Source organism: Drosophila takahashii, chromosome 2R (assembly GCF_030179915.1).
Source record: "Drosophila takahashii strain IR98-3 E-12201 chromosome 2R, DtakHiC1v2, whole genome shotgun sequence".
Classification (NCBI taxonomy): domain Eukaryota; kingdom Metazoa; phylum Arthropoda; class Insecta; order Diptera; family Drosophilidae; genus Drosophila; species Drosophila takahashii.
Genome location: NC_091679.1, coordinates 39,211,968 through 39,347,447, shown reverse-complemented (window position 1 = coordinate 39,347,447; position 135,480 = coordinate 39,211,968). Strand labels below are relative to the sequence as shown.

General features: G+C 42.9%; 23 protein-coding genes across 40 annotated transcripts in view; 9 read left to right on the top strand and 14 right to left on the bottom strand.

Moving 5' to 3' along the window:
- Positions 1–25,983, bottom strand: part of kn (EBF transcription factor knot) — a 27,418-nt gene extending 1,435 nt beyond the window's left edge. Inside the window, exons 1-11 of one of the 10 annotated variants that reach the window (XM_070212450.1) lie at positions 25,711–25,983; positions 21,460–21,677; positions 21,345–21,400; positions 14,961–15,034; positions 13,338–13,406; positions 2,693–2,774; positions 2,440–2,620; positions 1,984–2,265; positions 1,768–1,915; positions 1,408–1,700; positions 183–513 (exon numbers count right to left, since the gene is read on the bottom strand). In XM_070212450.1, the coding sequence (XP_070068551.1) occupies positions 371–513; positions 1,408–1,700; positions 1,768–1,915; positions 1,984–2,265; positions 2,440–2,620; positions 2,693–2,774; positions 13,338–13,406; positions 14,961–15,034; positions 21,345–21,400; positions 21,460–21,677; positions 25,711–25,895 (1,731 nt within the window). In that variant the 5' untranslated portion in view covers positions 25,896–25,983 and the 3' untranslated portion in view covers positions 183–370. Of the gene's footprint in view, positions 1–182; positions 514–1,407; positions 1,701–1,767; positions 1,916–1,983; positions 2,266–2,439; positions 2,621–2,692; positions 2,775–13,337; positions 13,407–14,960; positions 15,035–21,344; positions 21,401–21,459; positions 21,678–24,331; positions 24,556–25,710 lie in introns of those variants that run through there. The other 9 variants (XM_070212447.1, XM_070212452.1, XM_017138330.3 and 6 more) reach the window with 9 other exon arrangements.
- A 10,276-nt stretch (positions 25,984–36,259) lies between these two features.
- Positions 36,260–37,883, top strand: hui (hase und igel). The gene is made up of 4 exons (XM_017138301.3): positions 36,260–36,317; positions 36,387–36,463; positions 37,189–37,441; positions 37,504–37,883. Exons 2-4 carry the CDS (start codon positions 36,403–36,405, stop codon positions 37,856–37,858), a joined length of 669 nt encoding a protein of 222 aa, XP_016993790.2. The 5' UTR covers positions 36,260–36,317; positions 36,387–36,402; the 3' UTR covers positions 37,859–37,883.
- An 8,770-nt stretch (positions 37,884–46,653) lies between these two features.
- On the bottom strand, positions 46,654–49,022 carry Pgm2b (Phosphoglucomutase 2b). Its single transcript, XM_017138304.3, has 2 exons — positions 48,002–49,022; positions 46,654–47,662 (listed from the first exon to the last, which is right to left on the bottom strand). Exons 1-2 carry the CDS (start codon positions 48,927–48,929, stop codon positions 46,704–46,706), a joined length of 1,887 nt encoding a protein of 628 aa, XP_016993793.2. The 5' UTR covers positions 48,930–49,022; the 3' UTR covers positions 46,654–46,703.
- A 14,581-nt stretch (positions 49,023–63,603) lies between these two features.
- LOC108055099 (uncharacterized) lies at positions 63,604–65,415 on the top strand. 3 transcript variants are annotated; one of them, XM_070214001.1, is made up of 3 exons: positions 63,604–64,159; positions 64,628–64,940; positions 65,000–65,187. In XM_070214001.1, exons 1-3 carry the CDS (start codon positions 64,136–64,138, stop codon positions 65,035–65,037), a joined length of 375 nt encoding a protein of 124 aa, XP_070070102.1. In that variant the 5' UTR covers positions 63,604–64,135; the 3' UTR covers positions 65,038–65,187. The 3 variants fall into 3 exon arrangements, with proteins under 3 accessions (XP_070070102.1, XP_016993791.2, XP_070070101.1); XM_070214000.1 differs by having other exon boundaries at positions 63,609–64,159; positions 64,628–64,943; XM_017138302.3 differs by having other exon boundaries at positions 63,605–64,159; positions 64,628–65,415.
- Positions 65,416–75,861: 10,446 nt separating this feature from the next.
- NaPi-T (Na[+]-dependent inorganic phosphate cotransporter) lies at positions 75,862–78,416 on the bottom strand. The gene is made up of 7 exons (XM_017138299.3): positions 78,189–78,416; positions 77,860–78,071; positions 77,511–77,756; positions 76,997–77,449; positions 76,797–76,929; positions 76,453–76,694; positions 75,862–76,392 (listed from the first exon to the last, which is right to left on the bottom strand). Exons 1-7 carry the CDS (start codon positions 78,196–78,198, stop codon positions 76,114–76,116), a joined length of 1,575 nt encoding a protein of 524 aa, XP_016993788.2. The 5' UTR covers positions 78,199–78,416; the 3' UTR covers positions 75,862–76,113.
- A 343-nt stretch (positions 78,417–78,759) lies between these two features.
- Positions 78,760–81,170, bottom strand: LOC108055121 (putative uncharacterized protein DDB_G0288537). 3 transcript variants are annotated; one of them, XR_011418063.1, is made up of 3 exons: positions 80,547–80,847; positions 78,950–80,494; positions 78,760–78,893 (listed from the first exon to the last, which is right to left on the bottom strand). XR_011418063.1 is itself a non-coding variant. In XM_017138347.3 (3 exons), exons 1-3 carry the CDS (start codon positions 80,916–80,918, stop codon positions 79,148–79,150), a joined length of 1,506 nt encoding a protein of 501 aa, XP_016993836.2. In that variant the 5' UTR covers positions 80,919–81,170; the 3' UTR covers positions 78,760–79,147. The 3 variants fall into 3 exon arrangements, 2 of the variants coding, with proteins under 2 accessions (XP_016993836.2, XP_070069581.1); XM_017138347.3 differs by adding an exon at positions 80,916–81,170 and having other exon boundaries at positions 78,760–80,494; positions 80,547–80,702; XM_070213480.1 differs by having other exon boundaries at positions 78,760–80,494.
- A 363-nt stretch (positions 81,171–81,533) lies between these two features.
- Positions 81,534–85,662, bottom strand: SMC2 (structural maintenance of chromosomes 2). Its single transcript, XM_017138344.3, has 7 exons — positions 85,405–85,662; positions 85,036–85,347; positions 84,247–84,976; positions 83,763–84,190; positions 83,429–83,698; positions 83,173–83,366; positions 81,534–83,119 (listed from the first exon to the last, which is right to left on the bottom strand). The coding sequence occupies exons 1-7, from the start codon at positions 85,570–85,572 to the stop codon at positions 81,682–81,684; spliced, it is 3,540 nt and encodes a 1,179-aa protein (XP_016993833.2). The 5' UTR covers positions 85,573–85,662; the 3' UTR covers positions 81,534–81,681.
- Positions 85,663–85,943: 281 nt separating this feature from the next.
- Ercc1 (DNA excision repair protein Ercc1) lies at positions 85,944–86,936 on the top strand. Its single transcript, XM_017138346.3, has 2 exons — positions 85,944–86,566; positions 86,625–86,936. Exons 1-2 carry the CDS (start codon positions 85,976–85,978, stop codon positions 86,811–86,813), a joined length of 780 nt encoding a protein of 259 aa, XP_016993835.2. The 5' UTR covers positions 85,944–85,975; the 3' UTR covers positions 86,814–86,936.
- Ciao1 (cytosolic iron-sulfur assembly component 1) lies at positions 86,822–88,047 on the bottom strand. The gene has a single exon (XM_017138345.3). The coding sequence runs from the start codon at positions 87,939–87,941 to the stop codon at positions 86,934–86,936; it is 1,008 nt and encodes a 335-aa protein (XP_016993834.2). The 5' UTR covers positions 87,942–88,047; the 3' UTR covers positions 86,822–86,933.
- A 321-nt stretch (positions 88,048–88,368) lies between these two features.
- Positions 88,369–90,712, top strand: HPS1 (Hermansky-Pudlak syndrome 1 protein). Its single transcript, XM_017138341.3, has one exon. The coding sequence runs from the start codon at positions 88,445–88,447 to the stop codon at positions 90,236–90,238; it is 1,794 nt and encodes a 597-aa protein (XP_016993830.2). The 5' UTR covers positions 88,369–88,444; the 3' UTR covers positions 90,239–90,712.
- On the bottom strand, positions 90,688–91,852 carry LOC108055117 (transmembrane protein 177). The gene is made up of 3 exons (XM_017138343.3): positions 91,648–91,852; positions 91,134–91,590; positions 90,688–91,066 (listed from the first exon to the last, which is right to left on the bottom strand). Exons 1-3 carry the CDS (start codon positions 91,818–91,820, stop codon positions 90,734–90,736), a joined length of 963 nt encoding a protein of 320 aa, XP_016993832.2. The 5' UTR covers positions 91,821–91,852; the 3' UTR covers positions 90,688–90,733.
- Positions 91,853–92,176: 324 nt separating this feature from the next.
- U3-55K (U3 small nuclear riboprotein factor 55K) lies at positions 92,177–94,549 on the bottom strand. Its single transcript, XM_017138300.3, has 5 exons — positions 94,392–94,549; positions 93,509–94,341; positions 92,815–93,012; positions 92,617–92,753; positions 92,177–92,551 (listed from the first exon to the last, which is right to left on the bottom strand). Exons 1-5 carry the CDS (start codon positions 94,443–94,445, stop codon positions 92,313–92,315), a joined length of 1,461 nt encoding a protein of 486 aa, XP_016993789.2. The 5' UTR covers positions 94,446–94,549; the 3' UTR covers positions 92,177–92,312.
- A 283-nt stretch (positions 94,550–94,832) lies between these two features.
- On the bottom strand, positions 94,833–105,431 carry Pcf11 (Pcf11 cleavage and polyadenylation factor subunit). 5 transcript variants are annotated; one of them, XM_017138305.3, is made up of 12 exons: positions 105,269–105,431; positions 104,231–104,495; positions 103,070–103,195; positions 102,782–102,997; positions 102,412–102,717; positions 101,652–102,348; positions 99,697–100,255; positions 99,534–99,639; positions 99,374–99,476; positions 96,568–98,910; positions 96,045–96,506; positions 94,833–95,987 (listed from the first exon to the last, which is right to left on the bottom strand). In XM_017138305.3, exons 2-12 carry the CDS (start codon positions 104,411–104,413, stop codon positions 95,236–95,238), a joined length of 5,853 nt encoding a protein of 1,950 aa, XP_016993794.2. In that variant the 5' UTR covers positions 104,414–104,495; positions 105,269–105,431; the 3' UTR covers positions 94,833–95,235. The 5 variants fall into 5 exon arrangements, with proteins under 5 accessions (XP_016993794.2, XP_070070250.1, XP_016993797.2 ...); XM_070214149.1 differs by having other exon boundaries at positions 99,697–99,973; XM_017138308.3 differs by having other exon boundaries at positions 99,697–99,958.
- A 454-nt stretch (positions 105,432–105,885) lies between these two features.
- Positions 105,886–106,306, bottom strand: LOC108055111 (protein transport protein Sec61 gamma-2 subunit). Its single transcript, XM_017138321.3, has one exon. It carries the CDS (start codon positions 106,215–106,217, stop codon positions 106,011–106,013), a length of 207 nt encoding a protein of 68 aa, XP_016993810.1. The 5' UTR covers positions 106,218–106,306; the 3' UTR covers positions 105,886–106,010.
- Positions 106,307–106,527: 221 nt separating this feature from the next.
- On the top strand, positions 106,528–108,265 carry wash (WASH complex subunit washout). The gene has a single exon (XM_017138314.3). The coding sequence runs from the start codon at positions 106,586–106,588 to the stop codon at positions 108,080–108,082; it is 1,497 nt and encodes a 498-aa protein (XP_016993803.2). The 5' UTR covers positions 106,528–106,585; the 3' UTR covers positions 108,083–108,265.
- A 69-nt stretch (positions 108,266–108,334) lies between these two features.
- On the top strand, positions 108,335–108,939 carry LOC108055109 (uncharacterized). The gene has a single exon (XM_017138319.3). The coding sequence runs from the start codon at positions 108,514–108,516 to the stop codon at positions 108,937–108,939; it is 426 nt and encodes a 141-aa protein (XP_016993808.2). The 5' UTR covers positions 108,335–108,513.
- A 4-nt stretch (positions 108,940–108,943) lies between these two features.
- Positions 108,944–111,249, top strand: LOC108055107 (probable methyltransferase-like protein 25). The gene is made up of 3 exons (XM_017138316.3): positions 108,944–109,327; positions 109,388–109,579; positions 110,136–111,249. Exons 1-3 carry the CDS (start codon positions 108,944–108,946, stop codon positions 111,042–111,044), a joined length of 1,485 nt encoding a protein of 494 aa, XP_016993805.2. The 3' UTR covers positions 111,045–111,249.
- Positions 109,591–110,028, bottom strand: SmF (small ribonucleoprotein particle protein SmF). The gene has a single exon (XM_017138320.3). It carries the CDS (start codon positions 109,924–109,926, stop codon positions 109,660–109,662), a length of 267 nt encoding a protein of 88 aa, XP_016993809.1. The 5' UTR covers positions 109,927–110,028; the 3' UTR covers positions 109,591–109,659.
- Positions 111,250–111,479: 230 nt separating the features above from the next.
- On the top strand, positions 111,480–114,949 carry Cyp6g1 (Cytochrome P450 6g1). Its single transcript, XM_070212465.1, has 4 exons — positions 111,480–111,624; positions 112,811–113,308; positions 113,369–114,169; positions 114,413–114,949. Exons 2-4 carry the CDS (start codon positions 112,844–112,846, stop codon positions 114,722–114,724), a joined length of 1,578 nt encoding a protein of 525 aa, XP_070068566.1. The 5' UTR covers positions 111,480–111,624; positions 112,811–112,843; the 3' UTR covers positions 114,725–114,949.
- A 332-nt stretch (positions 114,950–115,281) lies between these two features.
- Cyp6g2 (Cytochrome P450 6g2) lies at positions 115,282–117,049 on the bottom strand. The gene is made up of 2 exons (XM_017138313.2): positions 115,781–117,049; positions 115,282–115,569 (listed from the first exon to the last, which is right to left on the bottom strand). The coding sequence occupies exons 1-2, from the start codon at positions 117,047–117,049 to the stop codon at positions 115,282–115,284; spliced, it is 1,557 nt and encodes a 518-aa protein (XP_016993802.2).
- A 1,373-nt stretch (positions 117,050–118,422) lies between these two features.
- Positions 118,423–119,992, top strand: Cyp6t3 (Cytochrome P450 6t3). Its single transcript, XM_044393331.1, has 2 exons — positions 118,423–119,655; positions 119,711–119,992. The coding sequence occupies exons 1-2, from the start codon at positions 118,423–118,425 to the stop codon at positions 119,990–119,992; spliced, it is 1,515 nt and encodes a 504-aa protein (XP_044249266.1).
- A 178-nt stretch (positions 119,993–120,170) lies between these two features.
- On the bottom strand, positions 120,171–126,617 carry LOC108055103 (proteasome-associated protein ECM29 homolog). Its single transcript, XM_017138311.3, has 9 exons — positions 126,502–126,617; positions 126,242–126,372; positions 125,246–126,126; positions 124,706–125,191; positions 124,177–124,643; positions 123,762–124,124; positions 123,065–123,700; positions 121,764–122,998; positions 120,171–121,702 (listed from the first exon to the last, which is right to left on the bottom strand). The coding sequence occupies exons 1-9, from the start codon at positions 126,527–126,529 to the stop codon at positions 120,263–120,265; spliced, it is 5,667 nt and encodes a 1,888-aa protein (XP_016993800.2). The 5' UTR covers positions 126,530–126,617; the 3' UTR covers positions 120,171–120,262.
- A 457-nt stretch (positions 126,618–127,074) lies between these two features.
- RpS11 (ribosomal protein S11) lies at positions 127,075–128,581 on the bottom strand. The gene is made up of 4 exons (XM_017138318.3): positions 128,440–128,581; positions 127,837–127,962; positions 127,553–127,758; positions 127,075–127,281 (listed from the first exon to the last, which is right to left on the bottom strand). Exons 1-4 carry the CDS (start codon positions 128,449–128,451, stop codon positions 127,158–127,160), a joined length of 468 nt encoding a protein of 155 aa, XP_016993807.1. The 5' UTR covers positions 128,452–128,581; the 3' UTR covers positions 127,075–127,157.
- Between the last annotated feature and the right edge of the window lie 6,899 nt (positions 128,582–135,480).

Sequence of the window (135,480 nt, the reverse complement as noted above, 5' to 3'; positions counted from 1 at the left end):
ATTTAGGGGTCTTTTATCTTAGTGAAAATGGAAATTATAAATACCGTTAATCGTGTGTTGTCTGTGGTGTTTTGTTGATGGTAGAAGTGTGTGTTTTGAATGCTCAGATTTGCTCGGTCACACACCCAACCACCCATCCACTCCAAATTTTTGTGGGCGTCCTTGCAGATTTCGGATTGATAGATGGTGTCTGGCCGTGTGTGTGTTTTCGTTTTTTGGGTGGTGTTTTTGTTGGGCGTGAAGCATTTAATTTCAACAAAATGTCGTTACTCTGCCCAAAAGTCCGGCTCATCCTAAGGTCATCCTCATCCTCCGTTCAGCTCCTCCGGCTAGCTGGCATTTTGGGATTCTGGGGAGTCCGGGAAAACGCTTAAACGGCCGCCGCCGTGGCTGCTGACACGGCTGGATTGTGCCACGGCTGGTGGGGATGTGGGTAGTGGTGGTGCGGGTGGGCGGTGGCCGCGTGGTGGTGCTGCACGAACGCCTGATGCCACGTCGACGACACGGCGGACACTGTTGGAATTAATGGCGAAAATGCACTTGCTGAGCATACTTTGTTCACTTTGTTTTGGGATGGGTTTTGGGGGGGAAAATGGGGAATATTTGGGGTGTGGAGACGAGCGTTTTGCAGTTTATGTGGGGCGGTATTCATGTGAGAGTTATACAAACATAAGCTAAAATCAACTGAAGATTATAAACACAAATAAAGGAGTTCTGAAACAGGGGTTCGATTGGAAGGAAATGTATTCCTTATTAAGAGATGATGGGAACATGAGATCATCTAAGATTTCTAAGATGTTAAGGGTACTCAAATTAAATTCTTTCATTAAGTGAATTCCTATATCTTGACAAGTATACTTATCATTTTCTATAACAGTCTCAAAACTTTTAATTTTTTTTTTCAAAAATGGTTCAATTTTTTTTTTTATAATATGCATTTTAAAAATAATTTTTTCCTCAAAGAAAAAAAAATTTTGAATTTAATTTGGAAATAAAATTTTTTAAATATGGAATAATGTAAATGTCCAATATTACACAGAAAAAAATGTCAGGATCCACTTTACATTCACGGGTAAACTTGAATAATATCTTATCAATTTTTTGGTTCCATTTTTTTTGTAATGTGCATTTTAAGAACTTTTTTTTTATCGAAGAATTAAACAATTTAGAATTTTTTGAATTTGGAAGTAAAATTTATAATTATGGACTAAAGAAAATGTCCAATATTACACAGAAAAAATTTCAGGATCCACTTCACATTCACGGATAAATTTAAATGCTTTAGTTTTACCCTTGAATAATATCTTATCAATTTTTTTATAAGTGTAGGACCCCTTGAGAATACCGAATGCAGGGCTTTTAGATGAGTAATTCAAAGGGAATCCCCTCACGGATCAATAAACTTACTTGACGTCGAGTTGAAGACGCTGCCGGGCGAGGAGGAGAGTGTGCCCATGTTGGGAGCAGGAGCATAGCCATTCGCCGTGGCCGCCACCGCAGCACTGGCCGCCGTGGTGCCATACGATCCTCCCGAGCTGTGTGGCGTGGAGGCGCTGCTGCAGTAGCCACCACGTGGACTCACGCTACTGGACTGGGCCCGCTGGTAGTCGTCCTCGGTCCACTGGCCCGAACCATCCTGCACACTGACCGCCAGCTGACCGGCGTACGAATTGAAGCCCGTCGAGCCGCCCGGGGATCTGCTGCAACACGGGTTGAGTATTAGTTTCTGTTTGGTTACCTATATTATATGAGCAATGCTATCCTTACCTGGGCATGGAATACAGGGCCTCGACCAAATCGGCAGCCCGCTTCAGGATAATTTCCTTTTGCAGCTTCTCGGGATCGCCAGGATGACGGGGTATAAGCTTCTGCAGGCGCTGGAAACCATAGTCGATTGTGGGTTCGTTGAGAGCTGCTTAAGGCGTTAAGAAAAAGGTTAGATATGGAGTAGGAAAGATACTTGATGGACCTGCGATTACTTACAGACATAGACGAAGCGACCGGGCGATCCCTTGCAGAACTGTTTGCTCTTGTAGGATAGCGTCACCTCCACCACGCCGGGAATGTGTCTCGGTGGGGTCTGCACCCGGATGGCGTGCGAGGTGATCAGCTCGCTCCAGACTAACATGGTTCCAAATACCACTTGCAGTCCGTCGAAGAAGTTATCGCCCACTATGATCACGGTGGCGCCACCTGTTGTCCAGCCCTCGCTGGGCGAGATCGCCTTGATGCAGGGCGTGGCCACGGGCAGCGGTGGATAGAGTCCTATAAAAAGAATTTCAGAGATTCAAAAGGTTAGTTACTAGATCCTAAAACAGTTGCCAACGCTTCAGTTTATGCCAATTGCTACGTAAGAAATAAAAATAGAGGGAAATCTTTGTTGGATTCTACGTAAAACGAAAAAAGTTTGGTCGGAATAATTGGAATTTTGCTACGGACCATCGTAGGTACTGTCGGGCGCTAGGGGGTGACCGGAAATGGACAGGGATGTGTTGCCTGTACCTTCCGTGGTGTCCAGCCGCTTGGCCCTCCGTCCGTGCTTCGAGTTGTTGTGCACGAACATGTTGTCGGAGATGGCCAGAAGTGGCCCGTCCACGGCCACCTGCGTGGAGATAACCACCTGGTTGGGAGGAAAGAGCGAAATTATCCATTAATATCAATCGGTGGGCTTAAGATCCTGCACTAAACTCACCTGAAATCGGCGCATGTCCCGCGGGTTGCCGGCGTTTTTCAGACAGTTTTGATTGCATTTCAAGAAGAACTTTAGGAAGAAGCTGTAAAGAGAGAATGATACGATTAAATTATGGATTAAGTGTAAAATTATACACACAGAAAATATTACAGGAACATCAAATATATTTTATTTAATCTAAAAACATTTCTTATGCAGAAGAATTACCTATAATAGGTAATTTGGTCCCAAAAAATATTATGTCATATTTGGATTAATGTTTAAAAATGTTTGATATATTTCTAGGAATATGATATGTAATTTCTTAATTTATATAGAGTTCATATTTAAATAGCAAACATTTTTGAATCTATTTTTAAATTATTAAAAAATTCCTTTTTACAGTAGTTTGGTTCGAAAAATTCTAAATTCCATTATTTTATTTGGATCAAAGATCTACAATGTTTGTTATATTTTTGTACACCTAATATAGAATTTAAAATAATTTAATAACAAACATTTCTGCAGTTTCTCTGCTTACAAAAGGCAAGTATTTTGATCCATAAATGGTATTGCAATCGCTTTTCCCCTTTGCCCAGGCAATTATCAATCAGTTGTTCATTAATGCCGGCTTCAATTAAGAGTCTTTACGATGTTCCCGTCCTCGAAGGCGACTTTACGAGCCGCTAATGACGGGTTGCGCCTTTTTGCTGCCACTTGTTTCGCCTTTTCTGGGCAGATGTTTGCCCCGGGGCCATAGTGAGTGCCCTTGCGATAAGTGGGGTGACAGCCGGCGAATGTCCTGCGGCCAGGATGCGAGCCCTGCCCAATCCTATACAATCCAAGCCAATCCAATCCGATCCAATGGAAACTGACACCCGTGTGCGGTGCATTTAAATGCTGAAGCTGAAATACTTTTATGCATCCGCCGGCGACATGATACGGCCCTATCGAAAATTCCCTGCTCCCTTTTTATTTGTGCAGAAATAATATTTTCCCTTCTGATCAGCGGGGTGGCGGAAAAGCGGCGTTGTGCCGGCAATTTTCATCATATTTTTTTGTGTTGTTCCTCACTCGACAAATTGAACAAATTAGCAGGGAGTTGGGAGCTGGAGGAGAAGGATGAGGAGGGTTGATCTCTGGCCAGCGGGTGGCCTCTGCATATGTCCTCTTCCAATATGACGGGTGTCGCAAATTTGTTTATACTTCCGACACTTTTTTGGCTGCCGAATCTCTGGCCCTTTTTTAAAATGTTAAAATGTGCTAGCTCTAAATAGGTCTTGCGAGTGGAGTACTTATCCCGAAGTATAGTCCATAAATTATTACTTAGGCGATAAGAAACTGGCGTCGAGATATGCCAAAAAGCTATAATTTCAATTAAAATTAAAACTGATAAAACGCTGTACCAGTGAGCAGTCTCCATTAAGCGCAACCTATTTGAATCACAAAGTGTTTACAAATAATTATTTTGCTTTATGCGTGATTCTGATACCCTTGAAGAGGGTACAATAACTATAGTATCTTTAAAACTTTAGAAAACTATTTTGAACTTCTCTACTTGCTAACTATTTAGAAAATATTTTAAAATATTAAACTTTTAAACATACAAATTTTAAAATGTTTGGAAATATTTGAATAATATAGTTTAAAAAATTATGAAGACTGTTATTATTGCTAATTATATTCTTATAAAATGTATAAAAATAATTTTTACAAATTTTAAGCTAACGATTATAATATTTTACTTTTAATGTCAAGAGTATATAAACTTTGTCTTGTCAAAAATAGCTTCTCCAATTGTTTATTTAGCTTTAAAGGCCAAGCGGCGTGTGGGGCTTATCGAAACTGTGAACTTGTTGGACTTTGCAGTGAAAAAACAGATGTGAGTGGATGGATGTTATCCATTACGGAAAAAAAGAGCATCGTAGCGGGCTCATCATCATTAACACAAGCATTCGACGACTGCCATCCCCCGAGAATTGGGAATTGAGAGCCGTGTATCTGTCAGATACAATATCGAATTACAGTGCCGGCAAACGAACGTGGAAACTCGCAGATGCGACTGCAGTTTGAAATTTGAATACGTATCGAGTGGCCGAAGGAGAGGATCTTCGATGGGCGAACCAAAAAATTCACTTGCCCACCGATGACTTCATCCCTGGGACACCGGAGCCATCATCACTTCTCGAACATAGCCTGCATTTTTATGGGCAGCTAATTGACTTTCTCGGAAGCATCCTGCCCCTCAGACTCGCTTGGATTACAATGTTTTCAAAATATCCTGACAGGACACATAAATTCACAGGCTCTCCCCCATTTGCATATGTCCTCCGCGCTTATCTTCAAGATGCTATACTGCAGTTGAGAAATCAAGCTGAGAATTCGAGTCCTGACCAATTCAAGGAATCGAAAACCAACCACCCACTTTTGGGGAGCAATTAAAAATTCCACTCGCGTCCTGTCAATAAATCAAAGTGTCTCCCATCTTGGCCTGGCTTTTCCCATTTTCCGGGCTTTCAGCCAACAAAGTTAGCTCTTTTGGCCTCCTCTTTGTCCTTTTGTTTTGCCAGCAACGCGAAATTTTCATTTAATGAAAAGCTACGCATCATCAAATGTTCGCACATGACATCGGGACACCTCCGGGAGAGATTTTCGATGGGCTCCATTGGCATCTCGGGCACGTAGCGCCAACGAAGTGCATAATTGGTCATTCATATTTGGGGAGAGAAGGGGGGGTCGCGACTTGGCGGTATCCTTCGATTGGGCGGAGATTTGTTTTTTAAGCAGCCTGGAAAGTCCCTAGATTTCGAGAATCTCGAGCGGAAAGATAAAAGCTGCCCAGATGGCAATAATGGGAATTTTCGATTAGAATTTAAGTGACTTATATGTCTTTTAAAAAATTTTAAAAATCGAAAAGAAATTTATATACTGAGAAATATTGATAAATTCTAATAAACTTCTACTGATAAGAGCAAGAGTTTAACAAATTACATACTTATTAAAACAAATATATTTTTTAAGTATTTCAATCTATTTAGTTTTAATAATGAAATTATAATATATCTGGTTAACCCTTTTTAAAAATTTGAGCAATATTCATAAATGATCATAAGCTTCTACTGATAAGTGCAAGAGTTTAAAAAATTACATAATTATTGAAACCAATATATTTTCAATATATTTTAATCTATTTGGTTTTTATAATGAATTTATAATATACCTGCTAAAACTTGTTTAAATCACAAGAATTACTTAAAAACCTCTAAAAAATCACCCATAACTTTTAACCCTAAACTCAGGTCTTATCCAGCCCATCAGAGGCACAGAAAATTGAAATAAATTCCCAGTATCTTTATCGAAAAAGTGAAAGTTTTACGTATTTATGGTTTGTCGACGCAGCCAGGCGGCGATTAACTGTAAATTTGCGAAGCAGCAACAGGGCGAACAACAAATTGTGGCATTATCTTTGCATCGCCAAACAGGACACAAATTTAATGATGAATTTCAAGAGGACATAAATCGCTTTGCCAGGACTACCCAGGCACCCACAACCACCCACTCTACCAGCCAGTTTTTCCCGCTGATATTATCTGGAAAATGGCGTGAACAGGCCGTGAGGAGCCGAGAGCGTTTTTGGCGCACGCCGAAACCAAAAAAGGAGCTCAGGTGAGGAGGCGGTGAGTTGCCTCCAGGCCACCAACTTGTCTCTAATTTTTCACTAACGATAATATTCAAAATTTTCAACTTTATTGTCGCATAAAGCCAACGACTATGGGGCAATGACAACCGAAAAAGCCAAGGAGGCTTGAAAAGTAATGCGAAAACTTACTTTCGCGCCATTTCTATGCCTTTTGGCATTTTCTCCACCAACAAAAATACACAGAATACAAATACACAAGAATACAAAACGGGAGCGTCACGAAAACATGGCCGTCGACAAGGATGAAGTCACCATTTTGGGCTTCTATTGTTGCGTTGGGCTTTATTTATTTATGCTCTTTCTCGGCTTAACGCTCCACGCTTCGCAGGACGCTTGGAAGGACCAAGGATTCCTAGATTCCCAACCCCCAGCTTTTTATCTGAAGTTCATGGCTTTTTTCCTCCTTGGGCTTCTTTTGTATTGTAATAGACTTTCGCACGCGGGGTTGAAGTTCTCGGGGCTGCGTGCCGTCTGCAGGATACGATTATCCTTTTGGCCGGAAGAGAACTTGTTGAAATCACTTTCGCTTTCTCTCGCCGAAAAACGAACAGAGAGTCTGAGTCTGAGAGAGAGTGAAAGTGAGTGAAAGATACTTTTGAGTGGATCTTGGGGATACGAGTGAGCTTTTCATTACGCGTTTGTTGTTTTTATATATATATATATATATATATATTTTTGGGGTTGCTTTGGGACCAAAAGTCATGCCGCTGGGACCGGGGAAATACCTTCCGAATGCTCTTGTTGTCTTTTTGCTTTGGGGGTGCTTGTTGTTCTTGGGATTTCTTCATCTCTAAACTGATTATTTTCGTACCAAGCACATCGAGGTTAGATATCAGACGACGATAAAAGTAGCTGGCATCAGACGCAGATAGAATGGCCACAAAAAAAGATACAAATGTATCTGAGACGACGACGGGAGGGCGTACGTGTGTGTTTGTGACCTTATCCCTTTGCTCTCCACTGAACCATCAAATTATCGACCTCATTGAAATGCCCCAAAATTATGCCAACTATTTCCGCATGTGTGTGCCGGAGTGTGTTGACTGTCAGTTAACGCTTTTAATGCCATTAATTATGCAACAGGGGTAAATGGCCGAGGAAATGGCTAACAGAATCGCACAGACAAACACCAACTAATAGATGAGTTTATCCCAAGATGATGAGCCGAGACAAAGACAATGGATATGGATATATGTAGTTGGGATCTGTGCATTTTTAATCCATATGCCATTTCAATTATGCACATTAGACGGCCTTTGCCTAATTCATTGGGTTAACCTCAGGGAATCAGCTACATTAGAAGGGTTAAATGAGTTATCAATCTATGTCTAAAATAACTAATCAGTTACAAAGCAACATTCTAACGATTTTCCATTATTTCAATGGCAAACTTTTCAATCTACCGTTTGAATTTACCTATTTATGATTTAATAAACGCCATTTCCCAGGAGCAAACCTAAATTCAGCCTGCCAAAAAAGCGAGTGCCAATTTAAAGTGGGGAAAAGTGCAAAGCGCTGCGAAATTTGCATTAATAATTCAATTCCAATAGACAGTCTACTACAAATATGCAAATGCGCCGAGCCCAGGAGTTCTTTGAAATGCAAAAATTCAATTCGAAATTTCCCGCTTCCGTTTGCCACATCTCGAAAATCCATTGATTTACGAGGTGCAAATCAAATGCACTTCGCACACCTCAAATTCAAATTCCAACTCAAACTCAATTGTTTCCACTTCAAAGATAATCGTTAGAGTCAGTCTATGAAAATTATATCTCGAAACGATGGTTTTTTGTGTTGTTTTTTAGGGGAGAAATGGCTGCGATAAAAAGGGAGAAATATCTGCTGCTCCTCATATCTTTATCGATAATTAACTGTTATGGTCTCTCACACTGCGGCTGTCTGCCCGGAATGTCTGCCCAATATTTCATGGGCGTACTGTCGATTGCTGACCGCAAATGCCGTCAAAATCGTCTCTTTTTTCACATTTTCTGTTTGCCTCGCTTTGAATATTTGAGCAGGCCAACTGGCAGCCAGGACTTCTTGTTTTCCCCCCGAATAACCACCTCCTCAGGCCACCGGGACGCACGTCAATCAGCCACCCGGCCAGGTGGCTGGAATGCATTTAGAAAATTAAAAACTGTAGCCAACAACTAGCAGCAGTTTTGTCATCATTTTTAGCGCGAGTGCGATTATCAAGGCATGCGATGAATGGCCCAAAACATTTGCTCACCTCACGCAGCACACTCAAAGTTAAGAAAATGGGTTTCGAAGGGTATTATTTATGGTTGTTACATTTCAAATATTAGTTATATTATACCTTATTGTTGTTAAATTTTAATATAACTGCTGTTTAATTTTTTTTGGCGCCCCCGGGGGGACTGAGGCAATGAGGCATTTTACAAAACCTTAGATTTTTTTTGTTGTTATTATTTTAAATACTGTCTTTAAATTCTTTGTATTTCCAAACATTTAGAATTCTCTCTTCTGACCGCGTCTGTAAAACCTTTTCCCCCCTTTGTTTTTGCATATTGGACACCACAAAATGTCAATTCTATTTGCTGCGGGCCAAAAAGGGGGCGGGGCATTCGAAGGGTAGTTGGCCGGGAGTTGGCACTTAGTTTATTTGGCGCTGCGGTGGACAAAACGCTGGCAAATATAGAAAATTGAAATAAAGCGAAGAAAACGCCAATGACGTAGATAAATGCAAGAGTGGCAAATTTTCGATTGTTAGCCTGAGAGCTTTTCCACCCATACTAAGTTTTCCTCTTTTTTCTTTGCTGTTTTGTTTTCTGTTTTCAGCTTTTGTTACATCGCTTTCGGTGTTCGAGTGGTGGGTGTAGACACTCTTTTTTGATTGCCCCACAATTTACCCAAATTAAAAAGTCGAACGCGCTTCGGTTGTCACGCGATAACGATTTTAATGACCGCCGCCGATAACGATGCCAATTGCATGGCTGTCAGTATAATTCAAGTCATTACGCATACGCCAGATGTGAATCAAAGAAATGATATCCCAAATGGAGCGGACACAAGGAGAGATACGCGAAATAAACCAAATAAAATAAAAACTCAAGATCGGTGGAAATGTGTGACAAAAACGTGGAACATGTCGCAGAAACAACAACACGAATACCTCGAAATACAACCAGGACAACAAGAACAACCAGAACAACGACCACCGCCGAAGTGAGCTTTAAATTCACTTAATTATGGAACACACACGAAGTGCATGCCAACAAACTGGGAAAAGGGCAGAGACAAAATGCGTGGCAATCGATCCGGAGACAATGCGAGTGTCCAGTGTCTTCGCAAATCATAAATAAATAAAAAAGAAGGCCCCCTCAAGAAGGAAAGAGAGAGCACGAGTGCAACCGAGACCGAGACTGCTACTAAGCCCTCATCACCTGCCCCAGGTAATTGCAAATCCCAGCGATCTATTCCACAGTGGTGCTAGCATAAAATTATCGGAAGTGAAATATATAACACAGGTAATTTATTATAATATATTTTAATTTTCATAACTTTGAAAGTTAAAGAAAACGTACTATCCCTAATAATATAATAACGACTCAAGCTATTATAAAATTAAATAAAAACCACTGCATTATTATTTGTAAATTATAATAAAGCTGTGAATTTTAGAGGTCCGATTTAGGCAGATAACTTGATATTTTAACACTCTTTTTTTTTTTTTTTAAATTTTTTTAACCCATTTTCGCCACTCTTTGACCCACTGTGCCCCAGCTCATTGTGTGCACAATTTCGGCATCTCCAAAGCCTCCTCTTGTGGCCAACTGCAGATCGCTTGCATGAATAACAGAAATTCATCAATAAAACATGTGCAGATCGCCGGCGAATGTGGCTAGTGGCCAGTGACCAGTGGATAGTGACCAGTGGCTACTGTTTTCCTGCAGCTCTCACGGCACACGTCCGAACGTCAGTATATCTGGCCAAAAGCGAGAGAGAGAGCGAGAGATACCTGGTAGTCGGTAGTTGCCCTGGGTCCAAACTGGTGTTGTTTTGCTGTTGCTGTTGTCATATCGTATCAGTTTTTGGCTTTCGTCAGCCACTTGGAAATGCAAGTCGGTGTCCCCTGGATCTCTCGTATCCCCTGGATCCCCCGATTTGGAATTTTCAATCAGTTCCAATTGTTGCGCGCCGCTGACAAAGTTTCGCTTGGATCGGCGGTGGGTTTATGGAAAGGGGCTGAAAAGGCTGAGTGGCAAAATGCGTTGGACCCCCGGGCAAGTTAGCGCTTTAGCTGGGGACTCTCCTCCTTCTCCTCCTCCACTGGCAAAGGCGAAATTTAGTTGCGAACAGATAGATTATCCCGGGGTCTTTGTCTTCCCGCCGGCGGCATGATCTACTGGCATATCAATGAGCGGGTTGATGAAGCTGGATGGGCTGGCTCTGTTGGCCACCGACTGATCCATGCCGCCTTTTAAGCTGATTGGAGATGGTAGCTGCTTGCTGGAGGAACCTGGCGGCCAGGAGTGTTTTCAGCTGGTGATTGATATGCGCCCGAGTCGCAGGAATGGAATGCAATGCCGACAAAAGTTACAGCCCGCCTGACAAATGCGACATGCGGACACAGGGAGCTGGCGGGGATCACAGGTGTGAGCGTGTCACGATAGCTCAATAGAAATTTCGTTGGGAGATGATCCCTTGAGAAGGTTTTGAAAATAATAAAATTACCTATTTAGATCTTTTTGCTAAACATCTCAGCTTTCTCAGAGAAGTATTTATACAATTTGATACACAAGTTAAATTCAAATAAAGCATTTAAAATATTAAAAAAAAAATTTTAAATCTTAACACTAATCTTATAATATTTAAAAATTCTATTCTTTTCTTTTTGGTGTATATATTGCATGATAATTGTTCTATTAATTTAGAATTGAATTGAAATTTATGCAAGGAAAAAATTTGAAGGTCTATGCTTTCAGCATAGGTTCGATAATAACTTTGGTAAATATTTATTTAATAAATTTCAGGCCTTTTGATAGTTAGACGTTGAATCTAAACACTAAATATGAATGCAAATTTATTGGTTCGGCTCATATTAATTGACTCAGTTTTTGTCCAAAATATTTTGAGAAAATATCTTAGACCTTGTATTTCACCCTTTTTAAATTCTCTATCACGCTTCCATCTCTAGATAGGATTAGCCAATGCAATGTGTGAGCCTCCAGCTTGCCAGCCTGGCTAACAAGGCGAATAAATAGAGGAGAAATTAATTAATAATCGTAAATATCAAGCGCAAAGTGTCGCGCCCGGGCACGTGGGGCAGAAAAAGAGATGCCACATACATATCTGTGGACGAGGGACCAGGAGTTGTAATATCATCAGCTGGAGATCGGCAAAGTGTAACTGTTATTCCAACGGATGGCATTCTGGAGCAACAATTTTAACAAGATCATAAATGTGCAGCGGGCGATCTGTGATCTTTACCGAGATCGAGTTTTATTTTTTCAGCATCTACGAATCGGTGGCTGTGTGGCAAGAACTGGCTGGCTGGCTGCTTGTATTTTTTTGCCACTTCCAAACTGATTTTTGCCCCGGCCACTTCCTAATTTGCAAGCTCAGGTGGGGGCAGCCAGAAGGGGCAATCAATTAAATTTAATTATGACACCAATTATGGGCTGATTGTCTCTGAGAGGCAGGCTGCCAGCCAACCGGTCGCAGACACTTTGGCTGCCCACTTTAATAATAGAATCATTAAGCGTAGAGATCTTGGGTTCGCAGAAAACCACCATTGTGGGCAGTCCTACAAATGGCAATTGCATCTGGAATCGGAATCGGCATACAGATGATGGAGATGTGGAGTTGTGGAGTTGTCCACATAGGCAAATACTTGGGGACACCCTTCGCCGGAGGTCCGGCGATCTGGTTTACGGGGAATCACACAGAGCCACTGATTATCATCTGCATAAGGTGTGCCTCAATTTAATGGGGCCTGGGGACTACAAAATTGTTTAACAACTCAATGAGTTTGGCGGCGATGGCAAATGGCAGCTGGAGGATGGCCAAGAAAGGTTGGATTCAAATACTTGACTCAATGGAGGTGGATTCAGGGGTATTGAATTAAGGGCTTGCATAGTCGGAATGAAAGTACTTGAAATGTGGAAAAAATCTATTATTTTAGGTAACATTTCTTAATTTTATGGATATTTTTGGATAATCTTTTCTAGAAAATTAAATACCTTACAATTTATAAATGTACTTTAAATATAAAAATATTGTTTGAAAATAAGGACACTTTTTTTAATTGTCTCAAATCTCGTTTTAGATTTATTTAACCGCATGTTTCCTTAATAACTGGCTTTGCATTTTTGGTTTCCTCTAATTTCCTGCACTCAAATAATATTTCCGAAGCCAATTAGGAAGGACACACTCCCCAGGATAAGGAGCAGGGGGCGTGGCGGCCGCAAGGATGTGCACACAATTAACATAATTCGACTGACACGCGACAGTCGTCAGTCGGTTGGCGGTTGGGGATTTCCCGGCAAATAAGTGGCTTTATGGAGGGCGTGTCGGATTGCCGCGAACTCGTCTCAATTTACAATTTATGAAAATAGAATTTGCCGCTGCCATTTTGATGAATTTTTGTTTGTCTCTCGCTCGATGGACTCGCTGCCTCCCAGACTGCAGCTTCTGCTTTCATTTCAGCTCCCCTGCCATCGAATAAAGGGAAAATACCCCCCTTTTCGAGCTCTTTGCATGTCTGCCGCATCATGTTTTATATTGCAGTTGATAATAATGCCAATAAATCAACGATACGCATACACCAGCCGCAGAACAGAGCAGGCTGACAAAATAAAAAGCCAGCGACGATGATGAAAAGCAGCTTAAAATGTCATCTTTTGTGTGTGGCAGAGCAACAGGAGGAGGTCCTTGGACAGGGAGGCGGATGTCCAGGTTGGGGATGTGTATGTTGGAAGAGGAGAATGAACTATGACTACTTACCGATCAATAATGACGGGGTCCGATGGCGTCTCGTTGCGGTTACCACAGCTCTTCTTATCACAGCAACGGCTGAAATAAACAATCCAATTCGAATAAGTTCATATAAATAACTCGATATTAAATGTTACTCATAAAATATAGATAAATTTCTTTTTTTTTGTGGTTTGGTAGTGCTTAGGGGTTTTAAGGGCGTATACTTAATATTTCTAAAAACAACGTGGATTTACTTGAAAAAACTTAAAAATATTTTATTCAGACGTTGGATAAAAAGTCTTAAAATATTTTAAATGTATTCTTGGCTTTCCAAGAGAATTTGAGGAATTTTGTCCTTCTTTCTTTAACATTCCTACCTAATAAGGTTTAGTTAAGTTTAAATTCCTAAAGGTAAGATTTTATAAAGTAGCTTATAAAACTCAATTTATACATCACTTTAAACTTTGTGTCTCTCTATAGAAAGTATGTTAGAAGTGTGCCCATTTTTTGGGGGTCAGACATTTGTCATTGCTCTGCACTTATCTGTTATCTGCATCTATATACGCACTCATATATCTATATCGAGTTCAATGGCTGCGTAATTTTTCGACTGCACAGCCCCTGGGCTAGATGAAAAAAAAAAAAAATAGAAACGGGAAAATAAAAGGGGGGTTGCGTGGGCGTACTGGGTGGTTGAGGGTCATCTGGTGGTGGTATTTTTGGCTTGGACCCGGCTTTTGGCTTTTGGGTCTTCGCTGGGCATATATAACATAAACATGGATGGCTGAAATGGGCGCAAAGCCAAAACGATAAAGAAGACGTCGTCGTCCTGCGACTCCCCTTCTCTTTCTAATGGGGGAGTCTGCAACCCCCGCGTATAAGTGTAAGTGTGAGAGTGTGCTTGTGCGCGTTGTCCCCTTGTTTTTGATAATGCTACGCAAACATAAAAACTGGGTGCCAATCCGAAATAATAAAAGATGGCCGGCCAGCAGCAACAACAACAAAAGCAGGGGTGGAGGTTAGGATGGAGGGTGGTGCTAAAGGGGGTGGCCGGGGTTTTGCCGGCTAAAGCTGTGTAATTTTTTTGTTGTTTGGCTTTCTCTCAGCTTTTTTTTTGGCTTCTTCCATGCCGTTTTTATTTTCTACGCAACCTTCAACTGTCAGAAAGCTGCTAGAAGGGTGAACAGCAGCCCATGAGGGCGGTGGGTGGATGTGGGTGGCGATGAGGCGGCGCGGTAGTCAACCATTTATACGTTTCAGCTCGCGTGCGTTTGAGCGTGAAAATAAAACGAAGGACACTCTCCGCTCTGCCGGACGGAGCTTAAAAATCAACAAAATTAAAGCTGTCCCCCAGTTTTGTCGGAGGGAAAAAGCATAAGAAAATCGTAAGAAAATCCAGGGAAAATCACGGAAAAAAAACAACTACAGGCGAAACAAATGAGAACTCAGGTCTCTATAATTTGAGTGGCTGCGGCAAAGGATGGGATGAGTTCAGAAAAAAAAGGCAAGTTAAAGAAGCTCCAGGGAGCCGGTTTCCGAATGCCCGCGAGACTTGAGATTTCGATTCGCAAATCAGTATGAAAAGGTGTGGATTTCAAGGGAGAATATTTTTGGTGTAATAAAAAGGGGATAGTAGTGATAAGCACTCACCTGCACATCACCTCGTGCGTTAGAAGCACTCGACACATCTCGGGATTCTTGTCCTGACCCTCATATATGATGGCCTGAAATGGGAAATAATAATAGGGAATTAAGGAGATTATATGGAATTAAAGGAAAATTACTTATATTTTTCCTAATAATATTTATAATTATTTTAGATAACTGCGATCATTATTTATAATCACTTTAAAAAATAGAATATCTTTAATAGAATTTGGATTTAAATTGAAATTTTTAAATAAATTAGTTTTTTTTTAATAAAACTAATTATGGTAACTTGAAAAATTATGCTTATTACTCTTAAAACATTTAACAACAAGGTAAAAAGTAGAAATTGAAGTAATTCTAAATATAAGTTTTTTTGTTTTGGCCAGCTATATATATTCTAATCTAACCACCTGAATAAAACCCACCTGACCCCGTTATTGACCCACTGCTATCGACACTGCCGACTCGACCCCCGCCCGCTGCTCTTTTGACCCCCTATCAAGTATCGTTTTGGGCCAAGACAAACACACATAAATGCTAATTACAGAGCCCCGAAAACTCGGGCCAGCAAATCGACATATGGGACACAATGCAAATATTGACAATGTCCACAATTTTTACCTCTGCATGAATAATATTCCGAGGGGTATGGGCATTGAAGGGGCGTTTTGTGCGAGTCTAGTATTTGTGTTTGCCCAGTGAAAACGCCACTCGAACTGTCTGTTTGTTTTTTCTTGTGCGGTGGAAATGAAGTGAGGCGTGTTTTCGAGGGGGTGGTGTTCCATAGTGTTCCTTAGTGTTCCATAGAATCATGCCATGTGGAAGGAACAGCAACCGCAAGTGCAGCGTTAGACAATCTGTTGCAATTTCCGCAAGCCTCTCGAAGTTCAGTAACAAAATAGATAAACAATGGATGGGTGGGTTCGGAATACAAAAAGGCGCATAGTTCTCTAATTTAAAAATGATTAAAGCGGGTGTCCTCTTTACCCCTCGCCCTACTGACCGTAATCCAACACTCATCCAGCGAATTAGTTGGCGAAAAACACGGCATATGTATGCGAAGGGTGAAGGACCCGTTTTTCCACGAGGGTGAGAGGATCATTCATCAACTGGCTGCGGAGATACACGCAAAAGTAATAACAATAACCGAGTGAGGAAGCCAAAAACCTGAGCGGTGTTCATCCACCAAAAAGTTGAAACAAAAAAAGAAGAGGAATCACTTGCCGTCAAGGACGAGTGGTTCGGTACCTCTGACGTCACCGGCATATGTGCATTTGTTTCTGTTTCCTAGGATGATGAGCATAGAGCCCATCGCCCAGAAGCTGTGCCCAACCAGATAGATAATCAGAAATTAATTTTAATGCAACCAGCAGTAGTCCTCCGAAGTCCAACCCTCTATTTGGATATATTCCGACGCCCCCTGCTGTTTTTGGCATTAGCTGGGCACATGTAAAATTATGATCATCCCTTATTATCCCGTTTGTCAGGTTAATAATTCCCCCGGACACGGACCCTTTCCGAAACCTGTAAAGGATCAGACAGCTCGAGCCTCGAGCTCTTTCGATGGCCCCGGCTCAATGTCCAATATGTGTGCGGGATATCGAACTTTTCCCGGACGGAGTGCAGCTAATTATAGGCCGGACAAGGATGGGATGTCCTTTTTATCCCACTCCGGGGTAATGGATTTTCAATGTTTTCCCGGGATAGGACATAAAGTTTGCTTCGATTTTTTATGTGACAACCTTGTATTTGTCACCTGTTTATTTTGGACTTTGGGAAGAGGATATAAAGTGTGGGCCTAGTTTGTGATAAAAGAAGAAAAGTAAGAAAGTCTAGGTCAGAAAATAAGAAGGATATTATTGAAATCGATAAACCAAAATATTTTATAGCACCTATATTAAAATAGTTTTATTACTCACACCCAAATATATTTAAATAGCCCAACCAACTAACCAAAACTAAGTTCTCCAACCCAAAAAAAGGAATATAAAGAGGGTAACAACAGGAATCATCATCCATCATCCTTGCGGTGGGATGCAGAAACAAACAATTAGTTTGTATCTCGTTCTCCATGTTTTTGTGGCCGAAAGTCAGGAGTTTGGGAGCTCGGAAATCCGAGGCTAAATGGCTCATCTAATAAAAAAACGGCAAACTAAACGAAAGCCACTAAAACTGGAGTAAAAGCGTTTAAACTACGATTTATCAACAGGACAAAGAACAGGAGTCAGCAAGAAAAAATTTGCAAAAAAAGCGAGTGATGAAGTGATGACAGGACTGGCAGAAAAAGGACTCCACCAGGGGCAGTGGGAGCAAAAGGGGGATGCATGCAAACAGGATGAGCCGCGGTAGCTTTTAAATTTTAAACGATTTTCCATCAAACTCCGGCGAAGAGTCGATTTTTTTGCAGCATTTTTGCAAATTGTTATTATCGCTTTTGCAATAAAATGAATCGACGTTCGCTGCATTATTCACGCACTTGAATGCTGGATATGTTGCATGTTGCATATACTGCATATTTAACGTGCCAAATAAAAATCTCGCCAAACAAGATAAATTATCGCGAACAAAAGAGCGAGTGGAAAAAAAAGATTTTTGTGAAAGGGCAACAATAAAACAAAAACAAAACGGTATAAAAAACCCTATAGAGGGTAGCTCTTAATTTATTAAAGCTTCATTTATCAGGGCAACGCATAAATTGCCCAGGAAGAAGAAAGGACAACGAAATAAAGGTTACCGCTGCAAGGATTCGTGCATCCTCTGTTTTTATTTCGCATATTTGTGCATTTTGCCGAGGGAAAAGGGGGAGAAACCTTTTTGGCTGGAGGTCACTTCCATGGTATTTGCATATTTTTAGGGGCACAGGATAACAATGTAATGCCGACTTCTTGAAAAATTACAAAATAAGTAATTTAAAATATGCACTGCCTAAAATAAATCATTACGTTTCTGTTTGTTTTCATGTTGGTAATTGAAAAGTTTTGAATTATTCATGGATTATGTTGTAATATTCAAGAGCCTAAAATATTGATGGCTAATTGTGGATTTAGAAAAGATAATTGATTTTATGATAGGAAAAAACAACTTATTTTCCAATATTTAATAAGATAAAAATATTATATGGGACTCAGACTTCTTATATTTTAAGAATTTATAATTGGTAGCTTTCTATATTTTCCATCCACCTTTAGATATTAAAAGTTAAGAATTTTTTCACCCAAATACCGTAGTGCATCTTGCACACCTTTATAAAACCGAAGGTCCCTCGAGGGACCAGGAAGAATTTCAAAGAGGAATCCACATGCATTACACATTTCGCATAATGAGGGCGATATCATTTTTTTTCGCACTCTCTCTCTCTCACTCTCTACCCATCCCTTTCGACCGCAGAAATGCACTTGCCGTGAAAGCATTTTTAATCGCATTGCGTGCGAGAGGGAGAGCAAGCGTGGGGAGCGTGGCCATTCGAAAAGGGAGGGTGCCAGTGCAAGCGAGACAGACAGATGGACACATGCAAATGTGGAGATTTCATTTCGCGCAATCTGTTGAATTTATTGAGCGGCCGGCGGCGCCAACGACAACAGCAAAAACAACAATAACACTTTGCCATTAAGCGTGCTTGCACAATTTGTTAATAATCGAAAATGAGTCTCTCTCTCGGCTTTTTAAGTGTTGACATACAAATTAATTTTATCGCTTAATTAACACGCGCAGACAACGTAGTGTGTGAGTGCGATGGCTATATAGTATTTAATGATGCTTTTCTTTAATATTTTTTAACCGTTAGCGGTTGGATAAAGGGTAACGGGTAACCGATTGGCGGATTCTTTAGTTCCCTCGGATTTTTGGGCCCTTTTTCACCACTTTACGTCTCAGTTATCTCAGTGCATTAATCGCCAGTTATCTTCCCTTTCCCTCTAACACCGCCTATCTCCATCTCTTTTTGGTTTAGAATTTCGCTGCGCTTTTGTGCGTGTATTTGAGTGCGTTTTAATCGCGATAAGCGCAATTTTGGCCAAAAACACAAAAACCGAAGGGGGAAAAAAGGATTTCCCTATTGTTTTATGCCGGACCCGTAGCACCAACACTCTCTATATGTATCTGATTTTGCTGATGAAAATGAAATATGATCGCCGAAATGAGGCGATTTTCCGTGGTTCCCGTCGTTAGCTCAAATTGCAATTGCGACGCCTCCCGTTCGAACTGTTTTTCCGCCGTTATCTGATCGAATGTAATTATGATTATGACCATGATTTGCTGCATTCTCGCCGAAAAAGGGGTTGCGTTGCAAGGGTTGTCCGCTTTAGTCGGGGGTTTTTGCCACGTGGACGCCAGTTGCTGACAATTGTCCTGCCCTCCTGGCACCCTGCCATTTACGATTGAGTCCATCGTCCTGAGACAATTCCGCCTTAATCGCATTCGGCCCGCCACAGTTTCAGTTCAGTTCCCAGTTTCAAGTTACGTTACAATACCATCCAAATATCCCAACCCACTTAGATAACACTCGCTTATCCCCGCCTTACCTGTTACGCAATCCGATAACAAAGGCGACACGCGACAAACGAAATGTAAAATTCAAAAACAGCCAGCTAAAAACAAAACATAAAAAAGGAGGAAGCCAAACCCACCTAATCCGATCAAATGATTGTTCTTTTCCCAGCTTGCGACACTTTTCAAACGGGGCACAAACTCGTATCGCTGAGAGATTTTCTCAGGTTAGGGGTAGGTCTATTAAAAATACATCACAAGTCAAGCGGAAATGGGCAATTGAGAAATTCCAAAAAGGCTATTCGATATTTAAAAGATTAAAAAATATATAGTACTCATATAGAAAGCAACCATAATAACTATTTCAGGGACTTTACGTAATATCCGTCAGAAACTCCGTAGTTCCTAATTTTATAAATCACCAGAATCCAAGGTTTTTTCCATGTTTTCAGTTATCAAAAATACTTTTAGAGGAAATGTATAATAGTAAAAATAAATGCACATGAATAAATTAATTGCTAAAAATATTTAAACAAATCTACAATTAGTGTTTCCTCAGGGAATGTGCAGCACTTAGCCCGGAAATTCTAATTTTCCCTTGAAGACCCATTAAATTGGTGTTAATTACTTTTTTATATTATTAAAATAACTCTCTATGGCCCTATTCAATTTACGATAAGCTTTAATTGCTTCAAAATTCCCATAAATAATCATCTTGAGCGATTTCTTATCAACAATGCCGAAAGAACTTAATTTTTTTCGGCAATTTCGGTGTGTTATTTTTGGAAAAATCAATTGGGCGGCGGGTCGAATATGTTTTGCGATTAAATTGCATTCGTACAAATGGATTTGTCACCAATAAAGTAAAAAAAGAAAGGGGGCGATATCGCTGCTGTCGATAATTTGTGGACAAATTTATTGCGATCTCGTTTCTGATGCGAACGCGCGGCTAAATGGGCAAGAAACGCCCACAAAAAGGAGAGAAATCGAGAAGCGAGGGGGTTAATGGGGAAGCTATCGAAAGGAGAGAGAGGAGGACCAACGTCTATAAAAATTTGTCACTCGAAAAATTAATTGCCCTTGAAAAGGACTAAAGGAAAGGCGACGCAAGGCATTAGGCCCACAAAAGCGGACATATGGTGCACCAGGAAAGCAGGAGGACCAGGACGAAAAATGCCCCAGGACTTGCACGCACCCACAACAAAGCGCATTAACAATGTTCGATCCCCGTGCGATTCTCTCGATTTTCTCGCCTTCTCCTTTCTACTCGTTAGCCCCGGTCACACCCCTTTTTTCCCGGGCGGAAAAGTAGGAAAAGTCGTGCGAATGAAATGCCCGTTTGACGACTCAATTTATTGGCCAAAGGACACACCAGGACACACTTAATTAGCCATGACAATCAATTTCGAATGCAACTTATGCTCGAATCAGCAAAACAAACATGCTAACCGAAAAAAAGTGCACGAAAGCAGTCGAGTGGAAGGAATTAGTTTTTCATAGCCTGGTTAACTTTGGCCCTAACTTGCAGTGAAAATAAGGGAAATCGGGAAGTTCTTAATTTATTCAAGTGGTAATCGCAAGATGAATTGCTAACTTTTAAGTGGTTTTTGACGGGGTAGTTGTAACAGCTTTATATAGAGGTTTTTGTTTAGAAGTTTATAAAGGAAATCGATCAATCTATTCAACAAAACTTTTAAGGTATTCCCTTTATAAGAAGTATTTTTGGAATATTAATAAGTGGTTGCAAGATTTTGAGATTTTATTAAAAGGTTTCAAGATAAACTAAACTAACTAAAACTAACTGAGATCTATTATTTATGAAGATTATCAGAACTTTAGTATTTTGGCTCTATTTTAACTATTCTACGTAGGTATATCATATATTATTTTAAAGCTCACCTGCTTGGTCACCGAATCGATGAGGCGCACGAATATGTCCTGTTCCTGGCGAGCTCCTGAAAATAAGAAATAGATATTAGATAAAAAATTTGCCTGTATAGAACTTAGCACTCACCATTTGCATAGAGCAACTGCAGTCGGTACTGGATGCCATTGTTTGTCTTGGTGGCATCCGATTCCGAGTCCTTCTCGATGAAGCCTATGAAGGCCGTCCTCTCGATCTCGATGGGTTGGCCGGCTCGATCATATAAGGCGATCACGAAGTGGAAGAAGTTCGACTTGCGCAAATTGCTGGGCGGCTGCTTCTCGAAGTGGGCGCGCCCGATGCCCAAACTGCAATGGAGAAATTAGTAAAAATATATATTAGAAGGGAGACAGACGGTAATTATGCCATTAGTTGGGTAAATATAGACCGGGCCTAAAGAGCCTCTAATTGGCAGCGAGAGTCTAGTTTAGTGGCCAGTTCTTTTGGCCGGGAATTAGGGGCAACAACTCAATTACGCTGGAGAGTGACATTCGGCTAGCAGCTCGCTCTGATGTGACAACTATCATTAAAAGCGCATAAGCAACATCAACGTGACACAATAATCCTGATGTATGACAGTCCGACTTGTCCGCCCCTCCTACACTTGAAATATTTTCCAAGCACAAGTATGTGGGCCAAGCCGGCAGACATTGGGCAATTATCCCAGGACACCCGTGGACTGGACGACTGAGCCGCAGACGCAGGAATAAAGGCTTGTCCTTGCTATCCATATGCTAAATGTCAGAACCCCCTTTATTCTGCTGTCAGCGAACAATTACCGGACAATGTCTAGCTGGAAGGACTAAGGTAGGGTCCTTTCCTGTTCTGTTATATTATATTCCTTCACCCTCTTCTTCCCTGTATGCATAACGAACAATTTAATTTAGAAAATGCTGATTTTATCAGATTTTTTGTATTTGCGTTATTTCCTCCTGCACTATTTATGTGCTGCTCCTGTTTGCACAGGCAATGTCAAGGAGCCGTGCGCCGCATGTCCTGCCAAGACTCGGGGGTCCTGCAATTATATACACATTTGCCAAAGGATAATGTCGGACGCGGAGTGCCGGGCCATCAGCTAATGATAGAGCTCCCCTCTTGCCTGACTTCCATCGAAAGTGCAATCGAATTGCGTCCTAGTTATTAAATAAGTACTTGGATACCCAGTGGATTTGGAGGACAATTTTATCGGTAGGTGTTTGGATTTGCGTTTGTAGTTTTCATCGGTTTTGATTGCCTTTCAGCAGTTGATGAGTGATACGGTTCAGAGACTCATGGAAGGGGTGGAATTTCAAGGAAGTTTAATCTCTAGTGGCTTGAAATCTTTTTTAATGCAAGTTAAATTATATAAAATTGCAAATTTATTTATTTACCTTTTAGCTTTCATGAGTTACCCGGAATCCTAATTCCCAGAATATTCACGAGAATTGGGAGATTAAAATAACATGATATACTTATGAATAATGCCCTTTAAGGACACCAATCTGAATACGAATTTCAGGCAGAAACAAACACATTTTGCGGTGCTAAAGTTGATTTACCCACAAGCTGATATCAAATTAAGAGGCAGCCCAGGTTTTTTAAGGGGGAAAAGCGGAAGTTCGATGCGATTTCCACAGTCACCTTTGTGAAAAGCTGGGGAGCTGAGCTGGTGGTTCCTGTACGACATATAAATGCCAGACATGTTACATTCTGGTGAAAGGTTATTGTTATGCCGAGTACATCCTGGCAAATAAAAAACTTGTGCCAACTCCTCCCCCCCTCAAACCCCCCAATCCACCTTAGTCCGCTTTTCTTTTTTCATTTTCTTTGTTGACTTTTCAACTCGACTGGCTGGAAATTGTGGAAAATCGTTCTGCGGCAGTTTGCCAGCTCACTTTGTTTGCACTTGCCGCCAATTTGCGAGAGAGGAGCAGCCAACAAAATATAAAAAAACGAAGATATAGAACATTTTGTGGCCGTTTTGCTGTTGATTTTATTATGCCAACATTTAATTGTCGCAAATCGATGCCCAGGTGGCCAGCACAAAAAAAGGTGTCTCTATTCGTGGTCACGTTTAGTCTATTTCTGGCCAGGCACGTGAAAAGCAGCTTTCCACACATGTGAGTCCTTTAAAAAGGCGACTTTATTAGTGGCATCGAAATAGCCTGGCCATTGTTTAAGGACACTTTACGGGCATTTGTTGCAATCTAGAGTTTGCTTCCAACATTTCTTCTCCCTGGACAATCTTTGTTGAAATAAATTTTCGAATATTCCTCTGATTTACGAGCAGCGACAAGAAGTACAACACAATTGTGTGTGGTTTATGCACTTTGTTTTTAGTACAACATTGTTTCTGCTGTTCCAGTTAGATGGGCCACCGATAAGTGTTTAAATAAATGGGTTGCCACAAAACATATTGAACAATTATCGGAATCGAGGAGATTTATTTGTCGCAAAAGTTGCCTACAAAATAATAATAAATCCTTAAATTCAAATTGCAATCACAAAAGTTTGAATTGTCCTTTGTGGTGAGAGAATGGGAAGTATATCTGTGGAGAGTTTAGCGGGGCAAAGGAAGTTTGCTAATTAAGTTTTCAATGTTTTCGATTATTATTTAGATCGATAGAACATGGTAAACATGTTTCAGTTACTTAAAAATTTTCGGAATATATTATTTAAATTAAAATTATATTTGTGATGGCTTTTTTAGGTGATATTGAATACTTTAATAATCACTTAAATTGTTTTGGAATGAAAAGAAAATTACTTTTTTTGTGTTCATAACTTTGAAGATTGACAATAAGTATTGAGTTTAACTTTTCTAACTTCTTATTTATTGTTTTTCAAATAAGACTTCTTTGAATTCAGGAATTTATGAATAGTTTTTACTTTAGAATTTTTTTTTGTTGCAAAACACCTTGTATCATTCCTTTTTTCACCATTAACCTTAATTTTAACTTAATAATCATCTCCACTTTATTACCTCGTATCACAGCGCATTGTCTTATTATTTAATGTCTGATTGTGATTGTGATCCTGATTGAGATTGTCCTGCCTTTGGATGTGATTACTTAGATGGGCCTGTGGGTGTGGGTGGGAATGCTGATTTGCCGCCGCTGAATGGACAAATCCCGCTGTCATTTCGCTCTCGCTTTCTGTTTGATGAACTCGCGCACTTCTTCTCGGCGCGAACATCTCACGCCAGAAACATCTCAAAAGCAACTAAACAAACAAGGGCCAAGAAAAATAAAAGCTTTTCCCAGAGCAACCCTCTTCATTTTTGGTTCCTTGAGTGGGGAGCGGATGAGAGCGGCGGTGGAGTGACTTCTTGAAAGTCGATTCATTCAGATGAGGCGAAAGTGAAAGTCAAAGTAAAATCGGCAACAACAAAATAACATCCCCTTGAGCTCAAAGTCCCCGCTTTATCCCCCCTTACAACAAAAATACCATCCCAAAAAGTGCGTGAAGCGAACATTTTGAGTGGGAATTTCGAGTGAGTCTGGGGTCTGAATGGACGGACTTTGTTTTGGGGTTCATCTTGGCTTAGAGGGTGGGCGGCCTATCGGCCATAAAAATCCGCCCGTCTCCCCTGGCTGACTGACTGACTTACTACGTTTCGGAATCGCTCCCCCAGGGGCCTTCATATATGTGTGTACGTATTGTCGAATGCCGGCTTTGGCCAAAAGTAAACAAACGCACTTTTTTCTTTCACGGTCTTCCCTTTTTGGAGACTTCTTTTTGTTTGGCCTTTTCTTGTGCGTGTGTGTTGCTGAAACATTGTTGCGGGCGCACTTGGAGATTGCCGATGGAGATTATGGGAGAGATTAGCAGAGATTAACGGGGGATTTTCATTGAGAGGCCTCTTTGTCACTTGTCAACAGTAAATGTTGACAGCCCCACGTTGGGCGCCAATCCTTGTTGTCTAATAAGGTAATCATCAAATCGATGATACAAAGATCTTAGTATAAATTTATCTATTCTAGCTATTCTCAGAGTCAAAAGCGGATAAGCAACAACATCTTGAAACTCAATCAGAGTATATAAAGCCTAATTAAAATCGAATAGAATCATACTCCAATTCGTTTTTAAAGTATTTTATTTTAATCTAAATAAAATTATTATTTTTAAAAGATGCAAACTCAATACTCTTAGTGATCACTTTTTTTTGGAAATGTCTGTGATTACTACTGAGCTGTCAGACACCACTAAATACCCAAAGAGGGCCACCCAGCTAAAACAAAGCACTTGAGCACTTGAAAGATCACTTCTTGATGTCACTTCAGGGCAGTCTTTTAGGGATTCCCCCTTGAGCACTTGGTAGATCACTTTCTTAGGTCACTGGTGGGATTCCTTGTCACTTACTTGCTCTGGTCGACGACTGGCTGCATGGCCCACCGGCTGCCCAGCGGCTCCTCCTTCAGCGAGGTCATCGGACCGCGCGGCTGGTTCATGTCGACGGCGGCGGTGGGCGGTAGGCCGAACATGAGGCCGCCGGCGGATCGCGGACCGGAAACGGCACTGGGGTACAGCTTCCGGCCCCACTCCATGCCCAGCTCCAGGGTGGGCCAGGGGGAGGCCGAGCTGAAGCCCGGCACCGGCTCCTCGGAACGCAGCTTAAAGCCGTCGGTGGCGAACGGGTGGTGGGAATGGGGATGTGGATGCGGATGCGAGTGCGAGTGCTGGTGGAGATCAGCGTACGCGGCGACGTCTCCTCCTAATCCTGCGCTGGAAATTGTGGCTGCCGTTTTGAAGGCTCTTTGTTTTTTGTATTTTTTATAACTCGATCGGTTTGTGGTTTGGTATTTGTGGTTTTCTCTTTTTCCGTGTTTGGGTCTCCGGAGAGCTCTGGCAATCAATCGCGAAACGAAAATGTGTGTGTGGGTGTTTTGTTTTCTTGTTTTTTTTTTTGGGTGAACTCTGGCCAATGCACCGCAGAGAATTAGGGATTTTCGGAAAATTGGTCTCGCAACAAGTTTGAGCGGCGCGCGGTACCGTCCCGAGTGGCTGTGAAACCCCAACTGAATCCTTGCCAGCGATTCTGCAGCGGCCGTCGCACAAGAAGCGGCGCAGCGGCAGCGACGCGGCTGCGGAGAAGCGACCAACGAGAGTTTCGAGAATGGAAATGGAAACGAAACGAGTCTGCGCCACTGGGTGAGGGGAGAGAGAGCGCCGGGGGTGGCCAGCCAAATCCAATGGCCAGCCAATCCCGTGGAGAGACGAGAAGCTGTCGCTTGTGTGTGTGTGGGAAACCCACCACCACAGCGGGTGTCCTAACGGGAGAGAGCGAGAGCGAGCGAGAGAGCAGCCCCCTAGGAACGGTGCGAATGGAACCGCAGCGACGCAGCGACGTCCCCAATCGAGAGGGGGCGTGTGTCTAGGATCTCGGTTTTGGGATCTCGGGGTCTCATGGTCTCTTGGTCTCACTTCTCCATTTCTGCCTGGCTTATGGCACCGCTCTATTCCCAGGCACCTTCGGCTCGGCTCTTTTGGGAGACCAAAGTGTCAACGCCTGCAAAGACACACTGAAAGGCAACAAACACAAAACGGCAAACAAACGAAACGGTAACTAAAACCCAAAAACAAAACCACTGGGGAGCCACTGGAGCTCAGCAAAAACAAATTGTCATTGCTGCATTCTGATTGGAGAACCATTTTGGCAGCCAAAATCAAGAGAGAGAGAGAGAGTGGGGATTATAATTTCTCTTTAGCCATCGGCAAAGCAGTCCAAAAAGCAAGCAGTGCCTGGCTACGCGGAACAGGGGGAAATAGTGGAACTACGAATGTTCAATTTATTTAAAATCTTTAATATTTTAATGTATTATATTTTTTAACTTTGTTGTATCCGAAGATACCCCTAAAATGTAAAATAAGAAAACATTAGAAATTGAAGAAAATTTTATAAATACTTTGGACAATGGTTCCTAAATTTTCAATTTAATATGTATATTACAAATGTAATTACAATATATCATTTGATAAAGTAAGGTATAAACTATTAATTTTACATTTAAATAAATTTTAAGTGCAATAAAAAATCTTTTAATTCTTTTGTTTCTTTGTTTCTCTTAATAAAATTTTTTATTTTGTTGTGAGTTCAGAGTTGATTAGTCATCATTTTCGGGTTTAACCCTTCTGACTTTCGCACATTATCCGGGGCAGAAGAAGTTGTCAAACACTATGGAGTGCCTATAGGTATATCCTTCATATCCCTCTCTTCCTCTTTCTGGGGATTAGTTACCGGAACCGCCCACAAAATTTTCACGCCTCGTTAGGAGGACAAAAAGTGAAAAGGTCAGGGGATGGCATCGGTTTCGAGGTTCTGGGTTCGGATGAAAAACAATTTGCATTTTCCGCATTTGCGGTTTCTGCCTGTGACCGATTGAATAAACGAGGGAAAGAGAGACAAACATGCTGTGTGCTTGTTTGACTTTTCCGTGAATTAATTTGAGGGGCGTGGTAATCTCATTAACTTCTGACAAGCCAGGAAAACTCCGTTAACCAAAAGTCGGCAAGTGTCAGAGGAAGAATCAACTCTTTTTCCCGAATTTCTTTCACTCCCTCACTTGCTGTTGGGTCTATTTTTGAGAAGTTCTCGAAACATCTCCCCAGAGCTGCAAGCACAAATTTTATGTTTAAATCAGAGGCGAAAAGAGCAGGCCAAGATGTCCCCAGACATCGCTAATTAACCAAAATACCCAGAAGGAAATTCCACGCCCTTCTACAAATAAATTTTCTTATTCCGCAAAGGTGAAGAAAATTCCCCGATCCAAAGCAGAGGTCCGCGTGTTCGATTAACCCCTTTTATCACGCCCAATCCTCAGCGGACTTTGCGGGCCGCGACAGCTGTCATGGAACTTTAACCCCTGCCACCCCCATCCCCTTTGCGGCCGATGCCCCTGGAATTTGATTCAAATTGTTTACAATTGGATTTACATGGCACTGGACTTTCACTAGCCAATTGCTAAATAATTTGTTGGTACGTTTTCCGGATTTGATATTTACCCCTGCTTGAGACTTAAGGGATTACGGAGGGTGGGAAATGGACAATCGGAAGGACTCTCGTCAGCACAATTACAATTGTATCAATTAGCCAGAGGTTTGACTTTTAACCATAAACCATAACCATGTCGAAGGCTTAAGCTTTTTTTTTACCTAAATAATGAATTGGAGATTACAAGATTATTAAGCAACAAAACAATTTCCAAATAATTCTGATTTCAGTTTTCCTAATAACAAGCTTAAACAATTTTTTAATCAAACTAAATTTAAAATACAATATATTTCTGATTCGTACATATAAATTCTGCATCCATTTAGTTTCCTTAAGAATTTTCAACATGTATTATTTAATTTACATTAAACAAGATTAAACGTTCTATACAATTTGTAATAATAAATTAAACATGTATTACTGAAACTGTAGAAAATAACTTGAATTTCTTTTTTTTTATTAAGTTCGCTATCTTCCTTGACTGACTTAGATATTTACAGAAAATATTATTTTTGTCAAATATAAAATATTAAATGCCCCTATATCGGTTTTATGCATAGATTTCCTCTATACCGTCAAGCATCCTCTTCTATTTCCGATTTCCTTTAAGAAACCCTTACCCTTTTCCTGCCACATCACAGACGCCATCTCTGAAGAAACCATGAATAATTCTAATATGCATACTGACTCGCATGTAAATGTCCCATTTGTCACTCGTAAACAAAAAATAAAGGAGGAAAATAAGAGGGCAACTGCAGGGAAAAGGAGAAGGAACTCCATATGCAAGACATTCACAGGGTCATAAATAAAGGCGAGCGAAGGAAATTTGAGGCGCGAACATTTTAATTAGTTTCCAGCGCTCTCTCAAGTCGGAGTCCTTTTTCCTGGGGCCAGGACACTTATGCAAATTACCCGGGGCCCCGACTAATGAGAGGGGCGGAAGGCGGCTAACACACCGTGGAAATAAATCATATTTAGTTACAGATGGAAAATCTTTTCGTTGATTTCCACAAGTCATCATCGGCATTGTCGTGCGTTGAGTTCGGAGGAATTTAGTTTATTCTCCACGGACTGTGACAGATGCCAGAGATCCATCCAAGTTGAATGTGTGTTAAACGTATGACAGTTGCATTGTCTGCACCGTGGACCACCAAAGTTTTCCGATTCCAAGGAATTTTCTAACCAACCAACTGTTCAACCCCCCTGCACTTGCCACAATTTTAAAGCAAGTGCTCAAGTGTTTGCCACTCCATTTGGAGGGCAACATAACTGGACTCGAGTGGCACGTGGCACGGGAAGAAAGCCAAGTACCTAAATTTAATTAAATTATCTCAAACACGTGTTTGACCAACTGCAACGATTTTGCCAAAACAATCGCAACCAGTTTAAATATTTACCCAATTCTCGGCCTAAACGTTCTCGTGAGGGTTACTCTAAAAAAGAGAAAAAAAAGGTTTCGTTTACATAAGAATAACAAGGGGAGGGAGGCTACAAAAATAAAACCTTTCTTCAGATTTATTATTTAAACAAACAGAAGGTTAACCCGAGGGCTAGATGTACCTCAATTTCTTCCCACAAACATTTTCGCACATCCCAGCACTTTTGGCTGGGAAAAACCCGTTTATCAGTCGTATAAAAATCGCAAAAAATCATAAATATTTACAAGTCTCGCTCAGCGATCTCAGCCGTTCGATAAGCATTTTTGTGGCCCGGTGAAAACAACTTGGCCATAAACATGAAATTATTTTTCAGTCTGGCCAAATATGCGGAGTCCAACGCATCAAAGACGAGATTGGAAAAGTGCGGCTGGTTCATTAACTTTGGTGCGACAAAAGATTGATTTGTGGCCAAATAAAGTTAGCCAAAAATTCAGAAAATCATGGGAATGGATATTGGATTGAAATTCAAAACAGTGGAAATAAATAAATAATAATAATAATAAGAGAATATTGTCCATTTAAAAAACCAACATTAAAGAAAATCGTATTGCTATTTGACTTATTATTTTACTTATAATTTCTATGAATTTCCCTCGACTTTATTTAATTTATTTTCCACTTGAAATGTCCCCTAAAATTTGTTGTAAATACATTGATGTAAACTTTTATGAGGTGCTTGTCTGCCGAGAGGAATTCATGCATCTCATTTGGGGTTTTAGTGCAGCTCCCCGAGGGGCCTTCCTGCCCAGTTTTCCTCATCCACCTGGAGAAGCGTGTCAGCATTGGGGATCCTCTGGAGAACCACAAAAACGCGAACCCATTCCGGCAATGGAGGAAATGCGGAATGAGCTGCGACACATTTACTAGATTAATTAGCTCATTTACGGTTGACAATGTCCGTGTTAATTCCCTAAGAATTAAATGATAACATCATACGAAGTGGACGCCGAAAAAGGTGTTCTACGTGTCAATGAAATGGCCTGGCAAATGCTCGATGACACTAATATGTGTGTTTGTAGAGGGTTATCTCGGGTGATTAGGGGTGTGGGGGGCTTTTAGTAGGGGTAGTATCTGAAGTGCAGCCGATTTGAATAATTCCAAGGACCAGCAAAAGGACGCACCCTTCGCTAACCTCACGCCCTGCTAGTTTGAATCACTCACACCTCCCCTGATCATCTTTGCGCACCCCATCTCTTTTTATTTCAACTCCCTCTTTCCAACTGCACTGACAAAAATTCTTTTAAAATAAAGAACACTAATAAAATTAAAAATGAAAATGTTTCCTTTTATGTTGGTCATAAAAAAAGATGATACCCAATTTAAAATTCTATACTTTCAATACAGCTTTGATTTTATAAAAAATTTTATTGATTTTAAAGAATTTGCACATCAAGGTTCAACTTTTTTAATTCAATTAAAATTTAAACTGTATTTTTTCAAGGTAAATATTTCTTTTAGTGCTTGCAGGCAAAAAATAATTTGACTTCATTATGCGAACAGTTGTTGCCTTTAGTTTTGGTAATTTATTTCAATTTTTTCAGTCCTTCGTTGCTGGCCGCTGCCGTGGGCAAAAATGGGTTAATGCTCCTGGAGTGCAACCCCTGAAAGTGTATAGAATGTCTATGAATCCAGGTCCTGCAAACGTTCGTTTAACTGAAGTGTGTGGAGAAAATGCCTCAAATGTTTGGCTGCCGCTGCCATTGTTGCAATTGTAATTTGTTTTTATTGTCGCTTCTCGTGAGGGAATAGCATTTCGGGTGTGGCCAAAAAGGAGATCCGCTTCAGTCAAATCAAAAATGTTTCCAGACTGGCCTATCACAACAAATAGGTATACATAACAGCATTCATAATTAATTTTTGTGAAATTTTCAAGACTCATCGGGGCCAAAAGAATGAGGAAGCCGGCAGAAGGACGCATCAAATCCCGGGAGAACAACCTTTTTGGCCATTTAGTCTCAGTGTCGGCCGCAAACAAGAAGGCTAACAAACAAACAAACAAGATACTGGTAACAAAATAACGGTACTGGACTTTCGATACTGGACAGCTGCACTTTTGGCCAGAAGTTTTTGGAAAACAAGGATATTGACACTTTTCTTCGTCTCATTCTCAGTGTTTTCTCAGAGAAGTCCCCTCCCCTTTTCCTTCGAAAGTCCTCTCGGAACTTCAGTTTTGTGGTCCTGCTTTAAAGGACATAACCATGCATATAAATTTGATTATTATTAAGTCGGGCACATTAGTGAGCATTTCTAATGAATGGAGCTGAGCAGATCCTTTTGGCCCAAAAAAAGGGTCTGCCCACACAGACACACCCCCACCTCACACATGAGCTTGTTAAAGTCAATTCATAAGTACTCGGGTTTATGGTTTTAAGTATTTAAATATTTAGCACACTTCGTGGCCTCAGACCGTAGCTGCCCGTCTCTCTCTTATTTTATATACCCCTCTCTCTCGCTTTGTCTTTCTCCACGTGTGAGGTGAGGCTTTTATGCGTCCGCAGGGCGACACTCATTCGGTTGCAAGTAGGTGTGTGAGTGAGTGGACTCATTAACCAAAGGATGTCCTTAAAGGTAAATGAGCAAATTTAATTTAAACCGGGAATTTTTGGTTGGTTGGATAGGAGAAATGGAAATTCTTTTGGATTTAGGCGCGTTTTTTAGCAATATTTTTTATAAAATTCTCTAATTAATATAATTTGGAAATACATATAATACTAGAATAAAATACAAAATAATTATACAATTAAAAAAAACCCTGAATTACTTTTTTAATAAATAATGTTATACATTTTATTGTGTCTAAAACATTCTATCCATGCTAAATTTTTATCAATAAAACCTGATAAAAAAAATGATTATTTTCTATCAATTTAATTCATTTCCGTAATTAGGCCAAAAAATAAATGAGCAAATTTAATCGAGCTAAGTGAAATACATCATTCCAAGTACCTTTCCCCCAATTCAAATTTTTTTAGGACATTATGCGCTGCCTTCGAATTGAGCTGATAGAATGAAGCCATTACGATGCCGATGTTCAGCTTAGCGATTTCAATTATCGGGCATGTAAGGCGGGCATTGCATTTTCGAGGGGGTGGTTCAGTTGGTTGGTTGGTTAGTTGGGTGCATGGGCGTCGCAGACGACCGCCGATTAGCACGTGCCACTCGTTCCGAGGTCGCGGAGGAAAATCGGAAAATCGGGGGGAAAACCAGAAAAAGCCAAGGACACGTGGCAGGAGCGCAGCTACCAAAGATAAACATAATTATGCAATCCGGAGGGGAGAACGGAAAGTTGGCCAATCTGATAACACGCAACGAGATTTGTCATCATCAAACAAAGTGGGCGTGAAAATTGCGGATGAAACCAGCCAAGTCCAGGGGCTCAGATCTGCAGGAAGGAAGCGCGGATGTTAGGATGTAAGGATGCAGAAATACACGACGTAAGGTTTCCTGGCCGGATGCAATCATGTCCAGGGCGTGTGCACGCGAAATATCCTTTGTTTGCCTTTCCCAGGACCCGGGAAAACGAGACAGCGAAAAATAGTCGGAAATAATTGCGGAGCAGTAAGGATAATAAAGATACTCGTGGACCCAAGTACATTATTGGCATTGATATGCCAGATATAACTGGCATATGCTAGTCGTAGTAGCCATAAATTGGTAGTGGGAACGGGCTGGGTAGGAATTCCAGATTCAGTTCGCGTTTCCTCGCCACCAACCTCAATGCATTTCACTTTGTCGCTGACTATCATTTTACACTTAGAGAAATGTCTCTAACCAGTATGAGCATTCAGAACAGGAAAGGAAAATGTTATTTAAAATATTACAAAATATTTCATCGGGGATTAAATATTTTTAACTTTAATGTTTTTATTTGCTTAATATTAATAATTTAAAATATTTAAGTATTTCTCACCCTATAGTTTTCAGTAGCCATTTCTTAAAAAGTATTTTAATCTGACTTTTTTTATGTTTAAAATATTCAAAGTTTATTTTTGTCAGCTTAAGTTGGTGCTCCCAAATTTTCTATATTTTTCCAGGTGTATCATCCTGACCAGCACGTAGTTCATCAGGCGGCTTCTTTTAGCCTGATGTCCTTGTTCCGCATTAAAGTTTCATTTGGCCGAGACCACTTGGCATGCGAGAGAGTCGCTTTTGACCTGGCTGAAAGGATACTAATCATAGCACGGCCTCATCGTCCTCTGCACATCCTCATCAGGTTGATTGCGAAAAATCACTGGAGAAATCAGGCGAGGTCCGTGATTCCATACACTGACATATCTGGTGAAGTGGATTTGGAGTGGTTTTCCCAACCACCCACCCACTCTTATTCAGCTGACAATCACAAGCAAATTTTTCGACTCTTTTGTGTATTTTTAGGCGAAAAACATTGAAAATCAATTTCAGTTGAGGGAGGTTGAAGCCAAAAAGCAAATTGTCATTCAGCCCCCTGCCCAAAAAAACAAAATGTGAAACATTAAATACAGATTTGGCCTTCTGATTTGGTTATATTATTTTCTTCAGCTGTTTCAATAATTCATATTTTTCACAGTTCCCCAGAGAAGGAGAAAAAGCATTAATGAAGGCCAAAGAAAATTAAATGAAATTTTATTTTCTCTTTTAATAATTTGTTTGGCCAAATTCAAAGTTAGATAGTGGAGAAAATTAAACAAAATAGTTGGTCATAAATCAGGCGGGTGGCCAATTTCCGCACTTTGGTCAGAATCTAATACCCATGTCCTGTCTGGCGATGAAAAAGGGGGCGGGGCTCCACGTCCCAAGCCGGCTGTCAAACATAATCACCTTGCCTTGCCTTCCGCAAGTTCTATTCTCAGAGGAAATTTATATTTTTTATATGGACGGCTGGTAGAGACAAAAGTCTGTGTGTGAATGAAATATTTTATTTTGCTTTTTACCCGCCCTGCCAAACCGCACTTTCATTTTTTAGCCCGTTTTGTAATTTCAACACGTTGCCACGTAGCGCACAAAAGTTTCTTCTCCAGAATGTCCACCAATTGCATTTGTCGAGTGTCCACCACTCGGACTTCTGGATCTGGACTCAAATGATTAATGGTTCCGGGTTTTCGGACAGGCTCCGAGTTGGCTGGGCCAAATAATAAATCGTTCAAATCGGCTGGGGATTATTTTTCCGAGTAGGCGGCGGACATTCTGCTCTGTCACCATTTTTGCGGAAAAAGGTCTTATCTTCCTCTTTTTCGTATTCAATTTTTGTACATATTTTCGCCAACAGAACGTGTGCGAAATTCAAAAATATTTATGCCGAACAAATGGCAACAAATTTTGCGGATTTGTATAAGATTAATATAAATCCAAGGAATTGAATTTTTGACGTATTCGGAAAAATTATAAATGAGGGTTGTAAGTGAAATATAAGTACTAGGGAATGGCAGATAAAAGACATTTAATATCTTAAAAAAACAATATTTATATAATTTTAATGATTTTAAACTAACCAATTTAAGTATATATTTTTATACCAATTAAAACAATAATTTATAAATGTTTAGCAAGTCCCGCAAACCAACCCATTTAATCTTAAAACCAGTTGGGTTATGACTTGAAGGATTTCCTGGAATATATATGATAATGTAAAGTTAAATAACAAGATTTGATTTAATTTTGTTGGCCAAAAACAAACAAAAACCCGCCGAAACCAGTTCAATTTCTAACAGATGGCGAGGAGAAACCCCAGCAAAATTCGATTAAAATTCATATATTATTATAATTTGTAGTCGCATGCCAGCCATTAAACAAATTAAGCAAAACTAATAGTTTTTCGCAGACAAATATACGATTTGTATTTCTGATACTCCGTATCTTAGGTGTTGGCCACGTTGTAATCAGGTTATTGCCCCAAGAAAAAAGCAAGAATGGAGAAGTTCTTGTTCGATCAAACACGAATCGGGTCAAAATCAAAGCTCAAGGCGAAGAGTGGGCAAAAATTAACAACAAGGAGGAAGAGCGAGGGCACTTGGCCAATTTACACGAGTTGGCCCAAAACAGCTTGACTCGTTCATAGGCAGTCGAATGAACACATATATAATGCGAAAGCCAAATAAAGTGAAAACAAACAGAACAGAAATTCCCAGTTCGCCAGTTTTTGCAGCTCCGTCATGTATTCTTTATTATCATTAACTTTTTGGGGGATTTATTCGTGAGAAAAACCAAACTGCCGAAGAAGAAAGAGAGGAAAGTCAACTGAGAGAGGTGATATTATATTAAGGCTTATGAATCACTGGGCCTAACTTTATTTTTATGAGCACCAGCCGCAGGTTTTTAAAAATCTTTAATAGCCTGGCTTCTTTTGTTTATTGTTGATTCTACCGGTGGAGTTATTTGCCCAACTCTTCTGCTTGTTTGACGGCTTCTGCTTGTTCTTCCACCTTTAGATGATAATGATGTTGATGGTTCGCACTACGTCAGCTCTGAAAATTTCCATATAAAAGCGCCGGACAGCCGCACCGCGAGCTTAGTCGTTTTGGAACTTTTCACGCGTTTGCTGCCTCAGTCTTTCGTTCGTCTTTGTGAGTGCTAAACTATAGAGATAATCCCCCCGTGAAATACCCCTACTAAGTGCTAAACTGTCTTCACAGATTCCCCCGCTCCACAATGAAATACGCCGTGATTGCCATCGCTTTGTTTGCGATTACTGCCGCTTCGGCCTCTTCCGGTGAGTAAAAATTAATGAGTAATTATAATTAGTGGAGTGCTTAGGGCCGGTTCTACAATTACATCATCGCCAGCCAAGGCTGCGCTATCATGTTTATTATTAATTTGATTAACAAGTCGGTGGTCGACGGGTTCGGGTATGTTAATAATACCCAAAAACCTATCGAACCCATCCGGAACCCGAAACTGGTTTGAGAAATTCGCTGGCTCATTAACTTTGCGACAATGTTTGCCCCCCGAAACTTTCCGCACATCAGTTTCTGTTTTTTTCTCGAATAATTCAGCTATTCATATTCGCATTAGGTTTGGCCATTCACGCGTTTGGAGAGTGGACAAACTTTCACACTTAAAATGCAGATTTTGGTTTGCTAGCACACTTTCGGGACTTTTTATGCATAAACAGTGGAATTACCAAATTGTTATTTATTTTTAAAATTAAAACAAATTTTTATCAGGCATAAATTCGCTATGCTACATATTCTTGATCACTAGCCTAGTAGATCTCGGTCTGTCCGTCCGTATGATCGCTGAGATCTCTTAAACTATAAAAGCTAGAAGGTCGGGATAAGGAATGCAGATACTTAATATTCCTGCGCAGCGCAAGTTTGTTTCATCAAGGTGCCACGCCCCGTCTGACGCCCACAAACCGCAAAATACTGTGGTGCTCATAGTTTTGATGACAGAATAAATAAATAATTAATAACTTTCTATATTATTTTTTTGTAGCTGGACAATTCCTGCCCCGTGCCTTCTTCACCTTGGATGCTCAGGGTCACCAGTCTGATGTCCACCCAGTGAATGCTCATCTGCTGAGGCGCCTGCGTCGCCAGACCTACAGCTCGTCCTCCTCCTCATCCTCCTCCTCCTCCTCTAGTGGAAATGGCGGCACCGTCACCTTTGCCTCGCATTCCGTTCAAAATGCCGATGGTTCCGGATCCGCAGGCTCATCTTACACTCAACAGGCGGCTGCTCCTGCTGCGTAAGTTTAAAAAAATGGAAATATCAATAGTATCAGTTATGAATGTCACAATCTATTTACAGCGTAAGCTTTGATAGCCGTTTCGGTGAGGACTCTGCAACCGGCAACTACAACAACAACGGTGCCTACAACAATGGTGCCTATAACAATGGTGCTTACAACAACGGCGCCTATAACGCTGGAGCAAACACCCCCGCCTATAACACCGCCTCCTCGATCAACACCAACACCGGATACGGAAGCACCAGTAACTATCAGCAGAGCTACGGAACTGGCGCCATTCCCGCCACCCAAGTCCACCAGACCGTCACCACTATCGATGCCAATGGCAACCAGAAGGTGACCACCATCCATGGAGCCACCGATCAGTCCGGTGTCCTCAACCTCCAGAAGACCGAGGACAATTACTCTGGTTAAGAATCTTCTTAGAATTTAGTGATTTTCGAGTGTAAAGGAGTAAAACTTAATAAATTAAAGTAAAGTAAATTAATTAAACGCATGGTTTTACTTGCAAAGGGGTGGAATTTAATTTAACTCAATAAATTAATTGAGTTTTAGCTATTTTTTAATCAAAACCATAGAAGAACTGGAAGGTAGAGCTCAGAATATATAAGCCAATTTTATTTTCAAGATTTCAAGATATTTTCACCCTTACTAAACTCTTTTCTTACCTCCCTTTATCTCTCGCTTGCCATTTGGTTGGGTCAATTAATTGCTTCCAAGTGGGCGCACTTCCACGCCCAATTGCAGATGTCGCATGTTATTCATTGCGGTTGCTGTCGCTCCCACTTTTGAAGTGCTCTTTTTTTGCACACTCTAGATGATTGCATCCCACATTCCATATCCTGCAAGCACTTTTCTGTAACCTGCATCCTATATCCTTCATCCTCTTTCAGTTCAAGCTTAATCTCGCAGCAAAAAGAGATGGATAGTGGGAGTGAGTGACACAGAGGCGTTTGTAGATTTTTATTTAAGGGGATATTACATTTTTGGTATAGAACTCCTTTAAAACCGTAATTATAGGAAATATTTAAGTAATGATAATTGTTTCTATAAATTTTAAAAAATTGTCTTCTACTATAGCAAAAAGTTATAAAGTTAAATTTAAGTAAATTTACTACATGAAACAAAATTGTTTTAAAATGCACAATAACTTTAACATTAGATATGAATTTTTAAAATTCATGGTAAATATTTTTTTTGGGTGTTTGAGAAATGGACATTATTTCATTTATATGCATTACTTTATTTTAAACACTTAAATTTTACAATTTTACTTTTATTTATTATCATCCCAAAAAATGTAAAACAATTTCTGAATGGGGATTCTTAGCACAAATATCCTGCTTACGCCACTGTGAGTGAAAGAGGGACGGCGAGAAGTGCGCAGTTCCTGCACCGCTGGGCACAAACAATTGCCGGTGGGCGTGAGGGTTAATCGGGCGGATGTGGGTGTGCTTCAGGGGGCGTGGCAGGCAGTGTTGGTAAATGCTTCAAGTGTATTAGGGCAGCCAAGCGGAATTTCACAGCCTCCAAGGCTGTTAGCGATGATTAAAAACTAGTGCACTCTAAAAACAAGAAAAAGGAGCTGTGACAAAAACTACAATTTTCAACAATAGGGATACAAAATGGGGTAAAAAAGTCGGAAAAGGTAGTCGGAGGAGTACCGAACACGATGTGAATATGGGATTTGCTTGGGGAATTGCTGAAATCTCAACAGGTGCACGCACTTTTGAACACAACATCCAACTCTCTCTTGCTCATTCACACTCCCACCACATGCAAATGTTGAAAAGTTTGTGGGAACTCCAGTGCGAAGATGAGAACGAGGCAGAGACTGCCAAAAAGTTTTTAATTATTATAATTAATTACTTTGATCTCTGACTGGCAACTCGCTCCTTCTCGCTGCTATTAATTTACTTGATTAAGATGAGGTTTTCCCGCCTCCATTATTAAAATGTATCTCACATAATTGGGAAAGTGTAATGAATTTACTTTTTCAGCGAGACCTGCGCCGACTGCGATAGATTTTCATTAGAGTGGCTGGCATGTGTGGAGCGCGGCTAAGGGTTAATTAGGGGAGGGCCACAAGAAGGTTAAGGATGTTTCGGTTAGAGAGATTAATTCATCATAAGTGCTTGAAACTTTCAACTATGCATAAATTATGATTATTCAAAGACTTTTTTGTACTATATATCCTCAGGGACTTGTGCATTTCTTAAGAGAATCGGTATATCAGTGGAACTTATAAGAATAAAACAAAGATGCAAATAAAAATAGTTTTTGGAAGTGGAAAACATTAAAGTCCATAACATAATGGTATATTTTTAGTACACACTAATTGTAATTAAAGTTCACGTTTCCTCTGCGTGTTTTTCTTACCTTTTCTACGAATTTCTAAGCATAAGAAATCACTAAATTTAGTTAATGGCTCATACAATTTATTATTGCATGATTGAACCTTTGACTTTGGCTGCGAAAAAGAAAAATGTTGAATCATGTGTAGAATCCGGTTTTTAGAGAGCTTACTCATCTGGCAAACCATGGTTGATATAAGAGCTGGCTTTAGTTAATGAAGAATTAAAGGCTTTTTAGAACTTTAATGAAAGCTTAATGCAAAGAGATAGATAAGGAGGGAAATCAAAAGAACATGCTTCAGTTCGCGTGCTCTGAATTTTCGATGAAACGGGACTGTCGCAAAAAGCGATTCTTCTGCTTGTTCTTGCACCATTCCAGTTGAAGAATCGTCTGCTGATTGATGGGGAGTCAAGCGGAGACAGCGGACAACTTGCAACAAATTAAGCGTCTTGTGTGGCCAAGCGTTGCGGTAGATCGACGCCACCTGGTCAGGTAAGCACCACCACCACCCAGCCTCTTCTCCATCTACCCTGGCTACACAGAAAAAAATTTAAAAAAATATGAAAATACCCAAAATTACAATTTTCTGTGTTTTCTATTTTGAAAGAAAGTTAATTTTTTATACAAATTTTTATTACTTCAAAGGATTCAGTATTACTTGTACCTTTTAAACAACAAATTCCAAAATTTTAATATTTTGCTAATGATATCCACTTCAGATATATATAGTGTTGGCTCTATTATTCCTAATTTTTTAAAGTGTACCTACACATCATTCTCTCCCCCCGATTCCGATCCCATTGGCGATTTCCAGAGAGTGACCACCGCCGGCGATGCCTAAATTCAGTTGGACACGAGCGCCAATGCAGCGATCAAGTGACATTTTATTGTCGGCAATTCTTGGCTTTGCCTTTTGCTTTTTCGCTGCTTCTGGTTCGGTTTTTGCCTTTGCAGCATTTGCTATTTAGAGGCATGAAAGCAGCGACGGATAATTGACAACAGTTAATTCCATTCCATTGATCGCTGGAGCGTTGAAATGTCGCAAATTTAATTATTGAAGCCGCACGCTGCCAGTTCCACAGGAATCCCTCCACAGACTGTGGGTGGGCAGAAATGCAAGGAGCTGTGGTTCATGGGAGTCACTATAAATTATTCCTTAGGGGGTAAAAGTTCTAAAAATATGTATAACTGCATTTAATGTTTGGATCTAAGATATTATCTCCAAGAAAAGATTCCGCTAGAAACGAAAATTAAATATGCTAATAACATGTGATTAGTCTACAATAATAAAATTTTATATGGATAGTCCACCATTTTTTTATTTAAGCCGACAAAGTGGACAAAAACCTTATGCCTTTTAAAAAATCGGAATATTTTATATATGACTGTTATTTTTTTTTTATTTAATAAATTTTTTATATTGTTAAATTATATTTTAAATTAGGAAAATATTAAAATTATAAAATATATGTTGTTTTTTGCAAGTTTGGATTGTTAAAAAACTTTAATTGGAACCTTTAATTAAAACCTTGTGGGAAAAGGAAAACAAAATAAGCCTGATTTCATATTATTTTCTTTTCATACAAGTAATTTTTGCACCAGTTTATCTCTGCCCATGAAGAGCAGTAGTCTTAAGCACTTTTTGGCATTCAAGCCAAAGCAAACAAAAAGGTTCAGGCGGAAGAGATTGAGAAGCAGTGAGATGGGCAGGTGGGTCAGGTGAGTGCCGCCAAACGAGAACCAAACAAAACGAACTGTTTCCTGACAAATTTCTGTCATTTCATCAGGAAGGAGCAGGAAAAAAGCTGGCAAAAAAATGTAAATGGAGCTGCAAAAAAGGAGACCAACGATTTGTGCAGTCATCGGAAGCGGAAGCACTGCCAGGACTCACTGCCTACTGGCATCACTCCTCTTTTTTCCGCCGATGACCAAGTGACGAGGACATTCGGTCCACGGAGTGAATGAAGGATAAAGCGGAGTGAAGGAGGCAGAGTAAAGAGCTCTGTTGACTTAAATCGTTTAGGTAAAGTTAAACAACTTGTTCCGTTAATTGTTAAACAATACCCAGTCGAAAAGAGGGAAAACAGAAGGCCTGAGAGCTTTCCCCTTTCCCTGGGAGATTGACAGAATTGCTGGGAATAATGGATGGAAAAAGTGGAAGCAAACAACTGATGAAGATCTGAAAGGATGAAGAAGACGTTGTTGAATTTATTGAAGATACGTTGAAGTAGCTTAAAATATTTTAAGATATAGTTTATCTCTAAAAGGTTCTATTATTTAAATAATTAACTTATTTTTGTACAAAAATAAAGTAAAGGTTTTATAAACTTTGCTAGCTACCCATTAAAAACCAAAAACCTAAACTTTTTTGAGGGAACCATATTATATTAATAATGTTTAAAATAATTTCCGACCCATTTATAACCCTTGAAATATAATTATACCTTCCTAACTGAGTTTCGGATCTCCAACTTTAATTGATGTTGCTAATGAACCCTTTTTCATGCAATATGTGCACTTTTCTGACGCTTCAGTTATTTGTTGCTGTTTTTCCACATGCGGGGGGTAATTGGAAGGTAGTGTCCTTGCAAAAGGGTGAAAAATCCACCCAAAATAATGGCAACTGTAATGAAAACAACAACGCAGCAGCAGGGATAAGAGCAATAGCATCTCCATATGCAGACATAGATTTCCGTTGCGTTTCCCTTGGGACATTTTCTCATCCATTCCATTTCTCGTAACTCTTTTTTTCACATTTCCACACACTTTTCGGACCCCTTTCTATTGAACCCACTTTTCAAAATGGATGACAATGCAACGACTAACCAAACAAACATTAAATCTTAGATTTCAGTCTTTTTTGGGATATTGCCTATTTGCTAATAAATAAATGTGAGGTGAAATATTAAGTATTGTTTTTAAAGTTTGTTTGCAATTAAAAAGAAATGATTAGAGAAAAAGACTCAATAATAATAATACTAACTAATAATGAAAGTATGCTCTTTAAAAGGCAGGTAATTAAACTTAACTATAATCTATCGAATATAAAAATTACTAATAACAAAGATAATAACAACATCATAATCATCATAATATATCATAATAATATCATGATAATATACATCATAATAATATGAGCTATCAAATCTTATGGTGAAAAAATCCCTAAAATTAACAAGCGCTTAAAAGCATTCAATAAGCTGTTCAACTAAGAGCCCGTCGATAAAGCAGTTCGCAATTCTCTTCGGATTCGACTCTGTTTCGTCGTTCTCTTAGTCGCTGCAAATTGCTCTTTGAAACAACAGTTGATTCTTATTGGTGACTAGAAGTAAAAGAAATTGGAGCAAAAAAGAAAGTGACCAAATTGACTTCTGAGCTTCATTCGGCCAAGCTAAAAAAAAAACAGCCTTTAATTCAAATATTCATACAGCTGCCGCACACGGGAAAATAATGTAAATTTGTTAGTCGCACCCAAGACTCTGAGCTAAATTATGAGCACTTTTCACTTCAAATCGGTCTAAAAAAATTTTATTTATTGCAGGAGCCAGACGAAAAAAACCAAACAGAATTAAAATGCATTACAAGCAATTTGTTTACCGTGAAATCCGGAGGGTTGTGGCTGCTCTACGGAAAGACTGTAAGCAATGCATATTAAATTTATGATTTTTTTCCGTTTTTTTTTTGCATCTACCTTTGAGTTTATTTAATAGAAATGTTCCGGCAATTAAGCTTCCGACGAATTTTACACTTTTGTGCACAAAAACAAAGTCGGAAAAAACAGGACAGCATTTTTATTGTTTGCATATTTAATAAAGCTAATCAAAAACACGTCGCGCCCTCGCCGGATTCGAAAATAAACCCCGATCCCTAGCCTTAACCCCGCCCGATTTGGACGATTTTAGGGGAGTGAGGCGCTGCAGTGACAGCATCCTTCACATAATTTATTGGCCAGCACTCAAGGACACAGAGTCGGCAAAGACAGGCAAAAAAAATCAACAAACGAAATACAAACAAACGGATATCGAACAAAACTGTGAAAAACCCAGCGGGAAACCACCGACGGCAGCCAAACTAATTTGTTGTCATTTTTATGCGACAAAAACGAAAACAATAAAGCAGTAAAAACAAATTGTTAGAAAGAGATGCGGCGAGAGGGAGTGAGGGGGAAAACGCGAAGGACGACGATCCTTGCAGCTGCCATGAAACTGATGAATTATTGATTGAATTAATATTTATTATAGACATAAAAACTATTTATTTACAAAAAATGGGAGGAACAAATTAGAATAGTTATGATTACAATTTTTAGAACTCTAAACAAAATTTTCAAAATTTATTTTAGGGTAAATAGATAGTTTAAAATTAGATAGTTTACCATCTAATTTATTGTTCTTTAAAATTTTTTTTTATATTTCTATAACTACAAAAGCTTTACAACTTATTATTTTGAAAGGAATTGTTAATTAAAAAAATCTTGTACTTTCAAAAAAATTTCCGTAGATGGTGTTATTTCTGATAGTTTATAAGACTATACAATTTTTATTACACAACAAAAGAAATAGGAATTAAATATAAGATAACTCTTAGTGTTTAAAAAAAAGAGAATAAAAAACAGAATATATCCAAAAATTCCGAAATAATTTAGTTCACAAAGGAGTAATGTTATTTCCACTAGATGAATCTTAACTTTTGTAAAAAAATTTAAGCGTCTCACACTTGATATCACTCAGCTATCAACATGTATACTCCTCTGATTAAAATCATGAAACTGCCTCCCTCGGAACCGCAGGAAATCGGGTGTAAAGAAAAACAAACAGCAAATAAGTGGTCGCCGCTTCCGGAAGTCAACAAATGCTCTTAATTAACGATGCTGAACACCAGAAATTTCGAGTGTCAACTAACAATTTGTGGGTGCCGGGGATCCTGTGTCCTGTGGCACTCGTTAGTCAAAGGATTTTCGCGCATATGGACTGAAATTGATGATGTGAGCAAGTGGCACGTAATCAATTTACCACCGCTCGCTTCATTTCGAATGCGAATTTAAGATGCTATTGTCCCAGTGCTCATGGCACCCCGTATTTTTTTTTTGTAGCCATTCGAGGACCCGGGGGTGGTTCTACGGTCGCTCCTCATTACGACGGACTTCGGATTGAGCCGGGCTGGTGTAACAGAATATCCACAACATATGTGTGCCACAAGGCCAGGATGTTCAAAATCCTATTGGTGAATGTGAATTGTTAGGGTATTGTGCATAGCAAACGGATTATTATTCAATTTGTGCGGCTGCAACGAGTTCAAAACGGGAATATATCATGTGGCCGATTAAAAAAAATTAAAACCAAAATTATATTTATTATTAAAAAATCAGAGAATCAAATTTCATCTGGCTTAAAAAATATTAATAATATTTCTCACTAAATATTTCTTCAATACATGTTTTACTTAAAACAACATCACATATTTTAAGAAACGTTCAATTTAAAATATTCTTTAAAATATCTTAAGTTTTATATTTTAATCCACCAAAAATCCATCCCCAATACATAAACATATCTCACTTCATATTTCCGCTTTTACAGCCCAAAAGCCCCTTAGTTATTTTAATGGCAGTATCCAAATTTTCGAAGCTCACCCAAAACCCCACCCACCCACATGTGGGACATTCGTTTTATTTTGTTGATTTGCCAGGGGCCCGTGTCTTATTTACATCGACTTTGGGTCGCCTTTTATGTTCCTAATGTCGCATAAACAGTGCTTAATAATGCACTAACCTTGGCGCATCGCCACTAACCGTGTAAAACGTGGCGGAACCCATCCGAAAAAAGAGTAGGAAAAAAACAAGAAACCCACTCGTCGACAGGGATTAATATTTAATTCGTGTGCGTTTGGATCCCGGTTCGAGTATGTATTTTAGGGAAAATTTAATGGCCACATGGAAGAGGCAAGTATATCAGAAGGATGTGGGAGCCAACCTTTTGTCTTGAATGAAATTTGACTTGACGACGACCTCGGGGATCATCGCCGTGTTTACCTGAGCACTCTACGTTTTTAAGCTATTGAAATATTCCGTTTGACCTGTTAAACAAATACGAGTACGATATGTATGTGAATGAGGACCCCGAAAACCAAAGTGAAACAATAAGCCTCGTACTTGTGAGTGACTTCCAAACGACTTTTATGATGGCCTGGCCAACTCTTAATCACTGTTTTCATTATGTGTGCTGACTTTTGCTGAATCGCACAATCGGAAGCGATTACCACACAATCAAGGGGGTGGAGCGGCCTCGAAAGGGGGCGGTGTGGGAGGTGAAAGCACCCCCAGAGTGCAATTAGCAGGCAAACTATAAAATTTCAGTGTTTGTCTTGCCGAGATACTTTCGCTCGGTTAGAGATACAGATACGAATACGTTTGTGTGCGGTGGCAAAGGAGACAAAGGATGATGATGATGGCCATGTTTGGCCTTCTTCTTTTTTGGCTCACATAACCCACATGGCTGGCAATTTCTGTGTACGCTTAATTGGCGTTCTGCGGCTTTTCCAGCTCCCCATCTTCACCTAAGACATTTTCACCGCACTTTAATAGGCAAAGCTAAAGGTTTCCCTTAAATCTGTTCAGTGAATCATGACAAACAAGAACGTTGTTATAGATTTTATGATTAAAATACATTCTTAAATAAAATAGAGGTGATCCTTAACCCAAGAAACAAAGCCTACACTGTCCTATTTCCTATTACTATTTTAAATCTAGTTTAAATATCTAAAATGTTTTTGAAAATGTAATTTTTAAGTTACCTTATCACAAATCCCATAGCATATTATTTCTAGTTTCTTATTTAATTCATTTATTCCTATTTTATTCTTATTTGTATGTTTAATTGTCCTTTATTGTTTAAAAAAACGAGTTCTATTGAATTACTGAAGAATCGGTGAGACCATGCTCCTCGGGCTGGAGAAACTCCTCCACGACGGCGTTGGTCATCCGGTTGAGCTTCTCGTGCAGCTCATCCCAGTTCTTCTCCTCCGGCAAACCGCAGATCTCCGCATTAAGTTTGATCTTGATATCGTTGGCAGCCGCTCGAAGGGTGACCATATAACCATTGGTGAACGTAAAGGTGATCAACTGAGCTTCGGGGTTCACGGGCAGACGAGCCTTTCCGTCGCCGAAGGAGGTGTCCAGTCCGGTGGTCAAGTCACGGACATGCACCACCTCGAATTCCTCATCCAGAATGCACTTGGGATAACCTCCTTCGTCAGTAAAGTTGCGCAAGTGCTCGAAGATAGTGGTGATTGTATCCGGACTATCGGCCATAAAGAGTGACGAGATCGAGGAGTGATAACCATAGGTATCGTAGATCTCCCTCAGCTTTTCGATCAGCGTTACATTCCTGGTGCTCCGCAGATAACAAGCCATGGTGGCCAACTGCATGGCTGCTCCAATGCCATCCTTATCCGGCAGGCTCATCCCGAACATATAGCCAAAACACTCCTCAAAGGCGAAGAGTACCATCCTACCCGATTTTTGGAGTTCTAATGCTCTATGTGCCATCCAAGGAAAACTCGGCATGCCCTCCACAAAGACGAATCCCTCTACTCTCGCCATTGCTGCCAGGATTCGCGAACTCACTAGTGTGGCTATCATTACGCAGTTTGGAACAGCCGGTTTGGGTGTCCTGGTCTTGTAGCTCTCGAGGGCCCACCATCCCAACAGAGCGGCCAGTTCGTTGCCATTGAACAGCTTCCAGCGACCTCGGGGATCCAATTCCGCCACGGCCAGGCGATCCACATCGGGATCATTGGCCAGCACCAGGGTGCAGTGCTCCGACTCCGCTTTTTTAATGGCCAGCTTCAGGGCTTCCCTGCCCTCTAAAATAAAATTAAAAAAAAAACTTTAAAGAAATACAAAAAATAAAATAAAATAAATAAAAGAAAATAAAAATCAGAAAAATGTAATATATAAAAGTAAAGCTAGTCATTAACTTTGTTTAACTAGCTGTTATCTTAACCGGCACTCGAGAAAACGGCCCTTAATGGGAAAGATTACTTACTTTTATCAGAATTAAACAAAACGAAATAGTGGTTAATCCCATTTTACACTTATATAATACGATTTTCCTTAAGCAAAGATATTTTATTATAATTTTAATTTTACCCAAAACAATCTTATAATACGACTTTCCTAAATCTTGTTTAACCATTACTCACCTTCTGGATTTGGCTTGTTGAGAGTGGGGAACTCGGGATCGGGATCCTTCTGTTCGACCACGGGAATAACTGGCTTAAGTCTCGCCTGGTAAAAGGCCTCCCTCATGAAGGGATAACCCACGCCGTGGAGAGCCGTGTAGATGAATCGCAGCTGGCTGCACTCGTTGGTCTCCAGATAGATCGGCGGCAGAAGCTTCTTGAGAGTCTCGTAGAACAGCGGGTATATCTGACGATAGGGATCTTCGACCAGCGGGTGATCGAGTACCACCGAGGTCTCCCAGGACGAAGGCTTTGGCTCCAGGTTATTTAGCATGTAGTCGTGAATTCGCTGATCGTGCGGAGCCATCGCCTGAGCCCCATTCGACCAGTAAACCTTGATGCCATTGTCCTCCTTCGGGTTGTGCGAGGCGGTGACCACGATCCCCGCCAGACACTGGAGCGTCACAATGGTGAAGGGAATAAAGGGCGTCGGGGTCATCCGGGTGAAGAGATACACCTTGAAGTCGTTGTTCAGGAACACAGTGGCAATGAGCTGGGCAAACCGCTTGCTGTTGTACCTGCCATCGTAGCCGACGACAACGCCCTGCGTTTGCCGCTTCTGGATGCTCGGATAGACGTCGAGCAGGTAGGCACAGATGCCCTGGGCCACCTCGATGATCACCACGTCGTTCAAGGAATCAAAACCCGCTCGCATTCCGCCCCTCAAACCTGTGGCCAAGTAGGTGATCCTGCGGCACAACCTCACCCGCAGAGCCTCCCAGTCCTGATCCTTCACCGCCTCGGTTACCTGGTGCAGCGTCGCCTCGTTGCGGTCCCACATCACCCAGTTCTTGATCTGCAGGTCCAGGTCCTCATCGCCGGACAACTCGAGGGTTTTTAGGAGTTCTGTCGGTGAGATCACCGTCTTTCGCTTCATCGTGATGGACATCTTGTGGCCGAGATTCAATAGATGACCCTGCTAGCCGGAAATTTTAGATGTTAAACTTACAATTTGAATTTCAAGATGAGTTTTAGCTCCCTGTTCTTACAATCTGTTTGGATTCCTATTGTTTACTAATTTATTTTAATGCTTAATAGTCGTTAAATTTTAAGAAATCAATTTTTGTACATGCTATTTTTAGGAACTTTTGCTTTTTTTATATAATTAACCTCTATTTGGGAAAATCGTCCTTAAATATCAGCTAGATTTTTTTTGTTATTTTGGAAGGTCCTTTACTTCACCCTTTCCTCGGCCACTGACCAATTGAAAATTTATGGCCCCCACTCATTGCGATTTACGAGCCCCGTGAGGAAGACTCAAGCGGCTAAGCTCCATCAACCGCAAATTGATCCATTGGCCATTTGATTTGGCCTGGCCAGTTCGGGATTTATGGCCTATGCATAGAATGTATGTGGCAGGCCAAAAAAGTCGAGGAAAAGGGAAAGTCCTGATGGGTTTGAGGCGAAGACTGTCCGCATCAAAATCTATGTAAAATATATTTTATGGAATGTCCCAGCCTGAATGCCATAAACATGATTTCAATTTGTCATCAATTATGCAAAGCGAGTCTAGGAATGTTGTGGACCTGCCCCCCATAACTCCAGGAATCCTTTGTGGACCCGGTGTGGGTAATTTGCAGAGCGGTAATTGGGTTACACAGGCGCATGCAACATTTATCAGCCACACCCCCTTATTGTCTGATGTCCTGACCCCTTCTGCGCCCCCTCGTACGCCCCTGCCCCCGGGCATTTGCCCTCTGACACGTCAATTGCATTCTAAACATTCAGCGCAGAGCTCTCAGCTCCCCACAAAACCAAAGGCTCATCGGCATGCATATGCATCCTTTGCCGCAGTGGCAGCAATATTAGTATTAGTCCTTGCACACGGACACACGTTGTTACTCACTCACACACACTCACTTGTACACTCACTCGAAATGCATTTCGCGTCAAATTGTCAGAGTGTTAATTAAAAATGGACACTTGAATAGGCAGCAAGATAGGCAAAGCGCACACAGTTGCAGTTTCCCGGCCGGCGGTTGTGGTAATTGTCCTGCACTCTATACAACATCCTTGCCCCATCCAAAAGCCCCTCCCCCAATCATCAATCCCCCCATGAAAACTGAGGGAAGTTGAGAAGTTAACGGACCTGTGTCCGTTGGATAGTCCTTAAAAATAGTTGAGTATCTACATTTCTAGCCTTTAAGTTATAAATGAGTTATGAGGTAATTTTTATACTACTCATAAAATAAATATACAATGAATTATTCTGTCTAATATCTCATTATAAATGTGCATATTCACCATACATTCTTTAAAATTTTGTGTGGTATTCAAATCATTATATTGATAAGCTCAGAACAAGTGTTTAAACGTTTAAGAAATTTATGGGATATTTCCAAAACTCTGCCACATTTGATTTACTCATATTTGGATATTGTTTTAGTTTTTTTGTTCAAAATTTATTGCTGTTGATAATCCTTTTTACAACAAATTTTCCCAAAAAAAATATAAGGTCCAGGAAAAGTGTCATAGAGCAATTAAAACATCATAAGTATGCTAGCCTCACATGCCGTATCCCGAAACCAATCTTAGCACTTGATTTATGAACCTCTGGGTAAGTGAACTCTAATAGGTTTTTCCCGCTTTTTCCCAGATGTCTCTATCTGGATTTGTTTTAAGTGCTCCGTGCGATTTCCACATTTGCATAGAGACTGCCTAGGCAATTTACTTTCGTAAAGAATCAGATCCTGCGGCAACGAATATTGAGTGTTTACGGCCCATGGCTCCCTAGATACGTTCCCAACTCATTCCATCCCGAAATGCAGGCTACGCAGATAATGCGTTTGCATAATTTTAATCGTTGGGATCTGAGCTGCAGAATTGCTGTTGTGTGAATTTTTTATGGCACCCGCGAGTATCCTGTGCGGCAGGATGAGTATGTGCGTATGATCTCCTGATTTTCAAGTCGAATAAACTAACGCTATCGAAGCTATTAATATGCTAATTTAAAGCATTTTATGGTTGCAGCCGTGCCAAAAGAAAAACTCCATCTTCGACTGGGGAAAGCCAGACTCACCACCCGGAAAATCCCCAGGACAACCTGCGTTACGTTCCGCCAGAATTAAAACCGAATCATTCATTTCATTCAGGGCCTCAAATTGAAATTGACATTTTCTGCGTGAATCTCGGAATTATTTGACATTTTTTATTTTCATTTCCATTCCATACGTATTTGGCTAATGCCAATCAGCTTGAGGATTTTCCGGCTTCGAAAAGTGGTTTTTAATGTCTGCACCGGCAGTCCGATGATGAGGCTGACATTTAAGACCCTTTTTGGCAGCAGCTGGTCCTTGACAAATGTGAAATAAATGCAAATCTCCTGAACTTTGATGAATCTAATATTTCCCATAAAAAGGGGGTCTCTCTCCAAATAGTTTCGGGCTTTTTCAGAATCACCTTCGACTGCGAAATAAATTTACTGTAATTTATTTAAGGGCCTGGCTTTTCATATTTTCATATTTGAGCAATTCAAAGTCCTGGAAAATGAAATTTACATCATTTGTTTATTTGTATCGCTCATGTCCTGTGTCCTGTCCTGCGGTCACCCCCCGAAAAATCCCCCGGGAATTTACCCGGCCAAGCAATTCAGTAAGATGTGCCAGTCAAAAAAAAAAAAGGAAAGAAAAAAACAACATCGCAAATTTGATTACCAACCACAGAAAAAAAAGGAAATATTTTTCGTTTGTTTGCATATATTTTTTTCTCCTTGCCAGCTTCCTTTGAAATTAACGCATTATGTTTATGTATTAGATGCAAATAGAAATGGCCAAAGGACCTTCACACATGGCTGGCCAAAGGGTCAGAAATCCAATTTCGCAACCGCCATTTCCTGGGGGTCTCCTTTTTTGGCTCGCAGAAGCCACCAGTTTTATTGCACATCAAGTTGTCTTTCCAGGAATTGCTTTGCCTATATCCTTACCCCTCCAGTTGCGAAATTCTGGGCCAGGTTTTTAATTGCCGACATTGATTCCATCCTGTGTGCACTCCATGCCAAGTCGTAAGCGGTTTCGCAATCACCATTACCAATGGAATTTACCAATTTCCACTCCAGACGACGACACCTCGAACCTAATCAGCTGAATGCGATTTCGATGTTTTCATTTTGGGGGAAAATGTGTGAAGTAAGGACAGGGGAACTCTCTCTTGACGTGACAGGAAAATTCAGCACTCAAAGGGTTGAACTTTGATGGAATTGTTGGCACTTTTCCACGCAAAAATGTACCACTACTCTTTTTTGACATTAATAAAAGAATATGTGGCATTGCTCTCCCCCTGAAAGGGTTAAGTTAAGTCTGTCGTAGTCACAGGAGACCTTCCACTTGACACTATCGCACATCGAGTGTTTGCGCCAAAAGTCCTGAAAGGAAATCTCGCTTTGGCTGTCAATTTGTTTTGCATACGGAATACCAAAACGTTGAATCAAAGGTGACTGCATAATGGAAAGAGACTCCCCAATTCAGACATTCGGAGAGTCAAGGCTTCTTAAACAGAAAAAAAATATTGACAGACTTAAGAAATTGTTATGCGAACAATATGTTTAGAAATGATTACATTTCCATAAGCATTGTGGAGCCACTTGCCTTATCGAAACCCATCTTCCACTTGATTTATGAACTCAGATTTTGTTGGATGTGGCAGAGCCTTGTGCAAGTATAAAAGATTCCAGTTCCTGAAATAATTGTTTATATATGGTAGGTTGTTATGAAATTGTACGCAGAAAATCACTATACGAAGAATGTAAGTTAGAATATTTTTTAAAATTTTAATGCGCTTATAGCTAATTTCTTTAAAATAAAAGTAAGAATACAAAATTTGTATTACAAATCTCCACCTCTCCATTGAACTCCAATTATGATTCGAATTTCGATGGCTCTGGGTGAGCTGTAATTAAGGATTATTGTCATGTCCTTTGGCTGTCCTTTGGCCAAAGGGTGAGCTGACACAGCAAATATCCGGACTCCTTTGAGTTGGATTGCAAAGCCGACCGGCGGTGTGGCAAAAATATAAAAATTATTGATTATCAGCATTGGCATCTCAGCGATTTGCTGCAACAGGCCGCTCGACCCAGTGTCTTTTTTTGTGCCCAGCGGTTTCGGTTCGATCCCATCATTAAAATCATTGTGCGATATCGACACCTCGGCCAGCACTTTTTTCCACCATCGAATCGCCGAGGCCGAAGGCACTAGTAAACATAATAAATAGCGGAGGCAAAAAGCGAGATCGTTTCGCTTGTCGCACAAGTGTTGTCAACAGGTTCTGCGGAATTCTCCTCAGACTCAAACTCGAACTCGGACTCAGACTGGCAGTGCCACTGAAGTGGAGCTGTTCTTTCAGTTCCTTCAGTTCTTCCAGGCGAAGAAGGGTCTTCAGGAATTGGGGGCATCTGGAGAGGCACTGGCCACAAATTCACCGATGAGATGTGCTGCTGTGTTCTGCTGCGATCGTCCATCATGCAGGGATGACAAGTGATCAAAAATGCAGCAATATTTTACAGCCAGCAGTTTGTTCGTCGTGTTTACAAGTTGATCGCTGATGAACGAGCTAGCATTGATGGGTTATGGCATCGTGACACGAAGGGTATCTTAAATAAAAAAATTAAACCGAAATTGAATATTAAGAAAAAGGGTTTTTTTCTTTTTTTTTATGTGTTTGAAATATTTTTCTAAGCAATAAATGGATTAAAGTTCTTACGTAAAATCTAAAGCTATTTAATAATAATAATTCGAACCATTTAAAATTGAAATCTTTTCATGGTATTTAAAACTCTTAAAAAATTAGGAAAACTAAAATTTGGATATGAGATTTGAATTTTTTTAAACATATTTTTTCTCACGATCTCACGCACTATTCCATCTATAGAGTCCACTCTGGTGACACATTTCAGTACCGAAGTGGCCCTGGCCAGCAGCTGCTTTCTCCTTAATTGTCCTTATCACTTTGTCATTAGCTTTGGCTGGGCTGGCTCATAAATATTTATAAGATTTATAAGCAAACTTGCTGAAAGGCCGACGGGCTGGCAAGTGCAGATTTGAGATACTCGAACATTGATTAAATGTTTAACCGGCCAGCGGGCCGCCGAATATGGCGAACAGTTCATAAATTAAATCAAAAGAGTAGAAAATCAATTAAAAGTGTCGCCAGCGTCTCTAACTGTTAATGCTTTATAGCCCCAACCAATCCATTTCTATAAAAGCCAGCAATTAAAGTTCATAAATTACGCAGAGGAATAGGAGCTGCAGTATTCCTATACTTTGGCTGCCAGATTTCCTCTGATCGCCACTCTGCACGTGCCGCGAATTTCCGAATCGATTTTGGCATTCCATCAAAGCCAAAATCAGTTCCCGTCTTTTGTCAGGGATCAGGCTAAAATCGCCAGACACACCGAAAGGAAAAAAATGAAGTAAATAAAAAACAAAATTCAGCGGGACAGCGGCAAAAACTGAGTGGCAACTATTGACCATTTATGGCATTGGCTTCCTATTAAAAATTATTACTTAGTCGCCCGACTTCACAAGCAGCAAATTACGGATTAATGGTTCCACTCGCTTTCTGTCCGTCGAACTGATCCCACTCCTCTTAACCCCTCAGGCCCCTTAACCCCTGGTTCTCGGATCGTGATCAGCACTCAAAGTGATTGGGCCTTAAACAAGTTTTTTTTTATCTCAAAGGCTGCACTTTTGGTTCGATTTGGGGATAAACGATTTGTGGCAATACTTAACTGATTGATGCTGGCTGAAATAGGAACTGTTTGAAACGAAGTTTTTGTTTTGAATGTGAAATATGTACAAAGAAATATTCAAATCTTTTAGGTCAGAAAGTAGACATAAGGATTAAAACAAAAATACCCTTTTTTACTGGGTTTCAAACGTAATTTTGACCAATCAAAAAGACCTTTTTGAATTTTTTATAATTTTTTTTCAAAAATTATCAATGGTTACAGATTAAAATGCTAATTGATTAAAATTGAATTACGAGCTCAACATTCTATGTTTGGAATTCATTTGGCAGCATTTCGGATAAAATAATATTTTTTTATTGCAAAAAGACCCAAGCCTTCTAGGCTGAAATACCATTTTTTTTTTTTTTTAAACTCTTTTTTTCTAAGATTTTTTTCTTACAATCTGAATTTCAAAGCAAACTTTTCTAAAAACAAATCCAAAAATGCCTTGCTTTAATTCCCCAAAGTTCTAATTACCTTTTACAGCATCCAATTACTTTCGCCCAGGGTCTCCGGGCGCCCTATGAATTGACTTTCCAAAAATAACACCTGCCCAAATTATTAAGTAATTAACCGAATGCTCAAGCACCATAATCCTTTTCGGGCTACTTTCGCTGGCTGTTCGAGGCTCATTAAAATTAATGATTTCGGCCGCGCTGCCGCCTGGGCCTCTCTGCATATTAATGGCCCAAATGTCCGCGGGGATAATAAACCGCTAATAAGAAATTAAAAGACACTTGTACTCAAAATTCGAAAGATTTCTCAGCTACTTTTAGCCATGGAAATTAACTAATTGGTAAATGATGGAACAACTGGCGGTGGTTTGTAGGTGCGAAAGGGGTTTCAGGCGTGCTTTCTTCGCCTTGGTCATGCATTTTTAAGTAGCCAGTGCGAAAGGAACGCCTTGGGAGTTGGCAATGGATAATTCAGGTCCTCGAAAGAAGTGCCCGCCTGGGAGTAAATTGTCATTGCCAAGGGGTTGACTCGCTTTAAAGCGATTGTTCGATGAACTGGCTGCAAATGCAAATTAAATGGACAACCACGACCCCCCTCGACCATCCTGCCATTCTCCATTCGAACTCCCAACCCAGGATACCTGAAAGCCACACAGGAATGCAACAGAATCGAAGCGCAGCCGGTGGCGTTAATTAAATACAATTTTTAATACCCTAAGCAGCAGGTGAAAAAGGGTATAATGGGTAGTGGATAAATCTTTCTGATTTTTTACAATCTATAAGCAGATAAAAATGAAGCTATAAATCTGAATTCTAAAAATATAATATTTGCAAAGTTTATTGTTGCATAAGTACTTAAAAGTATTTTCACGATCTAGGAAAATAAAATACACAATTTTATAGGTATTATACAATTTAGAGTAAATAAAGTATTTAATTATTTTAATAGTTATGATAGTTTTATTTAATATTTAAAGATTATTGTTGCTTAGGTACTTAACAGTGTTTTTAAGATCCAGGAACATAAACCACAAAATTTAATATTGTAATTAAACTATTACTTTTATAGATAACTTTGAGTTTCGTAAGATGGCCAATTAAGTAACCCATCGTTTTTTTATAATGCTGACGGAATTTGTATTCCCCCAGTGCAACTATGGATGCAGTCCGGCACATTTGTTTATTGTTTTCGCAATTACAATTACATTTTTATTTTCCAGCTTGCCGTTATTGTTGTTATTGCGGCGGGTCTTTGGTGCAAAAATTATCGCCAAGCCCATTTGCGGTAATTATTTAATGTGCACTCCCAGGTGGGACCGAACTGGATTGGGATTGGGATTGGGAGAGGTAATAGGTGGAGGACCAGGCCTAAAGGCAGGTATCCTGGCCACGGAATTATCGTTATGCCATTGCATTTTCCACCCGATTTTATCCGATTTTCCAGCACCCGTTCACTGTGTCAGTTGTGCAAAGTCGTCCTTTTGGCCCTGCGTCGTCGTCCTTTTCGGTCAGAAATTCCCCCTCCTACTTACCAGTTGGTCAATTAAATTTTGCCAGGTTGACAGTGCAATGTGGATTGTTTGCGGGGGCGGGGGAAATATGGAGCATACATATGGGCTCAGTCTGCAGTACTGGGCCTTTTCCCCCATTTCAACTCTCCTCCCCCTCAGTGTCATAATTAATGCCGCTTAAGTCCCGTGTTCCGTCGCCCTGGGCGAGGAAAACATTTTGAACTCCGCCCGGATTGCAATGGCCACCCCTCGTCCGGTTTTAATTCAATTTCACGGAGTGCAGAGTAACGTTTTCAACTTTCAACTCGGGGCCCCGAGTACTCATAAAGTGTCATCCATTGCTGGGCCGTTTACAATTAGGCGCAACTTTTCTAAACCCCAAACTTCCCCTTCCCCACCATCGCACCAACGGTTTTAAATATTTTGCGTGTAGAACTTTTTCTTTTCGTTTTTTACTTTTGTTGGTCTGTTTTTCCAAAAGGCATATTTATTTATAATTTCCCGGGAGGGCCATTTCTAAGCAACATAGCCCTTGTCCCCGAGTTCTTTCTCACCCAATTTGTTGAATTTTTATGCGTATTTATTTCGAGCACTTCAACTAATAACAAAACGCGGTTTCAGGCGGGCCGAGCACTACTTTTATCGTAACTCCACATACACAAGTTTTGCGATAAGAATATATAATAAATATTTATGATTAATTGGCGAATAAAAATCCCTGAAGCTTAATAAAGTGTGATTTATTTTTTTAAAATATTTTAATGGTGGAAAATACAAGGAACTTTAAAATTATCGGTAGTTCTTAAAATAATCTCTAATAGTTTGGAAATAAAAAAACTCCTAAGCTTATAATGTCTTGGAAATATGAGTCAAAAAAAAACAATTGGCTGCTTGAAATTAAAGAAATTAATTAATAAAAAATGTGTTTTTAATTACAACTAATAATTATATAAATTATATTTAATTGCCTAAAAGTATGTATAGATATTTAAAAACTTTTGCGCGTTTATACATTGATCTTAACTTTTACTGACTTATACCAAAAGTAATTTTAATAATACACTGTAGTTATCCTTCCTGTTTTATAGTTATAAAATGTGAAAGTACATTAGCTTTTCACACCGACAACATTTTTGCATTAGTTGTATGAAGAAGATTAGGTTTTATGGAAATTATATGATCCCCCGGCTAATGCCACCCCACAGAGTTCTTTATTTCCCGAAAACGAGACCTATAGTTTTGCATAAACATGCTGGCTAACAATGCGTGAAGAGAATGTGAGAAAAGGTTAATTAATTTATGTCGCACATGCTTAATGCCCATTCGGGGACCCCATCGGAGACCTCGGCTGCTTTATAGTTTCCCTGTCGCGTTAATGGACACATCCAACTGCCCGACCGCCCAACTATGCCAGCCTATGATTAAAACCAGGCATGTTTGTCCATTTAAGCCCGTAATTTGTGTCGTAAATCACTCCAAAGTCAGCGCCCACGTTTCGCACCTCGAAATAGGCTTTTCAGGGGGTTTGGGGGATGAGTCGTATATCCATATACATTGTAATGCGCCTTTTTGCCTAATGAGTCTAATTGGGGTTGAAAGTGCCGTTAAGAACCCTTTTACGGGGTCCATATATTCCAGAGTCTTTAGCTTTGGCCTCATATGAGTGGCCATGATGGGCCACAAGGTGTCATCTTGCCCCATCATTAGCGCCATTTGTTTTTCGGCCCTGCGGAGTGAGTTTGGCTGGTTTGTTGGCAGGAGGATGACTGTAAAACCGGTTCATTTGCATATCAAAGGCCATAATCAGCACCTTGCAAAACAGTGTTCGGAACCAGGTCCACACACTCACTCGCATATATACCATTTTTATGGGTTCCCCCGGCAAGATGGGCGAAAACCATATTGACAGGCTCCATTTGCCATTTACCATTTACCATTTGCCCTTTGCCAGTTGATTTGCATGTGGAACTCAACTCACTCCTCGAAATTTTCACCTGGGGTTAATGGCACACCGTAAGGCGTGAAATTATGAGTCCTGCATTAGCGTTAATTGGCTGTGCGTGTGGCAGGGATACGTGATGTTCGTATAAGAGATACGAAGAAATGTCCGCACTGAACCGGTTTTAAATCTGCAGTACTTGTTTTGTGCAAATTATATAGTATTTTCAACATTTTCTTGAAATCACTGGAGAGTCATATGCCCCCCGCTCTTGTCCTTTAACTGGAAACAGTTTGGAATTGAAACAGTCTTGAAACAGTGCTTCCCCCAACCCCTCCTCAAAGCCCCAGTTACGCCCCCCTCCCAAACGATTTGCACCAACTGGACGAGGCGAAATTGCCGCAGCTGCGCAGTGAAGGACCTCGTCTAACTTCCAAGTTGGAACCCCAAACGATTCAGGGCGGAGTCATCGCGGCATTGGCGGGCACCTTTCTACACCGATTGTCGGGATTTAGGTGCAGACACACACACAGACACACTCGTGTTGGGATTTCCCCTTTCCCATTTTCCGCAACCCCAAGCCGCTTTTCCTGGCCGTGGAGCCGAGGGAAACTTGAAGTAGGAGGAGGAGGAGGAGGCCACCGCCCAGTCCATCAGCACCAATCCGTTAAATATTTTAATGGCCAACAAAAGCATTTTTCGCAACGAATTTACGATAATTCAAGTTAAATATTTGCTCGAGTTCTGGGTCTTTAAATGTTTGTTCTTTCAGATTGAAGACACACACACCAAATTAATAAGCACAGCTCTTCCAATTGAAGGAAGATCCTAAAAAAATCTATAATATAAAATAAATAAATGTCTATACGCTGATATATAAAATTTATTTATTTTTTAGATGGTAAAATATTTCTTAAGCTAAATTAGATTTTTCGTGGCTTAAGTCAAGCCATTCGACCTACAATTAAAAATTAAATATAAAACTTGAAATTAGAAGATAATTATAGACACTTAAATCTTAATTTCAGAAAATAAATATATTTTTCTGCTAAAACAAAAATATTTGCTAGTTTGTTAAGTTTATTTATAATTTCAACTAAATCAAGCATTTAATTAGATGAATATTTAATTTGATTGTACAATTCTAAGGTTACTTCCTTCCTTCCGAAGTTTTTAAAGTTTATAATAAAACAAATGTATGTATATATAGATATTGTATAATAAAAATAAATTAATTCACCATTTAAATTATTTTATTTCTCTAAAATGATAGGTATAATATAACTAATTTAATAAAGTTGGGGAGACTGACTTGAACTTTATAATGCTAAAAGCTTAAATGTAAAACATCTGAAAAAATATAACCCTTAATTTTAATAGTTTTTAAAATATCTTTAAGATACCAAGTTTAAAGCAAAGTTTATTCGCCCAACAGAACTTCTGTTGCCAAGACAAAGCATTTCTATAACTGTTATGGCCAAGTTAACATTCGCTTAGCCGCCGAAAATGACATCTCTAGTTCTTATTTCCAAGCTGATAAGTCGGATAAGTATGGAGACATAACCATTTCGGGTTTGTAATGTCAGCGGGGGAAACTTTCAACTCGGAGGACTCAACGTTTATTGGCCGACCAAGTGCTGCTCCATTCTTTTTTACGATTGCCATACTGCGGTGTGAATGTGGCTCACATATGCTCCCCTGATTGTGGGTAATTGTCATGTAATAAAAGCGAGAATCATGCTCTGCATCTCCTTGGGCTTAGTGGGTGATGTTATGTGATGAGACCGACCGAAGTGGAATAATGCCACCCTCAAAAGTGGATGATATCTCCAAAAACAACTATTTGAGTCAGCAAATTTTTCAAAACACATTCTGGACATTGGATGGTGGAAATACGTCCCTGCTTATCTACCCATTCTCCACACCTGTGTGTAATTATTGCGGACCTTTAGCCACTCGTAAATTATATGTGATCCCTATAGCTAATAGGTAATTTATGTTCTGACCGCAAAACAAACCAACAGCAACGAAAAAAGGATAAACTTTGCCCGCAAAAAAGTTAAACAAATGTCCACGGATTTGGTGTCCATTAGCCTCTGGGTCGGAAAAGCGGGAGAAAGGGGTTGGACATGTCGTCTTGTGTGCACTGGTCACCTCTGGTGGAAAAAGATACACTACCCACATCAGGTCCTTTTTCGGGCAAGGGCAATCTAATTACAAAGGCCTCGGGCACATGATATCCTTTGCCTGCCCAACCCCCTTTTCTATATGTGAGTATCCGTACGTATTTCTGCAACTTTAAAGAGACACTTTAAATAATCCATTAGCAAGGCCTGCGAAAGAGTAAGGGACTTAAAAGCTAAAACCTGTTGAGTTACATCTCAATTCCCCAAACACTTGGCTAACTAAAAAGCCAAGGGCCCCCACTCCTTACCCCTTTTTGCGATTTCTCCCCGAGAAAATTCACTTTGTCTATACGTCTTGGCACAGATTATGGCTGCTTTGAATAACAATCGATGGCGCGACATTGATGGAGGATGGCGAGCAAAGGAATGGATTCCATTGTCTGGGTCCTAGTGCTTTTCCTCGGGCATTTTATTACCGTCTGGAGTGGCTGCATTTCCCTGGTTTCCCTCTTTCTACTTATTTTTTTCTGCCTCTGATGTTCGAAAGCTATAAATGGTTTTTGTCATTTCGACTATCGATGGCAAAGTGAATTTTTACGACGGTAATATGCATGCCAACGGATCACAGATTTTGCCAATACAAATCGCTGACCCCTTTAGACCAACCACATCATTAGCATAATCATCATCATCATTATCACCATCAGCGGTGATTTGTTCTAGCTTGATTAATGAAGTTATTCAATCAAATCGAAGCAGACTGGGTCAATGAATTCTCATTAAACCCATTTTCGATGTGCATATTAATGAGTTTGCTGCGAACACAGGTGACATAATCAACCGAGTTATTAACTTGTCCATGTTCGTAAATCAATTTAAAAGAGTTTTCTTGCACTTCACGAGACTCGAGAGTCTCGCTCACAACTTCAATTATAGGATTACAATCCGCCTCAAAGTTGACCTTGTTCAGAGCATTAAGTTCAAGATCTCTAATTTCATTGAGCTTTATTCCTCCGCTCCGAAATCCCATCTTAAGTTGCTTGTCGAGTTCCAAGTTCCAAGACCCGAAACCAGAAATCGCAACTAGGAACAGAACCACTTTGAGTCATCGGCTTCATGACTTCTATATCTCCCATCTGAATACAATTGAATTATAATTGTTTTCGCTGGCAAACGTACTTTATTTCATTTTTATTTCTGCCCATTCGTTTGTGCACACGCCGAATGGCCAACAATGTGCAGTGTCTGAGACTTTGACGATTATCATAAATAATTTCATTACAATAACACTATGCAGCATCAAAAATTAACCTCGATGAATGCTATATTTTTGGATTCGTTACGAATTCCCAAGTTAAACTGCGTTTTCCAAAGAGTTCCCCGACGCAAGGATTCTTAGCAAAAGGACCTCAAAGTTCGAAAAATGCCGAAATTGACCAACTTTGCGGAGCTCTCAGAGGCAAATGGATGCATGGCTTGGTTCGAAGTTAAAGTTTTTTAAAAGATACACCCTTTATCTTTCAAACCCCATACATAAAATAATTTTAGGATTTTTTTAAGGCAGAAATAAATTTCAAAAAACATAGTCAAAAAACTGAAAAACATACAGCTGCGGTCAACATAGTAGCAGAGTTGCCGCCTTGTGTTTTTAAAAGTTTCATGTTGTAATTTTTTCTTATCCAATTAGTCTAATAGTAAAATTATAATCAATACAATATTACCAGGAAAAAATCAATTACAACAACAAACTTTTAAATACACAGGGCGGCAACACTACTACCATTTTGACCGCAGCTGTATACTTTTATGTTTTTTGACTATGTTTTCTAGAATTTGTTTCTGCCTTAAAAAAAATCTTAAAAATTTTTTAAGTATGGGGTTTAAAAGATAAAGGGTGTATCTTTTAAAAAACTTTAACTTCGAACCAAGCCATGCATCCATTTGCCTCTGAGAGCTCCGTAAAGTTGGCCAATTTCAGCATTTTTCGAACTTTGAGGTCCTTTTGCTAAGAATCCTTGCGTCGGGGAACTTTTTGGAAAACGCAGTTTAACTTGGGAATTCGTAACGAATCCAAAAATATAGCATCCATCGAGGTAAATTTAAAAAGCACTAAAAATGCTGCACAGTGTAATTAGTAATGCACGCCTAATGATGTTCAGGAAAAATGATTTGCATATTTTGGATACTCTTCTTAGGAATTAATTAAAAGATAAGACTTAAAAAAAAGAAATGCAAATAAAAGATAAATTCATAGAAAACAAATTTGTGAGATTTATTCACTCAGAAAATGAATCGCCCTGAATTTTAGAAAATCGCCTATGGATTTGCTTCACTGGCGATTTTTTTCTTTAAAATAAAAAAATTTTCTACTGGTAAAGAAAATTTTCTTCCAATTAATCAAAATTCATTAAATTCAAGAAATATTCCAGAAATATAGAAAAAAATCGCCAGTAAAGCAAATCCATAGGCGATTTTCTAAAATTTTTTTTTGAGTGTTGGATGGGTTTCATTTAAATAATTTATTTATAAAATTCTTGATAATCATAACAAGCTGTCGTAGTTATCGGTTTATCTATTACCCTTATTTTAATAATAAATAAATATTAATTCATTAAATATTCAAAATATATAAAATGTTCTTGTAATAAAAATGGTTTTCCATAAAGTAGTTTTTCTTAAAATATATTGTTTTTTTGCAAAAAAAAAATGTATTAAACCTTAGAACCTATAATACCAAACATCTCCTTATTATCATTATATCTTTTACCTACAAATCAAATCTCTTACCATATTCATGATACCCAGAATCGCCTAATTTGTTCACTACTGATGGATAAAAATATCTTCAAATCAAACAATGCACAAAACAATCACCGACGTCAAAGGGGGAGGAGAAAAAGCTGAGGTGATCAGCCGCAAAACAAATTAATCAGCGAGGCAATCAGCGACAGCCATCGCAAATTAACCGCGAATATGAATCAAAGTTTTTGCCATACCCTGACCCACTGTGCGGGTTAATTTGGGGATCTTACGGGATGGCGGGGACAAGCGCCGACAAATGACAAAAGACGAAACAAAACTAACAAATTTTTGGCTCATTATTTGTTCTGGCTCCTCCACAAGAGCCACAAAAAAGACCAAACACTTCATTATAAACAGATCGCGTTGAGGGGGAATACAGGGGGTATATCTGGGATCTCCGGCTCAAAAGCTTACAGCGATCGCTGGGTGTTCCAGTGCTTTCAGTCGTCCAACGACAGCATCCAACATCAGTCGCTAGTTGCGGAATCCACAGAAGCTTCAGAATCGGCAGATACATTGTTCACCTGAGTGATCTTACAAGATGTTTGGCAATCATCGGCTTATGGTAATTGTGATTGATCGCCAACGGTGAAAACAATAAAAATATACAAGTTGCCATTGGCGCTGTACATTTTTTTAACAGCCAAATAATTTGTATCTTCTAGACTGTGAAAACTATTTTAATCACCTTGCATTTATTTTAAATATAGCTTTTAAAGTTCAAGTTCATTAAATCTTGAGAGGCCGTTAAAAAAATAAAATAGGCAAACCCAAAAAAATGTAAATTTTCAAAATTTTATTTAATTTAATTTAAATCTTATTGGAATCAAAAAATACTATTACCGTGTGTTCGAGTTTTATTTGGCCAACCACTTTTTTCAATTTAAAATTATAAATGTATACATTTTAGCTAATAATACTTTTTATTAACTTCAAATTAAAATATTTATATCCAATTTATTTCTAAGGACAATGAGCATTTAAATGTAACCAAACAAAAAAGAGATTGATTAAATTATTTGAAATATTCCAGCTCTGCTTTTTCTGCTTGGTCGCATTGACCACTGTGTCCCTGGCCATCGAGGAGTCCTCGGACATCGAGGAGGATGTGATCAGCATTGCCAACCAGACGCAGAAGGTGATCCGCGTGCATCCGCAGGACCTGCCGCCCAAGAAGGACAACACCGGCAGCCAAATGAACTCGGCCTTCTTCCAGATCCAAACCCTGCGTCCGGTCACCGAATCCAAGCCGCGTCAGTACGTGGACTCCAAGCAGATGCGGAAGAGGCGTCCTCGACCCGCCAAGCTGATGGGTGGCGGAGGAGGTGGTGGAGATGTGGCCGCCAGTGGTGAAGATGCGACGCAGCCAGCCTTGAAATACGAACTAAAAGCCTCTCCCAAGCAGAAACTCAAGCAGCAGAAGCAACTGAACTTGGACGCTAGGCAGCAGGTGGATCGGGTGGAGGTCCAAGGTCAAGTATTACCCGTCCAGATGACGCCGGGCCCCTATCCCATCTACTACGTGGTGTCCAAGACCAACGGGCGCTTCGGCAAGTTCCCCATCAAGTCGTTTCGCTCGCCGTCGGAGTTCGCCAAGTATCTGGTGAAGAGCAAGGCGGAGCCCATCGCCAGGGATCAGCGATTCGAGGTGATCTTGTGATCTTCTCTCTTCTCTCTTCACTTAGTCAAAGCTAAAGTCTAAATTATTACCACCTAATCGTAGTCGTAACTATAATATTATAAATGCTAATTGCCGCAATAAACCCATGTCTAAATTTAGCCAATGAAACAAAAGCCAAAACATTTGAGTCATAGTTTAAAGATTCTCTCCCTTAATTGCTGGGTTTTTCTTTATTTTTATGGTATCTACGCTCTGGTAATTACATGGCATCTATCTTCATCTCTGACTCCATCCGCGGAGTTTAGCTAACTGTTTTGCTAGCTGTTAACTGGCCTTGTCATATGCTAATTTGCCAGCGAATCGAATCGAGTGTCGCGTATAATTAAGCCCCGCATACCCGTAACTATTGTCTAGCCTTTACATACAAACAGGCGCACAATGGATACATAAATACATAGATTTGTAGATACATTTGATTTATGGCGTTCCCCTTTCGGCGGCTTTCTTGCGAATATCTATCCAAGTGTCGTTTGCCTTTGTCTTTCTTCTGGTTCCTTTTGTTTGTGGAGATTCTACGACTGCTTTCTTCGCTAAACTACAGAACTTTCTCCCAGCCCATATTTAGAATATGATATTGTTTATAGATATGCATATTTAGTTTGGATATAAAAAATGGTTCTAAAATTTAAAAAAGGTTGATGAGTGCTTTATCATAATTGTTTCAGTAAAGCTTCGATTTTTCAACTGTCCTTGATTTTTGTTTCTAAAAAAAATCATTCTTTAAATCATTATTTATTGTATATTACATTTGTTTTAAAAGTAAGGCTTTTAAATACCAAGTGAGTGATTTTTGTAAACCAAGGAAAACTATTGATTTTGTCGATACTGATTTCTGTTATTTACCTCCAATTCGATCAATTAAATTGTGAATAATTGAACACTCATAATTACAATCAGCGGATTACATCGAAATCATCCATCCGCAATCAGGAAAAACTGTCAGATACTTTTCATCCGACTCCGCAAATCAGAAGCGAATGGAGGAAATAATAATTGAGATTTTTATGGCACACATGTAACTGGGGGTTGTGTCTCTAAGTCTGGTTAATCAACCTGCCTGTAGAACCCCTCCCCGACTCCAGAAAATACCCCACTCCATCACCCACTGCATTTCCCATTACTTTTGCTCATTTCGACTCCGGCGAATGTGTAATGAACTTGTGGGCATGACGAGAAAGCTGGAACAAAGTGTGATATCGAAATTTCCCAAAGGATTCAACGCCATATTTTTGCCAGCCACGAAAAAGATTCCTTCCTTGCAGGACTCCCCTTTCTCCTTCTTCCACCTCTTCGAATGTGTGTGCGTGCAAAATACAAGGCGAAAAAAGGAAGAAAGCACCCAAAAAGAAAATCTTAAGGCAGCTTCTACAACTAGCAAGCCGAAGTTTTGTGGGACTCGTATAATCAAGCGTAAAAATGCGAAATTAATCAACTTCAAGTCTCAAGTTAACAACGCACAAGGAATTGAATTAAAACTTTTCGCCCCCCATTTTCACCCCTTTTCCCGGGAAACCTGCCCTGCGAGCGCGGGTTTATTCAATTATGTATTTGCGCTTGTCCTGCAGTAAAAATTACAATCCACGGGACAAGTCAACAGAATTATGAACACGCCTGGGCAGTAAAAAGTAAATAAAATTCCAGCTTCGCGGAAAAGAAAGACCAAAAAAAGTGTATATATTTTTCAAACTTTTCTCGGCGACAGAAGCGAGGATTTTTTTTTCGTTTCTGCCGTTTCGGGTGAGTTTCTTTTCTGCGGTAATTGCAACGTCTCGCTGTCCTCGGGGAAATGTGAAACAATAAATGAAAATAAATGAATTTTTGTTAGCCCAATGGCCAGCAACCTCGGCCAACTGCCGCCGGGCGTAAGGAACGTAAAAAATTTCATTAATTTCCAGCTTGCCAGCTAACCGCCAACTTGATAACTTAACTTCATTTGGGGCCTGAAAACGTTTTCTCTCTGCCAATCGAATGACATTTGACAGCCCCTCGAAGTTCGAACTTCAAGAACGTTCAAGGATCCAGAGAAAAGGACGCAAGGAACAAGGAGTACAAGTGCAGGACCAGTCGAAAGCCATTTGATCAAAAATTAATGTGTAGTTTGGAACATTCTGTCACATTATACGCGTGTCAGACTGTTTAAAGGGTTACAAATTGGGCAGCCAAAGACAACACAGCCAGGTGCCGAGGGGTGGAAATTTTCGAAGAAAAGCACTCACCTTGGTTTTATGTTTATTTATATTTATTAGAATTATTACTAAAATTTTTAAATAAATGTCGATAAAAAATTAAATTATATTTAAATTCAAAGCTTGAACTTTAAGTCCTTTTCAATCTACAACATACATTTTACGCAATATAATTTAAATTGGAAATGTAGCATAAATATTTCAAAAGAGTAACTTATTTACAGATTGAATTGTTCCTCTTTCCGTATCTAATTAACTTCTAAAAAATCAGGAAATTATTTATAAATTATTATTAATATTTTTTAAGCTATTTCAACCCACTGTGCACATAGGCATCACCATCGGCACTGCCAAGTTTGGCCCATAAAAAACCGTGCCCTCATGTCCTCGAGACGTTGTTACTGACAGCCCCGTGAAAAGGAGCAGGACCAGAAACACAAACTTTGCGACAGGCCCACCGAAAAAAAAGGAAGAAAAAATGGTGACCCCAAGCAGGCCAGGATCGGTGGAAGGATGAGGAGGAGGAGCAGCAGCAAGGACCAAGGGAGCAGGTCGGCCGAGAACGACGCTGCTTAAATATTAATGCCCCGGGAGTCGGTGGGGCAGACCATGAATAAATTTTTGGCTATGAATTTTCAATAGCCCGTCGTCCTGCTCTTAAACTACGTTTGCAATTTGTTCCACGACTTTAAGAGTGTCAACCACTCGCAGTAGAGTTTGCAGGGCATTAGGTGTCAGGTGAGTCACCGCAGAACCAAAAATCGAACCGCAAAAGGGTCAGCGGAATGGAATTCATTTCGATTTTCAATTCCGTTTCCTGTGTGACGCAGTGTTGCTCCATTTTCGACCCCGTTTCCAACTCCCAATGCGTGGGAACTTTACGATCATGCCCTTCCAGGACAAAAAGGATGCTGGAGGGAGTGGCGGTGGACACGTGCGTATGGCGCCAATTGCCAAATGACCGCAAAAGCTCAGAGGTCGAGTGGCCTGGTCATAGATGGCCCAATAAATGCTGTTCAATATTGCACGGAGAACAATATACTAAGAACATTGATACCATATAAAACGTAAAAATAAACTCAGAATTACAAAATACAACTTAAAAATTATTAAAAATAATTATAAATACATTTTAACTTATGCGGTTAAAGATATAATTAATATTATCTTCAATATTGAATACATTTTTTCTTATTAGTATAATATAGTACGGAGTTAATATTGCATTGAAAAAAAGTATATTTCTAACTTAACTTTACTACTATATGCTTACATTCAAATATAAACTAATCATATTAATTTTAAGCAGTAAAAATATGTATTTCTAAAACAATTTCTTTTAAAATATGAATATCAAACATTATCCTAGATACTTATTAATTAAGAATCAAATTAAATTTTTCTCTGTGTGCCCTCGGAGTCCTAATCAAAATCCAAACTCCAGGCGGAAGTGCTCTACTCCCAGCACCCAGTCCAACCACCCGGGCATCACGAACCCAAACTGACATTGCCCACTGATTTTATTTGCTCATTCGAAGCACTTTATGAAGCTTTTATTTGATTTTTATGCCAGCCGCTATTTCCATTTCTGTAATTGAATTGTCATTGTGCGGGCGAAAGCCACGCAGCTAACCACTGACTACTGGTTGGTCCTCGTTGAAGTCCCTGTTGTTTTTGGACATCCTTGCGGCTCTGGTTGTTCTGGTTGGTCAGCCTTGGCGCCCGTCCACCCGTTCGATATGTCCGGACATGTCAAAAACGGTTTTGCGCTTGATTGGCGCTCGGACCCCCGGATAAACACCCGAACACCCAAAGGTATACAAAAGTGACGGACGCAGGACAAAGGACTCAGGACACAGGACGTGGCACGTCCCGGAGAAAAAAGGGTTGCGGTCACAAAGTTCCGCCCCAAGGCCATGGAATTGGTATAAAAATTGCCAGTTAGAAGTGTCCATTCATTGGCAAATTGCCGCAATTGATGTGGAATGGGTGGGTTGGTTCCGAAAACTTAGTGGCTGGGTGATGTGCTAAAATGTTGCCTCACAGAAGTGAGCAAATAAAAGTGTCACAGGGAGAAAAGCAATTTGAAGTTTTTTCTTGACCGGGGGGAAAGTGTTTTCATCTCTAGAAAACCTGACACACCTGCTGAGATTGCAACGATAAAAGGATATAAAACAGAAGATATCCTTACTGAGATTTCCTAGTAATGGTAAACTAGAGGTTGAAAGTATTTATAATCCTTACAGCTTTAGAAATCCTGCCATAGAATAAACCTACTAGTATTTGAAAACTTATGGACAGATTTTTAAAATGCAACCAAAAGACTTACTTTTCCTTTCATTTATAAAATAATCTTGGAGTCTTCTTTAAGATTTTCATGGTAATGAAACTCCGAGAAAAATTTATAAATGTTAACCGAAATAAATTTAAATAGTAGAAACCAATAAAGAATATTTTATATTAATATACATATTATCACAAAATAAAAAATTATATTCTTTCACAAAAGGAATATTTTTTTTTTGGTACATATATCATTTTAAATGTCCTTAGGATCTCCTTCTCCAAAAAACACGTTCCACCTGTTCAAAAATGCAAACTCTTCTTTTGCACACTCTTCGATGCCCATTTCGAGGACAATTTGAGCAGTTTTCATATTTAAAATTCCCAAAATGGTGCTACGTGAGATAATAATCGTTACATTTAATGGGATGCCAGCTCCTGGCCCTGCAGATATATGTATTTCGCATTCGAGATACTTTCAGCACTTTCAAAGGGGGGCCAGGAGGAGATAAATTTTAAGGAAAAGGGTTTTCCGTTTTCTTGCGATGAGTTGGCAACAAGAGAAGTTGGCAACAACCCCGGGCTCTTGGCATCGTTAAACTTCCGCCGGATGTGCCATTAGCTGGGGTGATTTGGGGGCAATCGGCAAACATAATGGCATAATCGAATGATAATTTAATAAGGGCCAAACGGTGACGTCAACATTTGAATTGTGGTCGTTTAATTGAATCCTCGCCGTTTTGCTCCATTTCCGCCAAAAGTTCTCCTTGAAGATGAAGTTGCCGAATGCGGATTGGAATGTGTTATTCATATCGATGTGTGTGCATAATCAGAATGAATGTTCACCCGGGGAATTGCTGAGTTGTGAGATGCGGTATGTGGCATGTGCTCGAAGGAGCGACCAGCAGACATCGTCCTTGCCGCTCGACCAATTCGTTCCGACAACTCCTGATCCACCTGTTTTTCCCCCTTGCTTTGTGTCCAACGCAATTCAATTTGCATGCACTCATGAATAATGCAACCAGCCAAACATCCAAATAATTCTAATGGACTTTGACTGAAATATTCATAAAACAACATCAATGAAACCAAAAGAATGCAACACAAAGTACTGGATTTTATGAAGGTTACCGTTTGCCGCAATAGGGGAGTCGAATATAAGATGTTGGATTTCCGAATTGGTTTGAGTTCTACTTAAAACCAGCAGTTTCTTGTAAGAGTAAAAGATTTTGCAAAAGTGTAAATACTACTTTGTGTTGTTTGCTTACACCTACCTATATGTAAAAAAAATTTCAAATTGGACCATTCAATAAAAAGTTATGAGCAAAGAATGGAGTGACTAGCGGTCAAGCAGTGCAAGGAGTCAAGCAGTAAATGAATTTGGAAGTCGAGGTACTTGACTTAAACGTTCTCTCTTCATTTAGAATACTTTTACGGTTTGACAACCAATCAATAATAATTATCAAAGTATTTATAAGATGACCTTACGTTATATTTTTGCCAAAGGTAATAAATATGCGGTTAGCAAAATGCTCCCTAATAAAAACTGCCTAATCAAGCGAAGACTTTAAATTACAAAGAGCTTTTAGGTATCCAGAGTTTATGTAAATATTAGCCCATCATGATTCAAGAAACACGAAGGGAAAGTCCTGTCAAATGCGGCCTATCCTTAATGTCTTGGCAAACACAAGTGTATCGTAGTCAAAAAGGCGGGAAGCTTGTGGCTAGCCAGGAAATTGGCCAACTCTGACCTGCCCAGGATCCAAGGATCCCAGGCCCTCGTCCTGCGTATTAAAAATAATATGCAAAGTGCGGGGACCTGTTGAGATTTTCACAATTCCCAGAACAAATAACATATTCACATATTGTTGTGAAAACCCGCCCGCTCCCTTCTCCGGCTGTCTGTCTGCGTCCCCTTGGTCCTTTTCTTTCTCTCGGAGTTTGGGTATGTGGTTTTCGACTGGGTTTTTCCTTTGTTTTTCGGGGGCGGTCCGCTTATGATTTATCATCGCCGACGCCAAAGTTATATCTTCAAGATTAAAACAAGGTGGGAGGCTTTTAACTGACACTCCCTTATTCTCCCGTTCATTTACCTAATGTGACAACTTTAATTTGCCTTCAGCTTCGAACGCCGTAGAAATTCCGTTAAGTGGCTTTCATATTTAACATTTTGATGCGAGATTATCGGGAACGAGGCGGTTAGCTAACCTCGGCTTGAAGGCGAAGAAAGTTTTCCGCTGCGAATTCTAGTTTTGCCAATTCAAACACAAAGTTCCCCGGCTCCTTCGTGTAATCCCATTTGGATTGCGAATCGGTGTGTGTGCTCAGCGAAGTTTCTGGGATGGCAAACTTACTCGGATGCCCCGGCCTCGGAACTAAATAAATTAGCCAAAGGCCCTGCCAGACTACAAGAACTTCCCACTCCGAGAACTCAAGAACTCCCGAGGACCGCAAGCCGCACACATTATTAATAATATTTATGATTGAGTGACTGGGCGGTGGCTTCCAAGAGCAGGGAAACTATAGATGGTGGTGGTGCTCATGTAAAGACAGATGACTGACCACAATGTAAATTAAAGATTATGATAGGAAAGAGAGTGAGAGTGAGTGGCCAGGTCTAAATATTTGATCCTAATGAACAAGTTTGGACAAAAAAAGGTCAACCGACAAGGTTTAAGTAAGAAGCCGTGATCTATAATTAACAAAGGATAAAAGGATAATTTGTACTTTATTTATTTAAATTACGGAGTGTTTCTTGCTTAAAGCTATTATTAATAGAGCAAGCAGAATCATTAGTTTTTAAGTACTGAAAAAAAAAAACTTGTATATGCCTGGTTAATATTAAATATTAAGTAAGATTTAAATTTTAAGTAAGATTTCATAGATTGGTTTATAAATAAAGTAAGAAAAGGAATATTTTTAAATAACCTTCCCAAGATATACATACATCCAAAACTCAGTAATTGAAAAGAACGGGTAGCTCCTCCTCTTAAAGGTTTTTTTTCTTACCAGTTTCTGAGCCGAGTTCATCTTTATATGCATGTTCGCACATCCATTAATCCGTTCCTGAACAACAACGGAAAAGCGACAAATGCAGGGTGTGGGATGAACTGAACCCGAATCCGAGTCACTGGGGAGCCAAGGAATTTATGGTATAAAAAATGGATTTGCGATGTTTTCGCTGTGCAAATTAAATTTATTGCCGCGGATACTTATCCGTGTGCCCATTGTTCCGGGTACCTTTAGCTACACGTATGTAAGCGTACGTGGAATTGGGAGGATTGGAGGGGAGTTTTCGAAGGACGGGCTGTATCCGCCCACAAATTTATTCGCGGCTTTCCATGGCGCTTCCCATTTAACAGATGGAAATGGAAAATTATGAAGCGACGTGCCCGGAACTGCAAAGTTCCTACTGTTCGCGTGCCCACATAATAAATGTACCTGCCTAAGTGAACAAAATAAAAAAAATGTATGCGGGAAAGAATTGAAAATTAAAAAAGCAGGGAGAAACAGACAGTTGCACGCTCTTTTGGAGTTCCCCCATTGTATTTGTTGCACTTGCCTGACAATGAGACAGACCTCCCAGAACCACCCCCGCCTCCCAGCTCCCAGATATACAAACCCACCTCCCAAAATCCAACCCCACCCACCGCAGACTAAACGGAATAAGCGTTAATGCTTCGTTTGAATGAATTTTTGATTGCGTTGTTTACGATTGAATTTACTTCCTGCCAGCGAACCATTTTTTCCCCACGCTTTGTTTTTTTGCTTGTGTTTCTTTTTTGTTTGGGGAGTGAGCATAAATTTGCGTGGCCCAACTCCTCTGGAATTCGCTTTCATTTTTTGCGTTCGCAAATCCGTGCGAATTTTTTTGTTTCGGAGCTCTAAAGTTAACTGTTGTTTACAGCTTACCAACATCTCCAAGGAGGGTTTTCCTCTCCAGATCGGAGATAATGCAAATGGCAATGGGAAAGTCTCGATGTGAGGGGTGTAGAAATCGTCTTAAACACTTTTCACATTCAATAAGCATTAAGACGGAAGTCAAGAAATGCGATTTAATAAACGATAATTTCAGATATAAATAAATAATAGAATTGTAATAGGGGGAAAGTGCTAGAAAAGATTATGTTAGGGATATGTTTGGAAAAATATCGTTCTTGATTTAAAACCTAAATGGCGATACTCGAGTAAGGGCCGCTTTCTCGAGTCCCTGTCAAAGTCCCTGATAGCTATCTGTTCGAAAAACTTAAAGACCAGATAAACTGTTCGTAAAAGCAAATCCGCTTTCTCGACTGCTTTAATTTATCTGAACGAGAAACAATTACAGAGTGCTGTTAACGCACTGTGAAGTGCAAAAAATGGCATGCTTCGATTATTTCATCAGCTGTTTGGGTATAATTCAAAGGAAAAGTCAACTGTGATTTCGTTTCTTCTTCATAGTTGGCTTTGGGAAATCAGCTGTCATTCTATCGAGCCGAAAACGCTTAACAGGGACTCCGAGTCCCTGTCAAAGTTAGCTCTCACATTTATGCTCGAGAAAGCCAAAATGCCTTAGCAGGGACTTTATCTGTTCGAGAAATGTTAGCCGGCACTCGAGAAACCGGCCCTAAAACTCTTTAAAAATCAAAAAAAAATGTATTCCAAAAGAGAAAAGTTCTCCATTTCAGGAAGTTCAAACCCCAACTGATGATGGAAAATCAGCGATATAATCTCGTTAGGTAACTCCTCATCGCTCTATCCTTATCGGCCTATTGCCCAACGTAACAGGAAACCAATTAATCTCTATCAATACCCGGACTTCGCAGGCTCAAGCTCAAGGATCAAGTGACAAGACATCGACTGGCTTAACAGACGAAAACCGAAATGGACAAGCCGTGAAGTGGCCAGGATGATGCCGGGGATTCCTGGAGGGGTGGAAGCATCTGAGATGGAGACGGGGACTGACATCTACGACTCCCTGGAGTGCAATCGGAAATGGACGCCAATGAAACAAATGCAAGCACGTAAAAAAGTCGAAGACCACGGAGCAGCAAAGGTTGTACCACCTCTGACCCCTCGCAAACCAACCTTTGCTGAATCTCGATTCCCTTTTCCTTCGAAACTTCCAATTGTGCAACGTGTGGTATGAGTAATGAGAGAAACGGCTGCCGAAAAGGGAAAACGATTTTCCGGTTCAATCAGTTTTGATTTAAATTGCAATTATTAACTTCAGTTTGCCAAATCATTTACTTTGGGGTAATACGGGGTCTCATTACCTCGTTCACGGGTTGACGAAGCATCAGTTGCTTGCCATCAATTTGATTTATTTCTATAATAAAAAAAAGAGGTTAATTTAAGCCAATTAAATGGATTACTTAACTTTAGTTCAGTCAAAAAAAAAATTTTTTAAAATAGTTATAAAATAGGATGATGAAATATTAGTCCGTCTGGGACCAAGTTCACAAAAGAAACCAAAAGATCTATATATGTAGCTCCCTAAGCCCTGATAACCTGTCTAAAAATACACACCCACCATGGCCAGTGACTTCTGTTCAACCTTCTAAGCCATTATTATCTTTATTTGGATAAACTGAATCATATGATTTAAATTAAAACTTTCCCAGACGGTAGCGGATTCTTTTAGCTTCCGTATTCATAAAAATTCCATGACTTACTCATTTACTTGCCGCCACGCGAAGTTGAAAAGATTTATATTAGGGAATGTCATAAACTTATAATTTAATTTTTTAACTTTTTGGATACTGTAATTTCCTAAAATAGTACTCAAACAATGCAATCACAAAAGATATCAGTCAAATTGTAGTCACATTCAACTACGTAACCCAAAGATAGTATAACCTCATAAAACAGTCTAAAAATAAACTTTTCAATTGTAAATAAGAACATTTGCTTACCGAGCAAAACAGTGACCTCTGTTTATCCTCCTGAAAACTTTTTATCTTTTATAAGGATTAGTTGTACCATCTGGTTTAACTTATATTTTTTCCAGACGGTAGAGGATTATTTCTAGCTTCCGTACCCATAAAACAGTTATTTAAACAATCCCATGCAGACAGCAAGTGATCTTTCCCCCAAAGTTCGGTTTAAATTAAATTATAAATATTAAAAACTGGTCAATAAATCATTTGAATTTGTTTTATTATTTGACTAAAAGCACACACTGGACAAACAGAATCTCAGGGGAGAAAAGAGACCTAATCCTATGTTATAGTAAACAACTTGCTTAAATCTAGAGGCTGGAGATGCTAAACTCTGTGGATCCGCGGGTAACTATTTACACAGAATGGCGATAAGCCGTATCAGACGTTGTTCGGCTAGGTGCCATAAGCAACACGGTATTATGCCAATAAAATGGAGTGACGCCACTGCTCACTTCTCATCGCCGACAGATTTTGTTTTGGTCTCCGTTTCAGCCACGTTATGGGATTCCTCATCATGGTCCGCTCTAAGGGGCTTCTTTTCCTCCTCATCTTCCCTATCGATTCCCAGGTTTTGGAGTTCCTTTAGCCCAGGCTCAGGCAATGAGTGGCAGCTATTATTATTCCATGGCTGCAATGTGGATTCCGAGAAGAGTACGTACAAGATGCCACTGCCTGTTAGCATCAACGAACTGAGCAGGAACACATTCTTCCAGGCCTCAATTGTTTGCTAAAAGAAAACAGTCATATAAGGATTATAAACTCTTTTATAACTAATATCTCAACTCACATTATTATGGGTGAGCTGTCCCACAATGAAGGGCGATATGAAGCCCGGCATTCCTCCAATCATTCCACTCACACCCAGGACGATGCCAGCATAATTGGGGGACAGATCCACCATGGAGGCCAACGGACCGGAGGACACGGCGCCATGGAACATGGTGGCTATTGTAACCAACAGAATGGCAGCCGTCGCGTTGTAACCGAAGTAAGCGAGAGCCAAGACCACGAAACCCTTGACGCCACAGCCTGAAAGTAAAGGATTATAAAGAAAAAGGTTTATAAGAAAGGTTCCGAATTAGGGAATATTAGAATATAAGGAATTTCCTTGTTAGGAACCCTAATACTTACAAATGAATGTGGCCAATTTGCGGACATTGGTGCGACTCAGGCGATCTGTTCGCAGAAGATAATCAGCCAACATGGAGAAGACGTAAGCAAAGAGCATCCTCATGAGATGAGGAAGTCCCGAGAGGAAGCCCGTCTAAAAGAAGGGATAAAAGATATAGATATAGTACTTCACTTCTCACAAGAGTTATTTCTGAACTTACAGCTCGGATGTTCCAGTGGTGAATCAGTCGGAAGTAGGTCGGCGCATGGGTCATCAAAGTGAACAGGCCCCAGATGCCGCCCCATTGGGCCACCACGTTCAGCCAAACCGGACGGGAGGTGGCTATCGCCTTCCAGGGAGTTGGACCCTTCGTTCCTTGAACAGAGGCGCCCAAGGACTTTTCAATGTACTTTCTCTCCGAGTCGGCGATGCGGGGATGCTGGGCAGGACTATCGAAGACCAGGAACTGCCAGGCAATGAACCACAGAGTTCCAACAATTCCGCAGATATAGTAGACCCATTCCCACCTGGTCCAGTCGATGATATAGCCGAAGATCGGATAGAACAGAGCCACGCCCACTGAGCTGCCCAAATAGGCACTCACAAACTTGCTGCGCTCGTTGGGCGGAATCCATTTGGCAGTGAGCACGTGCATCGAGGGCCAGGCCAAACCCTATAGGGAAAAAACATATTAAATCTAGTTACAAAAATAAAAGATCCTGAAGATCACTTACAGTTATCCAGCCCTGGAAAACTCGAAGGATAATCAACCCCGTGTAGCTCCAGTACGATACAATGGGTATGAGGAAACAGCAGAAAACACCAATGCCATTGGACCAACCGAAGACCAGTTTGGTGCCATATTTAGTGGCCAAGATGCCGCCGGGGATCTGCAGAGTCCAATGGGCCCAGAAAAAGGATCCCAACAGAGCGCCCTGCTGCTTCTCGTTCCAGTAAAATCCATTCCGTTCGTACGGAATCTGCCAAAAGAAATGAAACGTTACTCATCCGCCCCGTTGCTGCACATCACTTAGTGGCTTTATTAAGCACTTAACCAGTGATTCAGCGATCCGATATACTCACATTCGCCCAGTCCAAAAACCAACGCTCCAACGAAAACCGTTCATCCGGAAGGGCAGTCAATTCCGTAGAGTTCCCGAGGGTTACGTTCGAGGCAACCGGACCACCCTTGCCGGCAATCATGTCCACAATCGTGATGTTCAGATTGATCCGGATCATGTAGTTGACGATGAAGCCCATAAATGTCATGTACCACAGCACAGTGCGCGCCTCGACTGAAAGATCAAAGTGAGTACGTGAAATGCGAGTCTCGAGTTTGTGGTTGTGCTGCGTTTGGAGGTCTTGAGCCAGAACTTCGAGGGTAAGACACGAATCTAAGATCATTCTCGTACCTTGAGCCATGGTGAATGGAACTGGCTGGTTGGTTCACTTGAATTTCGGACTCTGCATTCGCAGGAACTGCAATCCTTGCGATTCGATGGCGGAAGATCAACTGCTGCGGACCGCTGCCGAAATAGAATGCCAGACCCAGTATCTGTATCTCTTTATCCCCGCCGCACGCTACTGATAAGCGCCGCCGATCTGGCTATGGACTATGCTGCACAGCTCGGCTCGTGATCGCTGATCAACCTGCCCTGCATGCGACCGACAACGACGAGTTCGGCGATCGGCCTCCGCTCAGATAAAATTCGCATTTAAGCAGATCGGATCAGTCAGCTGTTGGATTATCTTTATGACATGGCGTGCTCCCTGTGGGTTTGACTATCGCTATACGAGATACGAGAGCCGGAGACTAGATATTCGAGGAGGCAGTTTAACGACGGGCCGCTTGATGGATTTACAGGTTTGCAAAGTCCAAACAAACAAGATTGTGGAGCAGAAGAGTGACAAAGCATCATAGCAGCGGAAAGTTAGTTAAAACAGTCTAAGAAATCCTTATTACAATTACAATAATAAACAACGTTTTGAGGATACAATTATATTTGAGTTTACACCGATAAATTCACGCGTCGCGATCTATTGAGAAGTTGAGTCACAGTTTAGCTGCGCTGTTATTGCCACGGGAACATTTACATGAGGATCACGGCGTGCACTTACTAAAAGAATTAAAAAGATTACAAAGATCTGTTGGGAAATACAGATAAACTGATACTTAAACATAGATCCTCAGCATTTCTTCATAATCATCCTTGTAGCAAGTGAGCATCGTGTACTTAGGTATAGGCTAGCTTTACAGTGAGACCTACTAGTTGCTGTCTAAGGGCTAACAGTGGTGCGTGTCTGCCGTCGTGGGCGACACCGTCGCAGGGCGTGGTGCTCCACAAGTGGCTTCCCACAGACGGCTCAGTACTCATCCGACGTTCTCGTAGGACATCGCAGGCCGTTCGCTGGCGGTCGAGCCGAAGATCGTGGGCGGATGGTGCTGCTGTCCCTGCTGCTGCTGGTGGGGATGCTGTTGCTGCTGCTGCTGTTGCTGGTGGGGATTGTGGCCATGTTGGTGCTGCTGGGCGGGCGGTTGCTCGTTGCGCAGCTGGCCCAGCGGAAACATTATGTTGTGGGACATCTGAGGATGGTGCAGATGCTCGTTGGGTGGCGGCGGTGGCGGTTGTTGGTGGGCAGCATGGAGCGCCTGAGCGGCCTCCACATGCTTGCGTTGCTCGTTGCTCTGCTGCTGCTGCTGTTGGTGGACCTTTTCCACGGCGCTCTCCTCGTACTTCTTCTGAAGCTGGAACAGCGGCAGCTGCTGGGAGGCATGGAGGGGCACAGCCACCGCCCCTGCGGATGCCACCCGCTCCACTTGCGACTGAGGCGACGGCTCACGCTCGCCCTTCTCGTACTTCTTCTGCAACTGGTACATGCTGTGCGATAGGTGGGAAGTCACCGAGCTGCTGCCACTGCTGCTGGAGCTCAGCTTCGAGGAGGTCGACGTGGAGGAGGGCGTGGACTTCTCCGCCTTGACGGGCGACTTCTTCTGGTACTTCTTCAGTATCTGCATAAGTTCGGACTTGACGTCTAGGCGTATCTCCTCGGGAACCCGCTTGATCTCCTCGTACAGGGAGAGCAGGAAGAGCTTGTCCGGATCCCGATTCTTGCGCTTCTTGCTCTTCTTCGGGAAGGCATCCTGCATGAACTGCAGCAGCTTCTCCTCGAAGGGCGACTCCCGGGAGAGCGATCCACTGCCATGCTGGCGCCTCAACAGGTGCGGATGCAGGCCGCCATGGAAGGCGGGATGTTGGAGCATCCCTGACTGGCCACTGCCACTGCCGTGCTCTCCTCCGCCGCCGCCATTGTGCGCCTGCAGCTGCGACACCGGGTGGCCCTGATATGAGCCACCATTGCTGGAGCCCGGAGCATCGTTGGTCTCCCCGTCATTGGTGTGGTGATCCTGCTGCGGCTGTTGTCCTGCATGCGCTTGCGGATCCTTCTGGTGCTGCATGTTGTGCTGGTGGTGGCCCACGGCCGCCGTGAGAATGGCATCGCACAGGTGCTCCGGCGCGTAATCCAAACCTGTGAGGAAGTTCTCCGCCTTGAGTTCGCCGTTCATCTCCTCGTAGAAGTACTCGGTGCCCACAATGTCGATGATGTCGTTGTCCTCCTGGTTGAGTTCGATGCCCGGCGGCGGCGATCCTCCAGAGAGCTGGCAGCGCTTCAGTTCCGCCAGCTTCTTCCTGGTGGTCAAGCGCATGTCGCGCCAGCACTAAAAGGGATTGGAAGTATAAGATTGCACCCTTTCCAACTGCTCCACTCACCTTCTTCCACTGGATGATGGTCTTCTTGGGACCGATGGTGTTCAGGGCCGCCTGGATCTTCTCCCAGTACCACTCCTTCTCCTTCTTGCCCTCCATGTACTTGGTTTCCCGCAGCAAGGTGATGAGCATTTTCTTCTGCGGCTTGGTCACTCGATCCTGGAAGGGTAAACATATAGATTCCCATGAATGAATTCCCATAAATCGGTTATTTTCCCGCCTCGCCAGCCACTCAATTGTTGCTGTTGTTTATTCCACAAATGCCATCGGTGTCTACAATTTTTGGCTGCTCCCCGCACACATACAAACTAACGCTGTGTGTGTGTGATTAAAGAATCGAACGATTCATTATTTCTGCACCCTGCTAATTACCATTGTGAGCTTCTGGAGAAGTCTGCGTTGGCTCGAAATCTTGAAGTTTGGGTTTTTTGCCGCCTTGGATTTGTAACTGCTCAATTGCGTGGACTTTTGTTTAATTTTTCACTCCCTCAAACATTGCTGTTTCTGCCTCTTCTTCTTCTCGTCGTTACGTCTGTGTGTGTGCGTTTGACGGTCTCACCAGTTTGACGTTTTGCCCGCCCGGTTGGAAATCAGCTGATGCGCAAACGACCGTTACAGAATTTGAGTGTAAGGTATATATAGGATGTTCCAAATCTTTACATTAATATTAATTTTTAACTAGTTTGTTAGTAGAAAATAATGTATTCTACATTTAAAACTTTAACTTCTGATAATATTATAATACACCCAGTTTTACCGGTAAAATAAAAAAGTTTTATATTTTATTTCCATAAATTCAACTCTGTTTAATGTATAACTTTCTATACACTCTATACATAAAATTATAACTGTGGGCAAAGTTAATATGCCAAAATATTTTCCAGACTGTAAATAAACAAACTAAGTTTTAATTCTTAAGTTCTGATAATGCTTTTATAAGCACTCAGTTTTACCCGTAAAATAAAAAAGTTATATATTTTATTTCCATAAATTTAACTCCGTTTAATGTATAACTTTCCACTCTATACATAAAATTATAACTGTAGGCAAAGTTAATATGCCAAAAAATATTTTCGAGACTGTAAGTAAACAAACTAAGTTTAAGATCTTATAAACAACAAATTAACCAAGTAAAAATTCAGCGTTTGTTGGTGGTCGCCTGTCGGCTAACCTGCCTGGTGATGGTGGACACGCCCTCCTCGAAGAGAGTGCGGAACAGGACGTTGGCGTGGTTAAAAAGACCATCCTTGAGGGACACAATCAAGAACTGTGAGTTGGTAAAGTGCTGCTTCAGCATGCTGCCAATATTCTGGGTGTGCGACATGTCCAGAGCGGCGTCCACCTCGTCAAGAATGTACAAGGGAGCCGGGGAGAACTTCAACATGGCCAGGACAAGGGACAGAGCCACCAGTGACTTCTGACCACCCGACAGCTCACCCAGGCTCTCCTTCCATTTGCCATTGAAGCCCACTTTGATCTCCAAGCCCGTCAGGCAGCCATTCGTATGAACGGGATTGAGTTTTGCATCGGCACCTGGTAGAAGTGAGCTAAAGATGCCACTAAAGTTTGCATTAACCTCGGTAGCAGCTCGGTTCAGCTGATCCTGCTCCTCCTCGTCCATTTTCACGATGATCTTCTTAATCTTCTCCTTGTCCAGCGCCACAATGTTTCGGCGCCGCTCGGTCTCCTTGAAGTTCTCCTCCTCGCGATCCAGCACCATGATCGCGTTCATATTCAGGGTGCGCTCCATTTTGTCCTTCTTCTCCTGCATCTTCGCCAGCTTGTTGCCCGCCTCGTGGGGATCCTCCTTGCTGTAATCGTAGCGGGTGTTCTTCATGCCAAAGCAGTTCTTCTCCTCCGGAATCCAGGGATACTTCGTCTCGAGCGCTTCCATCCGTTTCTTCGCCTCGTTGGCCTCCGAACTGATCTTCTTTTGCTCGTTCTCCTTCTTCTTCACCTCCAGCTCAATCTCCTGATTTTGTTTAAGCATTTTGTCCTTCTTGACCAGCTGATTTCGCATCTCCTTGTTCTGAGCATTCAACTTGTCCTTCTGCGTCTTAATGGCCTCTTCCAGCTCCGAAACCTCGGAAGCTGCACTGGAGCTGTTTGCCTTCAGGGCATCTAGTTCGGCCTTGAACTTTTCGAGATTGTCAATCATTTCCTGGTGCTGTTGCTTGGCTGTTTCTATAGTTTTCCGCAACTCAGTGATCTCCAGCTGCAGAGTTTCGAACTCCTGCTCTCGCTTCTTCCAGTTGGCTCGCGATTTCTCCGCCCGCTGCTTGGTCACCTTCACCTCGTTGGTCGCAGCTTTTAACTCCCGCTCGCGATATCCCTTGGCGTCGGCCAACTTGGCTTCGATATCCTTGATCTTAGCCTGCGAGGTCTTCTGCTTCTCCCGCGAGTCCACTATTTGCTGCTCCAACGACTTGACCCTCTCCTTCATCTCTTCTATTTCCGCCTGATTCTGTTGAAAGGTCGTTTGGGCCAACCTGTTCTCGCACATGGTTAGCTCGTGCTGGCGCAGCTCAAGGTTCTCCTTCATTTTGTTGAACGAATGGGCCAGGTTTTCAATGGATCTAAAGGGAAAATCGGTTAAGTTTTGACCTTTTGGTATGGTTTATATACTTACGCCATTTGCTGTTCCACTTGTGAGATCTCAGCGTCGATCTCCCTGTACTCCCTTTCTAGTTTTTTGATGGCATACAATTCTTCGAGGACGTTGGCACCCTTGGGAGCAGCACCGCCGGACATGGTGCCATTGGGATCAACAACGTCGCCTTCCAAAGTCACAGAACGACAATTAATACGTGGATCGTAGCTGAGCTGCAAATAATAATGGAGGATATCAAAGGATATTTAAAATATAATAAACTAGAAATACTCACTTGTTTGGCCACTTCAAGGTCCTTGCAAATAAGTGTGCTGCCGAAGCAATACTTCATGACTGGCTCTAGGTAGCGATCGTAGCTAATCAGCGACATGGCCCACTGAACATTCTCGGCACCCACTTTGTTCTGAGCGTATTCGACTACGTTTCTACTTATCGAGCCGGACTGAATCCTGTTGATGGGAATCAGTGTGACACGGCGCTGGAGATTACCCTTCTGCAGGATTTTCTTGCTGACCACATCGTCGTCCGTCACATAGCTGTAGAGCTGAAAAATAAAGAGAGATTCTTAAGAGAGATTGTCCCTTGAAACAGGTTGCTTGACTACTTACACCGCCTCCCGCTGTCATCACCAGAGCCATGGAGTTTTGCATGTCGTTCACCTGGAACAGCTTGCCCACCATGCCGCGCACCTTGCGCCGATCAAAGTTGGGCTCCGGATCCTGGTACTGCAGATCGAAGCGCGAGGCATTGCAGCGATCCAACTCTCGTTTGAGCTCGCGTTTGCGCATGTGCAGATCGTTTCGTCGCTGCTTCAGCTGCTCGAACTGGCCGCCCTCGTAGTTGAGACCCTGCAGCTGCCGTTCTAGGTTTTTTATCTCCACCACCAACTGATCATGTAGGCTTTTATCCTTTACGTAGGCGGCATCGTTGGTCTGCGTCTCACCCTCGCGCTGTTTTAGGACGCCACGCATGTGGCGCAGCTCCAACTCCGAGGTCTTAATGGTGGTCTGTGCCTCGCTGAACTGCTCCTTGGCCACTAAAAAAGGGAGATAAGTTAGTGGATTGTTTGGAATTGCTAAATAACTGACCCACCCATCAATTGTTCCTGCAGTGTGGAGGCCTGTCCGTCTTCATTGGTGGACAATCCCTGCGTGACAGCCTCCAGTTTCTTTTGGGCATCCTCGTAAGCCTTGGAGTCCGTGGCATCGGCCTCCTTGAGGCTTTCGAACTCATCCTGCACCTTGGCCATGTCCGCTTCCTTTTTGTTCAAGGCCCGTACATCATCGTCTATATTCTTAGAGGCCATGCGAATCTTTTTCTCATCTTGCTGAATGGTTCCCTGGGCCGCCTTCAAGCTGCCCGAAGCAGTGGCCTCCAGTGCCCGCTTCGCACTCAGCTGTGTTTCCAGACTCTTTATGGAGCCACCCATCTCGGCATCGATCTGCTGCTGCATCTCCTTCACGGCGGCTTCAATGCTCTCCACATCCTCGAGGTTTTTGGCATGCGTGGCCTTACAGTTTGCAATGCGATCCTCGATTTTCTTCTCGTTGCCCTCCACAGTCTTGAGTGTTTCGCATTGCTTGAGATACTTGGCGGAAATGTGAATCCGGATAAGGAAATCGATGTCGCGACAGATCTTCTGGTACTCCTGGTAGGCGGAGCGCTCCTGGCGCAGCTTGACCAGCTTGGGCAGCACCTCCTCGTCGAGCAGGACCTTGGTCTCGCGCACTTTGGTCTCCTTCTTCTCGATCAGGGTTTTGGTGGCATCTCGCTTGGTCTTGTACTGACTGGTCCCAGCCGCCTCCTCCACCATGGAAAGAACCTAAGAAAAAGAAAGGATTTATATGGATTTTATATGGATTTATAGATCCAACAACCCACCTCCTTGGGCTTCATGTTCAGCACCTGCTGAATCTTGCCCTGCATGATCAGGAAGTTGGGATTGTTCACGTTCAGCTGGATGGAGCAGAAGAAGTCCTGCACCTTCTTGTTCTGCACCAGCTTGCCGTTGATGAGGAACTTGTTCTTGCCGCCCACAACCACCTGACGGGCCACCGAGATCTCCCGGCACTTTTCATAGCCCTGCGGGCACTGGGCGGCATTTGTGTTGTCGAACACAATGGTAACAGTGGCCTTGGTGATACCCGCCTGTCCGTTCTTGTACACCAAATCCTGCAGAGCCGAAGCGCGTACCTAATAAACCGGAAGGAGTTTAAATATATCCCTTGATTTATATCCAATTGTACTCACATTCTGCAGATTACTGATGCCCAGCACGAAGCAGATGCTGTCCAGGATGTTGGACTTGCCGGAACCGTTTAGGCCCGTGATGGCCGTGAACTCGGGATCGAATCCCTCGATTTCCGTGCGCCGGCCGTAGGATTTGAAGCCATCTAGCACGAGCTTCTTTACGTACATTTTAAAGCGTTGCGGTTTGCCCAATTCACGGCGTTCTTTTTCGTTAAATTCCGCGTCAAAATTTTGCCGCAATTAGTGTGACCGTGGAAAGGCGTTAGATTTAAGCCGAAATGCCGGCACAGGAACGATTTCGATTAACGATTGTAGGCACTTTCACGTAGTGACGAAATGCACCGGTTTGTATATTTATTTCAAAAAGTCTAGTTGCTAAAATAATTATTTTATTTTATTATTTATTATTATTTTAATTATTTATTATTTATTATTTTATATAAATATTTATTGAGACGTTTCTTAATTAAAGATTAGCATGCTCGGCTAAATATTTAAATAATTAACTAAAATACATTTTATCTGAAAGTACCTTCGTCACCCGATTTCTTTACACATTTAAAAACTAAGAATGGATGATTTCGACGATGATTCCTTCAACGATGTTCTGGGCTCCATGGAAATGCCCACGGCGGCAAAGCAACCCAAAGTGGTGGAAGTGGCTCCACCGGCGACAACAGTTGCTCCCAGTAGCAGCACCTCCAGTTCCGCACCCTCAAATCCCGTGCCCGCCAAGCCGGCTTCCAATCCGCACAGCGTTCTCGTCCACAGCAAACAGCGCGGCAATCCCATCCTGAAATCCATACTCAATGTTCCTTTGGAATACCGCGACGATATCATCCCGGATTATGTTGTGGGTCGCACATCCTGCGTTTTATACTTATCACTAAAGTACCACAATCTGAATCCCGACTACATCTGCCAGCGGCTGAAGGCTCTGGGCAAGATGTACGAGCTGCGGGTGCTCCTGGTCCAGGTGGACACTCCAGAGCCACACAATGCCTTGAAAAGCCTCACCAGGATCTCATTGCTGGCCGATCTGACCATGATGTTGGCCTGGAACGCCGAGGAGGCGGGGAAAATCATCGAGACCTACAAGCAGTTTGAGAAGCGGCCACCGGATTTGATCATGGAGCGTGTGGAGTCCAATCCGCATCAGAAGGTATGAACTTGTGTTGAAATTCCCTTCATAATGATGAAATATCTTAAATGCTTTCCAGCTAGTGGCTGCTCTGACCAACATAAAGCCGGTGAACAAGACGGATGCCGTCACCCTGCTGCAAACCTTTGGCAATCTGGGCAACGTAATCACCGCCAGCGAGGAGCGATTGTCCCAGGTGATGGGATTGGGTCCTAGGAAGGCCAAGAAGCTGTACAAAACGCTGCAGGAGCCCTTCCTCAGCAAGTAGACCTATAATTTCGCTCGTCATTTGAATACTTTAATTTCTTATTAAGCAGAAACTGTACAAAAATCAAACGCCATTATTGTTTAACCACTTAAATATATAACACACTCATTGATCCAACTGCTACTCGGTTACTTTCCAAATCTTGATGGTTCCATCATCGCTGCAGGAGATCAGCTGCCCGGCCACCACTGGATTCCACTGCACCGAATTCACGTCCTGCTCGTGGGCACCCTCCTCCGCGGTGAGCGTTTCGAACGTGGGTTCGTCCGCCTTGGAGTCGCTGGTCTCCTTGAAGATGCGGATGCCATCATCCCCGCAAGCAGTGGCTATCATCCCCGTCAGTTTGCACCAGGACACATCGTAGATGGCCCGCGAGTGCTGGCCGGAAAGGGTGCAGACGCACTTCCACACGGTCTGCTTGTCGGGCGTGGCCACGCCGGCTTCGTTGCCCGGATGATAGGCTCGCCAGATCTTGATGGTGGTGTCATCGCTGCAGGAAACCAAGCGCTCGCCCTCCGCATCGAAGTCAATGCCCCAAACGGTGCTCGTGTGGGAAGTTAGCGTCGCTGTGCAGTCCCAGTCGTTGTCTATGGGGTTCTCGGCGAACATTTTGATGGTGTTGTCGTAGGAGGCGGAGGCCAGGACCTCCTTGGTCGGATGCCACACCACCCGCTTCACGTCCTGTGTGTGCGGATTCAAGACGGCGGCGCACTCGAACTCATCGTCGCCGGCCACCTCCCAGATCCACACGGACTTGTCCCGCGAACAGGTGGCCAGCAGGGAGCCCGATCTCGACCAGCTAACGCTCTTCACCTCGTTCTCGTGACCCTCTAAAGTCGCATTGCACTCGAATTCCCCCGAAGACTTGGACCAAATCGCTGTGGTGGCATCGAAGCTGGCCGAGGCGAGGTACTGGCCGCAGGGAGACCACCGGATCTCGCGAATGGTGCGCTTGTGGCCGTCGGAAAGAATCGTTTTGGTGCTCCAGGTGCTCCCGGTCAGCGACCAAATGCGAATGGCCTTGTCCTCGCCGCAGGAGGCAAACACGTTGCCCTTGGGATGCCAGGCCACGCCCCAGATGCGGCCCTTGTGGCCCTGCAGCGTGTGTTCCAGAATCAGACGTCCCATTTGCTGTTGAAGTGATGTATTAATGGATAAATCACTGTCTTCTTGTCTCTACGAAATTGATAACAAAAGCGCATGTGGCAAGAGGAAGAGAGTGTCAGCTGTTGTGAGTGCTGTAAAACGTTGAAGAAAAGGGAATACCCTAATTGTAATAGCTAGATGTAGCTATTAATCAGCTAGAGCTATACAGAAAGCGCAGAAAGTTTTTTTGTGTATAAAGGGCCGTTTTCTCGTCCGTTTGTTTAATTTAAAGTAGGGATAAAACCTTGAAATCCTATGGGAAATCAGAGTTTTAACCCTACTTTAAATTTAATAGACGGACGAGAAAAGGGCCCTTAGTGTTTTTCGGATGCTGATAAGAAAATGGAAAAAGGGAATACCCCAATGTAGCTATAAACTAGCTAGTGCTGTGTTATCAAAACTAACCGCATTCCCTTACCCAACACTTACCAGAAAGAGAAAGTTCTGTTGTGTATTTAGTGTTTTTCGGATGCGCTGATAAGAAAATGAACGGCCTGATTGTGTTTAACAGCGCCAACGACGTTGTGTTCCAGAAGCTGAACGAGCCGCTGACGCAGAAGATCAGGAATGTGGCCAACGCACAGGGCCTGCTCCGCTCCGCGGGCGGCCCCCTGGACAGCAACATCCTGCTGCAGATTTTCAGCCCCATCGTTGGTTCCCAGCGGATAATGCAGTGCCAGTTCGACAACGCCTACTCCAGCCTCCAGTGCGAGCAGGGCTTTAATTTGGTCTTTGGCGAACTGCTGGGCTTCACCTTCCTGAAGATCGGCCAGATTCCCGTCGAGCTGCTGGGCCGCCAAATGGGCGTGGCCATCACCTTGACGCGCTATTGTTATGGAGCCAACTTATTTGCCGCCCAGGCGGGTGCCATGCAACAGGAGCTGCTGACGCAGTGCCTCGACACCTACGAGACTCTGCTGTGGCAGGAGGATCAGACGTACCTACTGGAGGCCATGCCCAAACTAGTGATCAACGCGGAGCTCAAGAGGACGGTGCATTTGACGCTGGACGCCACGCTGGAGCACCTGCGTCAGCTGGGATTGCCACGGGCCCACGCCCTGCTGCTCGTCTCCCACAAACTGGTGGCCGTGAACAGCACTCACCAGGCTCTGCCGCTCGCCGCCGCCGATCTGCTGTTCCTCAGCCTCATGGCGCGATCCCTTCAGGCGCCCAAATCCCCCTCCCAGCGGGCAGTGGCCGTATTCCTGCAGGGCGTCTCCCACGACGTCAACTCCGGCTGCGTCCCGAGCATCGTACACATCTCACGGCTGCACGGCAACCAGGTGCTGCTGCAGGTCATCGAATATGCCCACATGCCGCTGACCAGCTGCATCTACGACTCGTTCTTTGTGCTCCAGAAGATCGTGGCCGTGCAGCATCAGGGCGACTCGGATGCCCTGAAGCCGGCCTACGATAATCTCGAGTCGTTTATAGTACAGGCCATCAATGCTTTGAAGAGATACCTGAAGCAGCGAGGGGAAACCGGGGATTTGGAGAACTGCACCAAGAAGTTTGCCGCCCGATGGGAGAACCTGCGAAAGATGTACTCGGAGTACTTTAAGAACTACGAACGCGAGCTTCTCGTGAGGATCGAGAGTAATCTGCCCGCATTTGGGGAGGAACTGAAGCAGATCTTCACGCTGGCCTGCTGCGACAGCTCCTGTGTCCACGAGCTGGACCAACTGGCCGATACGGCGGCCAATGTGGAGGCCAAGCTGCTGGAGTTTGCCGAATTCCTGGCCGTCAAGGCCACGCGCAACATTTCCATCGACGCTTATTTGGAGGACTTTCCCGGTCTGGTGCACTTTATGTACGTCAATCGCAGCAAGGGACAGATGCTGGCTCCCGATCTGCGACCCAATCAGCTGGTACCCAAGACGAAGCTCTGGAGCATGGTGGAGATCGCCAGGAGCTATCTGAAGAAGGGCCAGACGACGGTGATGTGGAAGGACAAGGCTTTCCACTACTCCTACTTCCTCTGGTTCGAGGATATGGCGGGCGGCATTCTCAGCACCGCCATGGATCTGCAGCAGCACTTCTTGTCCAGCGGAGCCGCGAGTGGCAATGGCTCGAAGTCGCCAACGGAACCGGGCGCTCTGACCATGGACTATTACCACGATCTGGCCGACTTGTGCTTTCCCAAGCTCTCGCCGGCCAAAGTGCGCGTCTACGAGTTGTACTGCATCCATCTGGGCTTGGTCACCGCCACCTGTGCCGTGGAGCACGCCCGTCGACTGGTGGCCACCATCAGCGATGTAGTGGGCGAGGAAACCTTTTAAATCCAATTCCAGCATTCCCAAAGCAACATTCCCAGCGTTAGAACATGATTTCTAGTCAATTTAGAAGACTCCCTGAGGAGATAACTAGAGTCCTGCATGAGTACACTTGAATTGACAAACAAGTCAATTTTTATTTTGATTTTTTCATAAGGAAAAACCAGTGTTTTAATTTAAAATAAATAGATATCAAATAATTTAGAATCACCGAAATAATTTGCTTAGTAATTGCATCACTCCCACTCACTTTTATTCTGAGCTTGTTTTGTTTTTCCTTACGAGTGATTAAGTATTTTCAAAAAATTTACTTGTTTTTCAATTCAAATGTACTAATGCAGGACTCTAGAGATAACCCAAATCCAAAATTCATTAGGCTAAGGACAACTATCCACTGTTTGTTATAGGCTAAAACCACATAAAGATACTCGTATTTGTAAAATAATTGGAAACATTTTTTTTTCTTCATTATTGCAATAAAAACGTAACAATTAACCCAGCTTACTGAGCTTCTGATTCTTGCGCCTTCTTCAGCTCCTCCAGCTTCTCGAGGAAGAAGGACTTGCGGGCTGTTAGAGGCATGGATTTCTGGCGCAGCATATAGTTCTCGTTGCCCAGGGCGGTGTAGGTGTCGTCGCCAATCAGATCCCTCAGCGCAATGTTCTTCTTTAAATGCTTGTCATAGTAACCGGCTCCGGCGGCCACAAACTGAGCACCCATGCTGGCCAGCCGCTTGTCGATCTCTGCGTCCGTGGCCACCTGGTTGTAGTCCTTCATAAAGGACCAGATGCCCAGGCCAAACAGACCCAGAATGCTGTATAGCACAAAGCGAACCTGGGGAGGGTCAGAAAGGAAATCATTAGAGGTTTTTATAAGCTTAAATAAATAAAAGGAATCTCACGCTTCCATGGCGGGCGAATAGATCCAGCCGCAGGTTCAGGAAGTGACCAATGGTGTAGACCATTAAGAAGCTAACGCTGGGGAAGATCGAGTTGAGCAGCACCCGATGCGTTTGCAGCTGCAGCACCGCCTTACTGAGACCAAAAATCTGCTCATCGTCATTCAGAACGATGGCCTGTTCCAGGAGCTTGCCGCTCGGAGAGCTCCAGTTGATCTGTTGGTCCCTGAAGCGAATGTCCGCTCGCTTGATCTCCTCCGTGCTGCCATAGCCATAGTTGACGGGAATCCCGAGGGCGCCGCCGAATCGCAACTTGGTGGTGCCCGCCTGGAACAAATCGAATCCAAAGACGGTGAAGGGCTTCACGAACTTGCGCTCAAAGGGCGTCAGGCCCAGCTTATCCAGGGCCTTCTCCAGGCGCTGCTGCACTGCCTCCGGCACAGGACGCTCCACGCCGTGTCTGTAAAAAGGGTAAAGAATTAGAATGACTCCTGGCTGCAACCATTTGCTCACCCACTGGTAGCACTGCACGAATTCCCGGTAATACTTCAGGCCAAACGTGTGCGGCAGGAAGTTGCCCACAAAGAGACCCACTGTGGTGGCCCCCGCCGCATAGAAGACCAGCTTCCGGCCCTTTTCAGTCTTAAAATAGGAGAATAAACCCCCACCGGCTTTTAATTTCGGCTGCATTTTTGTTTTGTAATAGTGCCAGGGTGACCATCACTGGGATAGGGGCACTTAGCCGAGACCAGAACCTAATAGGGCTATTCTAGTAACAGCTTTTTAAAAATTTATGGAAAACATTTAATTATAAAATATTTTACTAAAAGACCATAGTAAAGTAAAAAAATCATTAAAATTACCTATTTTCTATGTATTATTATTTTTTTTTTTTATTTTAAAATTTAAATCAACAGTGAAGTGATATTCGAATATGTTTTCTACAACGTTTTAAATTTTAAACAAATGTAGCAAAATGTATTTACCCATTCCCCAAATGCAGTCTGATTTGTAATACCATTTGTATAGAACCCAGAAAAACCCTGTTTTTCATGTTGTAAAAAATAAAACAAATCTAAACCTTTCAGCCAGAAGATTCAAATCTGCCATTTAGTTTGTATTTTTTTCACGCCGTATCTTGTTAAAAGAACTATACAACTTTACTTAAGCCTAAAAGTTAACCTAACTGCTGGCCGCGCTCTGCAACTTAACGTCGACTACAACTACGTGGTTCTTGGCCTCCTTGAGTCGCCACCAGCGACCCAGGCGGTGCTCCTGGCCGGCGGCCACATACAGCTTGGTGCCATCGCCATTGAAGGTCAGTCCGTTAATGAAGCCAGCGATGGATATGCTCTGGATGAGTTGCATTTTGCGCGCATTAGGATTAGTCTGCCAGAGACGAACGCAACCATCACAGGAGCCTAAGAACATAACAAAATCTGGATTTACTACAATTCGGAGTGGGAATTAAGAGTTATTTGCCCACCTGTTGCCACTAAATCCGTGTTGACCACAACAGCAATGGCTGTTATCCAGTTGGCCACGCCATTATCCCCTTTTCCATGCGCCAATTGTGTCGTGCAAATGGGCTTCTTCTTCAAAGCACTCCATAAACTGATGGCACTGTAATAATAAATATTGTTATTTCCATACTCCTTAAATCATTAGATGTCTTCCTATTTACCCATCCATTCCGCCAGACACAAAGTGCTCATCGTTGATGTACTTTACGCACTCAATGCTCTCCTTGTGCCCGTTGTAGATAAGCTGCGACTCCTCTGTGATCTTCCAGATGCGCAGGGAACAATCCGATCCGCCGGCAGTGATGGCTCGCTCTCGACTGAGTGCATCTATGCTGGTCACTCCCGTTTGGTGACCGAATCTAAGGGTTAAATATGGGTGAAATGAGCATATTATTAGGTGTTTCTTTTAGTTTTCATGTAGAGCCTTGCGTGAATCATTCAATTTTTGTTTTACCATGAAATTTCTGATTTGTTTAATTCAATTCTATGTGAAATAAATTGAATGTTTTTCTAATTTTGAATTGAATGAATGAATGAATAATTTTTATGAATTTTTTTAATTTGCCATTTTTTTTTTTGTGCTTTCTTTTGAGAACAAAAAGTGGAACATTTTTAAAAAATCAATGTGAACTGCATAGAAAATAAAATTCATGTAGATTTAATCACAAAATGATGGCACTTACGTTTGAATTATTTAGGAATTCATGCCGTTCTTTCATTCAATTCTATTAAACTCAAAATTCAAATTAATTTAATTCTACCAAACTCAAAATTCGAATTAATTCATTCATATAAAACAAAAACTTCAAAATAATTCATTGAATCCAATCATGCAGGGCTCTTTTTTCAACTCACAAACTCTCCACATAGGCCATCTCGTCCAGGGACCAGATCTTCACCGATCGATCCTTGGCCGCCGAGTACAGATCGTGTGTTCCCTTGCGGAAGACCAATCCAGCCACACAATCTCGGTGTCCCTTTAGGGTCTTCACATGCTTCATTGTCTGCGGACACCAGATTTGGATGTGGGGACCACCTTCGGCCAAGGCCAGATACTTCATGTCCGAGGACAGGCAGATGGCGATGACATGGGAGCGCCTCTTCTTGGTTGTTTCGGGTTCCTCGCGATGCGACAGGACATCGGATTTGTCCAGCACCTTCCCCGTTTCCGTGCACCATTTGAGTAGGAATTGCGATTTGGCACCGGTGTACAGGAACTTGCCATCCGGACTGAGGGCCAACGCGCAGATGGGCGTGTGGTGGATCTTGTGCTTGAGGATGCGACTCGATTCGCAGGTTTTCAGGCTGCCAGCGATGTTCCGTCGCAGTTTGCCCACGCTGTCCAGGTATTCCGTTTGCAGGCGCTGCTCCACGCTCTGCGCCAGCTCCCGATCCTCGGCGCGATCCGCCTCCTGTCGCTCGATCTCCGACAGATACTGCTTGGCCAGACGGAGCCGCTTGTCCTGCGGCGTCTCCTCCTCGCCCTCGTCGGAGGAAAAGGCGAGTGTGTTGCCGCCCAGGTCGCTGTTGTACTCCTCATCCTCGCTGGCGATCTCCTCGTCGTCCTCCTTGGGTCGACGCTGCTTCTTTGGTAGTGGGCCTCCTGCTCCTCCGGCAGCTGAAGATTTTCCCGGTTTTCCGCCTTTTTTGAGGGGCTTTCCTTTTGTTGTTGCTGCAGCTGCGGGATTCTTTGAAAAGCGTTACAGGTGCCTCTCCTCAAGCGGTGTTTTTCACTTACCTTGCGCTTCTTGGTGCCCTTGGCGCCTGGCTTGAGGAAGAAGGAAGACGACATCTTGGGTTTTCACTATTTCTGCGTGTTTAATTCAATATTTATTATAAAAAACTTAATTTAAACGGAGGAAAGGAACGTGCCCACGTGCATATAACAAGGCGCGTGGTCAATTTTAGTGCATTTCTTGCCAGTCAGCTGTTTTATGGAAACATGACCACAAGCTGATTGCTTTAAAATTTTGAACTAATATGGCAACCCTTAAGGGGCGCCAATTCTTAAAGACCTAAAAAATAATCTAAAAACTGCATTATTATAAGCCCTTAACTTGAAACCCCATCCAAAAAATAAAAACTTTGATTTAATCTTGAATATATACCTTTATTACGAACTCTTTAGTTATATTTCGATTATATATCAACTAAGAACTAAAAATCATAAAATAATGGATTAAATATTTGCAGTTGGATTTATTTTTCGTTGTTTATTTTCTCAAATCGGCATAAAAAATATGCATTATTACACATTAGTTGGGCTGGTTTTTAATGGTCAAAGAAATGTGTCGAGTTTGCTAGTGTTATAAAGTTATCACAAATTATGTATACTCTGTTTTTATTCTGTAAGTTGTAGATTTCTTTCTTTTATTAAATTTTGCCAGTTATTTGTTTTTTTAGGTAATAAATTATTTATGATGCGCCGGAGGGGGGAAAATATTTGGGTACCTACAAGATCACGAGGCGACGCTCTCCGGCGGAGAACGACTCGCTGGCTATCTAAAACTAAGTAACGTGTAAAAGTAATTGTAGTTAAAAAATTAAATAGGAATATATCGCTGGCTGATCGATCCCTCGATTTACATGATCGAGCACAGGCCCGAAGTTTCGATGCCGTTCTGCACCTTCTTCGTCCGCTTCAGCGTGGCGTTCCGCAGCGCCGGCTTCATCTCCACGACGGGTTCCGGATCGGGTTCAGCGGCGACTGCAGGCGGCGGCGGGGTGGGCGATTTCCGGCTAGCTGTCGTCTCCGCCGGCAAAGATGCAGATGCACTGGTGCTACTGCTGTTGCTGCTGCCGCCGTAACTGCTGCCAATCACCGAGATCGAGCTGATTACGCTGGAGGATGGAGTGCTGGTGGCTATCTTGGGCACAAACGTATTGCCGCCGCACAGCACTGGAATGGTGGAAATGGTCTGAATGGCGTTCACCTGCTGCTGCGCGGAATCTCCACCAGCAGCGGCATCTCCTCCTCCTCCTCCTGATCCACCGATGACGCTGATGGCCGAGACTTGCGAATCCGTCGTCGTCGTGGCGTTGGAGGCACTATTATGACTATTACTACTCGTATTCTTAGTGATATTTATCTTTATTTTATTAACTATGCTAGCCAAAGGTAACGCCGGACCCACTGCGCTCAGGTTATGCGTGGACTCCTGCCGCTCTCCGTTGAGTTCCGCTTCTGAATCCACCACGGCGGCCACTGAGGCATCTGCCTGCTCCGCCACCTCGTCCTCCGCTTCGTTGGCGGGCAGGGAGAGCGACGTGACCGAGGCGGGCCGTTCGATGGTGGCCGGCGAGGCCGAGGAGCCGATGGTGTGCGTTTGAGTTTCTGCCAGGATGCCATTATCATTTACTGGGGGTGGGAATTCGTCACTTGATAACTTACCGCTGCTGTGTATGGAGATCTCGTCCTCGGGCAAAGGTAGGAGGGACACCACAGTGCCCACATCCTCGAAGCCATCGTCCTCGTCATCCTCATACTCGTCCTTGGGCTCTTCCTTGATCTTCACATTGAGCAGCGCCGCTCGGGTGGCCTCATCCATCTCCTTCTCCACATAGGTGTCCAGATCGGTGAAGGGAATGTTTGGCTCTTGGATCTCCACATCCGACTCATTGGCCGATTCGCTTTGTGGCTGTTCCTTCTCTTTCTCCTGCTCCTTTGTCTCGGAACTGGACTCTGGCTTGTCCTGCGACTCGTTGCCCATGTCCGCTCGCGTCACATTGCCCGGAACGTATTCATCCTCGTCGTCGTCATCGACGATTTCCGTGACACTGGGCTCTTCGTTGGGCAGCACAATGACATCGTCGTCATCGTCATCTATAATAGACTGCGATGGTTTGACGGCACCTATTTAAAAGAAATATATTTAATACTAAAGATCCTTGAAATTCACAAAATCCAAACCCACCTTCTTCATCATCGTCGTCCTCCACTTTGATCAGTGTGTCCATGGCATTATCATCGGTGTTGTTCATGTCCACATCCTTATCAGACTTAACCTCCGCTGGCGGATTCAACGAGGCCTTGTAGTCCTCGTAGCACAGCGGATGGTAGATCTTATCCTCCACACGAATGGCGCTGCGCAGATGCCACTCCTCGAGCTCTTCGTTGTAGAACTGCTCGAACTTCTCGTGGCACATGTCGCAGCAGTGATCCACGTCATCGGTTCCAGCCGCACAGGTGGGCACCGGTGAATCCAGCGAGCGTTGCTGCGACAGCTCTTCGAGCGCCTCAATGCCGCCAGGCTGTCCCTGCGCCTCGAGGAAATTCTTCTCTCGCTCCTCCACATCTTCGATTTCCTCGTACTGCCGCCAGTCGTTGAGATCGTAGTACCATCTGCGGGAGGTGGCCTTCCTGGTGGAATCCCGCTCCCTCCTGTTCTGCCGGAAGTGCCAATCCAAATGCTGGCTGTACTTGATGGTCTGCTCTGGCGGGAACCGCACTCCACAACTGCTGCACTGCATTCCCAGGTAGAGAGTGGCCACCACAGCAGACTGGCGGGTCTTGATGGTTTCCGGCTTGTGGAGATCGATGCGCTTGATGGGCTCAGCAGGCACTGGAGCAGGAACAGGAGCAGCTGCTGCAGTTGCTTTTGCAGTTGAGGGTTCGCTGGCAGGAATAGTTTCTTCTTTTTTAGACGCCGAAGAATCTGCAGCGGGCACAGCAGCAGCTCCTCCAATTATTCCCGAAGAAACAAGCTTCTGGAACAAATCATTGATGTTTAAGCTCTCCAAAGCTGCGGCGGCTGCTGGCAGGGAAATTGGAGCTACGGCAGCGGCAGCAGGCGCCTGTTTGGGTTGCTCCACCACGGGCGGTTGTCTCACAATCATCGGCGGCGGCTTGGGTGGCTCTGCGGGAGCTTCAGTCTTAATATAAACCATATCGGCCACATGTGTCCTGCCCGCAATGACTCCTTTGGGCAGCGTTCCAAATCTTATAAAGCAGCTGCGTCCGCCATTTAGGGTCATTCCCTTGGGCAAACCACCGTATTCGATTTTCTGCAGCTGTCCGTCGAGCAGAGCGTACTGGAAACTGTCCACAAACTGCAGCGAATGCTGTTCGGCGCCCAGCTGAAAGGTCTGCTGCCTGGCGTCCAGGAAGAGGGGCACAATATTATGCGCATCCACAATCATATTGATCTTGCCCACAACCAGATCGCGACGCACTCGACCAATGTCCACATTGGGCGGCGGACCCTCTGCCTTGATCACATGCATCTTGTTGCCAATGGGCAGGGATACGGGCGGCCCACCAAAGTAGATCTCGTACCAGTGATCGTCGATGTAGAGCTCGCGGGATGGGAAACCGAAGCGGATGCGGTGCAGCTGACCGTCCAACTGGAACGGCTTGTAGTCGTCGTTGAAGCACAGCGGCAGCGGTTCATTGTGATCGATTAGGATCACCCGTTGGCCCGGCTGGAAACCAATTTCATGCGGCTGATCGCCGTCCATAAAGATGATGGCCACTTGGTTGTAGAAGCGAATCTCCTTGGATCCTCCGTCGATGGTGATGCTGCGCACCACATCGGCCATGGGATTGTCCAGGGAATTAATGGCCTTGGTCATGGTTACCGGGGGAACTGGTGGAAGGCCCATCATCGACGGCGGTTGCGGTGGCGGCGGAACTGCCGACTGGGCCATCACCATGGCCGGTGGCTGTTGCCAAGGCATTCCACGGAATCCAGGTTGCTGCGGCTGCTGAACGGGCATTTGGATCCCCACGCGTTTTATGTTGTTTATATTGTTATTGTTATTATTATTATTCGCATTGGCCAACTGCCAGGCATTGCGTTGTGCCACACCAGGATCCACTTGATCACCCCATTTGCTGGGCTTGCGACGCTTAATGTCCCGCTTGGTCTTGTCTCTCTTTACGGAGGGCTTCTCTGGAGCAGGCACCACCGGTTGATCCTCGTAGCGAGGCGAACCATCGCTGCGCGGCGAGCCAGAGGAATGATTTTCGTTGCCCTTCAGCTTGGGAATGCGTTTGCGTAGCACTGCATCCCTGGCTGCATTGCGCTCGAGATCATCATCCCTTCGCCGGGCATCCTTCTTCTTGCTGGTCTCATTAACCAGGTTTTGGACCAGATCCTTGTACTGTTCCTGGTTCATGCCGTGATTCTCGTACATCTCCTGCGCCTGGCTGAGAATCGTGCGAACTTTCTCGTCGTGCGCCTCCTGCGAGTCATCGTTGGCTTTTAGCTCAGCAAGCTGCTTAATTCGCTGTGATACTGCTTGATCCTTTGCTTTGTCTAGAGGGGATTTAAGAAAATAGATTAAGATTAGAAAATAAGAAACTTCTAAATCAAGTATATTTCAAATCTTAATTACACTAGTCGGGGCTTTCCTTGTATTTTTTATAATTTTTTTAAAATAGCTAAAAATTACAATTCTGGCCGCTTTTTCCTCCTTTTCATAAAATTTTTTTTTTTCCATTCAAAAAATCATAAAAAATACAAGTAAAAATATTTTGAAAATTTTTTTTTACAGGTTTTATTAATTTTGCTTGGGGAAAAACTTTGTATCAAAACATTTTTGCTTTAAGCACCAGGAAAAAAAATTGGAAATTTGACTTTCACAAAATTTTCTAAGTTTTCAAAGAGTGTTTAATTAAAGTGTCAACATTGAAAATATGAATCAACATTCAAATCTGTCAAAATAATTATGCCGACTAGTGTATATGATTATTTGGTTTATCTTATAGTGATTACTTACCAGACTTTCCCATTTTATTCTCCTGTCTAGCTGAATTGGCCAACTTGGCCCGCACATCACTAAACGTGGCCCTCTTTGGAGGCGAACCAGATTTCTTCGTTGGCTAAGGTTCAAAGTAAAGTTAATTATCATCAATTAATTAGATCGATATCAATCCTACCTTGCTGACATCGCAGTTATCCATGGAGTCGTCTTCCACAACAATTACTCCTGGCTTAACAGCTGGAATCTCGCGGCGCAGGTCCACATCTTCACTGCCAAAGAGACTAAAAAAGCAACCAATATGAACAACATCCCCTAAAGAACTCGAGAGAATCACTTACGCATCCAGTTTGGTTGACTTGCTGCGCTTCTGCTGCGGCGGCTGCTCCTCGTCGCCCATCTCCGGAGGCAGGTCGTCGGCGGGACGCTTCTCGGCGGCACCGGAGGCGCCACCTTGCACCTGGAGCAACTTGTTGATCGACAGCTGCAGGGCATCGGATACATTACCCTGCGAGGAGACGGACGAGGACGAGGGACTGGGCGATGGCTGCCTGACTGATGATGCTGCTGCTGAAGTCGTGGAATTGGGATTTAGCAGTGATGCTGTTGATAGATTCGCTGTAGATTTTTCTAACTTATTAAACTGTTTCTGTATTTTGAACGACACTTTTGCGGGCAATTTGGAAGTGGACGCGATTGGCGGGGAGGCGTTGGAGGCGCCACTAGCTAGTATTATTGTGCTGCTGATGTTGCCGCCAATACCAATTGGTTCCTTCTTCTCCTGGCCTTCCGATGCTTCCGAGTCGAATGTTGGGGGAGGCGGCGTCTTGGGCCGCCTCAAGTCAATGTCCATACTCGATACATCTATGATCGGCGGACTTGGAGGAGCTGGAGGAGGGCCTGGTTCGAGTATTTGAAATGTAGCTAGAAAATTCATTTTGCTTGTGGGCACACATTTTTTTTTGTCTTACGGCAGAGGAGTTTGTAATCAGATAAAAGCAAAGGAACAACGAAAAGTGGGAGAAATTAGGAAGAAAGTGCTAAGCAAACGAAATCGGGGGGTGGCAAAATCATAAGGGGAACAAGGCCAACAAACACCAGGCACAACAATCGGGCTAGAGAAATGTATAAAAACTAATGCGAATAAATCATAATTCAAGAATTCCACGGGCTCCGTTGGGGAACCAATGCGAAATCTAAGGTTAGACTATAAAAAATCAAATAAAATAATTAATAAGGGGAATAATTAGGGGGATAAAAGTGCCGTTCTACAAATACAAAATAATATAGATACATATACGGATACAGCTAGCTGGCTCGTATTTACATGGAAGCCAACTACAACGTACTCTTAAAACAAAAGTAAACTTAATCTGGTTCTATAAATTCCAAAGGTTTCAATTAGTTTAAAAATATATGTTTGTTCACTTCGGGTTTACACGGTTGTTGTTGTTATCAAGAAATTAAAACTGCAGTCTTTATTTTATTTTAGTTTCTCTTCATCTCTAATCAATGCATATCAATAGTCGGTTTAATAAGGTACAAGAAATACTTCACAGTTTAATCATTATGGTTTAGTTTTGGTTCGCTTTCAATTTAGTTGTAGTACTTGGTTGGTTTGACATTCACAAAACGAAAATCAACTTTAGATCATACCAAAGGCGGCACCTGGCTACGTTTTGCATTAATTAAAACAACTTGGAATGCAAAAGGTTTTTAAACACATTTTATTTACACTTTGGTTTAGAATTGTCAAACTTTTCATGAATTCTTTAAAGCACTCTTAAGTATTTATAAAAAAATATGGCACAGATATTTGATTAGTTGCCTTAAAACGAAACAAATTCCCCGCTTTCCCATTCCCAAAAAAAAGTTGGGGCCAGAAAACAACGAAGGATGCACAAAGTTCCAGCAGGAATCTTTTTAAGGGTAATTTATGCAAATTATGATGATCAGTAAGGTACTGATAATAGCAGAAGATTTGAAAAACATCTCGGATTGCCGCTCCAGCAGGAACTTCATTTAATTGTATATGCAATCGAGTTTGGTAGAAAATCAAAATTATTAGACAATAGTATCACAGTTTTACTTATCACAGAGCAGAAGTTTTCCACTTGTCAAGCACACATGGTCCCAAAAACCCGCCCTTCCACCTGCCTAAGCCACAGAGTGCCGCCATTCTGGTTGATCTTTTCGGAATTCTCAACTAAGCTGTCTGTAGGTCTAAATTCCGAGTCGCAGACGACTGGGTTGTTCGCTAACAAGTGTGAGATTAGAATTAAAAGTTGTTTCTTACGTTTCTCTAAATCATTTGATGCTTTAGGTGCTGCTGCTGCTGAAGAGGCGGCCACCTGAGCTACTGCCGCCTTGGTCTCTGGTGACTTGCCGCGCAGATCAACGTCCATGAAGACTGGCGATCGACTGCGCGATCGTCCCGAAGAAGATGGCTTTCCTCGCGACGAAGATGAGGACGACTTGTGGGACGCACTGCGCTTTGACTTGGAGGGCGAACTACTCGGCGAACTGCTCTTGCGCTTCGAAGATCCCGTGGGCGAGCCATTGCGAACATAGCGATCCGACGGCTCCTTCGACGAATGCTTGCCGCTTCGCTTCACCGGCGACTGGTTGGAGCTGCTGCTGCTGTTGCTGCCGCTCTTGTGCCGCACTTCCGATCCCGACGAGGACGAGGAGGCAGTGGAGCTCTTGGACTCGCTGCGCTTGCGGCTCGACGAGCTGCTGTGATGAGAGCTTCCACTTCCACTCTTTCCCGAGCGACTGCTGCTGTTGCGCACTGGCGATTTGCTGCGCGATCGACTAGATTTCTGTGTAGAGCTGGACGACGACTTGGCCTCCAGGCGGGGATCGTTGCGAGCTGGCGCGGCCGGATGTGAGGACTGCGGCTGCATTTGACGCGCCAGTCGCGGATCTCGTTGGCGTACTGAATTTAAGAGCGCCGGATTGACGGGATTGACCTTTGGCTTGTTGGCAAATTGCTGAAAGTATATTATGACATTAGACTTTGTTATACCTTTCACCACACACTTTCTAATCCTCACCTGCTGTGGCATTATGGGACCAGCATTGCCCGGTGCGCGTTGATTGCGCATTGCCAGCCCGGGATCCATGATGGGCGGACGAATAGCAGCTGCGTGCGGAGCAGGCATGGCCCCGCTACCAACAGCCATGGCGTCAGTGGCCTGGTTTAGCTGGCGCTCCTGCTCCTCTAAATGCTTCTTGGTCTGCTCCAGCTCAAGTTCCAGTTTGCGCTTCTTAAGCTCCAGCAGTTCGCGAGTCTTGGCCTGCAGTATCTCCTCCATGTCGCTGGGCAGTGTGGGATTGACGGGCATCACGGGCACCATACCCTATAAAAGAAGAATATGTTAGTCTATCTATCTATCTATAGATTTTTCCCTTGCTTTCCCTTACCGGTTTTAGAAAGTCCGGGTTCACATGAATGGCCGGATTGACGTGGATCTTTTTAGCCGGCTGTTTGGCGGTGATGGGCCAGTTGTTATCCAGCTGCTTCACCTTCACATCCAGGGCGTACATCTTGGAGGGCGGGAAGACCTCGTTCCAGGTCTGTCGCAGGGCGTACATGCGTTCCCGCACCTTTTCCAAAAGCTGCGACTGTGAGTGCTGAACCTGCATGATAGAAATACAAATAATTAGCCATCTTACTCCGCAGATAGGTGAAATGATTTAATAGCCACTTACCGACTCAAAGGCGTGCAGGAATATGTTGACTATGCATTGCCCAAACAATTGGACGTAGCTGCTTTTCACATTCTTTACTATCGAATCAATTAAATATAGTATGGGCAATTTAAATTCGGGCGGCACCTGTTTGAAGTTTGGTAAAATAGGTAAGAAATAAAGAACAATAAGTGTCTACGGAACGTCGCTAGCAGAGATTCAGACAAAAAAGGGGCAGAGAACTAAAAGGGGGCAACACAACACAGCTGGGTCAGCGATCCTCCATCGAAGTCATCCTCCTCAGCGGCTGCTGGGTGAAGGGTTCCTCTTCTTTTAAGCTTCTCCAAGGCAAGGCGACCGAACTCAAGCAAATTTCTACCGCAGAGAGGAGTACTTTTCCCAAAGCTTGGGTCCTAACTACATATATCTTAGGGTCTCCGAGAACATTAAGGGTTACATGTGTTTGCGTAGATGTTAGCAGGTTTGTTTCCCTTTTCCGAGCGAAATGTGAATGGAAATTACACCGTGAAAATGTGGTAAAAAAAAATACAGAGGGTTTACTACTTATAAGACTTTTTAGTTTATCTGCAGGTTTTTACTTTTACCAAAACTTGCTTTTCTCTTTTGGTAATACAAAAATTGCTGCACATCAATTATTGATGATTGATTGTAAGCAGTCAATGTTTTTGTATAAAATAAAAGACAACTTGGTGACAATTGTTTAAGTATTTTCTCTTTTTATTTCATTTTTCAGTTTTCTTTTTATCTTTTTAGTTGGTTTGTTATTCCTTAGCTTTAAACTCTGGGATCCAAAGTAGAAAGAAATAAGAAACGAGGAGCAGGTTAAACTTCTTACCTTTGTAGAGGATAAAAATCAGTCACGTCTTAGAACCCAAATTATGTGATAAATATTAAGATTATTAGGAACCTATCTAGCATTTTGTGACCGTGTGTTCTTTGCAGAGAAAACCAAGGAAGGGGAGAGAAAAGCACAAGAACTATGGGATATACAAGGGCTTTCTTGGTTTTCCCTGCAAAGAAACGGCAACCGTAAACAATAAACTGCACATTCTATCGCAATTTCGACATGGAGAATCACTTTCTTGTGTGTCGACCTTCTGTTCGCTGTGTGTAAGCTGGTGTGTCTTGGTTTTTAAGTAAATACGCTTTTGTTTTGTTAACCTGGCTGATGTAATATTCCACCACTTTGACAATGATATGGGCGTAGTTGATGTTCTCCTCGGCGAGCATGGTGAGCATGTTGATGAGCGGCTTGCTGTTGCAGTTGAGGTCCTGCAGGCTGGACAGGTACTCCTCGCCGATCCTCCGCTCATCGTCGCGGCAGCTCTGAAATAGCTGATCCATTGTGGACTCCGTTTCCAAGATCTTGATCCTGCTGTTGATCAAGTTTTTTGGTTTGCAAGTAATCGCAGTTGCTAGGTTTTTGCTGCAAGGGAAAGTACAAAGAACTGCATTAAATGACTTGGCAAACAAAGGTAATCAAATAACTTGTCAATCTTTGATTTTTCAACTCCGATCGATTATATTCATGACTTAGGGTAGTCATGGATATTAAATAGTTGGAAAAACAGTTTAAGAAAAACCCTTATTTTAAGTTATTTGTAGTTTAAGTACAAATTAATTTCACAATATATGCAATTATAAAGTTAATATTAACCCCTTAGTGCCCCTGAATGAATACAATATCTTTCAGATTTTTCATAGAGTTTAGAAAAAGAGATTCCATATGTCAGGTAACAACCCTTCTTTTTACCTTTATTTTTAAGTTATTTAAAGATAATTTAGAGGGTTAAGGCTAACATTACAAGACTTTGGGTAATCCCCGATATCTGGCTATATATTCCACACCAGACGTAAACAATCACGCGCGTCCACAAACAACAAGCCACTCTATTATATACATACACACACACACGATGGCAACGAAAATTCAATATGGCGACCATGAGGCATATTTTTCGCATGTGTGGCTGCCAAATAAAATAACCAATAAAGTGCATATTTACGCATTTTTGACAACGATTCAACCGCCAATACAATATGTTTATGTTTTTCTTTGCACTGTCTAGTTTTTTGCGCTATTTAACAGTATTTTTGCCACAGACAAAGCCACGTTTATGCCACCAACACATGCACACGCGAATTTTCATTTCGATTTTAAAGTACTTTTCTACGACGCAGGAACTTTCAAAAACATACCTTTTTATGCTAATACATTTGTACAATCACTGCCAGACACTTTTGCGAAGGAAAATTTCAAAAAAGCACTGTTTAAATATAAAAATTAGCGTTTGAAAACTTTCACGTAACAACTGCGATGTATTTTTGATGAGTTACTTTACTAGTGTGACCGTAGCTAAAACTAGAGGTGGAAGGACGTCGATTGTTGTGTTACTCGATAGACTCGATGTTCTTTCTTAACATTTATTTAGTTTTAAATGGGTTTAGGGTATTCATTAAACTGTTGAATTACTGAATTCTTGAAATACAACGGCCATTTTTTCAATCAAAACATTTTCACATTTGCATTTTAAACGATAAAAATGCATCCTAAAAAGCTTTAATTAATTGTTAAATTTTTCAAAACTAGAAATATGTTTTATTGTATTTAGATAAAAAATGTGGGCATTACTAAAACTTGCACCTCCCCCGACCATTTTAACGGTACACAAAATAATCAGGTACTTTCTAAAAGTTGCTTTCAGCAAGCGAGTTCAACCAAAACTCAGGGACCTGTTCCTGCCTGTAGTTTTAATCAGCATTCGCCCACTTTCTTATCTTCACAGGCCAAAATACATACATACATATGCAATTAGTACAGTGTATTAATACAGAATCCGAAAAAGGGATTTTTATTTCCAAGAGTTTCGTTTGGGAATCGTAAGTTACATAGTATTATTATCGTATTGCTCCTCCTGGTCCCTTGGCCACTTGCTGCATCTTAGGATCCCACGATGATGTTGTTGATGGGGATGTGTATGAGTTTCACGAAGAAACCGATGAAGCCCATGATGCAGAAGCCAACGGCGGTGGCGATGGCGATTTTCTGGAACTCCTTCCGGTCGGGCTTGGTGCAGCGTTTCACCAGGCGAATAGAGTCCTTGGCGAAGAGGCGTCCGGGCTCGGCAAATTTAACAACCTTGTCCATTATGAATTAAAGCGTGTGTTCAACAGAAAATTTCCAACTATTAACTGATTACAGTTTTTTTTGCTGTCGTGTTGGTTCTTGAGTGTTACCAGATGAAAGAGTAGTCAAAAGCTACTAAAATTGGTCAAAAAAAAAAATTAGAGGTTTATTTATTTATCTATTATATTAAACCATAACTCATTTTATTTACTTATTATTCGATTTATTTTAAATAATTAAGCTATTTAATATCATAGTTATTTAAAAACTATAAACTTCCAATTTTGAAAACAACTATTGATATTTTTCTACCTTTTGACCAACGGTCACACCATTAACAACCATCTAATAAAATCGCAACAAATATGTGATTTTCTTGCGCATTAAAAATGGAGGAATCACCTTACCTGCACAGCCCCTACCAGGTGTCCATCATCGCCACCGATCTGCACCACGAGGACACCATAATCCAAGCAGCCCAGTCCCTGGACTGTCTACACAAAACAATAAACTCGATTTTCGAGCGAATCGATGCCCGCTTGGCGAGAAATGGTTCAAAGGTTGAGGACATAAACAATCGTGTGAAGCGCGCCCAGGCGAAAATCGATGCGCTCGTTGGCTCCAGGCGGGCCATCCAGATCTTTGCACCCGCTCGCTTTCCGGCCGGCGACGTCCTGGCCCCGCTCCTGGCCACCTTTCCCCAGGTGGTCTCCGATCCGCTGATGGAGGAGCAGTTGCAGGAGCACCAGTCGCAGCGCTCGCAATTCGGCAGTCCTCCAGACGAGAAGCAGGAGGATGGGGACATCTTCTTCCATGTGCGCGGCGACCGGGAGCATGAGGCGCCGCTGGTCGCCGAACGGAAGCTAACCAATCGCACGGCGGGCCTGGGAGCCCTTCCCCTGGCCGGAATTCGTTCCGTGCCCTCGCTGATGCGCTTCAACACCAATGAGTTCGCCTACGGCGAGGATCTGAATGCCTGGAAGCGCTCGCTGCCGCCGCAAAGTGCCCGTCGAGTGGCCAGTCAGTCCATGAGGCCCACGGCGGATAAGCTGCTGGCTCCGGCTCCCCATTCGCTGGCCCATGGCACCACCAAACTGGCCACGCCAGCCGGGGATCTGCGCTACAATCCTGCCGCCCTGGCTGCACCCGCCATCGATGTGCCGCTAGATCTGCCCGATCTCCCTGGCATAGCCAATGATCTGCAGTACGAGCCTGTGGAGGAGCAGACACCAATAGCCCCCTCCCAGCAGTTCGGCGACCTGCCAGATCTGCCCGACTTGGGCCTGGAGGAGCAGGAGATCACGGTGCAGGCCATAGCGGCACAGACGCACATTCCAGGACCCTCCAGGAAGACGGGTCTGGGTCAGTGCCCATCGCCAGTTACGACGGCACCGCCGCCGCCTCCTCCACCACCACCACCGCCACCTCCGCCGCCGCCAGAGCAGAGAATTCCATCGCCGCCACCTTTTCCCACCAAGGGAGCTGTGAAACCGCTGTCTCCCTCACTATCCACGCCCCTTAAAATGCCACCGCCGCCTCCGCCCACTGAAGATCCCAGATCCGAGCTAATGGCCGCCATCCGGAACGCCGGAGGAGTGCACGGCGGACGTCTGCGCTCGCAGGCGGCTGCTCCGCTCGATGTGGTGGACAACACACGCTCCAAGGCGGGAGCCGCTGCCACGGGGGATCTGATGGCGGACCTGCACAACAAGCTGATGCTGCGTCGCAAGGGAATCTCGGGAAGCCAGAATCCCGGGGAGGCCACCGCTGGCAATCCCCTGATGCAGCAGCTCTCGCGGGTGATTCCGCCGCCGGTGCAGCCGCGCAAGGGATCTCAGTCCAGCGATGAGGCGCCCTCCGAGGAGGATGAAGACGGGTGGAACTAGCGGAATTCTCCTCATTTACTTAGCTTTAGCACCGGTTAAAGTGCCTTGGCTGGCTTTAAGCACTAGCTTCTCTAGCTTAAACTAAACCAATCTCTAGAAAGAATTCCAAATTCTGTGCCCAAGCGAGCATGCCAAATTACATAGGTCAAAGTCAAGCAGTTGAATAAAATTAACTGACAAAAATTGAATTTCCCTCATTTCAAATAACGAATACCCTTGTTGAATGTTAATAACAGCACTGTTGGGTGGCTTACTTTCAGTGCTGTAAAGTGTTTACAGTAGAACCACATTTCGCCTCAAAACAGAAATAATAACTGGATAAATTTAAATAACTAGTTAAAGTGCTTAAATAACAAAGAGTACCATCAAAATTAAAGGACAATAAATACTAGAAGAAGTAGAGCCGTGGAATTCCAAGGAATCCTGGGATAATGACCAGTCCGTCGCGGGATATCAACGATCTTTTCGACGACATTGTCCTGACCGAGGAAAAGGAAGCCCGTTTGGGATACGAGGAGGGTCTGAAGGACGGCCAGGAGCAGGGCAACGAGGAGGGCTACAAATTGGGTTACGCCCAGGGAGTTTCCCTAGGCGAGGAGCTTGGCAGGATTCTGGGTCAGGTGGTGGCCGAGCAGCAACTGAAGCACACGGACAAGGTGCGTCGCAGTCTGGAGCAGCTGCGCTCGCTCATCGAGGCATTTCCCCGCACCAACGATCCGCAGGCGGATATAGTGGGAGCTGTGCAGGACATCCGCACCTCACATCGTCGTCTTCGCGCCTTGTTGGGATCCAAGAAAAAGCCTGGAGCAGCTCCTTTAGACACAACTTCTGTGGAACACAAGGACTATAGTTTCTAGCAGCATGTCCAAAGTGGGAGTCACTCAGTTGCAAAAGCGCCTCGATGGTTTGCTGGCATTCCTCAATCCTCACTGGGATTTCGTCAATTGCCACATGGTGAACTACTTGACGGACCAACACTGGACGGTCTTTCTTCCCGAGGCTTTGAGAAGGGAGATTTCAGGCCAGGAGGATGTGAATCTGGCCATAGAAGACTTATTTTGGTCTGAAGGAAATGAAGTAGGAAAAAGATTCCCAGAATGGAGGGGTTTCCTGGAGAAAGGCAAGCAGGAACGGCTGGCGTTTCATCCAGAATTGCTAACCAAAGTGGAGGAACTGCTCGAGGGACAGGAGAACGCCGCTCAGCTAAGCATCCGGGAGTTTATGAGTGCCAAAAAGTGTCACGAGGTAGGTGGACTCTTAGTTTGTATAGGGAATTCTCAGGATTTTTATATTCCTTCCGATTAGGTGGAACTCACAGCCGCTCTAGTGGACCATCTCGTGAAGAATTCCAGGCAAGCCAGCTACATTGTGGATGCGGGCGATGGCAAGGGCTATCTCTCCTCCCGCCTGGCGCTCCAGTATGGCCACCGTGTGCTCGGCATCGATGCCAATGCGGAAAACACACAGAACGCCCTCAGCCGCAATCGCAAACTTCAGGTACGCTAGGATTACAAAATAAAATTAGCTTTATTTCATTACTTTCGTAGGCTTATAATTAAGTTGAGTGCTCCAAGTGGCTAGTCGCGCATCTCGCCCTCCTCGTCGTCGTCCTCCATGCCCTTAATGTACAGCACATTGTTGCAGCGGATGAGCACCTCGCCGAGATTTCCGGTGACGGAGCCCTCGATCACCTCCTCCGTGTTGGCCAGCTGCATGTTCATGTAGCCGTCGACGGAGACGAGGAAGCCCTTGTACTCCTGTCCCCACTTCAGCTTCACCAGCACCGGTTTTCCCGTCAGGCCGTTCAGGAAGGGCTTGGGGTTGATGGGCATACCAGCCGACATGATGTTTGTTTGATTTTTGTGGCGTTTTTAGGGAAAAATAAAACAAGCGTGCCGAAAGTCGCCGGTTTTTCGCGTTTTCGAAGTTAGTATGACCGCATTTAGACAGTTAGCATATCCCACGGCAAGAAGAAGAACACGCATAACAGATCAGTGTTGGAAAACATTACAAGACCGCCTAATTCAAAATTCAAAATGTCTTTCAATTTCAGCGCGCTTGGAATGGCCTCACGGAACGAGCGGAGCTGCAGAGCCAAGGAATCACCCCCAAGAGGCGGGGCAAAAAGTCACCCACCAGGGACACCACAAAGAGCGCTCCCGCCTTGGAAAACTACAAAACAACGGCCAGATTTATAACCACCGAACTCAACTTTGGCGCCCTGCTGGGGGAGCATTTTCAGCAGTTACCACAAGAAGATAGCCCCAATATTTGCCTGACTGGATTGCACACCTGCGGGAATCTAGCCGCCACCTGCCTGCAGGTTTTCCATGCCCAAAAAGACTGCCGGTTGCTGTGCAACATTGGCTGCTGCTATCACTTGCTAAGGGAACGCTACTCGCAGCAGGAATTCTTCGGGAACAAGGGCCTGATGGACATGCAAACGGACTACGGATTCCCGCTGAGTCGGTATCTCCAGGAGCGGCAAGTGCGCATGGGTCGCAATGCCCGGATGCTGGCGGCCCAGTCAATAGAACGCACCTTGGATGCCAAGGAGCTGCCGAACGTAACGCTCTACTATCGGGCTCTTTTGGAGATCCTCGTTTGCCGCCATGCTCCGCAGTTGAAGAACGAACTGCAGGTGGGCAAAGTGCGAAAGTTCGAGAGCTTCCAGGAATACATTAAGAAATGTGCCACAAAATTGGATGCTCCTTGGTTGGCTGCCATCGAGGAGGACGAGCTTCAATCCCTGCTGCAGGAATATGCCCTAGATAAGCACTATTTGGACCTGTTCTATCTGCTGCGCATGTCCTTTGCTCCTGTACTGGAGAGCTTGATCCTTCTCGATCGCCTGCTGTACCTCAAGGAACTCGGCTATGAACGCAGCTATCTTATAGATTTGTTTGATCCCGTCATTTCGCCCAGGCACTTCGCAATTGTTGCTATAAAGCCACCGACGTAACTATTTTGACATGGAATAATGCATCAAAAGTTTGACAGGGGAAGCCGGTTCTGCGCAATCGTTAATTAATGATAAGCATGCAATAGTTTTGATACAGTGTACGTAATATATCCAGATGTAAATTTCCAGCTTATGTAAATCATAAAAGTTAAAATCTAAACCGTTAAATAATATTTTTAATTTTTTAAAACAATTTTTGTTTCAATCCTTTGTTTTTATATATTACCTCCTTTTTAATTTGCCACTATTAAATGATGAAAGTAATCATGACTCGTTATAATTACAAGCTACCGAGAGTTTGTTTTGCCTTAGGTTATCACTTTTTTTACGATTTGTTTGTTTTTCGTAATTTAAAGCTCGTTTTCCACCACACAGGTGAATAATTCGCACTTCAAATCGCAATCTCAGAACTTTTGAGATGTATAAATATGCGAACGCAATTCAAAATCGCTTCGAGTGCAATGCGAAGAGCTTTAATTGTCGGTCGTGTGCTCGGGAACTCATAATTTTTATATCAACGGAAACGTTTCTTTGAAATCGCTGGAAAAACTAGTTGCCAATAAGGCCAATTACAAACAAGGTGTGCAAAGTTATTACTAGTGGTTAAACTATAAACTGTGTGTGGTATTTATCGTAATAAATCCAAATATGTACCTTAAAGAGAAGTGACATTAAAATTGTATATTCCGGTCCTTAAAAAATAATAGAGTTCAGTTTAAAAGATTTGTAAGATACTGTGTACAATCTTGGTCTTGGAGTAAATATTGAAAATGTTGTCCTATATATACTTGTTTAAACCAGTTTTAGAACTTTAAATTAAAATTTTGATGTTATATTTTATGCGATCTCAAAAAATTAGTATAAAAAGTATTTTAGACATTCACAAATTTTTTAAATTGAAGACAATTACTTATGATGTTTTTGTAAGATAATTGCTAGGAGTGAAACTATCTAAATAGTGATAATTTCTATCTCATCTAAAACACCGAATTTTTGATTACCCCTAATCAGAGTCAAAAACAAGAGAGAACGCTATAGTCGGGTGCCCCGACTATCAGATACCCGTTACTCAGCTAAAGGGAGAGAGAAGAATATGAAGATAAAAACTTTGATCCGCCGTAACTTTTTAACAAATGGTCCGATTTAAAAAATTTCTTCTACATTTCGATAGGTATTGATAAACACAATAAAACTGAATTTTTACTTTTCCAAAATATTGAAATTTTTAAAATCGTATATAAGCGATTGTGGGCGTTAGAGGGGGCGTGGCACCCTTTTGAAACAAACTTGCGCTGCGTAGGAACTCCTAGAATCTGCATGCAAAATGTCAATCCTCTAGCTTTTATAGTTTCCGAGATCTCAGCGTTCATACAGACAGACAGACGGACAGACAGACGGACAGACGGACAGACGGACAGACGGACATGGCTAGATCGACTCGGCTAGTGATCCTGATCAAGAATATATATAGTTTATAGGGTCGGAAACGCTTCCTTCTACCTGTTACATACTTTTGCACGAATCTAATATACCCTTTTACTCTACGAGTAACGGGTATAATCAACACAGCCTTTCCAGATGGAATACAAATGATAAGATTAGGTTAAGAATCTGTTTTCATTTAGATTTAATTCGAGGTAAACAAGTATATCAAAACACTCCAGGGCACTTTGAAACCCTTGACATTTTGCTTGTAACCAAGATAAGATTACGCTGAGTGGACTGACCCACACAATTTGATTAACAAATTGAGAGACTGATTACAGAGTGGAAGATCCCATTACATCAATATCGATAAGATGGTGTTGACGGAAGCCCTTTTCCTGGTGGTCGCTGTCCTGGTGGCGGTGTACATGTGGTTCCAGCGAAACCACAGCTATTGGCAGCGCAAGGGAATACCCTTTATCCCACCCACGCCGATCATAGGAAACACGAAGGTGGTCTTCAAGCTGGAGAACTCCTTTGGCCTGCATCTCTCGGAGATCTACAATGATCCAAGGGTCAAGGACGAGGCTGTTGTGGGTATATATGCTCTCAACAAACCTGGTTTGATTATTCGCGATATAGAACTGGTTAAATCGGTTCTGATCAAGGACTTTAATCGGTTCCATAATCGTTACGCCCGCTGCGATCCCCATCGGGATCCTTTGGGCTATAATAATCTCTTCTTCGTGAGGGATTCCCATTGGAAGGACATTCGCACCAAGCTCACTCCAGTTTTTACCAGCGGAAAGGTTAAGCAGATGTATACCCTGATGCAGGAGGTAATTATATGGGTTTTTATAAGTTCCTAATTAGAAATACTTAACTTATTTCCTATACAGATTGGCAGTGATTTGGAGGCGGCTCTGAAGAGACATGGAGAGAAGAGTTCCGGGAAGTATATCACCGAAATCAAGGAGATCTGCGCCCAGTTCTCCACGGACAGCATAGCCACCATTGCCTTTGGCATCCGAGCAAACAGCCTGCAGAATCCCAATGCCGAGTTCCGTAACCATGGACGCAAGCTCTTCACCTTTACCATATCCCGTGCGAAGGACTTTTTCGTGGCCTTCTTCCTGCCCAAACTGGTGTCCCTGCTTCGCATCCAGTTCTTCACACCGGATTTCGCTCACTTCATGCGGAAGACCATTAGCCATGTGATGCAGGAAAGGGAAAGGACCGGAGTGGCCCGAAATGATCTGATTGATGTTCTGGTGGCTCTGCGCAAGGAGGCGGCTGCGGAGCCCACGAAACCGCATTATGCCAAGAATCAGGACTTTCTGGTGGCCCAGGCGGGTGTGTTCTTCAATGCCGGCTTCGAGACCTCCTCCTCGACCATGTCCTTTGCTCTGTATGAGCTGGCCAAGCACCCGGAGATGCAGCAACGTTTGCGTGAGGAGATCAACGAAGCTTTGGTGGAGGGCGGTGGCTCATTGACCTACGAGAAGATCCAATCCTTGGAGTACTTGGCCATGGTGGTGGATGAGGTGCTGCGCATGTATCCCATACTGCCGTTCTTGGATCGCGAGTACGAGAGTGTGAAGGGGCAGCCGGATCTTAGCCTGAAGCCCTTCTACGATTATACCTTTGAGAACGGAACCCCTGTCTTTATTCCAGCCTATGCATTGCAGCATGATCCCAAGGTATGGTAATTTTGTATTAGAAAATGTATATATTATTAAAACGCCTACAGCCAAAAAAATCGATATGAATCGTAAGTAAATTTTACCTTATTTAAGATCAATTGTAATTTGACTTGGCCTCAGGTAAATTTGACCTGGTCGAAAAGCGTACTTCATATAAAAACGACCTGATATTTACATGACCATATCGATTTTACGGTGACATGCTTTTTTTTTGTGTAATTATAATTTCCCAATCCTTAGTACTGGACAAATCCCAGCCAGTTTGACCCAGAACGCTTCTCTCCCGAGAACCGCAAGAATATCGTGGCCATGGCCTATCAACCTTTTGGATCCGGACCCCACAACTGCATCGGCAGTAGGATAGGCCTTCTGCAAAGCAAACTGGGACTCGTTAGCATTCTGAAGAATCACTCGGTTAGGAACTGCGAGGCCACCATGAAGGAGATGCAGTTTGATCCCAAGGGTTTTGTGCTGCAGGCCAAGGGAGGCATCCATCTGGAGATTGTAAACGATCGTCTCTACGAGGAGAGCGCCGGAAAAGGGGTCCATTAAATAAACTGTGAACTATATAGTATAGAAGTAGCTAGTAGACATGATTAGCTGACAAGGTAATCGCCTTCTGACAGCTCACATTTGTTACACACATTATACAATAATCCGTGTCAGAAGCGGCGCCTGGTCTACTGAATAAAAACAGAATGATTATCAAATTACATTTAATCTGTGAATGTGTAAGCTATGTATAAAAATGCGCCACCAATAAATAAATGTAAACTACTTGATTACGAATAGAAGGCAAAATATCGTTAATATCGGTGAAAGTACAAACGAAGTCAGGCTAAGTTAAGTAGTGCCTATATATGCAAAATGTGATGGGTATATATGAATGTATAAGGGTATGATTGATCATCCATCTCATAGGTATTGCATCTCATTGCTCCGGTGATAAAACACGCAATTCGTCAATCAAAGTGCCTTTAAGATGCCACACCAACTCAATTTTAAATGCCAAAACACGCGACTCAACGGCTTAGTTATCGTTCAGTTGTTGCCGGCTGCATTGCTCCCTAAAAATCTCCAATCTCTATCCGAAAAAATATCCAGGTGAGTTAGATGCCCAGGGGATCGCGGACCAATCGTATATGGATGCCTCCCTTGGCCTGGGTAATAATGGCCTTGGGCTCCAGTTGCATGCGATGTGGTGTGCGTTCGGATGTGGTTATCGAGTGGTTTCGCAGCAGATAGACCAGACCCACCTTCGCCTGGAGGAATCCAAACCGTTCGCCGATGCATCCATGCGGACCCAGGCCGAAGGGCATGTAGGTGTAGGGAGTGTGGAGCTTTCGATTCTCCGGGGAGAACCTTTCCGGCAGGAATTTCCGTGGTTGCGGGAAGTACTGTTGGTGAGGGAAACTCCAAATTAGTTTGGGAACTTTATACACACAAAAAAAAGGCAGGTTCCCGTAAAATCGATATGGCCATTGCAAAACCCAGGTCGTTTTTATATGATGTACCCTTTTCGACCACGTCAAATTGATCTTAAATAAGGTAAAATTGACCTACGATTCATATCGATTTTTTTTTGGGTGTAGAGTACTCCCCACTCACCTGAGGATCCATGTGCAGGGCATAGCAGGGTATGTAGACAGGCATTCCCTTGGGCACCACAAAGTTGCTGAACGGAGCCAGCGAGTAATCCCCGCCAGAAGTGCACTCCCGATCCAAAAACGGTAATGGTGGATACATTCGCAGCACCTCCAGTAGGATCATCTGCATGAACTCCAGCGATTCGATCATTTTAAGAGTTACCTGACCACCACTTTCAATTAGGGCCTCCTTGATCTCCTCCCTCAAGCGCTGCTGGACATCCGCATCCTTGGCCAGCTCGTACAGGGCAAAGGCCATCGTGGAGGAGGAGGACTCGAAGCCGGCGGTGAAGAATAGCACCGCCTGGGCAACCAGAATGTCGCCCTCGAACACAAACTGATCCTTTATTCCCGAGGCCTGGGCCTCCTGAGTGCTTCTTCTAAACTCAATGAGGATGTCAATCAAATCGTTGCGTTTCTGTCCAGATTTTTCCCTCTCCGTCATCACATAGTTGATGGTCTGGCGCAGAAAATGGGTGGCCTCCTGGGGAACGACCTTGAATCCGAAGAAGGGAACCATGTGGGGCAGAAAGAAAACCAGGGTGAACTCCGCTGCCCTCAGAAGACTAAATTCAAATACGGATCGTCCATGACGACGAAACTCTCCCTTCGGATCGGTGAAACTATTTGCCTTCACTCCATAGGCCACAGTGGCTATCACATCCGTGGTAAACAAGGCACACAGCTCCTTGGCCTCCAAATCGAAACAGCGCATCCTCTCATTGTGCAGCGGCTGCTGGCGAAGATGGGCATCCAGGCTGGCACCCACCTCCTCGATCAGCGGGAACATCTGCTTCAGTCGATTGCCGGTGAAAAACGGCGAGAGCTTCAGACGCACCTCCTTCCAGGCGGGATTCTTCAGGAAGAAGATGTTCTGGGATCCCAAGGGATCTCCCTTATGATCAGAGTTCGAGTACCGATTGGAGAATCCCCCAAAGTCTTTGACTAGGATATTCCTGACCATGTCGGGGTCCCTCAACAGCAGGGCCGGCTTATGGAAGACGTGGATGCCCACGAAGGGTTCGTTCTCCGCCTCGGGATGATTATATAGCTGTTGTATAAACTCAGCGGGACTCTTTTGCATGTTGAGTAGTCCCATCAGGTTGCCCACTATCCATTTGGGCTTGATCTCAGGTACTCCCCTTCGCCGCCAATAGGAGAAGTGCCTCTGCAGGACCAAATAGGTAATAACCAGGAGGGATCCCAGCAGGATCAGCAGTCCCAGTGCCATGATTGCGCTGCCAAACGAAAATTGCTACTGGAGCAAAAAGTGCCAGCTCAACTGGGTTAAAGCTCTGGCTAAGCGGATATTCCGATTTGGGATCATCAAGATGATCCTGAGTTCTGTGAATGAATCTTATTTGTGAATGGAAGTGTTTTTTTGTGATGTAAAGTGGGTTTGGTTTGGTTCTATTCATACATATGTAAAGTGATATTTTTTGGGGGCCATGAACAAGCTTATTTGATTTATAAATAGGGGCTTTTAAATTATGATTATTTTTTATAGAAAATTTGTTATAATATTCCTCACTGAAAAGGTATACCTAAAACACAATGTCACCCTAGAGCGTCGTCTCTCACAGTAGGGTGTAAGCAAAGATCCTTTCCCACTAAAATTCTTCAATCCCTTGATTGAAATAAAGATTAGATTTATTTTAGATTTATAAGCTTGCGAGCAAAAAGTCCTAGGATTTATTAGAACCCCACCTTCTACCGATAACAGAGCCGGAACCAGCACGTGCACACAATAAATTGACCTATGTGTACGGATAGTTATGTAACTAAAAAAAAAAGTATTATACTTTTCAAAATAGATACGTATATTTTGTTTTTGCTTGGGTGTGTGTTTTTTTTTTATTTTGTTGTTGTGGGAGTAACTATTTGATTGCTAGAATTGACAATTTATTTATATTGGTTAATTCTACCAGTAGATTTTTTTGTGTCTCCCTTGAACACGACCCCCATCATTTTGAGTGGCAAAACCTAGCAGATGTGTTTGCAGGTTGTATGCTACAGGTACTTGCGGTCCACTTCCGCAGGGAGGACCTTTTTAGCTCTACCGCTAGAATATTCCGTCGTCGTCGTCGAAGAGCAGGCAACTGCAATTCCAACGATACCGCACAGAAGGAAAAGGATGGCGAAGAACTTCATCTTGATTACTCTGTTTTAACACTGACCATTTCGGGACAGAATTTCCCTATTTATACTTTCTATTTTCGGGTTATCAAATATTAACATAAATGCTTAAATGCCATTTGCGCTTCAAATCTTAAGAAAAGAAACAGTTGAGCAAACACTACAATATTCCTTGAATGATGGTTAGTAGTGGAACGTTTTTTTCAGTTGTTTGACTATAAACACGTTTGTATATCTTTGCTAGCATTATGCGTGTCTATTTAACCAAACACGCCTTTTACCACCATTTAAGGCCAAGAATATGTGGGGTTAATCCCAATTTTCTAGTATTTGCACATTCTAAGATCTCAGCGTTCATACAGATAGAGACGGACTTTTGCACGAATACAATATACCCTTTACTCTACGAGTAACGGGTAATAGTTTTAACATTTTATCCCTCAATATTTAATAATTCGTTTAGGTACCATGTTGCTCATCTGTCTGCTGCTCCTCACCTGCTTTCTGGCTCTAAATCTCTGGCTGCGACAGAAGTACGACTACTTTAGGAGCCGTGGGATCCCCTACCTGCCCGCCTCCTCCTGGTCTCCAATGGGCAATCTCGGGCAGCTTTTATTTCTACGCATTTCCTTTGGCGATCTCTTTCGTCAGCTCTACGCAGATCCTCGCGGTGGCCAAGCGAAAATTGTGGGCTTCTATATTTTTCAAGCTCCAGCTCTGATGATTCGAGATCCAGAGCTAGTTCGTCAGGTGCTGATCAAGAACTTTAATAGCTTCCTAAACCGCTATGAGTCGGCGGACAGTGGAGATCCCATGGGTGCATTGACCCTCCCATTGGCGAAGTACCACCACTGGAAAGAGAGTCGGCAGTGCATGTCGAAGCTCTTCACCAGTGGACGCATACGGGAGGTAATGTATCCCCAGATGCTGAATGTGGCTTTGGACCTGGAAAACTATCTCAAAAAAAAGCTACGGGATCGAAACACCCGCATTCTCGCCTTGGAAAAAATGTGCCAATTATACACCACCGATGTGACGGGGAATCTCTTCTACAGCCTGGATGTGGGCGGACTGCGTCGAGGGCGATCTGAGTTGCTAAAGAAAACCATCGAATTATTTAAGACAAATCCACGCAAGGTTCTTGACTTTATGTGCGTGTTCTTTCTCCCGCGGAGAACGGGGAATCTGCTAAAGCCCAAAGTATTTACAGAAGACTATACACAGTATATGAGGAACTTGGTGAAGGAACACCAGGAAACGGAAAAGGGTGATCTCATCAATCAACTGCAGCACTTCCAGCTCAGCCACTCCGCGAATCACTATTCCCAGCATCCGGACTTTATAGCCTCCCAGGCAGGCATTATTCTGCTGGCCGGATTCGAAACCTCCTCAGCCTTGATAGGATTCACTCTCTACGAACTGGCCAAGGCCCCAGATATTCAAGAACGGCTTAGAAAAGAGCTAGGCGAAGCCTTCACCTCCACTTCCACCCTGAGCTATGAAACGCTGATGGCTTTGCCTTATCTTAAGATGGTTTGTTCGGAGGCACTGCGTCTTTATCCGGCGGCTGCTTTTACCAACAGAGAGTGTACCAGCAGTCCGGAATCGGAAGGATTCCCCCTGCAGCCGCATGTGAATTTCGTAGTGCCGCCAGGAATGCCCGCCTACATCTCAATTCTGGGCCTACAACGTGATGAAAAGGTTTGATAGAAACTAACTCAATTTAAATGTATATTTATAACAATCTTAATTCCAGTACTGGCCCGAACCCAATCGCTTTGATCCCGAGAGGTTCGCTCCAGAGCGGTTGAAGGACATTCACCCCATGACCTATATACCTTTTGGAGCCGGCCCTCATGGCTGTATTGGCAACCGTCTTGGTATCCTCCAGCTGAAATTGGGTATAGCCCATATTCTAAAACAATATTGGGTGGAGGTTTGCGAGCGAACAATACCGGAGATTCGCTTTAATCCCAAGTCGTTCATGTTGGCTTCACAGGATGAAATCTACTTAAGGTTCTGCAGGGATATATTATAGTTCTTAAGATACATGACAAATCTACGGCTGTGACCTACGCAAAGATATTTTTACACCATTAGTTCCTAGCTTAGTTCCTTGAAACGAAATGAAAAGTATTTAGAACATGTATTACTTGGTTTCTAAGACCCATTACTTAATATATCCGCATGAAAAATACATTATAATTTTTGCCAAAGATGTTTTATTTCCTCATATACCCCATTTTTAAAATCTACCCAAGGCAGGGTTTTTGGCCACACATAATTGAAATCCCTACTTTTCTACCACCTAAGTTCCGGGATTCAACTTGCTCAGCTTTTCTTCGATGTCCTTGATGCGACAGCGGATTTCGGGGGCCGAATCACGCTGGAACTTTTCCAAACTCGATTCGAAGCTCTGCTTGATTAGATTCAGAGGCTGCTGATCCTTGGCTCCACTCAAACGCTTGATCAGCATGAGAACGATGTTGAGGGCCTCCTTTTTTAGGCCTGAGTGAGGAACTCCAGCGGCCAGAGCCACGGCAGCCAGCACATCCTTGCAGATCTTCTCAACGATGGCCTCACGGGTCTTTGGCGCCGGAGCCTCCGTTTTGATCTTCTTCTCCTGGTTTATTTGCGGCAGGTCGGGCAGCAGAGCGGACTCATCGAAGACATGGAGTCTTTCGATGTACTTAGTGAGCGCTGCCAGCAGACTGACCTGCACTGGTCGCGTGCTCTCCGCCAGAATGCTGGTGCAGTTTTCGGCGAAGAAGAGTTGGTAGCGGTGCTGCGTCTCGATGGAATGACGTGGCCAGGACTTGCCCAGTGTCTCCCAGACAACCTCCTTCAGTCTATTGAGTGTTTGAGCCCGCTTGTTGCGCTCGTCGGCAGTTAGTTCCTGGCTAGTGCTGGGCTCGTCCTCGTCGTCGGACTCCTTGCGCAGCTCCTTCTTCTCCAGCAGGTTCCAGCTCATGTTGTAGACCTCTTCAAAGCGATCTGCCTCCAGTTGGTCGAGGATTTCGCCCAGCGAAGCCAGGGCCATGGTGCGATAAACAGGTTCCCGCTTCCTCGCCTCCCGCATGGCTGCGTCGATGATGTTGGGGCAGATCTGGTGCTTCCTATCCAGGCCCTTGGTGAGTCCGGCCAGAGCCTGCAACAAACGCTCCTTGCCCTCGAAAGTGCGACCCTGCAGACCGCAAAGGAGCAGCTTAATGAGTCTCACCCGATCGGGTTCATCCAGGGAGCTACTCAGGCGAGTGGCTATCGTCTGGATAGCATTCGCCGCCTGCGCCTTTCGTGACCAACTGGCATCGGTGAGCGAAGTCTCCAACTTGGGTATAATCACATTCAAATTGAGACGGATGCCCGCATCCCCAGGGCTAACATCGTTCCACAAATCTTTCCAGAGTTCCACATTGGCCTTGGTCTCTTCATTGGCCTCCTCGTGCATGGCAAAGAAGATGAGCGGCAGCATGTTTTCCATGTAGTCCTTGAGTAGTTCGTGGTGACGCTTGTTGATGGACTGAATGGTCAGTGCAATGGAGCGATTTCCCGGCTGCTCGGCATACAGCTCGTCCAGCTTGGCAAAGAGACTCTTGATCGACTGCTCCTTGGCCAAACCCAGCAGGTGGCCAATCGCACTGGCGTTGTACTTACGCACGGTGGCATTGCGATCCTTGATGCCCACAAAGCAGGCCCGTATGTATTTTCCAACCACCGGAGTCATCTCCTTGCCCAAACGAATGCTGATCTGTAATTGTATCGATACTGTTAGAACATAAAATCGTATAACTTGCACTTGATCAACATACCAGACACACGAAATGCGCACAGCCAATTTTGGTTCCAAGATTCACACTGGACTTCATTAGTTCCAGCACTTCGGGCGTCATCTTTTCCAGCACCGGGTAATCAATGTAGCGCACGCACTTCCCAATGGTTTCCATGGTGTGGTGAGATTTGGCGGCCTCAGCACGAAGCGTATCCACCGCCTCCTGGGCTTCATTATCCGCCCCTAAACGAGTGGATACATAGGACAACTTGGTGTTCTCCAATTCACCAGTGGCGCGCAGCAGGCAGGGTATCAAGGTGACCAGATGCGGGGCAATAAGCGAGCCCGAGGAGTCAATCATGTCGGAGATGGTCTTGATGCTCACTTTGCGTATCTCGGGCACCTTGTGACCCACTCCAGTTTCCAGCAGATACGGCAGCGTCGAGGAAGCTACTGCTGTGCCGGATTTGCCATGATCCGAGGAGGAGGCTATGACGCACAGCTTGCCTAGGAATGAGGCGGTTCCATGGGCCGTGACCCTTGTGCCCTCATGAATGTCATCCATCACGCGGAACAGCTGGAACCAAAGCTCCTTTAGCTCCGGCTCGGGCACCTCGTCCACTTCCATGCTGTTGGCGGCGGCGGGAACCCGACGCACCTGCTCCTCCGATCGCAACTTCAAACCATTGGGACGCTTCAAGAGATCTCTGACTGCCAGGCAGCAGGCAATACGCACTCGCCACTCCTTGCAGGTGAGATTATCCAGCAGCTCACGCAGTATTTCCCAGTAGTAACGCTCGGTCACCTCCTTGGAGTCACTCACAATTGTGTCCCAAATGGAAATCATGGAGTTCTGAATCTTCGGCGTGGGATCGTACTTGTAGCGATACAGGCGGGGTATAATCCTGCCCAGATACGGCTGCATCTTCTGTCTGGACTCGGCGGAAAGGGTTTTCAATCCAAAGGCAGCTCCCAGTTTGCTGGTCCAGGTGGCATTATGATTGGCCAGCTGCATGAACTGGTAGATCATGTCCGGCTGGTTGAGATCTGAGGCCAGGGAGCACAGCTCCTTGTAGGTGGTGATGTTGCCGCCCGTCGGCGTTTTGCCCAGCATTCCTTCGGCAAAGAGTTCCGTGTCCCCGGACACCTGATTCACCTTGCGTTTTCCTCCAATTAGCTGGTCTAAGAGGGAGTTGGCCAAATCACTTTGACTGCCGGAATCGGATAGCGAGTAGACCAGTCCCAAGCCGCGGGAAGCAACATCCTGAACAAATTCTTATAAAAGAATATAATAAAGATGGTTATTTACAGATAATATAGATATATTAGCTGATAACCTACCGCTATCATCCGAAAGCAGCTCGGTAAAAGCAAACTGCAGCAGCTCCTTTTTGGCCAACACAGCTGGACGTCGACTGCAGTGCTTTACCACGGCCAGAAGCCACACGGAGATGGCCTGGCGGGAATGTGGATTGGGTTCGGTGACTAGACGAATTAGCGAGTTCAAGAACTGCTCAAAGTCGCCATCGTTGCAGTGCTTATTAACAAACTTCTCATCCGGTTGCCCCTTGTTTACATCATAACCACAAAGAGTGTTGACAATCGCTTCCGAAATGGCAATGTTTAAAGCAGCATCCTTTTGCACCTTGGCCAGGGTGAGAAACTTATCCAGGTTGCGTTTGGTGAAGTGCTCGCCATCGCCAATGGCCAGGTAGCCCAGACATCTGGCCGACTCCTCACGAATCTTCTGACGCGCCGAAGAGCTGCGCAGCAATTGAAAGACCACGCCAAAGATTACCAACTTGGTTGAGGAATCTATGCTCGTATACTCGGTCATCTCCTCGTCGTCGTCGCCATCGTTGGTTGGCACTTGGATCTCCACGGTGACGTTGGGAATCTCCACCGCCTTGCCGATCATGGAGATGCATTTTACAGCTGCCGAAACGAGCAGCCATTGGGATTCACAAAGAGTTTTTGCTGAACAAAGAACAAAATTAGTGATAGGTAGTAACTAAGCTTGCTGGAGATTCAAACTTACAGATAATTTTCACCGCATTAACAAACTGCGGCCATGCAGCATAGTCCTTGGACTTCTTCTCTTGCTTGAGCATAGCAATCTTGCGATTGAAGGTGTGTCCCACCACCAGCAGCCAACCGTGCTTGTGCTCCAATGTCTTTTGTGTTAGGCTAGCCAAGCATTCGCCCACCTCCTCATCGAACTTCTCATCGGAGAGACCGAAAGCCCACAGAATAGCATAGACTTGCGCCACATTGATGCGCATCGACTCGGATACATCCTTTAAGGTGTTGCCAAGAGGTTCCAAGAGATGCAGCTGCTTGGCAGCAAACAGTTCCGGAGCGGCATTCAACAGGTCATAAAGGCAGATGAGATTGGAGTCGCCTGAAAAATGTATTGATTAATATATTCACTGGCAAACTTGTTAGTCACTTACTTCTCTTGGCCTCCACGCTGCGCTGAACAAACTGCACATACTGATGCAAGGCATTATTCTCCTCTTCCTCGTAGTGCAAGGTGATGTATTTCCGCAGCTCATGGGTGTACTTTTCATCACCTGGAGCAGCCACTACGCCAGCTGAATACCAAAGACACAGGCGAAGGTAATCGAGTAGCTCCTCGTAAACCTCCAAGCTGTAGGGCAGCTTGGTGCGACCGACCACCACACAGGCTGTGTTCTTCTTGAGTCGCTTGTTGGCCATCTCGTGGACGTGCGACATCATCACCTGGAAACTGGGCAGCACCACGCGACGTTGCTCTAAGGAGAGGTGATTGAAGTCGCTAATGGATTCGCTGTTTATGCGATTTTCTGCCTGCTCGATGGAGGAAAGCATGTTGTAGTTGACGTGATCCTTCTTCGAGGTGCCGTACAAATAAGTGGTGACATTCTCGCGCAGGGAATTGCTATGGGAATTAAATTATAGTATATTAAACTGGATATAAAATGCAACCAGTAATAAACCCACCGCTCTCCCGCGATGAGCAGCAGCAGGTATCTGGCTGGTGCATAATACTCCGGATAGCAGCTGGTGAGGAACACACTGGTTACATTCTGCACAATCTGCACTTTAGACTCGGCATTGTCCAGCAGCATGGCCAAAAGCAGATGCTGCTGGCCATCTAGTTTCACACTTGAAGGATCAGTATCCTCATCCACTTCCATGGCATCGCTCTTCTCCTTTGTCTTCCAGGCGAACGCCGGAGCCATCGAAACAAGGGCCTCTCTTATGGAGGAATGTAATTCCGGGGCAGAGCTGGCCAAATTGTTGAAGTACCCCAGCACCAGCTTCAGATCCTGGCTAACGTCCTGCGGGAAACTGCGAGCATGTTGCGCCAAAGCGGAATAAGCTGCATTCTGCACATCGTTCGGCTCGTTAGAGTCGCGTCCAATGACTTTGGTGATGCCGGTGAGTATTACCCTGGACACCTTGGAGACCAATTCGCGGGGGCCCCTAAGAAAAAGAAGGTTGAGTTTTGACTAGATGAATGAATGCATAGAAACTCACTCCCTGAGAACAAGTTCCACAAACTGCAGCGCCAAAACCTTGCACTTCTGGTTGGTATTTGTACCGAACAGACCATCGAAGATCACCTGCAGCCCCTTGGTCACGCTGATGCTCTTGCCGCGGCACTTGATGAGGTACTGCAGCAACTTTTGACGCACTCGGGCGCAGCAGGGACGCGTCTGGCGGTCCGTCAGCTGGTTCTGGTTACCGGCGAACAGAGTGTACAGCGGTGCCGTCACCACGGGGCTGCTGAAATCCAGCATGGTACAGAGTTTGCTCAGCTCGGCGATGGCTGGCGTGGCCACGCTGAAGCGCGTATCCGCCGAGGCCACCACCAGGGGCACAAAGATCTGCACATCGCTGAAGACACTGGCGCACAGGAACCGAACTATTCCCTTTTTGACTTTCTCCAGCTCTTCTGCCCGCCAATTGTTGGCAATGATGCGCTTAAAACTGTACGGACTGAGACCTGGGGGAACATCCTGGTCCTGGGTGATGCCGTACGGCAGGAGCAGCACATCCTGGAGCAGGGCGAGAAAGTTTGCGCTGATGGCCGGCTTGTCCTGCAGATCGAGTAGCTTTGAACGCTGTGCCGGATCATCGGGTATCTTCATGTCCGACAGTATGGGCAGCAGCAGGGCGAACAGCTTGTCTTGGTAGCTCTCCAGCTTGCCCTCGCTGCCCACAACTTTGCTGGCCAAACCGGCCTGTTGCTCCAGCGGCAGACGCGGATAGCCCATGGCGATGAATATGATGGCGAAGTTCTTGAGGAAGGTGCTGCTGTCCTCGGCGGCATACTGATCCAGCAGTGCCTCGACGGGTATCTGCACCTGCCCGCGCGACGAGAGGCGCCTCTTGATGTGGGTGAGCACCTCGACGACCTAAGCGAGCGAAAGGTGCATTAGTCAACCGATTTAGTCAGCCAATTTTGCAAAGTCACGATGCAAGAAGGGGGTTGGAAAGCCCAGCTGGTCATTGTTTAACGCATCCACTTGCCTTCGTCCGCACCGCATTGTGGGGCGAGTTCATTTTGAGGATCACCGGGGCCAGGAACTTGCCCACCGTGGCCTCCAGCTTCTCATCCGTGTCCGCATTTCCCAGACGCAACAGGACGCGCTCCAGAAGCTCTGCAAGCGGTGGAATGGAAAGGGTTTTAGATAATCTTTTTTAACGAGATCATTCTCTTTTTATCTATCTCCTTTGGTCATTGATTTATTGGTCAAATCCACTTGTACGATGCAAATTATAATTTTTACCAATTTCTGCATTTGGTCCAGTTTCCATTTTTTATTGTTGTTGCTCCTTTTTAGTGTTACCAGTTGGTGTGCTGATAATGGCACCGAAAAGTTTTGGCAGTCATATTTAAAAGCTTTGCAACACTTAAAAACGATAGAAAGTTACAACCACCAAGTCATTTTGCTTTACCAAATAACTTATCAAGAACAACTTTAAATTCAGGTATTTGTCAAATTTTATTTAAGAAAATCATGTTATATTGTAAACAAATAATTAAAATCAAAGTCCTTTGATGAGCAATCATCTTGATTTCTGTAAATAGAAAGAAAATATAATATTAGAAGGGAATTACAAGACTTTTATCAACAAGCATTTCTTTTGATTAATTTCAGTATTCTCACATTTTGTGAGAAGAGTCAAGGTTCTTCAGCAATTTGTTTTATGAAGACCGTCATGATTTTATCATCAGAATAATGCCAATTTAAAAAAGTTTAACAAAATAACAATTTAATACACACCTTTTACCGAAAAGCCTTCCTGCACGACTGCTGAAATGCTGTGGAAACTAAGAGAAGACTGTGGAAAACCAATGGTTGTTAAAGTTACTGTTTTTTTTTTGTTTTATTCAAAAAGAATAATTGCTACAAATATTATCGCCCGAATGGTAGTTGTCCGCCTAGTACTTCTTGAAGCTCTTCTTTGATCCCTGGCCCTTGCTGACCTTCAGGACGTTGAAGCGCACAGTCTTGGACAGAGGACGGCACTCGCCAATGGTGACAATATCGCCGTGCTCAACATCTCTGCAAGTAAAAGTATGGCAGGGGTTATAAATGTGTCTAAAAGGAGTTAAATAAGCTAGCTTAGGTGTTAGTTTCAGTATTTTTACATTTAGTAAAAAGAGTCAAGTTCTTTCAGCAATTTGTTTTATGAAGACCGTCATGATTTTATCATCAGAGTAGGCTCGTTTTCACATCTTCTAAGTAAACTGGACTCTAGAGAGTCTTTATCACAACATGAAGATGATAAAACGGCTTTTTACTAGGTTATTAGTTAAAATATGAATATTTTTACCTGAAGACGGGCGAGCAGTGGACACTCATGTTGCGGTGACGCTTCTCGAAACGACTGTATTTGCGCACAAAGTGCAGGTAGTCGCGCCGAATGACAATGGTGCGCTGCATCTTGGCCTTGCGGACCACGCCGGTCAGGATGCGTCCACGGATCCTCACATCACCGGTCCAGGGGCACTTCTTGTCGATGTAGGTGCCATCGATGGCCTGTATTTAGGAGGGTTAAAATAACATATTAGCTGGAGAAATTTAAAGTAAGATAAGGGTATATCTCCTGGGCATCACCTCACGGGGGGTCTTGAAGCCGAGTCCCACATCGCGGGAGCGGCGCAGCAGCTTCTTCTTGGTGACTCCGGGCTTGACCTTGCGGTTCAAGTTGACACCGAATTGTTTTTGGAAGGCGCGCTCGTTCTTTAGTTAGTTCGGGATCATTTGGAAGATGTTTTTGGTACGGGGTGCAGGCAGGCAGAAGGGCGGGAGATGAAATGGAAACAAACGAAAGGGGCGCAACATTAGTCGTGGTTTGTTCGGGATCCGCTTACCTCCGCCGGCGCCCGGAAGCCCAGGCCGATCTGGCGGTAGAAACGGGGCCTTTTCTTCAAGGTGGCGCTCTTGCGACGCACAACGACCACCGCGTGCTGTTTGCGGAACGCGCGTTCGGTTTGCTGCAATATACATTTCGTGTTCACTATTTGCGACACCATGCGCTAAAGTGGGGTTAGGGCGAGGCTGCTGCGGATTGTGTGGCGCCCAGGCGGTTTCGCTTCTCCTGCGGCGGTTCATCCACTCGTGCGTCACTTACACTCCCCGTGTCATCTTGTTTCGGGTCAGCATGCGACGTTTAAGCCGCGTATTTCATTTATTAAGCACTTCCTCATGGAATCTTACCTGATCAGCCATGTTGATGAAAAAGGAAAGAACGATTCAGAGTGACCGTTCGCCGTGGGCGCTGCAAGTGGGACCGTCGCGCGACACCGCCGAAATACCAAGGTAACGTGGGAAGTCAGCTGGATTTTAGCATTTTTCGATGCTAGCTGTGTAAAGCCGAATGTTAAACGTTCAGTACAGTGGGCTTCATTTGTCAAATAGTGGTAATATTAAAATTAAGGGAACATGTTAACTAAATTTATGATAGAGTTATATACAAAAATGTTTTGTTATAATTAAAAGGATTAATGAAAACAATTAGTATTTGATTTTAAAGTTTTTAAACACTTTTAAAGATTGACTTGACCTGTTTTTCACATAAATGCGAGGATTTTTGCGAACTCAACACTATTTAGATCACCAAGATATGTAAAGTTTTATACAAAGCATAAGCAAATTATAAATTTGCGTAATACTTTTTAAAAAGTGGTCACTGTGCGTCTTTAGATTAAATGTTACTTAACAGAATCGAACAGTGTGGCCATGGCAGCCCTGGTTTTAAGCGAACACTCAAACCATGGTTGGAAACATTGATTTAGTACAGCTTAATTTCCGACAGATGGCGCCCGTGTGCCAATGCAGGGGGCGTTAACTTTTTGAATATTTTATTTGACGCACTCAAATTTGCATATCTGCTGATTCAGATAGTTTCTCGCTGCTATTGACCTTCATCTTTGCTGGCATTGACTAAAAATATTCAGCCAAAGCCAAGCAATGTTTTTGCTCAAGTACTCAGGGCCCACTCAAGTGGTGCTCCATGCCAAAAAATGCCTTTGTGCCTGCATTTTGTAGTTTTTTTTCCCGTTTTAGTGCGCGCCATTTAAGGCAAATGCCTCTCGCGCTAATTCCTCACATGCCCCGCGAATATGTCGGATTAAAAATAATGACAGCATAAACGAGTGCCAGGAGAGCGGCCTTGAAATGCCGCCCACTTTCAAGGCGCAATCCGCAGCTGCGGCATCCTTTACAGCTGCTATAAATCCGTTTACGGCTAAACGTCACGGACGAAGGAGGCTGCTGCTTCTGCCTGCATTTCATTGCCATTGTTAATGCAGATTGTCTGCAGCATAAAATTGCGGCAAACGAAGCTGCAGCTGCTGCTGCTGATGACCTTAACCTGCAAAAAGGGGTTGTGGTTGTGGGTGGTTGCATTAGGCGTGGCATGCGTGTGAAGCTGGCGAAGGTTTTCCCAGTCGGCCTTTCGCCATGCTCGGCAATTTCACCTTGCCGAGCTCAGTGACGGCAATGAAAATCCCTTTACTATCCCTTAGCCGCCGCCCAGCCCCGCCCCTTATCCGCACGCCCCCTTCAAGGCCATATCCTTCTCAGGTAACTGAAAATGAAAATGAAACTGGAGCTGCTTGGCTGGCTACTGGTCTTCTGCGCCACAGAACATCATTCGGCATTATCGATTAAATAAGCCCCGGGACATCATAAACAGCAGTAACAAAGTTTACAACTTTTTCGCTTTTGTTCCCTCGGTTATTATTATGATTTTCATGCTCATTGCCATTACGGCTCTGGTGTTACTGCTGTTTGCCCGGGCAAATGAAAAAAACTTTTACGAACTGCCAAAGTTCGTCCAGTCAACAGTTTAAAATCGATGCTGGCAAACGTGTTCCACGGTCGAAACTCAATAATTTCCACTACCATCGACAGACCAAAATATTATTACTGAAAATAAAGTTGTTCTATTTATACGGAAAACACAACAAGATGGTGAAATTTAACCTAAAACTAAACCGAACTTTGAAATGCCATTATGTAATGGTCGTCCCAATTCATAAGTCTCCAAAAATTCAAACTGGTCGCTAACCCGCCATACGATATTCAAAAACACCTCCCAGCCCTATCCGATATTAAGATAATACCCATCAGCTGGTCCAGTTTGACAGATCGGTGTCAGCTCAAAATATCGCAAAGCTAGGTTTCCGAGTTCAGGCGAGGCCCTTATCGTTTCTTTTCCGTTTCAAACCCTCATCTGAGCAGACGTACAATTTGGCAAGATAACATATTGTTCTTTTGGGCATATGGAGTCCACGTGCCATTTACTTTGATCGCACCTTATCCAAAGACATCCTCTGCCAAAGCCTGTTAATTGGCCAATTAAAACTTGTTCTCCATTTTCACGGAATCGTTAAGGTAAATATTTAGTTGCTGGCGTTTCAATCGCACAGATTTAAAATTTACCTTCATTCCGCACAGATGGCTGCCTTTCACGGCTACATAGGGTCTGGCTACGCCGCCTAGCTGTGTATTAAATCAATCAAAAGACAACATTACCCGCCCCAAAAAGATACATAACGTCATTAAAAGGTCCCGAGGTAAATTATATTAATTCAGCCAGATCGCCATCGTGGTTTTACCTAACACGCCGCTCTGTTACAGTTGTCCGATCTCCAGTAGAAAAGGAGTACAGAAGCCTGCAAACATCGTCGCCACACAGGCTGGACTTTACGGACAGTGTCGACCCCCCAAAAACGCAAAACACAACGGCCCACCTGTACTCTACCCCTCACTCCTGTTCCGCCTACCGTAGCGGTACAGTTTTGCTAGTGGACAAATCTAGTACCCCAGCTATAACGAGGGGTAGTGGTACGAACCGCCGACATCGGACGAACGACTCAACCCTGGCATAGACCAGCTTTTCAGCTCTAAAACAACACCTATAATTTGTGCCCTTCGATCATTAAAAACTCCCTGAAAGTTTTTTTTTGTAAATACATAAGTGTCAAAACGGCGATCGCTAAAAATCTAAAGTCGTGCTTTGTAAACGCCAGTTAATTTTTTTCTTTAAGTGATTGCTAGTCGCCCAAAACACACTCCACTAGTTGAGTGTATACAAAAGTGCGGTTACATATACCAAAACCCTGGAAGAAAATTAATTACACCCACCAAAAGAAAGAAACCACCACGCAGAACTAATATTTTATTACATATCATAAATATCATCCCCCCCAAACGCATGGGCTTAAACCGCTCTTAGCCCAGTTCATCGCGAAGGCCTTCGACGAGTATTGGAAAGGGGTAAGTGCATTCCAACCAAAATGTAATATTCCAAAATTTTAGTTCTGTCTGCCTAGGCCCGGTCTATATATGGCCGTGGAGAAGCAGTAATTTTGCATGTTTGTTTTGATTATCACTTCCAACTCTCTTATCGCCAGCCAGCATTATGTTAAAGACAAATGGATTTGCGATAAGTGAATTGTTGTGAGCTTTAATATTCCATATTCTTTCTTTGCATTTTTGTATAATTTCTACCCTTTTCAGCTAGTGTGAGTGTTGTTATGCGCGAGTAGGAATAAATTCCAATGAATAAATATGAACATAGGAATAGCTAGTTTACGTTTCAGTTTAAAATCATGAAGAAACCCGACCAAATTGAATTAAACAAATGAATTATTGTACACCGAAATAAATATGAACGAATTTCTTAACGAACGATTATAAAACCTAGACCAGTTAAAAAATATATATATACATATATATGAAATAAACCCTGATGAAGTGTAATCCGAAAGCTACTGTTAGTCAGTTTTGTTTCTCTTCCTGGAATTATTGAAGTAATAAAATTTGTAATCATGTTTATAGAAAATATTATGAGTGAGTAGATATCTTATTTCGCGACCTGGGAATGTGAATATTGTGATTGATAAAATATGGGGTCTTGCCGGAACAATATTAACATTGGCAAAGACATTGGCAGGGAGGGTAACGATTTCGTGTGAGTCAATTGCCATCTAAGACTTCACCGATCGTTCTGGTTATCTTGCCTTATTCCTCTCAATTATTTGGATTAAATTTGACGGATGGTTGTGTTGCCTCGATTCCAGGCAGATACAATATTTGTGGATGATTTCGGCCATGATCGTGTGGTCATTTAGTTTCAGTTAGGGACTCTAAAAATTATTCTTAATGTAATGTTAGTCAGTAGGGTCAGCAACTAACCCCCCCAATCCCGTAAGAGCTAGTGTTGACATGGGTCCCGACCCGCTGAGTTTCCTACTGTCTGATTCAGTTGAAATAGACTGGGAGTAATCTATTTATTCCAAGTTTACCAAACCATTACATAAGTTTTGGCGCCCAAAACGTGGGGCAACGATACATTGTTTTCTTTTTGTCAAGAAACAGTTTATTTAATCCCAAATTTCTAGTGAAAAAAAAAAAGAATAAAATAACACAAATTAGAACGGATCTCTTTTATTTAGGATATCGAATTATAGCGTGAGTTGTAAATATCGACCAATTAGAAGACAAAGGTTAAAGTTTGTGTGAACTATATAACATCTGTATAATATCACTAGATCTAACAGCTCATTTGCGTTCGTATGACATTAATTTATATTTACTTATAGATAACAAGGTTTCTGCATTTAATAACTATCTGGATATCGTAAGTTCAAGAAACTGGACTAAAATAAAAACGACCGATAGTATTATATGATAGGACAATTAACTGTAGTAGATATATTGGTCGTCATCAGTTTTATGAGAAAAATGTCAAGTAAGAGGCAGACTATTTGCAGATTTCGGCTGGACTGGAATACAATCAGCATGTGCATGTGTGCATTGTCCGTTCATACAAACCAGCAAATCGTCTAACCGACGAAAACATTTATAATCATGAATAGATTCAATAGCCAGACAACTAATAAAAGCAATAGTAATAAAAATAAACAAAACTAAAAATATCTATACGGAATGAGGAAAGTTATAACCAGTAATGGCAAAGATCAGAATATTCACAATCCCAAAAAGGTCAGCGAAAAGAAATAAATTTAAAAATAAATTTAAAAATAAAACATATCATTAAAACCTAAAACAAAATGACACTCGAACATACTCCACAAAAAAACATGGCACCAGCAGCTAAACAAAATGTGTGCTTAATTTGCGAGGATACAATGACTGACACTCAGCCGTGTGGCATAACTACATGCAAGCATATATTTCATAAAAGCTGTATTGATACTAGATTTCATCCCGATAAGGAGAATGAATGTCCAGTTTGTATGACAAAGGTCTTGTTACATGATGTGAAAGTAGTGGTTGGAAATTTTTCGCCGGAAAAGATAACGAATACAAACGAAGGTCAAAACAGACGCCCAAATACGAGATCGATGGATAGGCCACTTGAACTAGGAGAGGCATCAGCAGAGATACAGGCGGGTCAACCTCAGCAATTTGTAATTCCGGCTGAAAGTAATAGAGGAGCCCGGGGTAGAGGGGCATATACGCGAAGAGGTGGACGACGCGGTAGACAGCCTCGAACACCTAATCGGAGTGAAGAAAATTTAAATGACGACAATTGGTCGCAACCTGATATCGAAGCGCTAGTTCGCGAGACAGTAAGGCAAATGATGATATCTTCCTCTGCTAGACCCGCTATAAGTGGTCAAGATTATCAACAGCAAGGTAGACAGGATTATGTTAGTCCAAACGGAAACCGTTCGAGATCGCAAACTGCGTCCCTGATCGCTGCTAATAAAGTGGCTGATATTATTCAGAAATGGGGAGTAAGATTTGACGGGAGTCCAGAAGGATTGTCGGTTGAAGAATTTTTATATCGAGTGCAAGTCCTGACTCGAGAGCATTTGAACAATGATTGGGAAGCATTAGGACGAAACATTCACCAGTTGTTAGTGGGAAAAGCAAGCGCCTGGTTCTGGCGATTTCATAAACGAGAAGAATCTGTTGATTGGGAACAGTTTTGTCGAGCGCTTCGAGCCCAGTACAAAGAAAGTCGCTCTACAACAGAGCTACGCGAGCAAATACGAGCGCGCAAACAAAAACTTGGTGAATCATTTGATACATTTTATGAAGCCATTTGTAAACTTAGTGACAAACTCTCTGTTTATTTTGAAGAAAAAGAATTGATTGAATTAGTTCAAGGAAATTTACTACCGGATATGAAAGACAGATTACTCTTTGAAGAAATAGGTTCCATCAGTCAGCTGCGTCGATTGGTGCAAAAGAGAGAGAACTTTTTGCAGGATGCCGGGAAAACTTTTCGAATCCCTGGAAGGCCCAAAGATATAACTGGTCGTGTGTATGCGGTAGACGAGCATCAGCTCGAAGAAAACGAAACAGAAAACATGGCAAATGATATCGCGGCTGTGGAACGAACTCCTTCCAAAATTGTTTGCTATAATTGCGATGCTACGGGTCATGTATGGAAAGATTGTTTAGCAGAACGTCGCGTATTTTGTTACGGGTGCGGCAAGCCCCAAGTATATAAGCCAAACTGTTTAAATTGTAAGAACCGTTCGGAAAACCGAAAAGCAGGGGCATCCACAAGCCATCGGGTGTCCCAGTCGTAGAAAATCAGGTCCAACAAATAGCAGAAAAACAGAAAACGCAGACTAGCGTAAAAATAGAAACAGATATTGAAAGAAATAATTCATTACCTATCATATTAAGACGTCCGAAATTAAATGAAGTTTCCAGTGAAGTCCAAACTGCGTTTCGGCCATATGAAGAACGGCTTAGAAACTATTATTTAGTAAGAGATCGGATATTTTGTGAAAAGACCCAGCCCCAAAAGAGGAACACCATAAGATTAAAAAATTATTACTTGAATTTAAGAAATAGGCAAAAGAATATAGTATCTACAATATTCCAGAATAGCTTAGATAGAAGAAGTTATGCAAATGTTTCCTTTTTAAATCTTACAGAGTGGGGATTGCTGGACACAGGAGCAAATATTAGCTGTATAGGGTCCGAGTTAGCATTGCAGGATTTTAGTAGTTGTTCTGGGTATAAAGCCATCGTATCCAACGTTAAAACTGCAGATGCTAAGCCACATAAGGTAACAGGAATTCTGAAAATAATTATGACATATAAAGAAAAAGCTAAGGAAATGGAACTTTTTGTAATTCCAACCATTGCGCAGAGACTTATCTTAGGAATTGATTTTTGGCGAACTTTCGAACTAGCACCAAAAATAGTTGGAGCAATCGAGAACTCACTAACCACAGAACTGGTCGAAGATTCTTATCCGCT

Coding starts and splice junctions, on each gene's coding strand:
- Ciao1 (XM_017138345.3), bottom strand. CDS start 87,941: ATGGGACGTCTGATTCTGGAACACACGCTGCAGGGCCACAAGGGCCGC.
- LOC108055121 (XM_070213480.1), bottom strand. CDS start 80,744: ATGGGAATTCATTCATGGGAATCTATATGTTTACCCTTCCAGGATCGA. Junction 80,495..80,546: donor CCATCATCCAGTGGAAGAAG/GTGAGTGGAGCA, acceptor AATCCCTTTTAG/TGCTGGCGCGACATGCGCTT.
- LOC108055107 (XM_017138316.3), top strand. CDS start 108,944: ATGTCCAAAGTGGGAGTCACTCAGTTGCAAAAGCGCCTCGATGGTTTG. Junction 109,328..109,387: donor GTGCCAAAAAGTGTCACGAG/GTAGGTGGACTC, acceptor CCTTCCGATTAG/GTGGAACTCACAGCCGCTCT. Junction 109,580..110,135: donor GCCGCAATCGCAAACTTCAG/GTACGCTAGGAT, acceptor TTTCAATTTCAG/CGCGCTTGGAATGGCCTCAC.
- Pcf11 (XM_017138305.3), bottom strand. CDS start 104,413: ATGGATCAGCTATTTCAGAGCTGCCGCGACGATGAGCGGAGGATCGGC. Junction 102,718..102,781: donor ACCCGGACTTTCTAAAACCG/GTAAGGGAAAGC, acceptor CTTCTTTTATAG/GGTATGGTGCCCGTGATGCC. Junction 99,640..99,696: donor AAGTCAACCAAACTGGATGC/GTAAGTGATTCT, acceptor TTGCTTTTTTAG/TCTCTTTGGCAGTGAAGATG.
- Cyp6g1 (XM_070212465.1), top strand. CDS start 112,844: ATGGTGTTGACGGAAGCCCTTTTCCTGGTGGTCGCTGTCCTGGTGGCG. Junction 113,309..113,368: donor TGTATACCCTGATGCAGGAG/GTAATTATATGG, acceptor TTTCCTATACAG/ATTGGCAGTGATTTGGAGGC. Junction 114,170..114,412: donor CATTGCAGCATGATCCCAAG/GTATGGTAATTT, acceptor CCCAATCCTTAG/TACTGGACAAATCCCAGCCA.
- wash (XM_017138314.3), top strand. CDS start 106,586: ATGGAGGAATCACCTTACCTGCACAGCCCCTACCAGGTGTCCATCATC.
- HPS1 (XM_017138341.3), top strand. CDS start 88,445: ATGAACGGCCTGATTGTGTTTAACAGCGCCAACGACGTTGTGTTCCAG.
- hui (XM_017138301.3), top strand. CDS start 36,403: ATGAAATACGCCGTGATTGCCATCGCTTTGTTTGCGATTACTGCCGCT. Junction 36,464..37,188: donor TGCCGCTTCGGCCTCTTCCG/GTGAGTAAAAAT, acceptor ATTTTTTTGTAG/CTGGACAATTCCTGCCCCGT. Junction 37,442..37,503: donor CAGGCGGCTGCTCCTGCTGC/GTAAGTTTAAAA, acceptor ATCTATTTACAG/CGTAAGCTTTGATAGCCGTT.
- LOC108055099 (XM_017138302.3), top strand. CDS start 64,136: ATGTTTGGCAATCATCGGCTTATG. Junction 64,160..64,627: donor TTGGCAATCATCGGCTTATG/GTAATTGTGATT, acceptor GAAATATTCCAG/CTCTGCTTTTTCTGCTTGGT.
- SmF (XM_017138320.3), bottom strand. CDS start 109,926: ATGTCGGCTGGTATGCCCATCAACCCCAAGCCCTTCCTGAACGGCCTG.
- SMC2 (XM_017138344.3), bottom strand. CDS start 85,572: ATGTACGTAAAGAAGCTCGTGCTAGATGGCTTCAAATCCTACGGCCGG. Junction 85,348..85,404: donor GCATCAGTAATCTGCAGAAT/GTGAGTACAATT, acceptor CCGGTTTATTAG/GTACGCGCTTCGGCTCTGCA. Junction 83,120..83,172: donor CAAGTGGAACAGCAAATGGC/GTAAGTATATAA, acceptor TTTTCCCTTTAG/ATCCATTGAAAACCTGGCCC.
- NaPi-T (XM_017138299.3), bottom strand. Junction 76,695..76,796: donor CAAATTGGCCACATTCATTT/GTAAGTATTAGG, acceptor CTTTACTTTCAG/GCTGTGGCGTCAAGGGTTTC. Junction 76,393..76,452: donor GACAGCTCACCCATAATAAT/GTGAGTTGAGAT, acceptor GTTTTCTTTTAG/CAAACAATTGAGGCCTGGAA.
- RpS11 (XM_017138318.3), bottom strand. Junction 127,759..127,836: donor GCTTCAAGACCCCCCGTGAG/GTGATGCCCAGG, acceptor TCCTAAATACAG/GCCATCGATGGCACCTACAT. Junction 127,282..127,552: donor CACTGCTCGCCCGTCTTCAG/GTAAAAATATTC, acceptor TTTTACTTGCAG/AGATGTTGAGCACGGCGATA.
- LOC108055117 (XM_017138343.3), bottom strand. CDS start 91,820: ATGCAGCCGAAATTAAAAGCCGGTGGGGGTTTATTCTCCTATTTTAAG. Junction 91,591..91,647: donor GAATTCGTGCAGTGCTACCA/GTGGGTGAGCAA, acceptor CCCTTTTTACAG/ACACGGCGTGGAGCGTCCTG. Junction 91,067..91,133: donor TATTCGCCCGCCATGGAAGC/GTGAGATTCCTT, acceptor GACCCTCCCCAG/GTTCGCTTTGTGCTATACAG.
- Ercc1 (XM_017138346.3), top strand. CDS start 85,976: ATGGATGATTTCGACGATGATTCCTTCAACGATGTTCTGGGCTCCATG. Junction 86,567..86,624: donor AGTCCAATCCGCATCAGAAG/GTATGAACTTGT, acceptor AATGCTTTCCAG/CTAGTGGCTGCTCTGACCAA.
- LOC108055103 (XM_017138311.3), bottom strand. CDS start 126,529: ATGGAAACTGGACCAAATGCAGAAATTG. Junction 125,192..125,245: donor GTGGAACTTGTTCTCAGGGA/GTGAGTTTCTAT, acceptor TCTTTTTCTTAG/GGGCCCCCGCGAATTGGTCT. Junction 123,701..123,761: donor TAATGCGGTGAAAATTATCT/GTAAGTTTGAAT, acceptor TTCTTTGTTCAG/CAAAAACTCTTTGTGAATCC.
- Cyp6t3 (XM_044393331.1), top strand. CDS start 118,423: ATGTTGCTCATCTGTCTGCTGCTCCTCACCTGCTTTCTGGCTCTAAAT. Junction 119,656..119,710: donor GCCTACAACGTGATGAAAAG/GTTTGATAGAAA, acceptor TCTTAATTCCAG/TACTGGCCCGAACCCAATCG.
- LOC108055111 (XM_017138321.3), bottom strand. CDS start 106,217: ATGGACAAGGTTGTTAAATTTGCCGAGCCCGGACGCCTCTTCGCCAAG.
- LOC108055109 (XM_017138319.3), top strand. CDS start 108,514: ATGACCAGTCCGTCGCGGGATATCAACGATCTTTTCGACGACATTGTC.
- Cyp6g2 (XM_017138313.2), bottom strand. CDS start 117,049: ATGGCACTGGGACTGCTGATCCTGCTGGGATCCCTCCTGGTTATTACC. Junction 115,570..115,780: donor CCCTGCACATGGATCCTCAG/GTGAGTGGGGAG, acceptor CCTCACCAACAG/TACTTCCCGCAACCACGGAA.
- Pgm2b (XM_017138304.3), bottom strand. CDS start 48,929: ATGTCCATCACGATGAAGCGAAAGACGGTGATCTCACCGACAGAACTC. Junction 47,663..48,001: donor CAACAAGCCAAATCCAGAAG/GTGAGTAATGGT, acceptor ATTTTATTTTAG/AGGGCAGGGAAGCCCTGAAG.
- U3-55K (XM_017138300.3), bottom strand. CDS start 94,445: ATGTCGTCTTCCTTCTTCCTCAAGCCAGGCGCCAAGGGCACCAAGAAG. Junction 92,754..92,814: donor GTGTCTGGCGGAATGGATGG/GTAAATAGGAAG, acceptor TTATTATTACAG/TGCCATCAGTTTATGGAGTG. Junction 92,552..92,616: donor CACGGATTTAGTGGCAACAG/GTGGGCAAATAA, acceptor TTATGTTCTTAG/GCTCCTGTGATGGTTGCGTT.